Source organism: Panicum hallii, chromosome 3, assembly GCF_002211085.1.
Source record: "Panicum hallii strain FIL2 chromosome 3, PHallii_v3.1, whole genome shotgun sequence".
Lineage (NCBI taxonomy): Eukaryota > Viridiplantae > Streptophyta > Magnoliopsida > Poales > Poaceae > Panicum > Panicum hallii.
The window spans coordinates 18492698-18602646 of record NC_038044.1 but is presented as its reverse complement, the minus strand read 5'-3'; the positions used below and the strand labels follow the sequence as shown (position 1 = coordinate 18602646).

Genomic DNA, 109949 nt, shown 5'->3' with positions numbered 1-109949 from the left:
GCACAGGAGTGTACGTTCCGAAGAGGACCTTACGTGTGTGAAGTCTATTTCCCAGAACCATTTGTGTAGACCCTAAGGTTAGACTAGTAATGATCAAGGCATCATAGAATAAATAATTGGGCCGTCCACATGTCCATCCCTTCCATATTGAAGAAGAGACAAGTGTCCATATTATGCACATATAATTAAACTCGACACATTTTCCCTATAGACAAGCATTTGATCGTGATCCTAACTAGAAGAGCACGTCCCGGGTCGAGGCCCTCCAACCTACTTCTACACCTTCCTTTTGGGAGGGTCAAGGACAAGGCGCCAGTTGCGCTCTTTCCTCGGTGTTGGGTCAATTTTAGCACAGTGGTGGGGCGCTATGAGGAATTAATTGAGGATCTTGAAATCTTGCGCTGTGTGGTATTAATCGACCCCTAACTGCTGTTGACCAGGCACACATCAAAGACCAACATGAGTGTACGGTTCATGATATTATTTGTCTTTTTCATGTCTCTCTACCCATCAGCTCCCAAGCCCTAGCTTGTGAGCCCTTCAATTGATAAGTGTGAGTACAACTAGTCAACTAACTGGCTTTTTTAATATTTAAAGTTCCACATAGAGTGATGAGAATACAAAATGATGCTACTAGATCCATCTGAAAGTACTTACATAACTAATCATATTGTATATAAGAGGCAAGTGGACTCTTGCCTGGTTGGCTAGCTTATTGTAGAGTGGAGCTAGCAACCACGGTTTGAATCTTCGTGTGTACAGATTTAAGCCATCTCATATGGCTAGTGTTTAGAACCCTATTTTTAAAAAAAATATTATGTATAAGATCACATTGATGTCCTAGTAGACTTATATTATATCTATGATTGGAGGAAGTACTCGCTCCATCCTAAAATATAGGGATCTCAAGTTTGCACAGGGAAGAGCATTAACATTTAAAACATCACAGAAATAAACTATAAAAATATAGTATTTCCTAGTGGATTTAGAATAATCTAACATAGGACAAAAATCCTGTGTATTCCAATTCCAAGATGGATGTAAGTACAAGTAGTCATCACTACGTGTACGACAAACACTAGAAAGGTACATCCGATTTGTCAAAGGGATTGGATTGTATTCCAATTTCCAAGATGGATGTAAGTACAAGTAGTCATCACTACGTGCTACAAACCTTAGAAAGGTACGTACTTTGTAAAGATGAATTCTACAGTCACTCGTCCAACCATTAGCTGGTCGGAATCAAGGTTTGGTCTTCAGTAGGGATGGAAACATGAAGAACATAGGAAAATGAATATTTGAGATATCCGAATCCGTTTCCATGCGTATCCGATCCACTTCCATCCTAGGGGATGGAAACTGGAAGGAAACAGGAAGACGGATATCCGAAATATCCGAATCCGTTTCCATACGTATCCGATCCGGTTCCATCCTTAGTCTTTAGCATCAAGAGAAAAGATAAGCCACACTATTGGGCTACACCATTGTTGGTACACTGCTGGACCACTAGCTATAGGGTTCTTAGCACTAAACATAGATTCGAAATGTTTAGCTTTACACGATTCAGTCCTTGCCTCTCTAGTTGGATCCATAATCACATATTTTCCACGATGGAAGTAAATGCACTCATAGGACTGGTCAATCACCAACGGTCCCAATCGCCATCGCTGCAGAGCATACATCATCGAGCATACACCTCTAGCTTAGGGGATATGTCGGCTAAGAAGGCCCATCATGTGTCTCATACTGCTGGTGATCATCGGCGGTTAGGCCGTTACGTCAACCTAGATGTGTGGCCAACAAAGTAACCGCAATAAAGCCCTAGAATTTTTCTCTGTGTTCTCAGGTGGTTCGATGAGAGGACGATTATTTCTCAACCCTTGGAACATAATAACTGTATTTTTTTCATTTTTGATGCCATTTTCATAATTATTTGGAAATATGAACTACAATAATTCAACCATGCCCCAGAATGTAATGGTTGGTGCATGATTCCGTAGTCAATTTCTGAAACTGAACATGTCTGCAAAACACCTGTGAAATATAATTCATTGTTGTTCCAGTTCTGCATGCCCCCAAGAATTCTAGCCCAGGGCCCATGCGAGCTAGACAAGGCAAAGCTATAAATGGTCACCGGCTAGCCACTGCACGAAAACAGATCGCGAGAGTCAAAACTTCCACTCGTGCCATGCTGTTGGTGCCCACGATTGACAGTGCGTATCCCATCCCTGTTGCCTCTGGACATCATCAACCGTCGTCCCCCACGTCGATCGGGCAGCTAGCTAGGTTTCCTGCCCGTCGGACGAGGCTGCGCGCGCGCACACATCTCGCATGGCACCGATTCAGGGAAGAAGAAAGCTCGTGCAGTGTGGCTTTCCCCGCGGCCTGTGCGTGTCTCGCCCGGTGCCATCTCTAGTCACCACCGGATTCAATGCCGCAATGATGGGGGAGATGGACTTCGTGACGCGCGTAGCTGAGATCTAGTCGATCGTACGGCAAAAAGGGTAGCCTCCCGGCCTTGCTCGTACAAGTGTTTTGACGCGATATGCATGGTAAAGATTAGCAGAAAGATTTTACGGGTACGCGTATGCTTTCTGCTCCTGATCGTCAGAAAGAAAACCTTGAGATGATTGAGATCAGAGCCGGCTGGCCGGCGAGCGGTGGTCCGGTGGATCGGCAAGTTGGGAAGAAGAGGGGCTGCGACGCAGTGCGCACGAATTAAGGCCAAAGGCCTAACGCGCGCGCAGCTAGCTTTTGGTGGCGGCCACGATCCGCCGGCCGGGCGGTGGCGCGCGGCCCGGCCGCCCGGGAGGCGTGCGTGCTCCTGGCGAGTCTCTCGCGCGGCGCGGCAGCCGGCGAGGAGCAGCGCACGTACGGCGAGTCCACGGGGGATGTTTTTGGATGTTGCTAGGAGCGGCATGCACGGGCGGGCATGCCGAGTCGTGCCCACATGACATGACCACGTACGGCACGCCGGCACGGTAAGACGACGCCCCTCCGATCCATATGCATGCATGCGAGTATGCGACGGCGCCATGGGCGATGCATGTTGCAACTTGCAAGGATGCTCATGCATGGCATGGCACGGCAGCAGGGGCCGTGGGGAGACAAAACGAAGGAGGTGGGGGAGATTGACTGCGGTGCCTGCCCACATATATACTTTTTTCATGTGTTCTGGAGCTTGTCATGAACCATGACGATGCAAGCGCGCGGTTCTCTCTCATGCTCTTTGGGAGCAAAGCCGGCCGGCCGGAACGATGAATACCAAATGCATGCATGATCATCGAGTGCATCATTGCATGGCGGCAGCATGGTGCCGTCCCGTCACGGTCCCTCCGATCCTTTTCAGTCCTCTCGTGTCTTGGCCGGCCCCCCGAACTTTTTTGCTGGTGTTGCTTCTTATTGGACAAGTACCCGGTGTCCTCTTCCGACCACGGATCTCCCTGTCTCTGCTAGCTCCGCGCTCCAGTGCTGCTAGCAGCTCCTTTCCCAAAAGTGTTGCTGCTTAACATTCTAATTCTGCTCATGTGGGGAGCTTTTATATATATGGCCGGATACGGCCAGCTGTAGTCACGCACAGGCTATGACCTGACAACTGACATAAGCGTAGTATTGCTACGTGAATCCGCGGAACTCGCTAGCGAGGTACCCTATGCAAATAGTCCGGGTACCTAATTTCTTTCTAAAATTTTAGATTTTTTTTACTTAAAACATTAAATGCAAATAGTTCTGTTTAGTTGTTCCTTTATAATTGTGTTTTCTTATGGTCGTGGTCTAGACACGGGTGCAATCTTTATCTCTATCTTTGTTATATTTTGTAGTGTATTTTTGTATAATATTTTAGAAGAAAAATGAATGCTTTATACATATATTTTGGGTATTTATTGAAAGTAACTAAATATTATATATTTTATTTTAAAATTAATATTATTTTTAAGAAAAATACTTGCAACGTGCAATTTCTCTTGAGTGTTCATGATAAATAAATTATTTCTAGATTTGTAAGAGAAGATTTAGGTAGGTGGTTCAATATATATATATATATAACACCAAAATTATAATATATACTTTCTTTTCATTATCCTTCAATTACCCTTTGATATCACCCCATAATGCATGCTCTCACCAAAATAGTATTCGGGTAGGACTTCTAAGCTAGTATCGTCTAGAATTCTATGTAACCTTGTCCGCCCAGAGTATACAAGGGCGGTTAGAGACCCCCTGCAAAGACAAGTTATTAATCTACACCTAAGGCGATACAAACAATCATACACGATGTAGATTATTATGCACATCGCGGTCTGAACCTGTCTAAACCTTATGTTGCTTGCACCTTCAGGTTTCTGATCTCAGCGGCACCCTACCGCAACCTACCACATCAGACGTATCCCTAGGTGGGCTTGGCGGTAAAATGCCGACAGATATAGCTATTTTTATTATGATCCCAAGAATCTTTGCTCGCTATACTATGGTAATCGAAGATGCAATACTGATAGTGCATATCATTACTTTTGAACACTACCCATGGCTTGCTATGGACGAGCATGTATGTCAAACATTGATTTTCAAGTTGCACTGTCTAAATCTCACATCATCACTCCACAGTGGTTGTATCATGTATCGTTCCTTCTCTTCTAAATTTTTTTTTAGCTTTCGACCAACAAATGACAATTCTACACAAGCAAAATATCACCGTCTCCATTCTTCTTATTGTCACTAGTGGTGATCGTCATGGTTTGGTAATAGCGATAATGCAATTCATGTTAGAGTAATCATCAACTTAGTGATTGAGCTAAGATTGTGTTGTGGCTACGACAGGGTTGTACCACCGTGCAATCATTGCTATGCCCCTAGTTTTGTTACCACAGTTTCTATGCATTTTCTATGTTAGAGGCTCTCATCTGCTTATTATTTTTCAAATCAAAATCACTTCTTAGCAACTTTTCTATGTTCTGATTGTGCAGAGTATGCTACTATTCGGCTAAGTTTCTTCATGGCTAATTCATCGATTTTCTCTTTTTCCGATTAATGTGGTAATTTCTAGACCCTTTCAGAGAACGTGATGGCTTCTTTTAACACTTTATTCAAAATTCATATACAAACTAACTACTAATTTTATTAATTTTAATTCTAGAATTAGCTATTTATTAACTTTATTTTACATGAAATGTTTGTGAACTTGTAGTCCTATTTTTAACTTAAATTTGGGTTTTTATTATTTGCATTTGACATATACTCTATATCTATTTAGCTATTTTTCTTCCTAATTTACTTCTTAATTACTATACAAATCAACTGTTAATTTTTTGTATTTTAATTCTTGCATTTATCTAATTATTAATCATATTCGATATGGAAAATTTGGTCAACTGCTGATTTTCTCATATTAATTTCGAATATAGCTATTTTGCTAATAGTAATTTTTTTATCCAGTCCTAATGCTAATTTTTTATCTTTATAATCTTGAATTTAACTATTTCTTAATTGTACTCGACATGGACTCCTAATTTTCTTTTTTTATTTTGAATTTAGCTATTTACTAACTAATTTTATTTGGCATGGACTCTTTGATCATATCCTAATTTTTTTATTTTTATAATCCTGAATTTATCTATTTACTAATTGTATTCAACATGGACTTCTTAGTTAAGTCCTAACTTTTTTATTTCTCTAATTTCAAATTTAGTTATTTACTAATCGTATTCAGCATGGACTTTGGTCATATCCTAATTTTCCTTATTTTTTAAACCCAAAAGTAGCTATTTATTAATCGTATTTGATATGGACTATGAAGTTAATTTAGGTTGTTAGATCTTTATAAAATTCAACGGTGCAAATCCTTCTTTTCTTTAGATTAACGTGGGAATTTCCTTGTACCCAGAGCCGATGGAAGGCATGAAAAAGAGGGAATGATGGGAATTTATAGATCCTTTCGACGAACGTGGTGGCTTTTTTTAACAATCCCTTATTAATATAACAGATGGTTATGCAAACAGAGCGAGCTGCATACAATTCTCTATTTTTGGTTCCCTATTTCTACTGACTAGAGAATACCCTATCTTGATTCCATATCCTACTTCTTAGCGTGCTTCAACCGACCCCAAAAAAAATCGTACTTTATACCTTTTAGGACTATTGGTCCCAAACATCCAGGTTCGAAGGATCCATACATGGTAAGGAAAGGGAAAAGAGAAGTATTGGATTCTCGGATGTATCCAATGAGAAGAGGGATTGCTTGGAGTTTGTGAGACGTATAATCGTTAGTAACCAAGATTCCTGCAATTGTAATGGGTATTAACATAATAGACGTATGGGTATATTTATAGAATCTCCATTTCTTTGTTGAATATATAACATAAGTAGAGGTGTAAGCGGTACGAATATCAATTAGTATATATCCTCGGATCCGTTTAGGGATTAAGATCCATCTGTATCCAAGTCTAAAGATTCAGTGTTCGACCTGCATCCGAATTGTCAGATATATATGATGCTGGTATCCATTCACTATCCGTACCCAAATCGGAGAAAAAATAATTATCATATCAGTAGGTATCCGCCAACACCCAATTCATTTACTCCCCTAAAAGCAAGTGAGATGAGAATACCGTAACTATACTTAGTAAAATATTCATACTGAGAAAGTCCATATATATAAGATATCTTGTTGTAGGTTAATAATTAAAACGTATAGACTATATACTTCCTCTGTTCTTAAATATATGACACCATTAATTTGCTTTCTCTAACCGGCCAACAAAATTTACTTAGTTAATTAGTTATGTAAAGTTTTTATAGAAAAGATGAAAAGTATTTGAGAATGGAGGTAGTAGTTGTTACTTTATATGTAATAAATACACGTCCCACGGTGGTACTTCTTGATCAAACATGCTATTAGCAGCTAACACCGATGGAGAAAAAAAAACAGCTCGTGAGCGATCGATCAAACCACGCAACTCTGTCCCTGAATCAATAACCCTTTCCTCTTCCAAAGAGGAAAAAAAGCGACTTTCCAGCCAGCGTCGCGATGCAATGATAGCCTCGCGGAAAGCTTGTGCGGCCGGATCGATCGAGATGGTGCCGTGTGCCAGCGCACCTCGAACACTACCTGAGACAAGAACAAGTGTACTCCCGTGCCATCGCCATCTATCCCAGGGCCGGGCCGAGCCACACCCCCCGCACCGCACCGGACGCCTATTGCCCCGCCGGCAAGACGCAATCACGATGCTTTGTTTGCATCTCCAGGCCATGATGGATTTGATCGGACGGCCGTACGTGCACGCACGATGAAAAGCAGCACGAGTGCACGGTGACTACCGCTCCCTGCAGTGGAACCTGCCGACCATGGATGTGCCGTCGTCTTGGCTTGTCGAGCATGGATTGGGATTGTCCCGGCTCCGGCGCCGGCGCCACCGCCACGGCGGCCACAACGAGCGCAGTGGGAGGAGGAGGAGGTCGCGCGAAGCCCAATTAGGGCGAAGCTGGCCCGTGAGCGTGACCCGAGTGGCGGCCTCGTGGCAGGCAAATAAAAACCGATGATTTTAGCGCGTATATATCCCCCGATCACGCATATAAGTTCATTAGGACGTTGACACGGTCTCTAGTGTGCCATTTCGGTATCAGGTATCATCCCACGAATAACGGCGTAGCACTAATCACTGGAAGCATGTATATATCCTAAAAAGGCATGAGTAGATTAAAAGTGACTATAAGCGCGCCCAAATCACAACTGGCCTCCCACCTCAGGATAAAAAAGACCCGGATATTTTCAAAATTTGCACTCAAAACGCAAACTCAAGAATAAGGTCACACGTCATAGGGCTATGATAATTAGACATTGAACAGAAAACCAGGCAATTACAGAAACTGCTAGCCATGAACTACCCCCAAGCTAGTGACTCGACCAGTATCTAGCCGTACGTCTGCAACGTCACCTTGGCTGAAATACAAACAATAGGATAGTGGAACCAGTGACGAACATGATAGGAAAAGAATTACCTGCCGATTTCTCACTGCTTTGGTTAGCCAATTTCCCAGCTTCAGGATAACAAACTAACTCACCTTGCAACCTTCCACTTCTTTTTTTGGTTTACAGTGGGAAAACATATTTGAGCACAAAAAGGATACAATATGAATAACAGATGAGAAACACTATGACAGCGCTACTTGAGAGTTTATAAAATTTACAACAAGTGCCTACGGAAGGAGATGGGACATTTTTCCCCTAGTTCTGCCAAAATCATTACATATCAATGAATCCGCAAGAGAGCGGTAGCAAAAGCATATGCGTGAGGAAGGAATTCATGTGCTGTTTAAGCTAAAGTAATTCTCAGGATACTTTTGAACAGCAAGAGCATTCTTAGCACCTGTGGCATGAAATTGATCATTCCCGTTCTGAAAACTCTGTCCCAAGCTCTGCATATGCTTTACGTCTGATTTTGGCTGTTGCATTGCAAAACAGATACGACAATGTCACACTCAGATGTCACGATCACTCATCATCATCACCTGTTTTCTGCTTCTTCCATTTGTAAGCAGCTTCTAAGATCTTCAGGTTTGGTGCTTGAGCAACTTCATCAGGGAAAATGTAATCTATATACTCCTCATACCTGAAGGATTAAGAAAATGTTATGTCAGTACATATATTTCTAGAGCTCCAGAAAAAAGAGGAAAGAGATAAAGGCAACAAATTTGCGCTTGCTACTTTCCTGATTTAAAATTTAGTGAATACTGAGTAATGCATAACATAGCTACACTTGCAGATTGAGACTTTTGAAAAAGAAATACAGAAAGGAAAAACTGAGTAAAGAGCATACGCTATAGTGGAGCCATCTTCTGTAGGGATTGGTCTCTTCCGCTTGACTTTTCTTGGCGCCTTCTTCTGCACTAAGCTGACATCACCAAGATCACCAAAGCTCACCTCCTTATTAAGCCATTCTTCAAGAAGCATAGCTCTTTCCTCCTTCAATTCCGGGGCACTGGTTCTGAAGTAGTCAAATGCCCTTTCAAAGATAGCTGATCATCAAAACACAAAGGTGTTATTTTACTTTGTAGTGGGTTAATAATAAATGCAAAAAATATCCGGTCAGACAATGTAGAATTGTTCTCTAACTCATCATTACCTCTACATTTGCTGACCCGCTCCATCTGCTGCTCCTGATAACCAACTTCATGCTTTTTCTCCTCGCTTTCGCTGTCTTCACTTCCCAAACCAGCTGAGGCCTCAAACTCAGCATAACTGATCCATACCTTCAAATGCTTTGTTCTATCAAGCAGTCTTTCATATAGATCCCTTGCCCTACCAAATTCACTTTCATCAATTTCAAACTGCAGGTACTCCTGTGAGTTGAAAAGCAGGACATGAGTTGGTAAGCATCCACATGAAAGAAAAAGGCATTCTTAAAACAAACTTAGAAGTACTACCGGAATATAAAAAAAGCATTAAATGAGTTAGTGAATATTGTTAAAAAGAATTAACTGACACTTTCAGAATGTCTCAAATGTCAAAGTGATAAGGACACGTGTGCTGCATCAAGTAGTTCACTAGATTTGCAGAATTTTTGAACATCATCTAAAATCGTACACTTTGAAGATATATTATCAGGACAGATATTTCAAGTTAAATTCTACTATATTCTGTTTACATCCCAATAAACTGAGGCAGACAAGTCCAACAGAAGAGAACAACACAGATGTTTTCAGTTACGTGCACTACAGAGTATGAATGTCAAGTAGGAAGGCTACTGAAAAGTCCAAGAAAACTGTGTAAATTGCAACTAAACGTACATAAAGACAAATCAACTACAACATTCCTTGGCAAGCATGCGTAAGATTATTAAATGCAACTAAAACAAGCATATTTTGTAATCAACAAAACTAAGCAATGTCAAGATACAGCATGCTAAAAAAAATACAAGTGCACAGGAAAAAAATGTTTCTGCAGGGCCGAATGGTGACACAAACTTTCAGCAGAAAACAAATAATTGCAAACAAATTAGTAAAACTAGGATATGTACAACAACATATATTGTCCAAAGAATCTTAGAGGCACTTAAAGAGCAATGTATAGTTCATTACAAAACGAGGTCCAATTATTTTAGTAACTAGGGCAACCCTAATAGCTTATTATAACATCATTTGTACTCGGTCAGTTAGTGTAAGCATAATAACAAAACATATGTATATACCATTGTGCAAACCATAAAACGTGCATAAGCTAAGTGCAAAACAGCAAGAGAACATACCTTCCACAGAACCTCTGGCGTATCAAGGGCTGGCTGTGCAATAGCAAGTTCATATATTGATCGAGCACGATCAGTCTCACTAAGGTTCTTCTCCAATTCAGCATACTTCCTCCAGGCATAACAGTTTGCTGGGGACCATTCAATGTATTTCTCATAAAGAGTCCTACAACGGTCGAAATTACCCAAATATAGCTCGATTTCAATATATTTCTTAAATATCTTGCCCTTTGGGGCCATCCCAATTGCATTTCCAAGAAATTGACGAGCGGCCTTAAGATTTCTCTGCCTTATCTCAAACTGGGCTGCCATGAGCCATATCTTTGCGAATGTGAACTTCTTGTGTGGAATCAGCCTCAGGCATTCCTTGTAAACATCCCTAGTCCGCTCTATGTCTTGTGCATCAAGCTCCTCATAAAGTGCATAGTTAATCCAGAGGTATATGTACCTCTGCCAATATCGCTTCTCCTCTGCAGGGGGCACATTGGCAATGGCTCTCTCATAAACCTCTCTGATCCTGTTCTTATTCCCAACACTCTCCTCCAGCCTGATGTAATCAAACCATGAGTCATAGTTTAGTGGGTTCTTCCTCACCTCATCCTCGTACTGAAATCTCCTCTTGCCCACAATGGCATCCTCAATCCCCTCACGGTCACCAAATTGCTTCTCAAAAGCTAAAAACTTCCTGTACAATTCCTCAGCCCGACCCTTGGGCACCCTGTCCAGCGCATACTTGTATATTGCACGCGCACGCTCAACCTCACGGCACCTCTCCTCAAACTCTGCAAATGCCACAAACAGCACCTCTGCATCCTCATCATCCGCAAGCAGGTCTGCTGCACGCTCATACACCCGTCGTGCCCGCTCTACTTCGCCACGCTTCATCTCAAACTTGGCATAGCGAATGAAGGTGTCTGGTCGTGGATGCTCGGCCACAAACCGCTCATAGATAGCCCTGGCACGCTCGACCTCTCCATACCGCAGCTCAAACTTGATGTAAGAGTTCCAGCCGGCTGTGTCAGGTCGCCACGCCATCCAGCGCTCAAACACCTGCCGCGCATTGGCAACTGCGCCAAGCAGCTCCTCCATGTGGATGTACTTGTACCATAGCTGGTCCACTCGCGGGAGGAGCGACACCGCGCGGTCCCAGACGTTCCTGGCGTGGTTGACGAACCGGTTCCGCATCTCGAACTCGGCATACTTGAGCCAGAGCGTGTGGTCGCGGTGGGCGACGTCGAGCGCGCGCTCGTAGACGGACCGCGCGCGCGCGAAGTCGCGCTGCTGCTCCTCCCAGCGCGCGTACTTGACCCACGCCGAGACGCTCCACCGCACGCGGCGGATGACGTCCTCGAACTCCTTCCGCTTGCGGAGGCGGTACTCGGAGAGCTCGTGGGTGTCTGTGATCTTCTGCTTGGGCGGCCGTATCTCGGGCTCCTGCCGCTCCCGGGCCTCCCGGAGGATCTGCTCCGCCGTGATCTGGATCGGCGCGGGGGTCTTGTTCTTGACCCGCGTGGCGCGGGGCAGCTTGACCTCGGTGTCGCGCTTGGTAAGGAAGCCGAGGCTGGGATCGGAGGCGGACGGCGCCTTCGAGGGGTCCCCGCCACCAGCGCCGCCGCCGCCGCGGGTAGTGAGCGCCATGGCCGGCGTTAGGGTTAGGGTTTTGGGGCGGAGGACGAGGAGATGGGATGGGAAAGGTAACGGGATTGGGGACTGGAGGGAGAAGAGGGGCGACCTGCGGCGCTCGCGGCCGCTCGCCGGAAGAGACGGGCTTTTTGTGTCTCCTGGTTGTTTGGGCCTTGGGCCTCCGTCGGCTGCCGGGATGTTTTTTTTGTGTCTTTTTTTTTTTGTTCGAAGATGATGGATGGCTAAGCTCCAGCTGCTTCCTGCTGGAAAGTTTGGAACTTTGGATAGAGCGAGACCGAAAGAGTAATCACGCTGAGAAAATACCCCTGCTGAACTTTAAAACGAAGAAACTGGATAGGTCTGAATATCTAATGAAAAATTTCATTTAAAAACCAGACAGATTTTATAACAGTTGAATGTAAACCTGAAGCTGGCTAGAGTTTATGGGGCTTGCCGGCATTCGCCAGAGATGGAAGAGGAAGCTTCAAGCACAAAACTTGTCGCAAGGATAGAACTTCAGCACATTTGCCCCCAAACTAGCAATGGTACGAAAATTAAGTCTTGTGCGTTTTTGCAACCGGTCGCAATGTTAAACTCAACTGATAGAACACCGGGATTCAGAAAAACGAATTCACCATATTCGTATCATATTGAATTCAGAAAAACGAATGAATCATTTGGATACTTCACACATCCATGTGATTTTTATATCTATACTCCAATAGTCTAATGTGCAATCAATGTGACAGAATTTTCCAGACATTGCATTGTAAGCTGTCACACTAAGAGGCTGAGTAGTGGAGCTTTGCCGTAACAGTTAAAAGTTTCAACACTAGTCCTAATAGCGTACACTGGTGATTTGAGGCACTAGACTACTATTAGTCTATTACTAATACAAGGCCAAGCCTCCATGTTGTTCTCATGACATCAAAGGGACCTTTTCTTGACCCTTCCCATCTGCTTCACACAAGAACGGTGGCCTTGCTGCTTTGTAGTAGAAGAACGCCATCATCCTCGACCATGCCTCTGCCGACCGGACAACTAGCACGAGAGATTCAAGGTCAGGGAACTTCACGATACAGATGACCAAAAGCGAGTTAGTAAATCAGTGTATTATCCTACCTTTCTCACGGTGTATTATCCTCCCTGCGTTGGTGAAGAGAATCTCAGGGAAACCAGAAACCTTCAGTGCATCCACAAGGTCAGGCTCGGCACAGGCATCTACCGCCACACACTGCAGATTGTAAGTGCATAGTCAGAACTTGGAATGCTCCTTGAAGCACCATTTACCAAGGGAGTTACTGAAAGGATGTGGAAACGAACTCTGTACCCTTGGTGATGGCAGATTGTGTTCCCAAAACATCTCAATCGCCTTAGTAAGCTCAGCCCTCGCCATCTCATTCTCCTGTGGTCTATAAGAACAAATGGACGTGCCATGTCAAACTAAAGTTGGATGAACGGGTGCTCAATAAAATTCATGGCCTATTCATTGATATTTGACAATTGAAACAAGACAACACACTAGGTACCTTGGAATTTAGACAGAAACATAAAGGTTCAGCGTATATCAAATCTGTTCAACCGCAATGTGCAAGCACCTGAGCAAGAGAAAGGAATGAGTCATACCTCTTATATCTGTTATGCACAAGCACAACCATCGGTCCGAAATCGGTAAACACGGACGCATCCCAATCCTGTGTCTTGACATCCCTAATCGGCTTGATGTAATTGTCATCCTCCCAGACAATCTCCTTATCGCTCTGGTGCCCCGAGTCGTCATCCTCCTCGGCGTCATCCTTCTTCTCGGCCTTGATGGTGATCTTGTCGAAGAACTGGCCGAGGCTGAAGCCCATCCCGTCCTCGGCGTCCTCGGGCCAGTCCGGGTCCTCCTCCTCAACCACCAGCTCGTACTTGGTCAGCAGCTCCCGCATCTTGGCCCTCCGCTCCTCGGGGTCCGTGAGCTCCGCCGTCTCCGGGACGCGGTCCATCATCTCACGAATCTTCCGGCGCAGCGTCCTCCGCTCCTCGTCCGTCATGCGCACCTTGCCGTCCTCACCGCCCTCGTCGTCGCTGGACTCGGAGTCGGTGTCGTCGCCCGCGCGGCCGCCGAGCACCAGCTGCACGGCCTTGGAGTCGCTCTCCCCCGCCCGCGCGCAGCCGGCGAGCACGAGCCTCCCGCGGCCTGGGCTAGAACCGAAGCCTATGAGGCTCGCGGCGCGCGCAGGTAACCTGTGCAAGCTCCGACGGGGCGGGCCACGCTGCTCCGCTCCTTTCAGGCAAAACGTCGAACAGGTCGCAGGCAGCGCCATCGAGCTGGCCCACCGCTCACTCGCGCAGTGCGGCTCTCTACTCCTCTAGGGCTCGAGTCAAGCTGTGAGATTGGAGGCGATTCTTGCTCAGAATAGCATGCGTAATCCGCTTCTGCTTCTAGGTTCGGAGAGATATTTGTTCACGCAGCCAGCGCGAGGTAGACGGTGTGACGGTGAGTTGAATTGTTGAACTGCAACAGAGAAAAGGCAGAGAGATTGAATGAATATAAATCACCTAGAGGCCCATTACATGTTGGGCCAAACCCAGGTCTCCGGGAAGTTTCCTGGTGATGGGCCAAGACCGATCTTGCCAACAAGGCTCCCTTCCTCTCCTTTTTTTCCCCCTTTACTAACATGAAGCATTAGAAGGGAATAAAATTAACCTACGAATTTCACAGAAACATGTTTGCAAAGAAACACTGAACTACAACTCATTTTCTTTTTCTGTGCTGTGCTTCCTCATGATACACACGATACATGATCTGAACTCAACATTGGGGCCGCTACACCAACGCTCCTTGGCAAAAATGAATGCTTTGGAAAAGAATGGTTACGTTAATTTTACATATCAGGGTGAAAAGCTCCAGCGCTCATAATCTTATTCTCTGATGACCCTCCTTTTGTCAAAACTGAAGCGGCCCAGCAAGGAGCAACCGAAGCCATGGTGCAACTCCAGGAAAAGTGAGCTCCTCGGAACTGTGCTTCAGCAGGGAACTCCCCAATTAGGTCTACAAAAGATCCCCGCATTAGCTGGTGCATGATGCCTCAACCTCACCATTAGTCGCTTGCTCTTCGACAAGGTCGCTGGACATGGCCGACGGTATCCTATGCCGCTTGAGGACTCGGGATGTGGCGAGCCTTGCATTCTGGTACTTCAGGATGATGACTCTTTCATCATCCAAATCGAATCTCAAGTTTTCTTCAGTGCAGCCTTCCACAAGGCTGCACAAGTGCTTCAGGTTTTCAACCTCCACACCATTAACCTTCTTTACCTGATGATTATGTGATATTAGGCAGCTTGATTAGTAGGATATATGCTGAAGAATTTATGTCTCTTCTTGGGTACTGGTAAATGGGTACCAGGGTGGTTATATCAACATACCTGCAGTTCAGCAAGCCTTTCGTAACCGACATTGATATCATCCATGAGAACCTGAAACTCAATATTCAGTACAAAGATAATGGGAACCCTGTGATGCCATCGAATGGAACATTGAAATGTAGAACAGAAACACTGGGAGGTAGTGAATTAATGGAACAATACCTGAGATAAGATAACTAGCTGTTCACCAGCCTTCTTGGGAAGTTCTCTTAGTGCCCGTTCACATAATCGGCGTGGTGAGGCATTATACCAGTCTTCTCCAAATTCATGGAGATAAGGCTGGGTAAGAGGGATAAATACAAAACCAGCAAATATGTAGTAGCTTGGTAGTTTATCGAATTGATGGACTGGAACTAAAGGCTGCAACTGCATAATAAAAAACACACATATGTAAAAAAACAGTTACAACTTCAAATATCAACATATGGAAAGCTATAGGCACTAGCATAGCATAGAAATAGTGAAGAAAGAAATGATGCGTGCAAAGAGAAGGCCTGGGTCCTGGGAGAGCTGCACAGAATAACATTGGGTTCAATTTCATGGACTGTTAATGACCTACATAAAAGATGAGTTGGTCTCTGCCCAGATCATCCTTTCAAAATACTTAAATAGCTCTGCAAGGGTCAAACCAGGCCCTTGGCTAATACAATGAATTCAGTGGGATACAAACTTAAAGTAGTATGTGGTGGGTTCTGGAACAGGCAATAAGTGTTGGGCAGGGATATTGCCTACATGGGATAGTGTACCGATCTAGATTTTTCAAGGTTGAATCTATTACCATGTCTAGCACTGGCAAAATTAGTGTGAAGGTAAACACAAATAGCTACAGAATAATACTACTATATTTGGTAACCAGCCAGCAACCATAAAATTGCACCCATATAATCAAAGTTACAGATCGAAATCAAATGTAATAATATGTGCCAAGGACTCACAGGCCTAAGTATGACGCTCAATTCTTGCTCTTTGCCATCTCTTAATACTTTGAGAACAGCAGTTTCTCCAGGCTTCTTCATGGACACCAGATGATCAAAGGTTATCCTCTCTCTATTCCGGAATGGAACTGCAGACATAAAATAACGGACAATTAAAGTGGTTGACACTGTGATGCCACATACCTCAAAATAGTTCATGAATAGATTCACTGATTTGCATGAAAAGCTGCAAAAGCAGTATGCAAAAACATGCACCAAAGGGTGTGAAATATATGTTTGTCCAAGCTATTGTGCACAACAGTTGACTCACAGAAAACATATATAACAAATAAAAAGGTAAACAAAAAGAAAACAGATATGCAACATAAAGTGGTTGTTAATGCATATTGAAGTATGGCATCATGGAAACTTAGGTTCACCTGTCCCATCATTTGCTATAGGTACACCATCAAACTCAAGAAGGATATCATCTTTCTTCAAAATCTTGTAAGCATCAGAAAGAGGATTTATTCTACTAACTAAAACTCCAGTCATGTCAGGCTGCATCCCAAAGCACTCTCTTAATTGAATATTTTCGGTAGCCTGGCAAGATACTCCGAGAGTACAAAACCCAGAATATTTACCACTCTCTTCTACTCCAGAAATGAAACGTTTAATCACAGGCACTGGTATGATATAACTGCAAAAAAAAATGGAAACAGTTAAGAAAAAATATAGATAAAATAAAAGATTCAGTTGGTGCAAAGGGTAAATAGTTAATGACTCACCCAATGTTTTCTGCCCCTGACAAATTCTGGAAAGCAACTCCGGCTACTTTATCACCCATAATTGCAGGCCCTCCACTGTTTCCTGGATTGATTGCCGCATCTATTTGTATAGCCATAAGTTGTGTAGCACCATGGGCATATTGTGTTGGTTCAACTCTAGAGACAACCCCCTTGGTGACAGAAATATTATCTCCACCTGAGCCATAGAAAGTTCATTCCCTCATTTTTGACATGGTTCTATTTTCTTTAAAGTATAGAGAGAATATCTTGCAAAACGATTAACACTAGCAGTAACATTGAATCTTGCTGGCCTGCACAGTTAGTAGAAGTAGGCAATCTTTGACACGATAAATTTTAAGTCATATGGATCATCAGGTACAAGCATAAACACATAAATTGACATAGCAGGAAGTCGTAGAACATATATATACTGGAGTATGTGTCCTATAGTCTGCCATGTGGACGACTTTACAAGAAAGTTGAAAGGCACTTGCTACAGAAAAATACCTGGGCTGCTTATCGTAAATTTTTAACGATTGGGTACCAAGTTAATAGAGAAGCAACTTGTTTTATGAATTTTAAAAGGTGGGGCAATCATAAAGACTGATTGAGGTTCCCCTTTCCAACAACATCCTATATTCATGTGTTCCAATTATTTATTAGTTTGCACACCGATGCAATCAATTAAACTACCCACATTCACTCATCTACAACAGTATTAACATGTTTATATTCATCAATTGTGCCTTGCAAAATAGATGGTCACGTGTATGCTGCATGTGCAACTTGAATTCATGGATGGAATCATATAACTAACAAGTTTGACTTCTAGATACAAAAAACTGTATAAATATCAGACTGTCAACTACTCAATGTCAGACTCATACCTTGAGGGTAGCCAACCACCGCAACGGCTTCTTGCAAAAAGGGAATGTCTCCAAGCTCCAAACTGTTCACCCCATCCCAAAACTCCTCGCTCTCAACAGTCAACAGAGCCAAGTCACATTCATGACCAATAGCCAGGACCTCTGCCTTGTATTTAGTAGGCGAACCATGCTTCCTCACAAGAACAAAAGTATGATCAGCAACAACATGAGCATTCGTCACGATCCTTCTTCCAGGAATTACAAATCCTGCATGGGGACATGGAATTCAGAGATGAACTATAGAACAACTTCTGGTTTCAGTGCATTTCAATCTTAGTTGTGATATAAGGCCTACAAAGATTGATCTTTCAATCATCTGAAGTTCTGAACCACGAAGTAGAATCGGTATGCCTACATATCCAACAATTTACGTGCTCTACAACATATGCTAAGCGCCTAAGCCTATACAACAGGCATTGAGACACAGAACTCAGAGCTACAGCACAAATTTGTGCAAATTCTTCCTTTACAAAGTTGGGACCAGCAAATTACTCAACTATGAGCTCTAAACTTGTACTGTGAAAAAAGTGAAATTTAGGTCGATTTCAGGAGAACTTGAAGCTCAAACGCTCCACAAACTTACTATCGATGCCTATGACACATAGACACCTACATTCGTAGCAGAGATCCAAACCAAACGCGCAGCAATACAGTACTATGACGGGTGCTGAAATCGTGCCTTACCGGAGCCCATGCTTTCCCGCTGCGCCTTGTTCTGCCACGGCAAGAAGTAGTTGGGACTGCTGGACACCGTGAATACCTTCACCACCGAGTCCAGAGCCAGCTCCACCGCAGCGTACGCGTCCGTGTCATGCCGCACCAGCGCCCCCGCCTCATCCTCCACCTCCACCTCCTCGGGAATCTCCGGGGCTCCCCGCGCGCCGCCGCATTCGCCTAGGCGGGAAGGGGCGGAGGAAGAGAAGGATGCGGTGGAGAACCGGTGGGCGGCGGCGAGGTGCGGGAGGAGGGCGCGGGTAAGGGTCCGGAGCGGCGGGAGAGGAGGCGGAGCCGCGGGCGGGGGTGTTGAAGGGTGCTGGAGGACGCGACGGAGGGAACGGACGGAGGAGGAAGAGGAGAGGCGGCGGAGGGATGGAGAGGCGGCGAGCATGGTGGCTTCGCCGGAGGGAGAGCCGAGAGGAAGGGGCAGGACCGAAAGTGCGAGGGTTTGGGAGTTTTCGGCTCGTGGGTTTAGGGTGGTTGTTTTTTTTTTGTTTGGGTTATGGAAATCAGTATTGCCTCCGTTTTAAAATATAATAAATTTCTAATTTAGTTAAACTTAAATATTTTTATTTTTAACTAATAATATCTTCAAAATAATTACTTTTAAATGAAAAAATTATTTATTATGGTAGTTGATTTTATTATAAATAAACTGATATTATTTTTATGCTGTCAATCTTTATAAATTTTTTACCATCTATGATTAAAATTTAAAAATTTAAGTTAAGAAAAAACTAAAATTAACTTATATTCGAGGATAGAGGTAGTATCAAATACGGAGTACTGTAGTACATTTAAAATCCATGTACCCATAATCCATCCTATAGAAATAGAAATTTTAAGTAGAAAATTGTGGGTGAAGCAATTAAAGCCAAGTCATTTTTTATGAGCTAATTTGCGGAGTTACTAAATGAACTCTTTCCAATATCAAAAATTTGATATTTTGGTGATTGGAGGTGCTTCAACAAATTACCAATACAATCCCTAATACCCAAAAAAAAATTTAATCATTAAAATACATCTCCCTCCACCTTAAGAGCATCTTCAACAGATTACTCGTCTCTCTCCCCACTACTAAAAAGTTGATATTTTAGTGATTGGAGATACTCTAGCAGATTACCAATCCAATCTCCAATACCTAAAAGCTTTTAGCAATCACCAAAACACATCTACATTCACCCTAAATGAAGGGGATTTAGAGCATCCCAACATATTAGAGCATCTCCAACAGATTACTTATCCCTCCCTAATACCAACAAATTAATATTTTAGTTATGCTCTAGCAGATTACCAATCCGATCCCCATTATCTAAAAGTTTTTGGTAATCACCAAAACACACCTCCCTCTCACGGGATTTTCCCTCTACCCTATTCTTGGTGATTGGGTTTTGGTAGTTTGCTACATCAACCATTACCAAAATTACAAAAGCAGTTATTGGTAAGAAGAGTGTGTGTTTTAGGTACGAGGTATGAGTAATATGTCAGAGATGCTCCTACTCATCCCTCTCCCCAATACCAAAAAGGTTAATATTTTGGTGATTAAAGGTGCTCAAACAGATTATCAATCCAATTTCTGTTACCTAAAAGTTTTTGTGAGGAAAGAGGATTTATCTCTCTACCCTAAGAGCATCTCCAACAGATTACGCATACCTCACACCCAAAACATATTATCTTTCCATTACCGATAACTACTTTTGTATTTTTGGTAATGATTGCTGCAGCAGACTACTAAAATGCAATCACCAAGAATAGGTTAGAGGGATAAAATCCCCTTCATTTAGTGTGGAGGAAGTTGTATTTTGGTGATTGCAAAAAAAATTTGGTATTGGGGATTGGATTGGTAATTTGCTGGAGCATCTCCAATCACCAAAATATTAATTTTTTATATTGGGGAGAAGGATGAGTTATCTATTGAAGATGCTCTTCGGGTGGAGGGAGGTGTGTTTTGGTGATTGCCAAAAGCTTTTAGGTATTAGGGATTGGATTGGTAATTTGCCGGAGCACCTCCAATCACCAAAACATCAATTTTTGGTATTGGGAAAGAGTTACTCATACCTCACACCCAAAACATACACTCTCTCCGTACCAATCGGTAGTAATGGTTGCTGCAACACACTACCAAAATACAATCACCAAAAATAAGATAGAGGGATAGGTATGAATAACTAAAAGGAAGTATCTTTTCTGCCGGATAACACATCAAGTGAGTACTTTTTTCTGCGGATGAAATCGCGGTTCTAAATTAAACCATTCTTGGTGCAATAATGGAGCGGTAAAGCATGGAATTAACCATATCCAAAATCCTTTTAAGAAAACAATGTTCAAATTATGACGCTTGGTTTTCTTTTCAAAAAGGTTTTTAAAAGAAAAAGAAAAATGACCAGTAATAATACCGGTGGTAGGTGATATAATTGTCAATGACAAGGTACTTCTAATAACTTTTTCCAATTTTCAAGGTCTGTTAGCCAAATCTCTTATCAGGGCACATAGGCGTGAGTGTTCATGTAGATATGAGCATCTATGTACTCGGGTATGCATGTGTTGTAATCAGAAAAGAATCCTTTAGTTTTCTTTCCTGTTAGCCCAGTCCAACGGTGAAACGTTCTACATGATCTTATAGCCCAGCAGAAATGAATCTTGAGTTCTTGACCTCATAGCCTCCTTAGTCACCTGGGGTGTTTAGATTCAGAGATTAATTTTTAGTTCGAATCACATCTAACTATAAAACTAATTGTATAAGATAAAACTACTTGTATAAGCTGGTGGTGCTAATTCATGATACAAATTTAAGCACAATAGAGTCAAATCATGAACTAATTAGACTTAATAAATTTATCTCATGAATTATCCTCCATTTATGCAATTAATTTTTAATTAAATTATATTTAATACTTCTAATTGGTATCCAAATATTCAATGTGATGGGACTAAAGCCCAAACGAACCACCTAAACAAAGGGTGACCATAGAGAAGATGGTGCTGCAGCAGATTATAACAAATTCTTAAAGTCCGAACTGTCCAAACACAATGAATACTGGCATTTGGCTCACAGCATTATGGCAGCTTTGACAAACACGAAGCCAAATAAACATAAAGATAATTTCAGTACTGCGTTTGTTGAGACACCACTCCTACCAAACTAAAAGACAACCGTATCGAGCATGGTCCCTAGGGTCTGAACTATGTTCGAAGACATCAAATTGGAGACATGCTCTTCCAAATGCTTCTTCGCATCCTGCCGCCCCACGTTCGCAATCGCCAGTTTCTCTGGTGGCAGCTCATCCTCCTCTTGCACCGCCTTGTTGTACTTCACAGCTAGGTTCAGCATTTCCTGCACGTGAGGTGGCAGATAATGTGAATAACATATCATAAAGAAATCTCAAAAGTTTGCTGCATCGAGTAAAGATATATTATCAATGGGACTCGAAGCTCGAGTATTACAGACCTGCACTGTCTGCTCATTGGTTTTCGAATGAGTATCAAACCTCTTCAAAATCAGCCCATCAGTCCATTTCTTTTTGTGCAAGTTCAGCAACATTTTCTCCTCGAGCTCATTCTTTCGGTAGTTGATTGCAATGGAGTAGTAGTGCCTGTTCAACCCATGGATAAGAGCCTGAAAATACAGGGACAATCTAATTGTTAGAAATAAGTTGACAGCACAAGAGTTCAGAAGCTGGAGCACTCGCCTGAATAGATGGTTTATTTAGGTGCCCAACATTCGATGTCGTCTGTCGTGGCTCCTGGCCAAGCATCATAGTCTGGGGGTTAATGAGACGAAATGCATCAATGACCACCTTCCCTTTGACACTCTGGATGGGGTCTATCACAACAGCAACTGCCCTGGGGTTTAAAGCTTCAAAACTCTGCATGTTCAATTTTAGTGTTAGAGATATCACACAGCTAACTGTTAGTATGAATATTTAGTAGCATTTGGCACTTAATGAAAATTAAAGCTTTTTGCAAAACTCTTGCATGATGCTAACATATCTATCATCACCTATTATTCTTGAAGCTGTTTCCCTAACGTAATCCAGATCAGCCGTATACAGTGAAAAATGGGGGAAACAATGGCCTCAACCCGACAAATTATAGCGAAAAATAAGTCTGAACCTCCAGTTATCTAGATACGATTCAAATCATCAAGAGCGATGATTAGACTCCTCAGCAGGGTTAACCATCACACAGATATTGGCATGGTGCGTGGTGCTACTTTAATGACAAATTGATGACAGGAATACAGAACTAGACTAATCCTAGGTTGAGTGACAACTTTAAGGGAGAATGAAAATGGTAAATGCAGGGGACCAACACAAGACGATGGGAATTTAGGAAACATGTGTATCAGTGTATGCCAAACGTTTACTCCCTCCAATTTGAACAGCTCCAATATCATATTCATATTTCATTATAAAAAAACTACAAATGTTTAATAAATCTCCATGCAGTAGTGGAACGGCAGCTACATCTGTTTGCTGAGCAAAGTTAAAAAAACATTTTTACAAGTTAGGCGGCATACCTGTTGGGTATTGATGTCAACTCCAGAAAGCCAGCAACCAAAGCCAGGATGGGAGTGGTACCACCCTACAACCATTTCTGGTCTGTAAAAGAGACACAACTGTCAAGAGAGGAATATAACTGATTGGCTACAAAGTAGCAAAAATAATAGCATTAGACTTCAGACAAGAGTGCCAACAAAAAAAATGTCATGAAACAATGGCCAACATTATGATGTTTAAAGATGAGAAGTGATGCATCTTCTGTTACCCAAACAAAGGATATAGGAAGGAGCAAGCAATTCGTGCCTATGTCACGAAGATTTGTATCATGATCAAAATTTACTCTAATGGAAATATTAAGATTGTGTTTACCAGAATCTAAGAGAATATTTTACTTTTTTCCCCTCTAAAAAGGTTAGTTATTTTTAATGGAACAGATGAGAGCAGTAAATTATGAGTGTAGTGGTGTACCAAGTAGTAAAATTTAATTCTTCAGAAAATCATAGATATCAATAATAACTCTTCAAAAGAGTTGAATCAGAAAATAGTTTTCAGACTGGCAGACTAAGTAATGCTATTTAAGTCTAGTGGAATACACAATATAACAAAAAAGGAAAACAAGTATTCTCAACTGCCTAAGAAACTCTGGACTCCTACTTTCCAATTATGCATAGAAGACCTGTGCCAAACCACACTCCTATAGAGTTCCTAACATCCTAATATTGCTAATCAGCTTTTCTAATATGGCATAGCAAGTATGCGCAACCCGGTAACACCAAACTGACAGGAAAAACACAATTCTATGTATTGGGACTGTGGTGCAGTTCAAGTGACCTGATAATGCGTGTGCTACTCAGAATTATCAACTAATACAACGCACTCTGGCATTTCAATAAACCAAGCCCTAGATTGACATCAAATCTGAACAAGAATAACACCATGATAAACAGGTCCACCCTTAGGTTAGCACACATACCTCCCTGTCTGCTTGAGCATGTCAAGCATGTTGGTCTGGAAGACATGATCAACAGCCTCAACACTGACCCCAGTACCACTCTGTGGCATGGCGAACACATCCACCACCCTGACCGTGTAATCATCCACAAACTCACCCAGCATAAGGCCCATCACCTCCATTGGCACACCAGCCCTCCCTGTAGCACATCAGCATGAGCGATACAGGTCAAGCAGTACAGGACAGTAGGGACGGGGTAGGGTTACTGACCGTGTTTGAGCATCTTGAGGAGTGCAAGGGAGGAAATGTAGACCTGCTCAGAGGAGTCGAGCAGCGGCGAGTCCGAAGGTGGCTGCCCCATCCCAGAGGCACCGAATATCCTCTGCAGGCGCTCCATGCTGATGTGCTTTGGAGAGACCAGGAAGCTTCTCAGCTGCTTGTGCTTTTCTTGTGAGGCTCTTTTTGGGGATTGGCTGTTTCCTGTCCACAAACAAGAGGAAGAATCAACTCAATATCTCTGTAATAGAAAATATATATATGAGATTAGATGAAAGCGAAAATGGTGTAAACCACTAGATAGGCATCATAGCCCGTGCTTTCTTTTTAACCTAAAACGTATCAGCCTCTGTTATCAGTGAAATCAATTAACTATCAAGCTACGATAACCTACCACAAAGAACCAGACATCAAAATCCATACAGATCGAACTACCAGAACACGAATTTAAGATTTCAAAAAAAGAACAAGAATTTAAACCTTCTGCCACATGAATCCAGAGATGTTCAAATATTATGAATATGCTATCTTGCTTTCCAACTAGTACAATAAGTCACAGATACATATATGAGTACATTATGTAAAATGGACCAGTGCAACATTGCTTTACAATGAATTAAAGCAAGGAATATGTAAGCAGCTAGAACATGCAACTCCATTCCAGACGAGAGTAAGCTAAGACTTCAGTTTTTGATGAACAGAACAAGTATTACCCTTGACACTTCTACTATTTCTTAACCAGTATTCACAACAACTGGGCCTCATATTTGTTAGCGCCAGTAGGGTTAAGAAACTATGTGGCAATGGCATCAGCATGGTGAACAAGCCAAATCAATTCACATCAATCAATGGTGAGTACATCTGTAGTGATTAAATTGTCCCTGCTTGCTTAGACAACACATAATCATGTAAAAAATAAACAGATAGACCGAATTAAACAAGGAGAAAACCGGAGGCTGTACTGACACAAAACAATATCGATAGGCATGCATGGATGACATTACAGCACAGTAGCACACACTAAAGAACTAAACCACACGGATATAGGCTTGCTCCAGTAGCAACAGAAAACGGTGCCGCATTTGGACTACAGATTATACCACAATAACAGATGCATGGCTAGGTCGATCTCCTCTAGCAGTAGTGAAATTGAATCGAACCAAGCACAGAGCAATCAATATCTAGCGTATGTGCAGAGGAATTCGACTTCGATCAAGGGTTTTCGCGGAGGAGAGACCTGAGCGAAGCCGGAGTCGAGGCGGCCCGCGTCACGCGGCGATCTAGGGTTGCCGCTGCCGTGGTGCGGGGACAGAGGAGGAGAAGGAGAGAGGCGTGGGTACCTTCAGACCCCTGGAGGAGGCCACCGGTGGAGATGCGCTCGGCGGCGACGGGGAAGCGACCGGCGGTGGAGCTGTCGCCGCGTTGGGGGTCGCACGCGAGCGGACGCCGGACGGTGATGGGAACGGGAACGAGATGGACGGAGCTTCTTCTTTTTTTCGCGGTGGAGCTGTCGATCAAGGAGTGCCGCCTAACCCGCAAATGGGCCTCGCTAAGACTTTCCAGATGGACCCACCAAACAGGCCGACCTAGAAACAAACTCAGATTCAGCCCAGGTCATGTTATCCAAACAGACCCGGTTTTAAATGAGATGATTTTCAGAATAAGGAATCCTCATCGTTCTCTTTCTCGTCCGTGCGTAAACAAAGGCAGGCAAGAAGCGGGGGAAAAAAGGCAGGCAGCGGCTGCAGACCTGCAGTCTCCCGAGTCCCAATCGGCCTCGGCGTCCTCAGCGACAGCAACGAGCAGCAGGGCACGCACGCGACCGCCGGAATTGATAGTTTGGGCGCCTCGTCTCGCATCAATCGCCGGCGCGACCTCGGGAGCGAGCCGCTATGGAATCGGCTCGGCCCAGCAGGATGCCTATCAAATCCCACCGCCCCGACTGGAAATCGGAGGTTCGTCGAGCTCCCCTTATCTCACCTCGCCGGACGCGCATGTGGTTCCTGTCCGTATGCTGCGCTAGCCCGCGCGCGCAGAGAGGATTTGAGGCGCGATGCTTCTGTTGGATTGCTGGGCTAGGAGTTCTGGTTGCGGTTGCGGCGCCGGCGTGCTGGGCACACTAGGTGTTCGATCGATTGCCGGAGCGGGCATGCGCCATAGAACTGCCTGCGATACGTTGTGGAATCAGGATTTGCTTTCCTCTTGAATATGTTCGTATTGATCATCTGCATTGCATAGCCCTCTTGGATTGTTGCTTTCTTTGCTGTTGTCACCTGAAAATTGTGCTTATCCCCTGTTTATGCTTTCAACAGCTTAGGACAAATTGCCTGCAAAGAGTTAAAAAGGACAGGACCAACTTGCTCTGGAAGATCAGGGCCCAGGGGCGGTTGCCTGCCAATGACATGGTATGAAAAATGTTGTGCAGTTCTTCTTTTCTCCCAATTCAGCGCATTGCAGTTTATATACAACTTAAAAATTATACGAGCTTTGCTTTTTTACCTGCTACGTCGTTCCATATGCTATGAATGCACACTCCCGGTTCAAATGAAAAAGAAGTTCAGCATGAATTCAATTTCCATGGACAACACAGTTCCTGAATGGTTATGATATACATCTTCCTGCATCTGGATGGTTACTGTGTATAGCTATTAAATACACCAGCATTCAGTATGTTGTTATTAGAATTTAGAAATTATCATACCATTTATTCCAACCTAGTCGTTTTCCTGTCTGCCTAAGGTGGAACATCTACATCAGCTGGCTTAAAATTGGCATTCAATTGAGCTGTGTTATTCTTCATACAGATTTGGTCTGTTGCAGTTTTTGTGTGTTATGTTATTTACAGGCACAAGATATTCTTCTTTACATAGTATATCCTTCTTTATGTTATCAATGCATGTTCTTGGCTCAAGTGAAAAGATATTCATGATGCACTAATTTTCATTGATGGTGTTGTTCTTCTTCCTGCATCCAGCAGGTTACTGTTTATTACTGAATGTATTGCCCTGTAAATTTGGCATTTCAAATATGTCACACTTAGAATTAATATAACTTTTCTTTCCATCTAGTCTCCTTATCTGCCTGATGTGGCCATCTAGGTCGTCTGGTTTGAAACACTTTTCTTTTGCGTTAAAAGTTTCTGGCACATTGATAAAACATAAAGGGGTAGTTAGTAATGTTATTGCAGAATTGAACTATTATGAATGTTTGCCGCTTACACACTAGTAAATCATTGTCTAATTCTGGTTCCAGGCATTCCAATTACTTTAGTAACTATTCCTGTCTAAAAATACATCTCTTGAAGCTGAACATGAATAATATAATTGAAAAGTGTCCTTATCACCTACCCCGCTTGAGATGTACTTGTATAATTAATATACTTCACATCATATGTTTTACTTCAACATGTTCCTTTTTTGTATATCTGATTCATCTACATATGCCAACTGACAGAATAAGGTCGAATCTGCAGTTAGGAACATTATCTCTGATGAGATAGAGAAACTCAAACAGTCAAATGAAGGACAAAAGGACCAAGAAATGGATGTGATCTGGGAATATCAAGGACCGCAGGCTGCTAAACCTGCTGCAATGGAAAGTGAAGATATATTGCTTGAAATGGAACGACTTCTTTATGAAGATCTTAGAGAAGAACTAATCAGAAAAGGTACAATACTTATAACTTCTGCTAATTTTTCATCTATGTTTTCTTTATTACTGAACTCTATCTACTTTGTTTGCCTTATCTCAGAAATTTATATCTGAAAACTACCTGATCAACATTTGCTTTTGTAATTGCGTCGATCACTTTTGTAAAGGTTTTCACTCATTGGTCTGGATATTTCACTTATCAGCTGCTAACCACTGCAGAATTAGAGGCACTTGATGAGGAAGATGCATACTTAGCTCAAGCTGTTTTTGATCATATGCAACTAAATGACAATGGGGTAGGTTCACTGAGCATTGGTTTCAGAAATCTTCTTCATTAAAATAGACACTAGATACTTTCTGCATACTCGTGACATGCTTTTTGTGCTTGCAGCTGGCTGGGTGCATGCCTACCTGGTCTTTTTAAGGGGATGTTATAGTTAATTAATTTTCTCTATGGTTGTGTGCTTCTTGTGCAACTGTTGAACCTTTTTTTCCTTATGTTTATCTGTGTGGGTTTAGTTACTAGGTGACCCTCAAATTTGCACAATTACATTTATATGAACTTTTAGTTGTAGGAAGATTTCCTTGCTACTGTTCAGGTGCGCAGAGCCAATATTAGGGCTCAGACATGGACCAAATAGAATATCAAGCAGCTAAACTAATACAGGAAACTACTTAGGAGCAGGCATGTCAACATGACATCACCAAAATACACAGTTGCATCTATCTGCATCCATAGAGTTGGCCAGATGCACTATATTGTATAGTGTTAGGAATATACCTTGGCGATTCCAAAACAGTGAAAAACTGAGAATGCAAAATTACTGTTTTGTTTTAGTATAGTAGTGTATCTGCATTATATTATTATGTACAGGAGCAGTTTGTCAATGCAATCCTATTCAAGAGCGAAATAAATATGCACTTGCCTTTTGTGTGTAATTTGCATCTTTGAACCAAATTCGCAGGAGCTCTGCCCTTCATTAAGATAGGAAATAGAGTTTTAGAAAAGAGCCACAAATCACAAGCCAAATTTGCATCTTTATTACATCTCCGAGAAGCATTGTGGTATACTGAGACCAAGATATGAACCTTGGGGTGTGATGTTTTGTTCTGAACTAAATGTTCTGGATGGGTTATATTATTTGGATCACATAAGCAGCACATCTGGTTATATGACTATCTCAACCGGATTTTTTCAGTTGCCCATTTATGAATTAGTCATTTGTGTTCTATTTTCACATTTGTGTGTGCTCAGAGACTTAATGGATGCTATAATCGATGTCAGGTTGCTGAAAATGTTAAGGTCTGGTGCCCAGTATGCAAACAAGGAGAGCTACGGGATACACATAACCTCATATATTGTACTCTCTGTAAGCTACGGCTTGACCTTGGGGAAGATAAGGTACTTTATGTTTGCATCTTTGGAGGTCTTCTATATAATTTATTTCTGAATATGCAGAAGAACTGCATATCATTGCATTATATAGAAGAGGAAGAATACAAAAGGTGGGCTAAAGACCGGCACCTGCCAGCCATTATACAGAACTAGAATTAGTGCAGAAAATAACCAAAAACACACACACTGACAACTAGTGCGCCGTATTAGGTACAAATTAACCCCTATCATGGGATTTAACTGGGTACAGCTGTCCACAGCCTGTGGAAATTGATGTTTAGCTGTGGGTGTTTATAAATTATTGTAGGAAACTAATTACTGCAATTTGTTCGATCAGATAACGCTAGAGTTCTTACGAGAACGATTGGCTAATGCACATACGGAGCACTTTGACAGAGGATGCAAATCAGCACCCAAGTTCTGTTTACAGACTATGTTTGGCCTGACTGCACTCTACATGCAGTGTGAAGAATGCAGAACTTTTGATATTGTGGTATAAGTGATAGAAACCTGCCGTACATCTCAGAGGACAAGAAGGTTGAAAACACTTGCCTGAAGTTATTTCGTTGTTTCCTGTTAGATTAGCTGTTTAACTTATCCTACAAGATGGCTGTACATCAGAAAGGCGGCACAACAGTTTTTCTTCTCTCAGTGCCAGAACACATCCATCCGTGTCAGTTACTCAGTTTCAACTTCAAGTGAAAACAATAGAAGAGACACATATATGTATGTCGAGCTTGTTTTAACATTGCCACTGGTTTACAGTGCACTGTAAATATACAGTTGACCGTGGTCAACATTTTGTTGCCAGCGTATTTACTCGAAACTGTGGGTACATTGAACCAGTACTAACAGAAATGCACTCTTATTTTATGTTTGGAGCTTTGGATTTTCTTTTTTACAATGCCAAGAAGAAGAAATTTCATTTGCGGTTTGTGCAAATGCATGCTAATTTATTAGAGATATGTATAGCTGTAGGTGTTTATTGTGTTTACTCACCTGCCTTGTATACTTGATTCCTTTCCATATATACTTGAGCCCATTGGCTATATATATAATATGACCCCCCCCCCCCACCAATCAGGGTGTGTGGTGCTCCCCATTCTTTGCCTCTCTACATGGTATCAAGAGACCAGTTCGAAATTCCTAATCATCTTCCTTTTCCGCTGCCTTCAACCTCTCCCTTCTGATAGGCACCGTATGCTCCTGCACGGCGCAGCCACCCCACCCCACCCAGCCGTGCGGCACGCCCCTACTGCACGCCTGTTCCGCGCGTCCCAGCGCGGCGCAGCCACCACAACCGCGGTGCGCCATCGCAGCGCGCCCCTGCACCATCCAGCCGCGCCATGGCTGGAACGGAGGCCCTCGGCGCCAACGGCAGCATGCCTGCCACCGGAAACGGCATCATGCCTACCACCAACGACGCCGTGCTGCCCGCGCCGCCTCTGGTCGTCCACCCATACAGCCACCGTCTCCGTCTAGTCCCACATTTCGGTGACCCTGGAGATGAAGAACTCCAACTACACCAAGTGGGCATCCTTCTTCAAATCGATGCGCGGCAAGTTTGGTCTCCAATCGCACATCGACGGGTCTTCCCCTGCGCGCCCCGATGACCCGCAATGGTATTCGGCCGATTGCTGCGCCCGGACGTGGCTCTTCAGCTCGGTCGATGACTCTGTCCTCGACCTCGCCATGGAGGGCGATGACCAGACCGCCCGCACCCTCTGGACCACGATTGAGCGCCTCTTTCGCGCCAACAAGGAGCCGCGGACGATCTTCCTCGCGCACGAGTTCCACTCCATCAAGCAGGGCGACTCCTCCATCTCTGACTACGCCCAGCGGATGAAGAACGTCGCCGACTCCCTCCGCGACGTCAGCCATGGCGTCCCCGAGTCGCAGCTCGTGCTCAACCTCCTCGGTGGCGTCAACGAGCGCTTCACCAACACCGTGGACGACATCGCCAACGCCCCTGTCCTCCCCAACTTCGCGCGCGCCCGCGACATACTGATTCTCAAGGAGCTACGCCTCGCCAATGGGGATCGGGTCGCGGCAGGGACTGCTCACGTCGCCGGATCCGGTGCTTCTGGCTGCACCAACCCGGGCGGGTGCCGCTCCACGTCCTTCGGCCCCATTCAGGATGCAACGGGCGGGCGCGCCGGCCGATGGGAAGAAAGGCGGCGGCGGCGGCATCTCAGGCGGCAAGCGCGGAGGGAAGCGCGGGCGTCAGCAGACACCTGCGACCCAGCAGCCAGGCGGCGGCGCTCTTTCACAGGCCGTGGGCCAGATGCGCCCAGGCAGCCCATGGTTTTGCTTTAACCCATGGGCTGCCATGCAGGCCCAGTACGGCGCAGCAAGCTAGCGCCCAGGCTCACAGGGGCTTCTCGGTCCGGCCCACCAGGCGCACACGGTCTTTGCTCCGCTGCAGGTCTCACCAGCGGGCCAAAGCTAGGACCAGGCCGGGCTGGTTGCAGCCCTGAACCAGCTCGCCCTCCAGAACCCTAGCCCTTGGGTTATGGACTCCGGCGTGTCGACCCGCATGGCGTCTATGGATGGTATATTACTCAGCCGCCTTACCCCCTCCCATTCCTTCATCACTGTAGGAAACGGTCATAAGATTGCGGTCTCTTGTCGATGGCACTTCATCCCTTAACACTAGTGCGTCCAAATTCCACTTAAACAATATGCTTGTTGTCCCTTCATTAGTTCAGAACCTTCTCTCTATTTGTCAGTTCACAGGAGACAACAATTGTTCTATAGAATTTGACATTCTTGGTTTTTCTGTAAAGGATATCCTGACCATACACGTGATGCTTCGCTACAATAGTGCTGGTGACCTCTGCACCATCTCCCTAGCTGCCGCCACCACTACCGCCCACGCCAACCTCGCCACCTCCTCCACCATATGGCATCACCCTCCCGATCATCCCGGGAACTCCACCCTCGATGTCCTTCGAAATAATTATTCTATTACTTGTAATAGAGATAATCATAAACTGTGTCATTCATATCAGGTAGGGAAACATGTGTTGTTACCCTTTTCAAGTTCTACTTTTCACAGTACAACTCCTTCTGAGCTTGTTCATTGCGGTGTCTGGATGTCTCCTATTACTGTTACTAGTATCTCGGGTTATCGGTATTACTTGGTTATGCTAGATGACTTCACACACTTTTGTTGGACATTTCCTCTAGTTCATAAGTCCGAGGTACATACCCACATCACCCACTTCTGTAACTTCGTCCAAACCTAGTTCGGCCCTCCCGTTAGGAACATTCAGGCGGATAAGGGCACTAAGTTCCTTAACCGTGCCCTCACGACCCTCTTCTTCTCACGTGGCATTCACCTACGCCTCTCATGTCCCTACACCTCACCCCAGAACGGTAAGGCCGAACATGTCATTCGCACCTTGAACAACATATGCCGCACTCTCCTGATTTACACACACATGCCAGCCTCCTACTGAGCAGAAGCTCTCGCTATGGCCACATATCTTCTTAATAGGAGATCATGTTCTGCTATTCACAATAATGTTCCCAGTACCCTGCTCCATCACAGCCCTCCCGACTACACCCATCTTCATGTCTTCGGTTGCCTGTGCTACCCCAACTTAAGTGCCACGACACCGCACAAGCGTGCTCCACGGTCCACAGCTTGCGTCTCTCTCAGTTACCTTTCCTCACATAAAGGGTACCGATGCCTCGACCTCTCCACTCGCCGCATCATCATTTCTCATCATGTTGTATTTGACGAGTCTTGTTTTCCGTTCCGCTCTACTCAGCAGGGTTCCCTGTCCAGTATGGATTTTCTCCTAACTAGACACGCGCCGGTGTCTCCATGCACTGCTGCAGCGACACCTCCATATGCGGCTGCTCCATCCACCAGTAACATCGAGCAACCGCGCCTTCGCCCATCGGCTACTGCAGCCGATGACCTCGACCCCACCATCTTTCAGTACGGCCCGGTCATCCACTGACCCGGCTGTACACCAGCTGCTGCCTGCCCAAGGACCGGCGTTGTCCCTGGTGGCCATGCAGCAGCGCCTGCAGCTGGTCCAGGCGTCCCAGCTGCAGCGCCCACCACCAACCGCCTCCTGCACATATTTTTCAACAGCAGGCGGCCCCGTCCTCCAGTGCAGCCATCGCCTGTGCCTGCGCAGGTGCAGCCAGCCGTGCCGCCGCCGCCAGCACCTCGTCGCCCTGTCACCCAGTCCTAGAGTGGGACACTATGCAAGGTTCACCCGATGAACCTCGCAGCGGCACATTCATCAATCTCGCCGATCCTGGCGAACAACCGCAGTGGGCTCGCCGACCCGAACTGGCGGGCTGCCATGGCTGACGAGTACAAGGTGCTCATCCACAACGGCACCTGGCGCCTTTTTCCGCGTCCTTCGGGCGCCAATGTTGTGACGGGCAAATGGATTTGTAAGCATAAATTCCACTCCGATGGCACTCTCGCCCATCACAAGGCTCACTGGGTGGTTCGAGGCTTCTCCCAACAGCACGGTATCGACTACGATGAGACACTTAGCCCGTTGTCAAACTGGCAACGAACAAGGTCGTCCTCAGCATTGCCGCCTCCCGCTCCTGGCCGATTCACTAGCTCGACGTCAAGACGGCCACCTGGAGGAGACTGTCTACTGCCAGCAGCCTCCTGGCTTCGTCGACCCCACCACCCCTGACTATGTTTGCCTGTTGCAGCGCTCACTATATGGCTTGAAAATGGCCCCGCGAGCATGGTACCAGTGATTTGCCACATTCATCCTGCGCATCGTCTTTACCGCTTCAGCATCCGACACCTCTCTCTTTGTTTACAAAGTGGGTGATGGTGTTGCGTGCCTGCTCCTCTACGTCAATGATATCATCCTCACTGCTTCCTCGACGAACCTCCTCCAGCGTATCACCGAGTGACTCCACTCCGAGTTCGCCATGACGGACCTCGGCGATCTTCACCACTTTCTCGGCATCTCCGTCACGCACTCCGATGACGGCCTCTTCTTGTCTCAGCGACAATACGCCCTTGATCTCCTGCAGCGTGCTAGCATGGCCGAGTGTCACTCCACGACAACTCTAGTGGACACTCGTGCCAAGCTGCCAACCTCGGACGGCACTACAATCGAAACCCATCGGAGTATTAGAGTCTCACCGGCACCCTACAATACCTCACGCTGATTCGTCCGGACTTAGCGTATGTCGTTCAGCAGGTGTGCCTATTCATGCATGATCTCGCGAGCCCCATCTCACGCTGATCAAGCGCATTAATATTCTGCGCTACGTGAATGGCACGCTCTCCTCCGGGCTCCACATCGGCGTCGGCCCCACCTCCTCCCTGACGGCTTACTCCGACGCCGACTGGGCTGGGTGCCTCAACTCTCGGCGTTCCACATCCAGCTACTGCGTCTACCTCGATGACAACCTCATCTCCTTGTCTTTGAAGCGACAAACTACGGTCTCCCGCTCTAGTGCTGAGGCTGAGTACAGGTCCGTCGCTCATGTTGTTGCCGAGTGCTGCTGGGTGCGCCAGCTCCTTCAGGAACTCCACATCTCCATTGCTTCAGCGACAGTTGTCTACTGCGATAACGTCAGTGCAGTCTATATGTCTGCCAACCCTTCCATCACCGTTGCACGAAGCATATTGAGATTGACATCCACTTGTCCATGAAAAGGTGGTCTTGGGACAGGTCCGGGTCCTCCATGTTCCCTCTTCCCACCAGTTCGCAGACATCATGACAAAAGGCTTGCCTATTCAGCTGTTCACGGAGTTCAGATCCAGTCTTTGCGTCCGGGATCCTCCCACAACGACTGCAGGCGGGTATTAGAGATATGTACAGCTGTAGGTGTTTATTGTGTTTACTCACCTGCCTTATATTCTTGATTCCTTTATATGACACCTCCCCCCCCCCCCCCCCCAAACAATCAGGGTGTGTGGTGCTCCCCATTCTTTGCCTCTCTACATATTATCTGTTCATTGTAAATACTGTTACTAACACAAGTTCAGAATGTTCTTTATCCCCTTCTGTTTATTGCTACCTACATTAATTAAAATATCTTGAAATTACATATTTTCTCATCTGTTAATTTTTTGAGTTCTTTCTTCTGGTAACAACCCAATGCTTGAATGATTAGTGGTGCTGCATGCCGGCAGCCAATCCACGGAACTCAGCCACATGCATGTCACCAAATCATAGCCATTGGTTATAAAAGGAACACCAAATCTTTTTCCATATAAAAGGCATAAAGAATGGCTAGTGACTGGTCCAAAAGGCATTGGTTAGTTATAACCAGGTTCTTGGCGACTAAACCCAGTTCAAAGAACTTGACATGCTGGTTGAAGCACTTTAATTAAGTCTCCAAGGTGAGAACAAGCCGCAGAAGTGAATTTCCGATAATGGCATATACATCTGATTTCTTTTTTTTTTTGTGGGTATATACATCTGGTTTCTTTTGGTAACTAAAGAAGGAACGCGGTGATGTTTTCAGGAACATTTTTTTTGGATGATGTTGCTTGATGGCCACTTCTCAACTGCCACCACCTATTGACTGATCTTCTGTTTCCAGTATGGCTCATTTTTTCTTGGGTGTCAGTGTGGTTAGTTACCAGATTTTCAGTGGATGCTGAGCTGGGCCCGGTGACGTTTGAGTTTTTTTTCCCCGATCCACGAGGGCACCCGAAACGGAGCCATGTCAGCTCTCTACAAGGGTTCCATGTCAGCATTTTGAGGAGGGAGAAAAAAACTGAGCCGTTACATCTTTGTCGACCGCCCCTTTTCTCTAGGGACGGAGAGGATGTGCGGAGGCGCTCAGGGCAGATGCGAGAGGAGGGATCGTGGGTTAAAAAATCTGATAGGTGGGGCCCACTAAAACTTAAAAATAAATGTTATAGTAATATTGTTGGGAGACTGGTCTGCAATGCTCTCTATAGATGACGTGGACAATGTTATAGAGAGCATGCTCTCTGCACTGTTGCGGGTGCCCTAACATGTTAGTCAGTATCTCGTGCAAAAAGCACTCACAAGTTCTTGATCCATTCAAACTTTAATGTAAATTTTGGGGAACTACGGAACGGTCGCACAACGACCTAGGGTTTGGTTTGGCAGATCAGGATTTCTGAACCAGTCGGTACTCAATAAGGAAGAAGTTAGGTACAATATCACATTCGAAAAGACAATGCAGTCATCTCTCATTGCAAGTGCCACTAATCTTGGCGTTATACGTGTGAAGTACAAGAGGAACAGCCGGCAGGTGAGGTCTCAAGTCATGCACAGCAGCACCGGTTCGAAGTTGCTGCCGCCCCACATAAATCTGGGAACTTACCTAGCTGTTGACATCAGTATCGCGGTCCGCAATCACCAAGCAAAGTATCTTTGTTGCCAGTAATGGAAACACGCTTAGTTTTTATCTATTTCTAGAACAAGCAAGTCAAGTACCATAAGAGCCCGAAAATTTCTACTACTAGTGAGGTATCTATGAACGACTTCCGACTAAGAAATTAGCTGCAGCATCTCATGATGAAACGCGATACCTTAAGTCCCTGTTCTCCCGGGAAGCATTTCTTTCCCCCGTTTTCCTCTCTCCTCATAAAACGGGGAAAACGTTCGTTCATGCACCTTTGCACACACTACACAAGCAATTCGACACATGTGAAGTGTCGCCACCTTGTTTCTACGCACTTAATTCTTTCTCAAACCATTCTTTGCTTCCAAGAGGGTGAAACAAATCGACAAATCATGAGTCTCGAACACTGACAAGTATGTCTCGCCAAGTGGACACCAGTATTTCAGAATTTTCTTTTCTGAAGATCAGACCAATTAAATTGGTGCCGTCGGTAAGAGGCTAGCTTAGCCTGATGACACGAGATGAGATAGCGGTTCGAGTAGACTGCACGCCAAGCAATGGACATGTTCTACGAGTAACAAAAATATTTTATTTTTTTATATTTATTATGTTAAAATATTTTTGGAAAGAAAAGGTCGTCCAACTAATCGACATCCACAGACCAAATCTCACTGGCTGTACGCCTGTACGCAACCGAAAAGCCACTACTACCATAAAATCATACACTTATTACCGGCAAGAATCCAAATGGCAGCCATCAGCAAACAACCGAGTAGAATGTCGTCACTCATAGTCACACGGAAGCGGAGAAGCCAAGTCGTACATGTGAAGCGTGGAAAGCATAGCTATTCGTCGGAGCTAAAGTCCAGTGCTAAATTTTAGCATATATTAGCACTCATACATATAATAGTACAGTTTTGAATCTTAGTTAAAGTTTAGTCCACCTATACTTCCATTTAAATAAACTAGTACTAAAATTTAGCACTTTTATCTATTAGCACTCGGATATAAATAGAATTTAATTCAGATGCGCGAGCGCAGCTATAGATTAATGGAACACGGTGTGCTGCCCCGCGTAGCAAAGAGAACACGTTGTGGCATTAAAACAAAGACAAAAATTGCAGTGGTGCGCAGATCTTTTAGCCCATCCAACTAGTACAAGAAATAGGGGCAAAATATCACGCGCTTTTACTTAAAAAATCCTCAAAGAATTTAGTTTTTGATGTTCTTTGGTTGCTTGTTTTTTGAGAAAAGGGTCTCTCCCCGTTTTATTCCATATAGAAAAATCCAGATGTATTCTAAGCGCGCCCGCCAGGCTCAAGAACAAGTTGCCTGATTGCCGCCCCCCACCCCCCACACCACCAGCCGCGCTTGGTGCAGATTTCCTCCAGCCGCCTAACGTTTCCTTCCTTGCAAATGCTTTTCCATCTTCGCAGCATCCCCGCGATCTTTCTCAGCATCATCTTCTCGTCCGTCCAGCTCGCCCCCTGAAAGCAAAGTACATTTCTTAGATTCCAAACCGACCAAAGAACAGCATAAGTACACATGTTAAGCACAGCTTATTTTTTCCTACTGATCCAGCACCTGGCAATTGCTTCAAAGCCCCCCACTCAAGTGGGCTTTGTTTGCTTGTTTAGGTGTTCTTAGCAAATCTGTTTTTGTCAAAACTCATGATTTTGACTGCTTCGATGCTTTGCTATGTGCCATTGTGCCTATGTGCAATTAAGACACGGAAGAGAGTGGTGTCGCATAAAAGGGCCGACCCCGACCAAACCGAACTCCCCCGACCGAGACCAAAACGAGCACCAGACGCAACCATTTCCCACCAACCCCCTCCGCCTCGCACGCCGCGATTCGCAGATGGAGGGCCTCATCCCGCTGCTCTACAAGGCGATCAAGGACCGGCGGAGCAACGCCGCCGGCGGAGGCCGGGCCTACGACGCCGCCGGTGGCACGCCCGCGCCCGTGGACCTCGAGGACCCGGAGCAGAGGCGGCGGTGGCTGCAGCAGGAGCTGCGGTCCCCGGTCCACGCGGCCTCGTCTGCGGCGGCGGAGGGCCCGCTGCCACACCGGCGGAATCTGTCGCTGGAGGAGCTGGCGGGCGAGGTGGGGCTCTCGCACGACCGGCGGCTGCGCGTGCCGCTGCCCAAGGCCAGGAGTGTCCGCGCCTTCGCCTGCATCGGCGCCGCCTGACGCCGCCGCCCGCACACGAGTAGGCGTACGTCCGTTCGTGAGTGCAGCGAGTTCGTCAAGTTGTCCAAGGTATACAGATGTGGACATATGTGTTGAGAACTCCAGACTGTATACAAAGTTAATTGCTCTTTCTTTCGGTTTCTTTTCACGTTTATGAGAGCTCGTAGTGGTGATCTTATTTTTTGTGATTCTTTCAGATTGTTAAGTACTAGTATACCCCGTAATTGTTACGGATGGGGACTTCTATTGTCTCGGATTTCTTTGATTTTAAGAGATCCAAACAAGATTTTGCACTCAGTCTGGCAAAGATTGCACGACAAAACCACCTTGATCTTGCTGCCTGTTTCCACTGGGCATTTTTTTTCCCCGATGCGAGTCTATGCCCATTTCCAGCGACTTAAACGGAACTACATGAGTTCTTGACAAGAAACCGACACACGAAGAGAGATAACCTAGACTACCAATTGATTCAAGCTAGTAGCCTATGCTAAACAATTCCATCCTAGACAATTTCAACCACGGGTTACAATTAAACAACATAGGTAGGCCCCACCATTTCGGAAAGATCAGCACTTCCTCTCTGCTTCGTTCCTTATCCGTCCGCGTTACCGTCGAACAATGGTAAACTTAGGCTATTGTGAGTACGATTTCTTCTGGCAGTCGAACACTGCGAAAGATGGCCCAGACTAAACGTCAAAGCTAGCGTTAACAGTTGAACAAACTTTCTTTGGTACTTTCTGGAGGAAGCTCCAAAATCTCCTCTCGTCTTCGCTTACTTTTCATATTAGGCGTGAAGACGATGTCGGGCCGTGTGTGGCTAAGTATGTTCGAGAACGCGAGACTGGTCTCTTTATCACGTTCTAGGTATTAGCTGTTTGTTTTAACAATCAGGCAGGAGAGCTGTCAATTATATTAAAAAAACTAGGCAAACAATAAGAAACATAGACCCACCCGTTGAATTGGGACATCAACTCTCGCAGTACCACGCCAACTCAACTCAAGCACTCAGCAATAGCAGCTCTCAACGCGACCGGTTGGATTGCGACATCAACACGGCCGCACCACTCCATTCAACAACACCGTTTCACTCAGTAACGGCAGCAAGATCAAAGTCTAAACGTGGCGCCAGCAATCACTCTCTCATAAAGCTGCAGCCGAAAACTCCCGCTATGACCCCGCGTCAATGGAACCCTAGAGAAAAACAGACTGCACCGCACCAAGAAGGCCACCGCCATGCGGGACCCAACGCCGAAGTGCCGCTACAACATCACGCTCCACCTGATAGGGTGAAAAACACCGGATCCGGACCTCTCTTAAGCTACCTCGCAGTCACCACCATGAAAGCACAAACGCGTGGGGGCCTCGCCACTCCTGCCATTGGATCCACCTTGCTCTCGTTGCCTCAAGGAAACACTGCACGCGTGGGCCTCGCCACGTCCGCCACAACACTTCACGTCACGGATCTGTTTCAGAAGTTGCCATCAGGATGGAGGGTAGTGATGCCCCGCTTCCTAGAGCCTCCATCGAATAGCCAAGCCACTGCCAAAAGGTCGACATCGCCTTGTTGCTCCACCTGCGCATAAGGCTCCTGCCGCCGTGCCAGCAAGCCAAGGTAGTTGCTTGCACCGTCTTCCAATGATGTACATCACCGGTGTAGCCTAGCGGAACTGAGCCACCCGCCGCAGTTCGCTGTAAGCTAAGTCGTCACACGATGCCGATGCCTCAAGCGCCGTCTCCCGACGCTATCCCGCGCCCGCACCGACGGTTGCCAAGCAACACCAGCCACCGCGGTCCGCTGCCAGCAGCCACACCAACAACGTGCGACAATGCCTGGCTGCCACCAGAGTTGCGAACGCCAACACACGAGCTTAGCAACCCCATGAAGCTCGCCAACCTGCACCATGCCGCGTTGCACCGCCACCGAAAGAGGCCTCCCTTGAACCGTCTTCACCAGTAATGCCACAGCCGAGTTGGGTCTCAAGAGACGACGCCTCCAAGGAGGGGACGACTCCAGTGGTGCCGCTATCGCTCGTCTAGAGAACTGGATAGGGTTTTCACCGAGGGAACCCCGTGCCGCGGGGACGGAGCTCCAAGATGACGTCCCCAATGGGAAAAATGATGCTCTAGGGTGCCACCGCCATTGCCACCAGCAAGAATGCAGGCCAAAGCTTTCGCCCGAAGCATCCCATCCGCACCACATCACGTACCCAGCTAGGTGCTCCCAGGACCACGACGATGCCGGCGGTCGTGCCTCCTTGCACCTCGCGTAGACCTTCCAGCCGGTGCCGCTACCGCCGCATGCGCACCTCACCCCGTCCTGAGGGCCTCGGCCCGACCGCCAGGGCATCGGCCCCGGTCCCGGCATCTGGCCACGTCGCCAACGCACCACCCGCATCCGCCTCCTGCGGGCCCACGCGCTCCCGCGCAGTGCCCGCCTCACGGACGACCTGGAGCAGGCGGAGGCCGGCGCCGTGGCCCTACTCGCTAGGCAGCTCACCGTGGCCACGGGCATGGGTGCTGCTGCCGCGCTCCTCAACATCAGCTGGCGTCCTCGCCGGGCCTCCTTGACACCGCTTCGCATTGGAGCCACGCGCCATGCCGCCGCCACCGAGCACAGCCTCCTCCGCGCACCCCCAGCACCCGCTCCACCAGGGATGCGTGCGCCCACTCCTGCACCACCCGGCCACCGCGTCGATCCAGCCCTAGTGGCGTGGGATCCGGTCCCCAGGACGCCAGATCCGACACCCCCAAGTCCGGTGCCGGCGCGTCGTTGCCCCGGGCCGGGCGCACCTCGAAAAGACGGTAGAAGCCCCGCCGCCACCTTCCTAGCAGGCACACGGACTTCCGGTGCCTGCTCCGGTGGCAGCGATGTGGAGAGGAGGCCTGAAGAGGGGTGGCGGCGGTGGGGGTTGGGGGCGCCACCCGAGTCGCCCCCAGAGGAGACGACGCGGGGGTGTTCTTTACTGTTATCATTTGTGAGGTATTAGCAGTGATCTTCATGTGATTGTATCCAGTTAAAAACTGGTACTTTCTCCGTCCTAAATTATTAGTCGTTTTAGCTTTTCTAGATACATAAATTCACTATAAATCTAGACATAATATAACGTATATCTAGATGTATAATAAAAATTATGCACTAAAAAAATCAAAACGACTAGTAATGTGGGACGGGCTAGGGGGAGTAATTGTTAGTGATCCGAATTATTTTGTCATACTTCTCTTTGATATTCAAGCGATCCTGCCATGATTTTGCACTCAGCCCTGGCAAAGATTGCACAGCAGACAGCTTGATTTTGCAGCCTGTTTCCACTAGACACATCGGTCTCGCGTATTTAAGTACGATTCCAGCTGCCAACCCAACACTAGTAAAGATTTCTCGGACTATACGGCGACGCGTTACCAGTTCAACAACTTAATTTGGTCCATTCTGAAAGAAATTCCATTTTTTTCTCGTCTTTGTTTGCTTTTCTCAGGAGGCCCATGTTCGTGGCGAACAATTCTTTGGTAGAATGAACACAACGAGCCCAGCAAGAGGTACTGAACATCCATCCGGGTCTGAACTCTAAAGAACGAGCTATTGGCCCATGATGTGGCAAAGCTGAGCCCGATGATGACCTGGGATGAGCAAAACCAACCCGCATGTTAGCTGGCTCCCGGTCAGGGGATCGGTAACGTCCCAGCAAAAAGAGGGGTGGCAAACATATGGGATGCTAGCACATACTTCAGCTGTGCACAATCGCATGGAAGCCTCGTGAACATCTCAACTGAACTTGTTTCTTCTACGCAGAAAAAAAAAATCTCAGCCGCGCCGGACGCTCCCGGTTAATTACTTTTGGCAATGATGGGATCCAAGGGGAATTTGCGACTCACGCATTAATCTCCACCCCCTTTTTACCCCTCCCTCCTCCTCCCCTCCCCCCCCCCCCCCCCCCCCTATTAAACCAAAACCATTGGAGAGAGCTCGGCCAAAACACCCCCCAGTCACCATCCCCAATAATCTTCTCTCGGCATCAGTTCTTGGTGCGAGGCGAGAGAGCCTGTAGTGCTGTGGGCGTCGTGTCGTCCTGGTGAGCATGTCATCGGGGCTGAAAGGCCTCGGGAACGCCATGGCGGCGTCCCAGTCCCACCACCACGACCATGGCGGCAACTACGGGCCGGTGGTCGGGATGTTGTTCTTCATCGCGATCGTCACCGCCGGCTCGTTGGCCCTAGCCCGATACTGCGTTGGGTCTCAGGCCCTCCAACGGACTGGCTATGACCTGGACGCCTACGTGCAGCGCAAGTTCGCCGTGTGCGTCGGCACGGGCCTCCGCCCCGTGAAGAAGCAGGCGTGCCAGCCTGCGGCTGCGGAGGAGGTGGAGGCGGCGGCGGCATCGGAGCCCTCTGCGGAACAGGAGGGAGAGGAGGGCGCCGGAGATCCGCAGGATAGAAATCAGTGACCTGGGTCGATCGTCTTTGTTGGAGCTAGCCTCCGTGTCTCTGTGTTTGCTAGAATGTCATGGTATGCAGTAATATAGCCTGTAAGGCATTCTGAGGACAAATAAATGTTCGACCCTGCAGGATGAGAATGATGAAAATCAAAGTTACCATCGATTTCTTTTGCTTGTGTTGAATCGTTTGCATGCATGTATTTTGGTTTTCAACTATTTCATGTTTCTAGTGTCGGTGGAAGGTTCGCGCCATCTTGACTTCATTTGATGCCGTTCATTCCGGATCTGATAGCTAACATGAGCGCGGGAATCGGGTGTTTGAAAAATCCGCATACGCGGCTTTCACTTTTATCCTTCTAGAACAATAAATAATGATGATTCTTAGCAAAATGACAACTTTTAATTGTTGCTTTTGATATCATATGACTAACACACTAAGCACAGAATACGACATTAGTTCCGGTTGAGAAACCCCTGTAGTCCTGGTTTCCCAACCGGAGCAGCCAATTTAGGGCCTTTAGTCCCGGTTGTACAAACTAGGAGGTTGTACAAACTAGGACTACAAGGTCTGCAACACAAAAAATATAATTAGCAAGCACAAACAACCCTAACCGGAACTGAAAGGTGACTCTTTAGTTCTGATTGGTGTTAGCATCTAGAACTAAAGAGGGACCTTTAGTCCCGGTTGGTGGCCCCAACCAGGATTAAAGGTGTCCCACCCTCTAGCCGTTGGTTCTGGGGAATGCTTTCATTAGTTCCAGATCCAGCTCCGCCTTTACTAAGGAGGTGGATATATATGTTGTTCTGTACTAGTGATACGTGAGTGCGGGGTACGGGGATCGGAAACAACATGTGCACACGTGACTTTCTCTTTTATTCTTAGACCTACAAATAAATGATGATTCCAGACAACATGACAATTCCGCTCATCCTCATTCAGTTTCATCCTCCTAACACCGACTACCATGATACCTCGTGCTCCTTCGCATGGGGCAAAACCACACTCAGATGAGTTTTGGAAGCCACAATGGTGATTGGTTAACTAGAAATAAGGTGCGTACATCGCTCCTGCATATGGAACTGATGTTAGAGCAGGAAACAAACTAATCCATGAATCAACCTGCTGGGATGCTAGCTGAATGAATAATGATGAAATGGAACCCGAATATCCAGCTTCGCTTTGCCATTCAGGGCCGGATAACCGGAATACCCAAAGTCCCACCACACCGCCTCCGTTCATCATGCTTGTTTCCTTTGCGATGACCACCGAGCTCGACGATGACCGAGGTGAGCTCTGAGCTATGCGACATCCGGCCACTATAGAGCCTCTCGACTAAGAGGTGGAGCGGCGCCAGATGAGTAAATATATTCAATTTATGTTCAAAGGTGAGATCTGGCGGCACATCTGGTGAAGACGGTGGTGGATCGTTGTGTGGAGAAAAACAAAGATGTGCACAGGGCCACGAGCAGGTGGGACTTGGGCTGGATCGGGCGGGCTCTCTCGGGTCCAGCCCTCATGGCAATGTCACTACAACACGTTTATTTTGGTAATCATAATTTATCTACGGTACACTAACACTAGCTCATAGAAGGGAGGTGGAGAGATCGATTTGGTTAGTTCTATTGCCAAGCTAGCTTCTCAAGATCGTGTGCCATCACGTCATACCGTGCCATACCCCTTGCCAAGACAAAGGGGAGGTTCCAATCCGGATTCACCTAGGGGCAGGAAGAAAACTATTAAATAGGGAATCTCTTATGTGACCTGGGTTGCTGAACATGCTACCAATTGCATGAATGATACACGAGGGTCACTGCAGATGGAGATGTAATGTTCGCAGCTCGGGTTAAAGATAACGATTTACATCAGGGCTAGCTAACGTATGGATCGAGTCTGTGAGTCTTTAGTTTCTTCTGTACCATCAAGACGCTCTGGACAAGTTCCTCGTTAGTGTATTTCTTATGTAAATATTTCCTCTTATTTCTATATTATAGCTCAACTACTTATGTGCTTTCTCATCTTTTTTTTTATCATGTAGGATGAAGGTGAAAGAATATCGAAGAAAGAAGTATTATCACATCGGCTTCATGGATCCGGATGTTATAAACGAGAATAGTGTTTTTTTATCGTGTAGGATGAAGGTGAAAGAATACCGAAGAAAGGAGTATTATCACATCGGCTTCATGGATCCGGATGTTATAAACGAGAATAGTGTAAACAGATGGCCAAATCGGACCGAAAATAATGTATTCACGGACTTGGATAGGCAGCATACTTGTACAATCATTCTGTTGCCATACAACTTTAAATGAGCACTTCGACTCTATTTTCATCCCTTCAATTTGATAATTAGTGTATCCAACATTTAATCTATATATGTGTATCAACAGCTTTCACTGGATGTTGCTCAATATCGAGATTGATCGAGCTCGAGTTGTAGCGTTCGACGGAAAGAGGACGCTGATAACATAATATCAAAACTTTATAGACATCATCCAGAAGGTATGGGCTCGCTTCATCAAAAAGCATATAGAAGTTGTAGACACGCCGTATGATCTTTATATCAAGACAGACTTTCCAGTACGAATACGATTCGCACACCTAGTATCATTTCTTTAAACACCATGAATATTTCATAACCCATCTATACATAGTGTATGAGACAAGCGGAAGAAAACAACTTATGTGGCTATTAGGTATGTGAGTGGATCCACGATTTTACCGGCCCAAACAAAATGACGCAAAAAGATTTCGATATACGTATCAAATTAATAACAATTTTTTATATTTAATTACGTACATGTATGAATTTAAAATAATGATGTTTGTATGTGATAGCTTTGGAAAATGAAAGAAAGCCTCATCGAACCGGAAAGAGTCAGGGCAATTCAAGAATCACTCTGTGGATTTCTGATGGACGAGGTGATAAATTCCGCCGGTGAATTTTATGCTGATCATAGGATAAGCATGGGTCAACTGGATGAAAACAAGGAAGACGATGAACAAGAGTAATATTTAAAGTACTTGTAATGAAACAACTTATGTGACTACTTGTAATATTTGTAATATTTGATCCCAAGTGTAATACTTGATCCCAAGTGTAATACTTGAAGTGTATATAAACTGTGTATATATATAATTAATATATATGTAGTCTTTGCTATGCGAGATATGAATACGAATATGAATGCTAGCTCTACGCAGACGGATAAGGATAGAATACGAATTAAAACTAAAATGAAAAAGAAAAGAAAAATAAGCAAATATAAAATAAAAAATAAACTTAGTACCTGCTGGTAACACTAGCCGGTACTAAACTGCCACCCCAACCGCTATGCGTGCCAAACTGCCGCCCCAACCGCTATGCGTGCCGAGCAGTTTAGTACCGACTGGTGTTACCAGCCGGTACTAAATGTATCATTTAGTATCGGGCATTCGGCCTAGTACTAAATGCATACCACTTTAGTACCGCCTGGGCGGTACCGGGCGGGGAACCGGTACTGACCGGGGGTTCCCGTACTGATGCTCGGATCTGTAGCTGTGAAAAATATTCATGCATGACCCTCGTATGTGTGATATGTCAGGATGACTTAATGTTTATTGTGTCCTGCCATGCTTCAAGTGATCCATAAAAGTTATGGATCCAGCCTCAGCTCAAGCACCATGAAACATCCTGTAAGAAACACACATGTTGGCGCCGGCCACATTGGCGCTGACCTACCACTGGCATAGCACCAAAAATTACACATCACCCCATACTATCACCACGAGACACTCAACCTCAATGCCGATGAGGCTGGTATGGACCGAAAAGGTCAAAACTATAGAAAATTTTGTGAAAAGCTTATTTTAGAAATAGTCTTAAAGAGGTTAGAAAATATGAGATACTCTTAATTGATCCATTTGGTGCCGCTCGGGTCAAGATCTAGATGCCTAATGTGATTGCGGACTCGATACATTTGAAGAATTTATAGATGTGCCTTTCAATTTCACCCTTGTGGAACCATGAAAAAATGATGATTCCAGACCACACGACTTCTTAATTGATCCATTCGATGCCACTCGATCAGGATCTAACATGAGCGTTGGAACAACCTATTTGACGAATATTTATATTTATATTTATATATATATATATATATAGCTTTCAGTATCACCCTTAGAGAATTGTGAGTAAATAATCATTTCGAACCACATGAATGCTCATTTGATCCCACAGGGCGCCTCAAATAAGTTTCTAGGTTTGCAATTTTACAACTCATTTAAGTATGGTCGACAATCTCCGAGGATTGTTTAGAACACGGTTGGCACATTGTCTAGCACGAAAAGTATTAAAAACAAAGCAAAAAGATTCTTCGTGCTAGCCTTCTTGTGTTCCCTAGAAAGTAATATCTTGGATGGAATTCTAAACCAAGCTTGGGGATCAAGAATAATGAAAAAAACTAGAGGTGTTCCTCTATTGCATAATTCAATTTTTAGACATGTTTGCACCATTTCATTCATTTGCTGTCGTATGGACGTCTAGCGTGAGCCCGGGAATGTTGCATCTAAATTATATTCATGTGTGGCCTCCGCACTTTCACTTTCACCCTTCTCAAACCGTGAATAGTGATTGCGAGTCTGTCCTGAGTCCAAACCACGATACTAGTATATTACTAACGCCGTTAGTGGAGCGTGAAAACTGCGAACCCGCCTCAGGCCCTCGGCATGGCGAGATCATTCCGAGCACATCTCTAGTCTAAAAAAACCAATTGGAGGACAATTTTTTTGGTATGATCTTCTCGCACCCCACCCTCGTCATTCCGCTAGACTATTTTCCCCATCGCCCCCCTATAATCATCCGCTCGTTGCCCACACCGCATGCCGCAGCCCCTCCCCTCGTTGAAACCGCATCCTCTAACCTCCGCTCCCCTCCTCCCGATCCCAGATGCTCTCCTCTCCCGCTCGTCACGACTACCCACTCCACTGCGCCGCCGCCGCGCCACTCCGACTCCTGCGCCGCCAGCTCGGCACCCCCTCCTCCGCCGCGCCGACGGAGCGCGAGCCGCGGGCACGCGCGCTCGGCACCCCCTCCTCCTCCGCGACGCTGGGCCTCCGCCTCTCCCTCGTCTTCGCCTCCTGCGCAAATCCTCTCCATCCCGCTGGCCTCCTCCTCCTCTCCGACTCCTCCCCCACCGCCGCCGGGGCGCGAGCCGCTCAAGCGCTCGGCACCCCCTCCATCGTCGCCTCCATGCACACCGCATCCGAAGCGACGCGCGGACCTCTTCGCCGCAATGCCTCAGGTCGATGTCGCCATCCTCACAGAGCCGAGAAGGCTGCCCCGCCGCCGAGTCCATAGCGGCGCGTGGCGCTCGGTCCGCCAGCTCCATCCGCGCCGCTTCCGAAGCGACGCGCGGACCTCCTCGCTGCGAGACTTGGGTCGACGTCGCCGTGCCCCACCAAGAGGCCGCCTCCACTCAGCCGTCCTTGCCGCGTCCGGATCGCCCCTCGCGAACTCACACGCCCGCTCCTCCCCTGCCAGTTCGCCGACCATTCGGGGTCAGAGCGAAGCCTCTCCCTGATTCCTGAGCACGGGCATCTCTCGCCTCCCCCGGCCTCCTCGCTGCGCGTGGCCACCACTGGCCTCACTGGCACCGGCGCGCGTGGGCGCCTCCGGCCTCCCGGCAGGGTGCAGGCGCCTCCCCCGACTGCTCGCCTTCGATTCTGAACTGGTTCATAGTACAACATTGGCAGCTGACAGGGGCGGGCCCATCTTGAATCAAGGGTATTCAATTGAATACCCATTATTTTTATCAATTTTTTTTTGCATACGTAGTATTTCTCAAGTATATGAAGAAAAAATAAAAATAAATAAGAAATACGATAACGGGCTAGAAAATAGCCAAACTTTCTCTCCCCACCGAACAGTCCACGTTTCCCTCCCCTCCCCTCGCGGCCCATGAGCCCCCACCGGCCCACCCCATTTGCAAGCCACTACTGCCCCATGCGGCCATGCACATCCCATTCCCCCACCCCGGCCCATCGCCCACACACGGCACACATCTCCCCACGCGGCATGGGCGGCGCGGCGGCGGCGGGCACGGGCGGCAGCGGGCTGCGGGCAGTGCGGCAGTGGCGGGTAGCGGGTGCGGGTGGCGCGACGGCGGCAGCAGCAGCGGGCGGCGGGGCGGCAACCGGCAGTGGGTGGCGGGGCAGCAGCACTACGGGCGGCGACGGCGACGGCGGCCCTGCACGGCAGCCGGCAGGCCCTGGCTCAGCGGAGCCCGGTAGCCGGCAGGCCGGCAGTCATGCGCACCTGAGCCACGCCGCCGCAGGGGCGGGGCGCCGGGCCGCCAGCAACAAGGGACAATCGAGCCCTTAATCTTGAAAAGTTTGTGAAAATTCATCCATTTTTTTAAAATTATCATTGCAATTTACGAAATTAATGATAAATTTGCAACAATGTAGCATTGTAATGAGGAAAATATTTATGAAACTCGATTCTTGTAATATGTAGGTTTGAATCATGAAAAGGAGGAAGAGTAGCGGTGCCGCTACTGATTTGGGATCTTTTTTGGAAAGAAGTGCTGCAAAAAAAAAGACAATCTGAGCCAGAGGTTGTTTCTCCATCTTCCAATGAAAACTAGCTGGAAATGGTGGTATTTCAGGAACCGAGTAGCAGTCAGGCAAACACAGTGCCTCCTGAATGAGTTAAAGTTGAGCAGCGGCAGCCAGTTCAGCCCCCAATAATCGAAGATGATGAATCCATATCCGTCGATGAATCTGAATCCAATGGCAACGAGAATGATGATTATAACATAGAGCATGATCCTAGGTTGAGGGCTCATATTTCTAGCTATCCTATCAATGACCAAGATTCAGTTAGAAGAGGTACATCGCATTGGGGCCATGTCGACCATACATGAAAAGGGATAACTTTCCGCAACATGATTGTGGAGGTATGTGCCGATTCCAACCAAAGTGGTTTGATGAATTCAAGTGGCTAGAGTATACTATGCATAAAGATGCTGCATATTGCTTTATTTGCTATTTGTTCAAAGATAGTAGTAAATTTCCTGGTGGAGATGCTTTTGTTGAGGAAGGGTTTTGGAATTGGAACATGAAAGCTAGATTTCGTAAGTATGCGGGTGGTATTGATAGTGCTCATAGTGAAGCTGAAGAGAAGTATGATGAGGTTGGTTTTTTGTGGTCATGATGAGGGAAAAAATTCGCAGAATCAAAGAAATTTCAGGAAACTTTTGGCATGGCTTGCAGATAATTTTGAAGAAGTTAATAGGGTGGTTCTTGGAAATGATCCATTTAATTGTCAGATGATTGACCATAAGATTCAGAAACAATTTATTGTTTTTTGTGCTCATGAAACAACCAAATTTATTATAGAGGAACTAGGTGATGAATGCTTTGCTATTCTTGCTGATGAGTCTAGTGCTGCATACCATCAGCTGCATACCATCAGGAACAATTGGCTCTTTGCTTGCGATATGTTAATAAAAAAGGAGAATCTGATGAGCGGTTTCTTGATCTTATGCACGTTGAAGATACTACATCATTGACTCTTAAAGAAGCAACTCAGTCCTTGCTTATCAAATATCAATTGCCTTTGAATAATTGTTTGGTCACATTCATCGAAAGGGAATTCTTCTTGCCAAGTATTTTCAAGCCACGAAGGATTGTAAAGTTATCTTATAATTTGTAAGCATTCTTATCAATATCATTTGCTATTTTAGAATTTATTCTCCATTTATTTTAGATGTTCCCACTATGATATGTTGATCATTTAGTGTTCTATTATCTATATATTGAACAAATTCAAGTTATGAACAATATATGTTGTCGATACTCCATTACGTACTATTAATATATAGTATGAGTTAGGGGTTGAGCTGTCAAGAAAAAATTTACACCATTTGAAATTTCAAATACCCACCTCCCAAATGTTGGGCCCGCCCCCGGCAGCTAATGCAACCAGCTGTGATGATCTGATGCTATCTGTTCCCGTGCGAGGCCTAATTTTTCCCAGCAACAGAAGCACAGTAGCATGAAAGGTCCTGTGCGAGGCCGGATGCGCTAGGCAGCAGCAGTGTGCTCTTTTGTCGTGGATATGCTTGCAGAAAAGGAGAGAAAGGAGCAGATAGAGGGATTTGCCGAAGGAGTTCGCTAATGAAATCAGTGTAATAATCATACAGGTATTGACTCCTACTTGAGATTGTCAATTCATTACAATAGTATTGCTCTACATTTTTTAAATTACTTCTTTAATATCATGGTGCATATTACTTACTATTTAAAATTACTTCTTTGAAAAAAAATAATGTCAAGCCATGATAAAGACAAATATACACAGTTTTAGTGTTACTTCTTTAGATATGAAAGTACTATTTGGAAACTATGCACTATACTTCTCAGAATAACTATAATTACTTACCAACAATTAAAAATACTTTTGGCTAATAAGGATACGAACACTGCTGTCAAGTCATTGTTCTTTGTATATGGTTTGCTCTGATTAATTTTACATGATAACATCTTACATTGACTTGTAAATTTATATTTTTGCTACTGCGTGCAGACTGTAGATCCGTTTCAGTTCCTTTTACAAGGCTAAATTGCGCACATTGTTTAGCAGTGGTCGGCACAAAATAATTTGTGGGCGGTGGTGGCCGATTGGTCCAAGCAAGGCAAATATCTAATAAACACTTATAACACTTGGAGAAAGGTTGACTGATGCATCTGGTTTCTGCTTCAAAATATTTTATTTATAGCAGTCTGAGTTTTTGTTTCTAATGGCTCGTAGGTAACTCTGGTCAGTTCCTGTTGGCTAGAAGGTTGCAGGGATAGATGCGTGCTATAGTTGAAAACAGAAACAGTTATTGAATAAGGTCAGGACGTCACATTCAGTCAGCTGGAATTGTAGTATTTCTCTCATGTCATTACAAAAATACTAATAAAATTGTCGAAATACTTCTCTAAGGTTATTGTGAAATATTTCTTTATGTCTGAAAATTGCTTTTTGTTGCCCTGTGTTGAGCTTATCATTGTTAGCAACTTATCATGTGTTTCATTCATGAAGACAGCCTTTCCTACGGAAGGTGCAATCCACTTAAAATACAGTCTGGAGATTTTTTATTTTTTTTCCTGTAAACCCTTCTCCTGAGTTTACTTGTGTTAATGGTATTGCAGGTGCAAAAAAAGTTTTGAGTATGATATTTGGTGCACAGTTGCTGATGGAATTGCATGGGTGAGCTCCAGACCTCCGGTAAGAGAAACATCATGACTATATTTTTTTTCTAAAGGACACCATGACTATATTGCTAGGCTGCTTGATGCTGATGCCAGCAATTGTTTGGTTTGCTTTATTTCTGCAGATAAACTAAAATTTTAGCGAACCGTTGCAGTTGGTCTGTACATTGTTGTGGGTGTCTCTGTAGTTGAAGAGTCTCGTATATATTAGATTTCTAGAACCTCTTAGGGTGTCTTTGGTTGGACTTTTGCACCTGTTTTTGCTTTTGCAAAAGCCAAAAGCCAACCAAAAAGCTTAAACGGCTCAGGTGCTTTTACTCAAAAGCATCTTTCACCCTAGTACAAATGCAAAAGCATCTCCCCCTACTTTCAGTGGCTTTTAGGGTAAAAAATTACCCACCTGCCACTGATTATGGAAAAAACGGTTCGTTCTATCCACCTCCCGTCCCCATCCCGCCCCCACCCCCCGCCTCCCGCCCGCCGCCGCCCCGCCTAGATCCGGCGCCGCGCTGTCCCGACGCCGCACGTCCCGCGCGGTGCGACGCCGCCTGCCCCGCGCCGCCCCGACGCCGCTCGCCCAGCACCGCTCGATGCTGCTCGGCCCGGCTACCACCCCGACGCCGGCCGCGTCGACACCGCGCGCCCAGCGCCGCCCGATGCCGCTTGGCCCGGCTGCCGCCCCAACACCGCCATATGGATGAAAAACTTAGAAAATTTAATATTTTTCTTTTCAAAAGATACATTCACATGCGAAATAGCGAACATATTATGTTTGTAGGAGTATTTTGGTTTATATACAGTTCCACAAACCTTTAGGGGTATTACAGGTATTTCACCCACAGCACACAGTTTCCCACAGCTCACAGCTGCTCTAACCAAACGGTCTTCTGCTTTACCCACAGCAGCTTTTCCACAGCCCACAGCTCACAGCAGCTTTTCCAAAAGCCACAGCCCAACCAAACACACCCTTAGAAGAAAAGAATTATACATGGTAATTCTTTCATATAAATAACCTTATATGTATACACTGCCAGCTAATTATACAGGAAACTCTGTTGTTGAAGCATCGAGTCTTGATGCTAAGGGTACCGTGGTCGGCGCAGAACCTGGTAAGTGCATAGCTTCAGTACTGATTGAATTAAACTCATACTAAATATGTTTTTTATTTAGATCATGGATTATGTTATTCTTGGAGATTTAATTTTGCGACATCGTTTCATGCTTGTAGGGATAGTGTTTGAGCACATGTTGCGTGTATTTTAATTTTGGCATAAAGATGCTAAGCTAATTATTGTGGTTAGTTGGTTCACTGTGTGGGATTTATATATATTTTTATAATATTCTGAAATATGGTTATCTGAGTTATCATGTGCTCTTTACAGTATTCCTATTTGAATAGCATGTTAAATTGAATAACCTCATCAGTACATGTGCTTGCACTAATTGTGTTACATAGACAAGAAATAATTGTACATAGTTTAACTATTTCTATATCTTTTTTAACCACATGCTGTTTATTTTATCAAATCCATAATTTAATCACTATTCACTATATATAAATATCCATGTATGCAGAAATTGATCAAGTCGCCTCCCCGTCCATGGCTGTTGCTGATAAGACCGTGTTGATTCCCGCATCTAAGAGTGCTGCTGATGAGCCGTGAGGAAGTGCTGCTGCAGATCATCAAGAAGTTGATCAGGGGCTGGGTCTTGGTGGTGCACCAATCAATGATGAAAGCGAGGATGATAATGATGAAGATCTAGATGAAGGTGACACCAGAGAAGAGAAGGAAATTGCAACGGTTAAGCTGAACCAAGTGAAATCCGACCTTCGTTACCGTTGGGATAGTTCGATCTGGAGGTGCTACTACTACCAAGGCAAGAAGATGAACAAGTGGAACATCAGCCAGCTTCTAAGCCATGCAGAAGGGTATGCCGCTTCTCATAATCATCCTGCCAAGGTGAGGGGGAGCCACCATGCGCTTGTGGAGTACATCCGCACCGATCCCAAATTTAGCCATGATCGTGCGGCTCATGTCATTGTCTAGATCAATACTGGTTAAGGGTTTGTCTTTTGCGTGACGTGATGTTGAAATGTCATTGTGGCGCTTTTTAGCTGTGTGGAAGCTATGAACCAGTGTCACTTGTTACGTTATGTCACTTGTTACGTTATGGTGTGACCTTTAGTTGATCTTTTTAGATATGGAAGCTATGAACCAGTACTTACATTTCTCCTCTAATCTAGAACGGGAATGGATAAAAAACAGGGTGTATTTGTTAGAGATTGAGATGCTGAACAGTCCCGAAAATGTCACCGTGTCACCGTGAATCAGTAGCTATCCTGGACAACCCAGTTTGCTCCTATAGGACAACCCAGTTTGCTCCTATAGGCGGTCCCCATTTCATCTTTGATTATTGATCTATGAATATGTTTGAGCATTCCTATTTCATATTTGATCAATGATTTATTTATTACGTGTAAAATTATATTTGTGCATTTATAATTATCTCAACTGTTGACGTGCACATTCATGAAAAAATATAGTTTTTCCTATAGCAACGTACCAGCACGAACCTAGTACAAGACAAAAAGGAGGAAAGAAATCGCTACCATTAATTAACAAAAAATCAAAATGAACCAAATGCCTGCACGAGAGTACGAGCTGCCCGGCTACCCATCCCTCGCGCACGTGCCATGCGCGTTCAATTCTTCAGTACAGGCATGACGAGGCGACGGCGGCGCTCGCGCGCCGGCCGTCGGACGACGGCACGAGCGCCAGCGCGAGCAGGACGGCCATGAGCCCCACCGGCACCAGCAGCAGCGGCAGCGGCGGCGGCGGCAGCGGGGGCAGCACCAGTGGCAGGAGCACAAGCAGCGCGGTCAGGCAGAGGAACAGCGCCGCCAGCCCCGCCGTGAAGTACCCCTGCCCCGGCGCCTCCCGGCCTTGCGCCTGCAGCTTCCCGCCGCCCCTGGCGCCGCCGCGCATTCCGCCCCCGGCCGCACGGGAGGTCGGCCGCCGCCCCTCCGGCACCATGCCCGCCGACAACCGACACTAAGCAATCGGGTCGGTCACCTTCTTCACTCACTGCCGGCTGCAACTTTTCAAGAGCGGAGTGCAGCTAGGTGGGAGTGATCGATACATAGAAGAAGATACGAACTTTTATATTACCTCGCTTCTGATGGCTCCGGATCAAGCAAATCTGATCATGGCGCGACGGCCAAGAGGACGGATACTGATGCGGATGCGGAGCCTGATCGACCTGGATCGCTCTCGGCTCGTGACGTGCTGCTGGGACAGTGAGCACGGACGAGGAAGATTTGGGAAGGCCCGGTGCAGTGTATGCGGATCAACGCGATCGTACCAGCTAGATAGTGAAGGGCGAGGAGTACGTAGCTGCGGCAGCTGCGGCAGGGTCTAGGTGTGGTGCACCTGGGCGGATGCAGGACGACATGGACAGACTGGAGGCCAAGTTGGTCGTCCTGTGCTGTGCTCGATCGATACTTTTCCCTGCCATGAGGTAGGTCAGTCTGACGAGACACCCGCAATTAGGATGCGGATTCGGGGATTTGGGTCCGAATTCCGAGGACTTGGTTGCCTAGATTACCATAAGCTGATAAGCATTTCTAAAGTAACCCTCCTGAGGCCCTGATTGAAATTGTGCATGGCAGGAAACGTCTTGGACTCTGTAATTCTCGAGAAACCAAAATCTCGAGGACACGTTCAAGTCCAACACTGACTGGCCGGACGAGTTGGCATCATTTTTTTCGTTCGTGGCTAAATTTGAGCCGCTACCGCTGAACTAGAATTACATGATTTTTACATGGTCTGGTAACCAGAAAAAAAGGGGGCATGATGTAGATCATGTGGCAGCAATACGATACAATAATTGTACTCGTGGTGACTAAAAAATCAGAGATGAGGCATCATTGTGGATTGTATCCGGTGCAAAATATCTGGCACGATTTATTAATAGAGTGAATATCCACATGCGTGTTTTAAGTGTCCCGTTTTTTATGCTAATATAATTATTGTACAGTACTGAAGCCTCTTACTTTCCCTCTTTTTATAAATACAGCTGGCAGCTCTCCTGCCAGTTACGTTTAGAAAAATGATACAATAAAGGTTCTTACGGGATTGGCAGTCTATCGCTGCGAGCTGAAGCAAGACGACGGCTGACGAGAGAGCAGCACAGGCACTGTGAAACCCTCTTTGCACGCACCAAATATCTGGGTTAACCAAAGTAAACGAGCCGTGAGCGTACCCGCGGTGCTACCTGCTTGCGGGGTTACTACTCGTTGCTAGGCATCGCAGATATGTTTGCACTTTGCAGGCGTATATCGCTTTGAGAAAGCGAGCGCAGCAAGTTGGCCTGCTGGTCGACCGACTGCGCCGCTGGTCGACCCCCGATGCTCTCTCGCGAGGTGCATGCACCGGCAGCCCAGCACTGCGCTCCTGCTCGCTCACGCGCGACCGATACCAAGAGTCTGTGTCTTGCACGCACGCGTGGTTGCGACTTGTGAGTCGCGACGGCGACCGGACGCCCACCGTGCCGCCGTACGTCTCACAAGACGGCGACCCGAGAGCTAACCATGCTGAGGTGCTCGACCGTCGTCTCTCCTCTAACTCCGACAATGGCGGTGCCTGAAAAATCAGAAGAGCAGAAGCAGTAGGAGGAACGACGCCCCTGAACTTTGGGTGCGCTCGGGTTGCATGTTAATAGATGCACAACCAAGATTATAATATATAGCCTCTGTAGATGTATCCGGCCAGGATTCTAATACAGGTTGATTACCTTACAACAACTTTATCTACAAGGATACGGACTACAACTACCTGACCGGACTCATCAACAAGTCCTGCTTTCTTTGTTACACGAGATATTCTAACACTCCTCCTCAATCTGACCTTCTTAGGTTAAGATTGTACTCGAATAACTCCAGCTGCCGTACTGTGATAGGTTTGGTGAAGCCATCTGCCACTCGATCTTTCCATGACACATGTTCTATGTCAAGCAATTTTCTTGCCACCCTTTCTTTTACAAAATGCAACTTCTATATGTTTAGTATGTGCATGAAACATTGGATTAGCAGAGAGATACTTAGCTCCAATATTGTCACACCACAATTTAGCTAGTCTTGGCACTTGAATTCCCAATTCCTGTAATAACGTCTGAATCCACATTATTTATGCCGTTGCATTTGCTAAGGCTTTTGTATTCAGCCTCTGTGTTTGATCTAGACACTGTCGCTTGCTTCCATGCACTTCACGACACAAGATTGGGACCTAAGAAGACAACGAACCCTCCAGTAGAGCGACATCATCCAAACAACCTGCCCAATCTGCATCTGAAAAGGCACTCACAAATAATGATGAGGACCTACTGATCTTAAGCCCAAGCTTAGTAGATTGCTTTAGATATCTTAGTATCCTTTTTACCGCTGTTCAATGTACCATAGTAGGAGCATGGAGAAATTGGCATACTTTATTTACTGCAAAAGAAATATCAGATCTAGTCAAGGTCAAATATTGCAAGGCACCAACCACACTTCTATAGTGAGTAGCATCATTCTATCCAAGTAATGTTCCCTCATGAGCCGAAAGTTTTTCTAAAATTGACAACGGTGTACTAACAGGTTTACAATCCGTCGTACCAATACGTCGCAATACATCATTTGCATAATTGCTTGTGTCAACACAATACCACCTTGGATCTTGTTCACTTCTATACCAAGAAAGTAATGCAACTCACCAAGATCTTTCAGTGCAAAGTCTTTGTTCAGATCTCATAGTAAAGCCTTAGTCGCATCCTGAGTAGAACTCGCTACAGTAATATCATCAACATATACCAAAACAAAGATGATTACTTGCCTTTTATTGTAGAAAAATAAGGACGTGTCAGCCTAGAAGATTTGAATCCATTCTCATGTAGCTTAGCACTCAGTCTTGAATACTTGTTTAAGTCCATATAAAGTTTTATCTAGCTTACAAATATAGTTGGGCCGCACTTTATCTTCGTATCCAAGAGGCTGTCTCATACAAACATCTTGTTCTAGAAAACATGAAGAAAAGTATTTTGTACATCCAACTGATGAAGGCTCCATCCTCTAGAAACCGCAATAGACAGAACAACTCTGATAGTAGCTGCCTTAACGACTAGGCTAAAAGTATCCTCATAATCTTTGCCATATCTTTATTTAAACCCTTTTGCAACTAAACGGGCCTTGTATCTATCAAGACTTCCGTCAGATTTCCTTTTAATCTTATAAACCCATTTATAGTCTATCACATTAATCCCTTTTTATGGTGGAATCAGATGCCAGGTTTTATTTTTCATTAGAGCCATATATTCTATATCCATAACTGTCTTCCAATTTTTATCATGGAGGGCTTCATCTAAACATTGTGGTTCACCGGAAGCAGTAAGAAAACCATATTTAACAGTGCCATCAGTATATATCTTCTCCTTTCGAATTCCACTGTGCATTGGACGGTCAGCTGCTGGAACTTGCATAGGCGGAGCAATAGAATAGCTTGGTAAAGAAGCTTCAGCTGCTGGCGATGCTGCAGATGACGCAGGCGAATCACCTTCAGCTTCCGTATTTTGAACGGGCGCAGTCAGGCTCCCCTTGCCTGCAGCATCGGAGGACGACGTGGCGTGGTCGAGTTCGTGCTGAACGGAACCAGCATGCTGAACGGAGGGCGAATCAGAAGCCGATCCCGATACGGCTGCTGTTGGAGCTCTTGGAGCTGTCGCCACCATATCTTCCTCGATGCCTGCACCTGTACTTCTTCCGCTCAAGTCACCATTATTTGTTGCATCAGGTTCACTGTTTTCAACATAATTTTCACCAAAACTGTTAGATGGGAAATCAGTCATATGATCACCTATATGTTCCGACCCTTGGGATACTCGACAACTTAGGAGTTCTGGTGGGAGAAGAGAAATTTCAGAATGGAGGCGAGCTTCAGCATTAGAATGTAGCTTAGAAAAAGGAAATTCATTCTCATCGAAAACTACATCCCTGGAGACATAAACACGCCCTGAAGAGATATCTCTAGACACTATGTAGATTACTATATCCCAAGAAAACATACTGCTTTGAACAAAACTCAAGCTTGTATTTGTTGAAAGGATGAAGATTGGGCCAGCATGCACAACCAAATACTCGAAGAGAGGAGTAATCTGGTTTTTGTTTGAATAGGCGCTCTAGAGGTGTTTCATATTGAATAACTTTGCTAGAGATTTTATAAGATATATGGCGGATAGGAATGCCTTATCCCAGAATTTAGGGGTATGGATGCGTGTGCTTGTAAGGATAGGCCAACCTCAACGATGTGACGATTTTTGTTTCAGCAGAACCATTCTGCTAATGAGCATGAGGACAAGATACTCGATGGGACATGCCAATTTTATAAAAAAAGGTAAGAAGCCTCTGATATTCCCCTCTCCAGTCGATCTGCATAGAGATGATTTTTTGATGAAATAGCCTTTCAACAAGATTTTGGAACTCATGAAATTTTTGAAACAGTTCAGATTTAAATTTGAGAAGATAAATCCAAGTAAACTTGCTGTAATGATCAATAAAACTGACATAATAGTTTCTTCCTCCAACAGAATTGGGTGTAGGACCCCAAACATCAGAATAAATGGCTCCAGTGGAAAACTAGAGATACTAGATGATCTAGAATAAGGCAGCTGATAATAAGGCAGCTTATGACTCTTTGCCTTTTGACAAGCATCACACACCAACTCTTTACTTGACTCGAGCAAGCAAGGGAGATTATTACTACTAATGACTCTGGAAACAATGGGAGAGGACGGATGACCCAAACAACTATGCCACTGCTCAAGAGATGGCTTGACGACTCCGAAAGCCTGCTTTATTGGAGGTGCTGACGGAAGAGGGTAAAGTCCATTGCGGCATCTCCCTTTAAGAATCGTGTTCTTTGCGACCTGATCCTTAATCATGAAATAGGTAGGATGAAATTCAAGAAAAACTGAATTATCTTTAGCAAGGCGATGAACTGAAACTAAGTTCTTTTTAGCTTTTGGGACATGCAGGATTTTATTTAGATGTAAGTTGCAAGCAGAAGTTGGAATAATAGTACGACCAATATGATTAATTTCCATACCTACACCATTGGCAATACGGATCTGATCATTGCCTCTGTACTTGCCACGGATTGATAGCTTTTCTAAATCTCCCGTAACATGTTCGTTAGCACCAGCGTCGGTGCACCAATTTGTGTCCACTCCATAGGAATAAGCTGCAGCTGCAACGAGTCTCTCATCTGGGACGTAGTTCTAACAGTGCCGGTGGCCACAGTGATAGTGAGGAAGAAGGTGGTGATGGTATATCAAGCTTCAAGCCTGAAACTTTTTTTTTTGCATTTTGGCTAATCTTTCTACGATCATTCGGAGAGAGAAGTTGAGTTGATCGAAACAAAGGCCCAGCAGATTGACCTTTAAACTCAAATCTGGCCCAGTCAAAGGTATCTCCGCCAAATATGGGCTAAGCAACCTCAGATTCCGGCCTGGCCCATGCACAAGGAAGCGATGGCCCAGACCGCGCATGCGGCAGCCACGACGGCCGGCCGACGCCGCCGCGGGTTGCCCGCCGGCATCCATGATCCATGTGCTCGCTGCTCGCGCACCACTCGCGCACGCCGCGCCGGCGTGGCCGGAAGCGGAAAAGACGCCGCGAAACATCATCAGACTATCCGAGAGATCTCCGCACAGCCCCCATCTGGCAATTACCACACAACACCAGGGACCCGCACGCGAAACCGCCGCGCCGTGTTCCGGGCGATCGGCGACGCACGCACCCGGCTCCGCCCCCCTCGGCACCGGTCTCCCAGAGTCCCAAACCCCACCGGTCTTTATTACCCCTCCCACCTGCGGCGCCGTTGCGTCAGCTCGACTCCACCACCGCCCCCTCGTATCTCCGCATCGCCGCGCCGCCGCCTCCCTCCTCTCGCTTTCGCTTCGCTTCGCTAGCGCTACCGGAGACCGGACCAGACCCGCCGCGCCGCCATGGATGAGGAGTACGACGTGATCGTGCTGGGCACGGGGCTCAAGGAGTGCATCCTCAGCGGCCTCCTCTCCGTCGACGGCCTCAAGGTGAGCCCCGTACACCTCCCTCCCGGCATTCGGACCTCCCCGCTTACCTCCGAGTCCGATCTGCCGCTCTCCCCACTTCCCCGGACGCCGCTCGGGGCCTGCGCCGGTGGGGCCGGTTGCGCGCGTCGTGGTAGTAGATCAGGCGGTGCTGGCCAGTCCCCTGCTTGATCCGGGCCTGGCGCGCTTGGATGGGCGCTTGTCTAAGCTGTCTTTGGTCCTTGGAGTTAGCAATTGATCCACACGATCGTGAAATCATGCGAATGTGCCACGATCGGGGGCCGGTTAGATTCTTAAATGAGGAGGCAAACTAGTGAGATTCTAGTAACATCCCGTCCAAAAAAAAAGTTCCAGTAACATCTATCTAGATTCAAGGGTGGTTCACTGCATTGAATTTTGTGATCTAGCGTATGATATTCCTTTCTGGGACCTAGAAGTGCTTTCCCGTGTTCTGCAAGACAATAGTGACGTCTGTCCTCTGATGTCAGGCGACGAGGCATGGATCAACTATCATTTATTGAAACCGGATTGAACAATGCTGAAGTGTAACAATCAGCCTACTACTTTAAGTTGACCAATGGTGGATTTGCTTAATGGATTCTGATTTCTGAAGAATTTTTTATGATGCTTTTGCAGGTTCTACACATGGATAGAAATGACTACTACGGAGGAGATTCCACCTCCCTAAACCTGAACCAGGCAAGAAGCTATAAATCTATGATTTTTGTTCTATCTGAAACTGTAACTTGTTCTATCTGAAACTGTAACATGTGTTAAGTAGTTATATGTCTTTTTTGTGTGTGTGTGTGTGTATGTATGTGTGTTGGCAAGTCATTCAGTTGGTTTGGATAATTAGTGACTGACGAAGTATTGTTTTATCATTGTATTCCCTTTGATCCCCCTTTTTTTGTGAACAGCTCTGGAAGAGGTTTAGGGGGGAAGAGAAGCCACCGGCACATCTAGGTGCGAGCAGAGATTACAACGTAGACATGGTTCCAAAGGTATGATGATCCCCCATGGACTGAACCTTTCTATGTACTTATTGTTTCTTGCCACAGACTTATCATATTCGGCAAAGATTAACTGAACATATCATTCTGTATTCTTGCACACTTACTAGTTTCTCTATTGTTTATTCATTGCAATACCAGATACCTTGGCACTTGTTAGTTTAGTCCTGACTGGTACATGATTGCCTGGTATTGGAACATGCCAATTCTGCCTGGAGGCTATTACTACCTTGTACTCGAAGTCTCGAACCCTGTTCAGATAGTGTTTCTTGTAAATGTATTATTGCCGGCAATGAACAATAACTTGATTCATAATTCAGCCCATGAAATGCTTAAAGCCTACAAGGAATATGTTCTTATGTTAATGTATTGAGGACAGTGTATATATCAAACTCTCCTTTTCTCTGACCAGTTTATGATGGCAAACGGAACTTTGGTTCGTACTCTCATTCATACTGATGTGACGAAGTATTTGTCATTCAAAGCTGTTGATGGAAGCTATGTCTTCAGCAAAGGGAAGGTAATGTCTCAAGCTTAGACTCAACCATCCTACTCCTACCTTGTGGGTCCAGTCTATGCTGGATTTCTCACAAGTGGCTTCTGTATTCTAATTATATTGCTTTGTTGCATTTTCATCAGATTCATAAGGTTCCTGCCACTGACATGGAGGCTCTTAAATCTCCTTTGATGGGTCTATTTGAGAAACGTAGAGCAAGGAACTTTTTCGTTTATGTCCAAAATTACAATGAAGCTGATCCAGTAACGCATCAGGGGTTGGACCTCACAAGGATTACAACTAGAGAATTGATTACGTGAGTATCTTGTTCATTCTCGCATCATTCCTTTTATCAACACTGCACTTTACTGATAAATCAAGTTAGTACCTTTTTCCATTTTTGTTCCTTAATGTTTCCTTGTTTACCATGTTACGTATTTTAAGATTCTCATACCACTCCCCCATGTTGCTGCATGCATCCTATATGATTCTTCACCTACTTTGGCCTCTTTCTGCTTTCATATAATATGATGATATTTTGTGCACGGATAAGTATACAAGTTCCTCATTGTAGTGTCATTGATGAAGAACTAAACAAAACTGCTATAACTGTTCAGCTTGGCATTTCGTCCTGCATTATAAGTAGCCTTATTTGCCATTTCGTTTTCAGGAAACATGGACTGAGTGATGATACTGTGGATTTTATTGGCCACGCACTTGCTCTTCACAGGGATGATCGTTACCTAAACGAACCAGCCCTTGATACTGTAAAAAGGATGAAGGTATGTCTTGAGTGAAAATTTGGTAGATAACTTTTTCCCCTTCAAGAAAGAAGGTGGTTTCTGACTACTTATATTATTGTAAATTTGTAACAAATCTACTTCACTGGCATATATGTCCTTTTGTTATATTCCTACCGTTTTGAGTATTCTTGGGTGGAACGTAATGAAATTTCATTGGCTATCTTCTGTTAGCTTTATGCTGAGTCTCTTGCACGCTTCCAAGGAGGTTCGCCTTATATTTATCCATTATATGGGTTGGGTGAGTTGCCACAGGTCAGTTGTTTCTCAATTCCTTGCTCTATGTTAGCCGCTTATACTGCACTTTAATGCTTTTAAGAAGCTTCCATCTAAGATGCTGTCTTATGGTTCAGGCTTTTGCACGTCTAAGTGCTGTTTATGGTGGTACTTATATGTTAAATAAGCCAGAGTGCAAGGTAGTGTCTTGTTTTTTCTCTCCTAATATCATGTCTGAGAGCACAATTTATCCAATATGCTCTTTTCTGCTTCGACTATATGATACAATTACAGGTTGAATTTGATATGGAAGGGAAAGCGTGTGGTGTTACTTCAGAAGGTGAAACGGCTAAATGCACAAAGGTTGTCTGTGATCCTTCTTACTTGCCTAACAAGGTAAATGCCACTGTGCCCATATAAAATTGAACTATTTTTATTTACATATATCCGAAGCAATTTCACTGAAATGTTCATATATACCAATCAAATTTACTGAATTTTGAACCTTCCTGCTCTAATACCTCCATTGGCTGCTTTCACATATGGAGCTACATACTGCTCTCCTGCTTTGGGTTCACTTTTTGTTTCTGAATAGGTAAGGAAGATTGGAAAAGTTGCACGTGCAATCGCTATTATGAGCCACCCAATTCCAAACACAAATGACTCCCACTCAGTTCAGATTATTTTGCCGCAGAAGCAACTTGGGCGCAAGTCAGACATGTGGGTCTCTTACTTCTACTTCAAACAATTTTCATTGGCTAAGTGTCTTAATTCAGCTTGCACCACTTGGTTATGACATGCATTCTGGTAATGTTTCTTAGGTATGTTTTCTGTTGTTCATACACACACAATGTTGCGCCAAAAGGAAAGTTCATTGCATTTGTGTCTGCGGAAGCTGAGACTGATAATCCGCAGTCTGAGCTCAGGCCTGGAATTGATTTACTTGGTCAAGTAGATGAGCTGTTTTTTGATATATATGACAGATATGAACCTGTCAATGAACCATCTCTTGATAATTGCTTTGTTTCAACGGTAAGTTTAGCATCCTGCAATAATAAAGTGATTGCTAAGTTTCATATATTTTAGATGTTTATGGAGGTTTTCTTCTTTGCAGAGTTATGATGCTACTACGCACTTTGAAACAACTGTGACAGATGTTCTCAGTATGTACACAGCGATTACTGGAAAAGTAAGCTTCATCATCACATCTTTTTATATTTGGAATGCCTTTTTTTTCAGCAAGGTAGATGCATCAGGTATTAATTTCATCTGTGCTGCATAAGGCCTGAGAGTTCAAAACCTGCTTCCAAGTTTTGCTCGCTTTACGCTAAATTTGGTCAATTCTTTGCTAACCTCTTGTTGGTAGTAGAGGATTCGCCTCAAGAGAAAATTAATCCCCAGTAGACATCTAGCTCAGCAATTTGCCACTATTATTCCATGTTTGCTGGTCGAAAGATGGATTGCACATCTTAACTCTGCCTGCTCTTCTCGCAGACCATTGATCTCAGTGTTGACCTGAGCGCTGCCAGCGCTGCTGAAGAATACTAGAGATCTTTGCGTTTAACTCAAGACACCATACTTTTAAGAACAGCACTTGGCAGGCCTTGCGCCCTTGCCTGGTGATTTGCCAAGTTACTTCAGCTCCACCATATTGTGGTGTTCGGATCCATGCTTGCTTGCAGCAGCAACATTGTGCAAAGTTATTAGTCAGATGATGATTGTGGTTCTTTTGTTACTTACATGATGATCAAATGGGTGTAAACTTTAAACTGTGCTCACGTTTGCTAGAACCTCTTCGTACTCATCAGTGGTGTATCATAATCACTTTTCAGCTATGCATCTCGGTCTCTTGCCCCGCAGCTTCATGCCCCAACAGTGGTTCACGGGTGAGCCAAAGCAGGGCACCCTAGATCCACTTTATGCCCCGAATGTGACAAAGCATGATAACTTGTATTGTATGTTGTTCTATATCTTCATCAATTTAGACGAATTTAGGACTTCCGTTTATGTCACCTACTCTCTCCGTTATCCGTTCCAAAATGGAGGTTGTTTTGGTAAATTTAGATATATAATTTTTACTATGCATCTAGATATAATATTTATCTAGATGTATAATAAAAGATATGTATCTATATTTGCTAAAGGAACTATAATTTAAAATGGAGGGAGTACATCCTTGTGTCCATCTTTGGCCAAGCCAGGAGCTATTCGACGGCCATCCCCAATCATGATACAGGCATACGGCAAGCTTGGCAAGTGTTCATCTTCCACGAGGTTGCCACCAAGACCGCCGTTCTCCAGTTTCCCTTGCTGCCGAGCGCAGCGAGCTCGACCACTAAAGACCAAGCCACGGCCGTCCAACACTTGACTGGGCAGTACAAGCATCGAGCTGTACTGATTTGCACAGGTATGCAACCAAATTGATTCTGTGCAACCAAAAGTTGAAGGATCTGAAATTACATAGCAAGCCAAATGAATAATTGGGCACACCGTTGCCTTTTCCTTAAAAAAATGAATAAGTGTGTAACGTGGTTGGAGTTATGGTTCGTTCATATTGCATCATTCCAACCAAACTAACTGTTCAAATTACTGTTTACAGAAATTACATAGTAAGAGCCTGTTTGGCAGGGCTCCGGCTCCTCCAAGAACAGCTTCGGCTCCGGCTTGTCTGGTGGAGCGGTTTCTCTGGTGGAACTGAAGCCGTTTTGAAAAACGTTTGGCAAAACGGCTTCACCCTATTTTTTTGAATGGATTGAATATGTCAAATATCCAATATGCCCTTGGCTAGTTGACATGTCTATGTGCCTATATTTATATTTGCACTCAGTTAATATTTTTAATTAATATAAAAATAAATAAATAAACAGAAATATTGGTTACGTAATAATCATAATTATTGTCTTGTTATCCTAATAGAGTAATTCTGAAAAAAAATCAATTTTCACATAAACCATATAACCATTGATACATGCTCATGATGATCTAGAAAGAAAGATTGACCGTGTAAGGTCATCACGAAATCTATCCATGGTCCGATCGTTAGATTCTGGAGTTGACGTATCTCTTGCATAACTAAGATGTTATGTATATCTTACCGGTACAGTGGGCACATAATCAATATCCCGATCACATCTATAAAAAATCTTTATCTTGTGCATTGTTCTCACGAATGAAGTTATGAAGGCACATGATTGCGGCGACAATCATCTTTTGCTTATCCAATGGGAAACTTGGCATTTTAAGAAGTATTCTCCACTTCATTTTTAACACACCAAAGGCACGTTCTACCGCATTTCGAATACTTGAGTGCAAATGGTTAAAGTGTTCATGCTCACCACTTGGAGCAGGACCCCTCCTCCAATCTAGCACATGATATCTTGCACCCTTGTATGGTGCCAAGTATCCAGGTCTATTTGGATACACAACATCAACAGCGTAATATTTTTCTAAAATCACATGCAAACTTATATGAGCTACAATAAAAAAATTTCCATGTACAGACTTGTTCGCAAAAGCAAGGTATCCTGCAGGGGGTGGGGAAACTTGTTGAAGCATCCCCTCATCAGAGGTGACTAAATATGATACAAATATCAGTCCCAGGAGGCTGATAACACATTTATTACATCAGATGGTTCATTACCGTACAAACCGTCGAGGTAGCGGGCACTGAAGCACCACTATCAAGAGGGGCAACATAAGGACTACAAGCCAAACTAAAGTGCCAACGAAATTTAAGATAATATCAGAGTCTTGCGCCATGGTAAGCTTCCTGTGGAGATCCTGAGCCACATGCAAGGTTGGGTGCAGGACGGCGACCTACTCGACGTCTTCAGAAACGAAGTTCGGATCCTCCTCTGTGAAAACTAGGCAAGAGTGAGTACATACGTACTCAACAAGTCCAACCACACCCATGGAGGGGAATAATAAAGATCATGCACAGGATATATCAAGGATAAGGCTAGTGTTCGTTTGCGATAAAGCGAGATTTTACACATGCAAGGGTTCATTTAATAAAAGAGTTCTCTCAAAACATTTTTGTAGTGGTCGAATAATAAGTGGGTTTGATCCTACAGAAAGGATCCAAGTTTTAATGCTACCAGACTCCACATCCACAGTAGCTCACGGCACAACCACCGGACACTTTCAAAACAACTCACACCACAAAACCAAGCATCCCAAAATGTCTATTGAAGTGACCATGCCGTAACTCATCCAATACCGTGGACACGGCTATTCGAATAGATTTTACACTCTACAGAGGTTGTATACTTTACCCACAAGTAGGGTACCGCACTACGAACACTTTAGTGTCGCTGCGGATCCTAACAAAGCCATTACCCACCTTAGCTGAATCTAACTAGCCAACACGGAAGCAACCATGGGGTTAATGACCTATCAATAAAGTCATAACCGGGACATAACTCACACAAATCGTATTCCTTTCCCATGATCTCCCATTGCTCACCAACTCTCCTTTTGGCTAGCAGAACAACTAGTGGGGTTTATGCTAAGCCGTTGCCCACACAACGGTCGAGTGGTCGTACGATAAGTGGGTTAGGCAAGATGACACCTCAGTTCATCATTACATTGATAAGACGGACATCTCCCAACCATGCTCAACCACAAAGGTACACTCTTACCAGTGGCATTTCACACAGGAAACATCGTCCATCTCGTCAAGTTATATCTTTCTTTTATTTTCCCGAAATTCCGTTTTATCTTTTAAAACACTCACACCTTTATTTTCGATAAAGCGCATTGTGGTCATGGTTAAAATATAATAAAGGGAATAAAAGGTCCTAAGCATCTTTAGCTGTAGTTAACATCCAACAGAGCAAATACTATATAGACATTAACCCAAGTCATCATGGAATAGTCATAGCAATCAAGGGGTGGCTATCCAACCATGTCTTACAATAAAACAATGCATTTTATAAAACATGCCAATAGGTTGTGTTTATAAAACTGGGATAAATATGCATCAAAGGATGGGATTGGACTTGCCGTCCTCAAAGCCTTTCGGAAGCTCCTCCTCGAGGTACGGGTCTTCGGGCTCCGACTCGCGGTCCTGCTCCTCCTCGGTCACACTGTCAGCTATGACACACAAACAATCACACAATAAAAATAAAGTTCGCCGACGAGCTAAAAAAAAGAGAGGAAAATAGAGAGCTTCGATAAAAAAATAGAGAAGACTATTATATTTGTCAGATGTGGATCCTGAGACTTGGAGAAAATATTTATGCGTGGTGGAGTTTGGAATCGATTCGGAACAAAATGTCGCATGAACTGATGAGTTAAAGGTCATTTAGGGAGTAGTTTAAAAGGACGGGGACCTATTTGTAATGAAATAAAGAGATGGAAGGAGCTCTGGTTAAATATTTGGGAGAGGGAGGTGGAGGGTTGCGGACTGCATAAGAAGGAAAAGTGGAGGGGGTTATGCACAAGTCTGCCTTTCTTCTTCCTCGAGACAGAACAGGAGGGGGAGGGGAACGGTAGAATTGGGGGGGGGGGGGAGCGGCCAGGCCATGGGCGCCGGTCCCCTAGTGCATGGCAACGCCCTGGGAGGAGGGGAAAATGGAGAGGAGGCCGAGGGGGTCCGATTCCGGCCATCACCTCGTGCGGAGACGGTCTACGGAGGGCTGTCCACGGGGATGGGTGGTGGCTGGCAATGGTGAGCGGCGGTGGCGAGCTGCAGCGCGAGGTAGAGGAGGGGAGGTGCTGGGGCAGTGTGGGCGGAGTGAAGGGCGGCTTAGGGTCTAATTTATAGGCCGAGAGGAAGAGGGGAGATGGCTGGCATGGGAGGGTCACGGGCAGTACAGGAACCTCGCCATTAATGGTGGCCGGGATGCTCGGGGACAAGGCGCAAGCTGCGAGGGCGAGGGGACGGGACGGAGACGGGCCGGTGCAGCAGCGGGCCGCACGCCGGCTTGGCGTGCACGGGCAGCAAGCACGCAGCGGCACAACGAGTAGCAGCGGCCGCGGCGGCCGTGGCGTGTCGCGGGCGGCGTGATGCGAGCGCGCGTGCACAGCCAGCAACGGGGCAGCGGCGGGTCGTGCGCTGGCCCGCACGTGCGCGCAAGGAGCGGGCTACAGCTCGAGCAAGCAGCAGGCAGCACAGGGGAGAAAAAGAAAGAGGAAGCCAGCGTAAAAAAAAAAGTCTGGGAAAAAAGTTAGAAGAGAGAAATAAAATGGATTTGAACAAAATATGAGAAAAGAAAAGAGGGGACACGCGCGCGGCACCGACGATCGCGGCCGGGCAGGCGCACGCTGCCGACCGCGACACGATGGTGATGCAACGGGACGGCGGGGCCAGTGGAAAAGGAAAAGAGATGGGCAGCTCCGTGGAAAAAGAGGAAGAGACTGTGCGATGTTAGAACAGCGGAAAATTGGGAGGTGGGCTTCGGGAGCTCAAGCGGCGGAAAGGTTTAAAAGATTTTTAAGCGAGTGATTGGTAGTGCAATTTAAATAAGATAAAAACGCGGGCGTTATACTTGTCCTCATCATGCCTTAGTGCATGAAACAACACATTAGTGTCATGCATAGATCCAGGTTGCCCAATAGATGCATATGTGAATCGCAAATCAAAATCAACAACAGCAAGAACATTTTGTATCGCTTTGCTACTTCGGGCAATGTATCTGATAAGGTCATGTGGAGGTGGTGTAGCCACAATGTGAGTACCGTCTAGTGCTCCAGTGCAATCTTTAAAATATGGCATCATCCTACGATCATTAGCGATCCTTGGATGTGTAGTACGAAAATTAGGATCAATCGGCCTGATATAGTTCTCACACGTACCCACCACACTAATCAAGACTTCCTCAAATTTTCTACTAATGCTCTCACCAGAATGATTGAAAATACCATATATTGCACTGTTGGACATACCATGCCCACATATAAAAAGAAACATAGCAAGGGATTCTATAGAACTCATATGCAAAGATGACTGGAGACCATAGGTACTCACGAGCAGATCATGTAGCTGGTAAAATAGCTGTGAATCCATTCTGAACAACTTGTAGCTTCGCCGAGCAGATCATGTAGCTGGTAAAATAGCTGTGAATCCATCCTGAACAACTTGTAGCTTCGCCTAGTGTTAAGTCTTTCCAGTGTCCAACTATAGCCACTCTGTTGTGAAATTATAGGATCATTCTTGTCATGATATATCATGTAACATTTAGAGGCAACGAGAGCAGCAGTAAACATATTATTCTAAGCAGTCCTCATCAATGCTATAGTTTTCATAGTCCAATCCTCATCAGAACCACTATCATCAGTCTTAAGAGAAAAAGAATCAGATCTGTGCATGAGATAAACAGCACTCATTAAAATAATATCATTATTACAACCTTACAGTACATGTTCACGAAATACTTACAGAGTTCAAATTATTACTACATATTAAAAAAATATTCCAATTGCAAGGATACAGTGGTGATGCTACGAGCATCTTGCCAAGACAAATAGGATGCTTTCTACTTAGGCACATCATTTCTTGTCATCCACTCATGCTTCTTTGTCAACCATTCAAATCTCTCCTTGGGAGTGTCCAAAGTCATAAACATCTCTCTTTCAGCCCTTTTGGTAAAAACAAGAGATGCTATGAAAATGCTCATTGGTCGATGGAACTAACACCACATTCCTTCACCAAAAGCATGACATCCTTTATGGAGCAACTAGAGTTATCCTCCCTTCTTATAATGGACTCACAAGATACAGTTGTTCTCTCATTCATCTCCACAATCTTGCCCATCTGTTCATGAAACCAATGACCAGCACTTGTCTTCGGCTTCTTCCCTTTGGTGTTGTCAGCCCTTCTATCTCTCTTCCCCCTCCCACTTATGGGTGTTACCTCCTCCGACTCACTATCATTTTCTTCATTGAAGGGTTCATCTTCGCCATCAACAGGAATGGGAGATTGTGGCGGGCTGGGTTGGGAAGGTGCTACACCACTAGAAGCACACCAATGATCATCACTAGTGTTACGAAGGTCTTCAAACATAATTTCTAATTGTTCCTCATTTTGGATGTCTCTGTTCTTGAATCTGGTGCAGCCCTTTATTTTCTATAATGCAACAAATAATTTTGAGCCACTTAACAAAGCATGACAGTGGACAAACAACTAATTGTAAGTCTCATACCTGTGCTGTTTCCTTCCACTAAGTCTCTATCATGACAATATCCTTCCCTGATGCACTCCATCCTAAACCAGTCTGCTTAGTGAGTTGCTTCCAAATACCATAATCACTTGTCAACTTATCCCATTTATTCTTGAACTGTTTTGTAGTATACACAAGCCCAGTCCTATTTTGAAACCTTCTTATCATATTCAGGTACCCGGTCTTATTCAAATGAGTGGTTGAACGATTTCCTTTTTGCACTTCATCTGAAAAAGCTCACACGCTATTCTAGTGTTCTCATCACATCAATCAGCTTCTCTGCTACCAACAATATCAGTACCATAAGTACAAAACATCAAGTAGCTACACATCTTATTTCAACTCAGGTATACTGCCCATTCCATTTTAAATCAACTATGCTGGACATTCGATTTTAAATCAAGTATGCTAGACACTGCAATATTATCCAGGAATTTGGAAGCAAGAGAAGTATTCTTACATTGGATCAGTAAGGTCAACATCCACACTTGTAGGGGCAGCACAAGCCGGCGCCTGCAGCCTAGGAGCGCGGCCACCGTGTCCCCCTTGTCGGCGAGCAGCGGCTCCTTGAACTGCAACAGTTTCTTCGGCCGGTTCTTCTCCTACCGTAGTCTGGTTCCCGATGGATGTCGAAGCTGGCGCCGTTTGTGCTCCTAGCACGCTAGCGAGCCACTCTGTCACGCCCATCCCGGCCACCATGCCTTGCCAGGCTGTCGCGCCTTGCCAGGCCAGCGCGCCCAGCCCCTTCGCCGCGCCCTGCTAGGCCGCCGCGCCAAGCCCGGTGGCCACGCCCCCAACGCCTGCATCAGCCTCCTCTTGAATGGATTTGTCGATTTTGCCGCTTGAAGTGGCCTCCCTGCGCGGCGAAGCCGCTAGCCGCCGGAGGGGATTCATGCCGCCGCCGCCGCTAGGTTTTGGCGAGAGAGAGAGAGAGAGAGAGCTGCCGTGGCCACTGCCCCGCCCCGTCCCGATGCTCTGACCCTCCGCACCCGCCCTCTGCCCCACCCCGACCGCGTGCTCCGGCCTGCGCTGCCGGCCGCCTCCACCCCGCCCCGGCCGAGCGCTTCGGCCAACGCCACCGGCCGCCTCTGCCCCTCCCCGGCCATGCGCTCCGGCCCGCGCCGCCGGCCACCTTCGCCCGGCCCCGGCCGCGCGCCGCCAGCCACCTGCGCACTGCCCTGGCTGCCGCCCTCCTCTCGCTGCTGTGCCGTGGGCACCCGGGGGCACGGTTGGCAAAGGGTGAGGCGGAGCCGGACAGAGCCACGTTTTCTGGCTCCGCCTCCCCCAAAGTGCTCCAGAGAGCGTTTTTTTTCGGGCTCTGGAAGCACACCCTGTTTGGCAAGGCTCCGGCTGGAGCCGATTTTGGAGCCGCTCATGGAGCCCTGCTAAAGGGAGCCTAATCCTTACTAAACCAGTACGGCTACATGTACAACCATTTGAGTACAACTTAATGGTTCAAATCACCAAACTCGTCAAAATGGTAGTACCTGAAGCATTTCCCTAAATAAAAGTTAATTGAATGGTTCGCATTCGTAGTATGAATGCACTCAACACATTTCTCCTTTTATGGACAGATTCTGGACTTTACTTACTGAATTACTAAAAATTTCTTCAAATGTTGTCCCATAATATATCTTTAAGTGCATGGCCTCTCATCCTAGTTTTCTGGCTTCATCCCTAGATAATCAAGATTCAAGTCAATGCCACAGTGGCGGAGCTACAGGGTGGTCCAGGTGGGCTGCGGCATACCCTAAGGCCTAGCCCACCAAGGACCACCCCAGTCCCCACTCCCCAGCGGCCCAGCCGGCCAGCCCAGTAGCCCATCAAGGAGGCAAGGGCAGTAGGGCACAACAGTACAGCACTGAGGCACTCGTGAAGAACCAGTCCAGCACTCCAGCCGCCAGACGCCCAGCACTAGTACTGCCCACCCCAGCACTCCAGTCTCCAGGCTCCAGCAGTCCAGATCCAGCTCCACTGCTCCGGTGCTCCACTGCTCCAGCACGGCAGCACCGGCCGAGCAGGCGAGCAGCAGCCGGAGGAGGCGCAGGCCCCGGCGTCCACGTCGTCCCCACCTTCGCCGGTAAGCGCGCACCCCCCCCTCCCGGCCCCCGCGCATGCGAACAGGAAATGGAATGCCATTCTTTCTCTCTGTTTCGTCAATTTGGTCTGCTGGTAGTCAATTTGAGTTAGGCCGGTTTTTCACACCATGAAGGTCGCATGTTTGTTTAAATGCTTGCAAGGAGGCACATTTCGATCTGGCATCTAGTATGGGTTGAACTACTAGCAGCTACATTCTTGGACCAGTTTGGGTATGGATGCGATAATCAACAAGCGTATGAATATATCTCAATTTGTTACTATGCTGATATTTCTCCAAATGCTCACTTATGCCCTTTTTTCTCCAACAGTTTAAATTGGGCTAAAATTGATCTTCTGCATTTTAATACCAAATAAATGATTTTCACATGACATTGCATATGCCCAGTGCCATCAGTACATTCATGTTGTGCATGATACAGCTAGCCTATGGAAATCATATATTCATGAAAACAGCTACCAAAAGATAATATTTTAGTTGTGCAATACAAATGTGCTAAATCCTAACTTTGATTCCAATAGTTTGATTGCTTAATTTATAACATGATGTGGCCTTTTTTAATTAGTATAACGGCTTGATGGCTGATGCACTATAATTTTTACATTTGATTGTAGAGTGATTGAATTATGAAGAGGGATGGAGATATTGCATCTCTTTTTCGAAAGCATGCAGCAAAGAGGCAAAATGTGAATCCTATGCCACCTCCGGAAGCAACTCAAGAACAAGAGAGAGTAATTGAAGAAAATGTGAATCCTATGCCACCTCCACCTCCACCACATCCGGAGGCAACTCAAGAGCAAGAGGAAGAGAGAGTAATTGAAGAAATTGTGAATCCGACGCCACCTCCACCGCCACCACCGCTACCACCATCGGCTCCACCAACTTATGACGTGAGTCGTCTTCCAAATGATCCAGGTGAAAGACAACCCATTGCAAGTTTCCATGCTAATGATCATGATGCAATTCGAATAGCATATATTCTTAGAGGTCCATTTCAGCCATATGCACATGAGTTCCCAAAAAGGTGGATTGGAGATAGAGAACGTCATTTCAACTTTGTGTGGTTTCACAATTTTCCTTGGGTTGAATATAGTGTCAAGAAAGATGCTGTGTTTTGCTTTATATGCTACTTGTTCAAAAACAAAGAAAGTAAGGGAAAGGGAACTGATGCATTTACTGTGAAAGGTTGGAAAAACTGGAATATAGGAGAGAATGCACTTTTGAAACATGCACGTTCTAAGGCACATAAGGCAGCCCAAGAGAAATACTTTGGTTTTCTGAATCCTGATGCAGCAATTGATGATAAAATTGAGAAGTGGAGTGATGAGGATCGTTATCTGTATAAGAAAAGGCTGACTTATTCACTTCGATGTTTGAAGTTTCTTTTGCATCAAGGATTAGCATTCCGTGGACATGATGAAAGTGCAGAGTCTAGCAATAGAGGTAACTTCATTGAACTTTTGAAATTTGTTGCTGCACATAGTGAAGAGGTGAACAAGTATGTTCTAAACAATGCTCCAAGTAATTGCACTTTGACTAGCTCAATGATACAAAAGCAGATTATTCAGTGTTGTGCCATAGAAACTAGAAAGAAAATAATTGGAGAACTTGGTGAAGAGCCCTTTGTAATTTTAGCAGATGAGTGTAGTGACATATCACATAAAGAACAACTAGCTCTTTGCTTGCGTTATGTTGATGCTTCGGGAAGGCCATGTGAGCACTTTCTTGGAGTTGTTCATATAGATGATACTACCTCTTTGTCACTTAAAGATGCAATTGAAGCTTTACTTGTTAGTCATGTCTTGACTTTGACACGAATTCGTGGTCAAGGTTATGATGGGGCTAGCAACATGAGAGGAGATATTAAAGGGCTGAAAACATTGATTATGCAAGAGTCACCTTCTGCTTATTATATCCATTGCTTTGCACATCAACTCCAACTAGTTCTTGTTGTTGTTGCCAAGGGAAATAATGACTGTGTTTGGTTTTTTGATCAAGTGTCTCTCTTGCTGAATATTGTTGGAGTCTCTTGTAAGCGTCACGGCATGCTTCGAGATGCTAGGATTGAGAATCTCATGAGAGCACTTGATTGTGGTGAACTTGAAACTGGAAGTGGATTAAATTAAGAGATGGGGTTGGCTAGGCCCGGTGACACTCGGTGGAGCTCTCATTACAAAGTTGTATGCAACATCATTGCTATGTATCCTATAATCCGTGAAGTTCTTTTCACTCTTGGAGAGGATACTACTGTTAGAGCTGATTGGACAAAGATACATACCATGCTTGGTGCATTTGAGTCATTTGACTTTGTTTTTTGTTTACACTTAATGTTTACTATTCTTGGATACACAAATGATTTGTCAAAGTGTTTGCAAAGAAGGGAGCAAGATATTCTTAATGCAATCACACTTGTTAAAACGGCAAAGAAAAGAATGGAACACTTAAGGAATCATGGTTGGGATCAATTTCTTGATAGGGTCATTTTATTTTGCAACAAGCATGGTGTCCAAGTTCCTGCTATGGAGGATAATTATGTGCCTTTTGGAAGATCTGTTCGGTTTGTTCATGACCAAAATAATGATGACCACTTTAGAAGAGCAATATATATTGTGGTCATTGATCAAATTAGCATAGAGCTTGCTAGTCGGTTTGATGAAGTTAATATGGAGTTGCTTTCTTGTATGGCAGCCTTTGATCCTTCCAACTCATTTGCTTCATTTGATGCACAGAAGGTACGTAGACTAGCTGAGTTCTATCCCAATGACATATCAAGCACTGACTTGCTAAAACTGGACTTCCAACTTGACAATTTTATTGATGTCCTAAGAGAAGATGATGACTTCAAAGACCTACACAATCTTGTTGATCTTTCAGTTAAGCTTGTTGAAAAAAAGACATAAGGTGTATGATGTTGTGTACTTGCTTCTCAAATTGGTATTGCTTTTACCGATGGCAACAGCAAGTGTTGAAAGGGCATTCTCTGCATTGACTTTTGTGAAATCTAAATTGAGAAACAAGATGGGTGATAGTCTTTTGGATGATTGTCTTGTCACGTACGTTGAGAAGGACCTTTTTTCTTTCAAGTGGATGAAGAAGACATAATTCAAAACTTTCATGGACTTGAGGAAGCGTAGGCCAAATAAGAAGATATAGTCTTTTAGTATGTGTAAGCTTGTTTATGCATCTTTCGCACTTTTCTAGACCATATTTTATTCTAATGTATGCAACTTTCGCACGTATTGTTGAATGCAAGACTTTATATGCTATTTACCGAATTTTTACCGAATTATTTACAAAACTATATATGCATTCTACTGAATTGCATATGAAAATTTTGTTCCGGCATACCCTATACAAAAATCCTGGCTCCGCCACTGCAATGCCACCTCTATAATGATAATAACCTTAGACGATATGGATCCCTTATTCAAGCTGCTAATGGTTTGGTTCGATACCAGTTTTTTCAGTTTGGATTTTGAAGTGGCTGAGATTGGTTCAGGGGGATTCAGTTGGCGCAGATAAATATTTTGGTTGGATTTGGACATTTGGTTCATAGCTGAGATAGGTTTGGATCAGTTTGTATTGGTTTCACTAATCTCAGCCTTCAGCTTTCACACGATGAGGTAGGTTAGGGCCATTCATTCACGAATCATCTCTCCGCTTCAGTCTCCTCCCGTCCTCCACCGCAACGTCGTCAAGGGTGCACGCAGCTACCAGGGGGCTCGCCGTCATCGCACCTCTCGTTCGCGATTTGCCGCCGCTACACGCGTTCAGCAGCAACGAACCTCCTCAATATTGGACCGGAATGGCTCGAGGAAGGGGCGGAGCCGTGGCGCCGTCTTGTGGTCGCTCTTCTCGCCCAGGCCTCCCAGTGTCTCAACGCCAAGCAGACGAAGAACACGCTGTGCAAACCCATCACGAGGAACTGTTCAGTTTGGTTTTAGGTTGAAAACGCCCGCAGATTGGTTTGATTCAGTTTTTCGAGGTATGAAGTTTGGTGTGGTGACAGGTTTGATCGGTGAGGAAAACAATTTGGTGCGGCTGTGGTCCGCATCTCAGACCATTAGCAGCCTGAGTCCCTGCAGCCACCATCGTAGTCACGTCTTATGCCCAATCAGAGAGCGTTGGATTCTCGGAATAATTTTCATAGTGCCGTCACATCGGATATTTGGACACTAATTAAAAATATTAAATATAGTCTAACTATAAAACTAATTAAACTAATTGCGTAAATGAAGACTAATCCACGAGATACATTCATTAAGTCTAATTAGTCCATAATTTGGTAATATTGTGCTACAGTAAACATGTGCTAATGATGGATTAATTAGACTTAATAGATTTATCTCGTGAATTAGTCTCCATTTATACAATTAGTTTTATATTTTTTTCCAATTAATTTTATAGTTAGCTTATATTTAATCTTCTAATTAGTATCAAATATCCGATCTAAAAACTAAAAATTAGTCCTGAACCTTACTAATATATTTTGTAGGCGTTACAACGCCTGTCCCCAATGAAAATGTTGACCAAAACCTCCGACCTCTGCATAATATCACTAGAGGACGATAGCTAGCAAGTTGACACGTTTGATATAACTGATCAATGTTCAAGGGCAAACATAGAGATTAGATAGCAATGAAAGTCAATGTCCCACGTGGATCGTAGGATATTGCAATAAGAAAAATGGGGAGATATTTAACTTCAGATATGAATGGCATAGCAAAATGTGTTGAATGACAATCTCAAAAGACTAAGATACACTCTTAGCCTTTCTTATTAAGTGTGCACATACAATCTCGTTCTAGGAACAAAGATTTGTTTGGTAGAGCTCTCAAAGCACCTCTAGGTGATTCTAGGGGAATTCTATCAAATATTTTTCCTAAAAAAGTGATCGTAGACTAATTTTATTGAGTGATTCTTTAAAAATATACGGAGGGCTAGGAGCTTAAAGGTGTCCGCCCTTGTTCACTTCCACATAATTTTTTTTTTCAAAAATTAACCCAGAAAATATGCACGGAATCATATAACCCTTTCCACGTCGAATGAGAAGTAAAAAGAACTTTTACCAAACTAGCCGTAATTATCGCACGTGTCTTCTCGTCACCTTCGACCAGTCCACCCGTTCCACGTATACATAACAATCGTGATCATATATTTGATTATCGAGACGAAGACCCGATCACACTCGCAACGTGTATACCATCAAATGGCCCGAAAAATTGACTAATCAGCCACTATCCTTAACACAAATGGCAAATCACGAGCCCTAAACTAAAAAGAAGGGGAAAAACCGCAAATATTTCCCGAGCCGAGGACCTGCGCGCGAAAGCGACCGGCATCCCATCCGCATCCGGCTCCGGCTCGGCTGCTCTCCTCTCGGATTCCCAAACGCCAAATCCCATTCCCACCTCCCCACGCACCGCGCCGCTCGCTGCCTTTCGTCAACTCCACTCCTCTTCTCCCCCGCGTACGCCTCCTCTTCGCCGCCGCCGTCGCAGCAGCAGGTAGCAGCCATGGATGAGGAGTACGACGTGATCGTGCTGGGCACGGGGCTTAAGGAGTGCATCCTCAGCGGGCTCCTCTCCGTCGACGGCCTCAAGGTGAGCGCGCCGATAGCACGCTCGCTGCCCCCAGCCCCGGCGCGCACGATCCGCTGCTTCCGGGCTCGGATTCCGTGTCCGCGTACCTACTCAGTGCTTCAAGGTCGCTTTCATCATTATTAGGAGTGGACTAGGTCTCTGGAGCACGCGAGCTCGTAGATCGGGAGCCACCGCTCGATTGATCTGGCCGTTGCGCTGCAGTTAGATGAATGCTTTGCTTTGCTATTGCGTGCCGACCTATAGTGTTCGTCTACCTACGTATTGCACCCGGGTGTCCCTAGAAGCCCCCGACTAATAAGCCCTTGGTGGATCCATAGTGGGCAGCCATTGATCCGTGAAGCGAGTGAAGTCTGAGCTTATACAGGTGGAATTCTCTAGATCGGGGTTCCGAGGCGCTTGCTGAATTGAGAGGTGGCATCTAATTCTAGTGTTTGCTGGTTTTTTGGTGGAATAGTATGTATTAAAGCCAGATGAGAGGGAGAAGAGTCTTTACCTGAAGGAATCCTTTCATTTAATAGCACCTTATAATGGCTTGTGTTGGGTTGCTTGCCCATGCTTGCATCTTTCTTTAACCAACCTTTTCAATTTCTATGTTGACCTAATAAGTGGGGTTCACAATTTTGTCGCACATGCACAGCTGGCAACATGTTGCTTCCGCAAAAATGGAAGCGACGATAGAGGGTTAGGGTTAGGATTTCTGTGTTTCCAAAATCACCCTGACCTTAGGCCTCAGCTTCAGGGAGTAAGCTGGGAGTGCTGGACTGATGATGGATAGCGGCGCACCTGTGGTAGTGGGGCAGCAAGGGTATTGCTGACCACGGGTTTGCTGTTAAGCAACTGGTCTGAAGCGGGTAGACTGGGTCAAGCTTGGGAGCAGTCTGGCAGTTAAGGCATAAGGCAAGGAGGTGGCGGTGACAGTAGTGGAGTTGTAGAGCGCCCCAGATCGCAATCAACTGCAGATGGTATCAGCACAGCCTGTGGCAGAAGCTACCCACAGCAATGGCACACTGGAGATGGTTTGCGCGTTGCACTGTGAGATGTCAAGTCCCCCGTAATAAGTGAGCTACCATGACTCCAAACCGAGGAGGATGGAATCAAAAAGTTCCTTTTGTGAAAAGGATGCCTTTCATGAAAATGTGAACCCTTAGATCTTAAATTCCATATAAATGCTCTGATAACAGCTTTAAAGTAGATGTATAATGAGAATGCAGTATGAGGAGTCAATTTTAGGCAAATACAGCAATGATATCTGGCAGTTGCCACAACCCCTCACAAACACATCTCTCTTTTCTCTGTGCATTATATGTGAATGCATTAGTTGAATTATTATGTGCCCACCTGGCCTTTAATTACTCTTGAGCCGTATGCGTTTTCTAGAACCTTATAGTTGTTCTATTTTGAAATCTACATGTAAGTGTTGGAAATTACACTTTTGAGGACACCATTATGGACGTGGTTGCAATGATATTGTAGGTGTTGCACATGGATAGAAATGACTACTATGGAGGAGATTCCACTTCACTGAACCTTAACCAGGTAAGCAGCTCCTACTACTATTGTTTAAGTACTGACAGTTCTTGATTTGTGGATCCATTTCTTGTCATAACAAACTTTTAGGTTTTGCTGGAAGTTTTACACTGTCACACTTTTCACTCACCTTTTGGGACAGCTGTGGAAGAGGTTTAGAGGGGAGGACAAGCCTCCGGCACATCTTGGTGCAAGCAGAGACTACAATGTGGACATGGTCCCAAAGGTGCAACAGTCTTATCCTATGCAAATATCTCTATACCTTTATTAGCACAGCTAATGTATGCAGAAATGCAGTTGAGATTACATAAATATAACACCAATGACCAACCACATGATCGTGCATTGGTTCTATCTTGGCGGTAAAGATTTGTAGTCTTTTTTTGTGTGATTTATTTGTCAATTTTCGCTGATTTAGGCATTCAGAGAACTGCGAAAATCCCTTGCCGAACTGCTTGAAAAAAGAAGTCTGCAAAGTATTCCTGCTAGATTTATGATTTGTTTGTTAATATTTTATACCAGTGTGTACAATAATTAATTTTGTTGCTTCCTTGTTAAAAAAAACTGTTTCTGTTATCAGTTTATGATGGCAAATGGGACACTGGTTCGAACCCTCATCCACACCGACGTGACAAAGTACTTGTCATTCAAAGCAGTTGATGGGAGCTACGTTTTCAGCAAAGGGAAGGTAGTCTCTTCAGTCTATGTTCTCCTTTTATTTTTCATCAACATCACTTTTCCTTAATTTTCTGCAGATGTTTTAGGTTCTTAGATCTAGTGGGGTAACATGCCTTTCTCTGTTATCATGTTCAATCAGATTTACAAGGTCCCTGCAACTGATATGGAGGCTCTCAAGTCCCCCTTGATGGGCCTCTTTGAGAAGCGCAGAGCAAGGAACTTTTTCATTTATGTCCAAGATTACAATGAAGCTGATCCAAAAACCCATCAAGGATTGGACCTTACTAGGGTGACAACTAGGGAACTTATAGCGTCAGTACCTTTGCTCTTGTTGCATTATATTGATTCCATTTTCAGTTATATGCCAGCACTCCAATAGACCAACTGTAACACCCAACCCAATTTGTCTTAGATATTCCTAGTAGTGTTGGGGACTTGGGATTGGCACCACGTGGGCACGTGGCTAATTTTGCACCATCAGAATAGCATAATGCTCGAATAACCCTTTTAGGTAAATGAAGGTGTGAGTTATGACTTACCTAGAGTATTACAGTGTCTCACCAATATGATTTTCACTACAATTTTTCGATTTCATTGTAGACAATTGCTTAGTCTTGCATCTTACTTATGAACCAAATTCATTGTAGTTAGCAACAAGGTTTTTTCCCTAGTGGCACTCTTGCTACCTTCAGGGTTGTGCTGCTAAAAAATCTGATGTGAAAATTGCTGCCTTTCAGATTATACCATAGATAGCATTTAACCTTCCATATCAGTGTTTCAAAGGCGTTGCCTAGTCGTCCGGGCGGATCCAGCTCGCCTTGGGCAATAGTCACGCCTAGGCGTCCAGGCGTACCCAGCTCGCCTTGGTTCCTTATCGCCTTTAAAACACTGTTCCATATGTTGTGAAAAATATATTGCTTGTGCATGTTGCTCTTGAGTTCTTATGTAAATTTTGCATAATTTATGGGTCCATGGGCCACATGTCTGTGATGCATTTTGGGAATGCAAAATTTTGCAATTGCAAATAAGGGATTGATCTGTTGGGCTTACCTCTTTCTGGTCAATAAGTAACTCCATGTTTCCATGTGTATTTCTTCAGAAAATATGGTTTGAGCGAAGATACAGTGGATTTCATTGGGCATGCACTTGCTCTTCATAGAGATGATCGTTATCTTGATGAACCGGCACTTGATACAGTGAAAAGGATGAAAGTAAGTTTTGGCCAAAGCTGATTCCTAATTATTGCTACAGATAAACTTGTCATGGTGCTCTTGTTTGAATATGCTGGGTTTAAATAGTTCAGTTAAATTTACGTGGTCTGTGCTTGCAGCTATATGCAGAGTCTCTTGCACGGTTTCAAGGAGGCTCACCGTATATTTATCCACTATACGGGCTGGGTGAGCTACCACAGGTCAGTCATAATTCAATCTATTTATCCAATACATCTCAAGTGGGGATCATGTTCCGTGTTGATTATACAATGCTTGTTTTTGGCTACAGGGTTTTGCACGTCTGAGTGCTGTTTATGGTGGTACTTACATGTTAAATAAGCCAGAGTGCAAGGTCTGCTTTATTTCCTCTCCTGTCATGGCTTGCATAATGTGGATGGCAAGGAAAAGCTATCATTTTGACCTGTGTTTGCCTCATTTTTATAGGTTGAATTTGATATGGAGGGGAAAGTGTGTGGTGTTACATCTGAAGGTGAAACTGCAAAGTGCAAGAAGGTGGTCTGTGATCCTTCGTATTTACCCAACAAGGTGAATACTCCCTATTTCCATAGTGTAAAAGGGTTATTTGGTCATTATGGTGCCAAATACTTGTATTTTGATAGATGAAAAGCTAATTTACTGCAACTTTGTGGCTTTTTCTACCTCAACAGGTTAGGAAGATAGGTAGGGTTGTACGCGCAATTGCTATCATGAGCCACCCAATCCCTAATACAAATGAGTCTCATTCAGTTCAGATTATTTTGCCACAGAAACAACTTGGACGCAGATCAGACATGTGAGGCCTTCTCTGATGCTCAAATGTTTTTCTTTTCATTAGTGCACACTTGTATTGAATGGATCATTATGCTTGCCCCTTTTATGATATTTCTGTCCGTATTCTCTTTTTAGGTATGTTTTCTGTTGCTCATACACACACAATGTTGCGCCAAGAGGAAAGTTCATTGCATTTGTGTCTGCAGAAGCCGAGACTGATAATCCCCAGTCTGAGCTAAAGCCGGGACTTGATCTACTTGGCTCTGTAGATGAGATATTTTATGATATTTATGACAGATATGAACCAGTGAATGAACCATCTCTTGATAATTGCTTTGTCTCAACGGTAAGATTTGCAATAATAATAACAAAATGAACGTTAAATTTCGTTGCTTGGACATTCTACTGAATCTTTGTGGTGGTTTCTCCTTGCAGAGTTATGATGCCACCACACATTTTGAGACAACTGTGACAGATGTTCTTAACATGTATACAATGATCACTGGAAAGGTAACATGCATTTCATCTTTATTTTCTTGATTGGACTGTAGGTAACCAGGAATAGTCTTTGGTTAGTCTAATGTGCGAAAATGTTAGCCAAACACTTAAACCTCATAATTGCTCTTAAAAGATCTGAAATGCCTTTATGCTTTTATGCCAAAAACACATATATCTAGATTATATTTCCTCACGTGATCAGCTGTTACATTTGCTGAGCAAAAAGTCTACCTTTGCGTCATTCTTTTAAAGATTGAGTGAATCTAATCACTCAATGCACTACTTTATGCTGCAAATATGGATATATCCTTTTGCATCCTAACTCCGCTCTCATTGCAGACGGTTGATCTTAGTGTGGATTTGAGTGCTGCCAGTGCTGCTGAAGAATACTAGATTTCTCAATCATTACCTCATGTTCATCAAAGAAGCGCATCGCCGGGGACAGCACGGGGCAAGCTTTAATGAATCGCTAGTCTAAGTTTCTTCCAGACCAGATTACATCATGTGTTCTACTGTTCTACCCAATGCCTACTGGATACTCTTTGCTAGCAGTATTATGCAAAATTATTGTCTCAAGCTGATGCATGGTGGTGGTTTAATTTATTTACTAAAGTTGATCGAATGGTGTAAAGCCTTAAACAGTGAATGCAGTGACAGTGACTACCATCATGGCTTTATGTGATGTATAATATTTAGTAAATTTGGATGTCTAAATATTTATGCTGTCGTCTTCTGCTTGATGTTATCGAGTGCCTGTTCTATTGTACCGAATGAAGTTAGTTTCAGCGTCACACACTCATGTTCTTTATGCTGTCTTCTTCTGCTTGATGTTATCGAGTGCCTGTTCTATTGTACTGAATGAATGAAGTTTCAGCGTCACACACTCGTGTTCTTCAAAGATTTTTGGAGCATCCATTCCAAAAAAAAATAATTGGTCTGGTGTGGCAAACCACACCCTTTGGCTCTTGTGATGGAGAATTGGAGATATTGTTCGCTGCAGGTTGTGATTTTTTGGCAGAAGTATGGCGATTGAAATTTTGAGGCACATTATATGGTGTAGAAACATCTGGTCTCGTTGAACTCTGTTTCTAGTTTACACAAATTTGGTCAAAACTAAGCCTTTGTTGCTGCTGTTGGTGTTGATGTTGTTACTTATCAACCACAGATTTAGAGCATACGATTGCTCAATCAATCTGCGAAGCACACAACAGATACGCTAAATTGTTGTCTCAAGTTCATCCGATGGTGGTTGTTTTACTAAAGTTGATCAAATGGTGTAAAGCTGTAAACAGTGACTGCAGCGGCTACGATCGTTGTGGCTTGGTGTGATGTATCGTTCAGAAAATCTGCATGTCTGGCCTTTCATTGTTGTGCTTTTCTCCTTGATGTTACTGATGAGTACTGTCCGAGCTGCATGATGCAACAGCATCCACTGGTAAAAGTTGGAGGGAATTCTCTATTTTCCATCCGAAATCAAGCTGGTGTCCTATTTGCCACACAGAGAATTCTCTCCACAATTTATGTGAGTTTTAGCAAGATGTGCAGGTGGCAGAATTTTGTGGCACGAGGTATGATGGTGAAAGATTTTGGCTCTTGTTGATTTTCTGTGGCACTGGTGGTATGATGTTGGAAAGTTCAGCTCTTGTTGAATCAATGAATTTTGTTCCTACCTTACCCCAACTTGGTCCCATCAAAACCAAAGGCGCTGCTGCTGCTGCCATCAGTCTCGTGCGAGAATCTGAGCGCTGTCGTGCTGATCTAGAGTGATCCATTCTGATGTTACCACTGCGCAGCCATGGTCATATTTGCAACAAACTAAAAATATGGCATCATCATCAAAAGTGTCAGGTTCATCGTTCATGATCATCTGAGTAAGTTTCGATGCAGATGACTACTTGTGTGACTACAGATATATCAGCACTATTTATGGCTGCTGTGAGTGGCTATCAGCGAAAATTGTGTCCCGTCTATGCCTTGCAACACAGGAAAACTACACATGATGCGAGCCATTGCTGTGGAGCATACAGCAAAAGCTACTACCACTTCGTGTTTCCAACTGCCTCATTGTTCTTCCCCAGCTGCCCATTTCACCATTCCAATACTAAGCCGCATCGGCGCCGTCTCCATGCATGGATTCGACCGCGGAGTGGCACTCCCTCAGCCCTGATTTCTTCTTGGCCTTCTCCGCCCAGCCCAGGACGCCCTGCTGCACGTGCTCGTTGAAGATCTCCTTCTTGTAGTAGCTCCCCATCTTCGACCACAGAGGGAGACCGTTGATCAGTGTTTTGAGGATTACAATTGTATACGATATCGAAGAAGAACACCGATGACGCACCTGGGTTACAATTGCATACAGAGGCAGGGTGCTGTAGCTGCAGAGAAGCTGGATGACGACCCTGCAAGTACAAGGATGGGCGCAGGAGTCAGAAGAACACACTCATGTGTTGTTGCCATCTTTATTTCCTGCGAGATGCAAGAAACTGGAGGCCATGCGAATTACCCTAGAACGAGCCTCGGCACCAAGAAACCGACGTGGTCCATGAAGCAGGAGTGGAATCCATAGGTCATCTGGAAAAAAAAGGGAAAGATGATAGCCGTTACACGACGAACGAACGATGTTGTGTTCCGTCATGGCATCTGAGCTGAGCACACTTTGGACGGAGATGGTGTGTCACAATGGTTGCTTACCAGTATCCAGAAGAAGAATGAGAGCTCAAATGCGTTCTGGAAGAGGATGAAGTGGATCAGGTGCAGCACGATTCGTGGCTGCCCGAACCAGAAGTGCTCGTCTGATGGCTTCACAACCAAATCGCCCTCGACCGCCGTTTGCTTCGTGGCTACATCGTAGGCAAGCTGAGCGATGATGTGCTCCAGCTTGGTGCCAACAGCCAGCAGAAGCTGCAAGAAGTATGCAAGAGCAACTGACTGTAAGGACCTACTCCTGGATGCTAAGGCAGTGTGGTCAAGGAGAATCATTCAAATCATGATTTTGTTTGTTCGGACTATGTAAAAGGACTCTGAATCAACATGCTATCTATGTACTTACAACAAGGGGGAGAAAAGCCATCCAAAAATATGTGTGCCAACCTGCAGATTGACAAAATGGGATGAGTTGAAGTACTGAAATATTACTTCGAAAGTACTTTTTTTCAAAGGTTAAAAGGGCAAACTGGTTCTGCAAGAAGATTGTTCAGGACCAGTAGAAACCATAGAAGTTTTTTTTTTCCGTAAAGATTGAAATGTAGATTTACCATTGACATTCAACAACAGAAATATCACCACAAAGATCCACAAGCTCCAGCTGAAAGGAGATAGAAACAGTATGGTCATGTAAATAAATTGACTCGCAAAAAAGTATGGTTAAGTTTATTAAAAGAATATATAACACTATTTGGATTACCTTGTACTGACTATTTTCTTAAAATCAGACTCTAAAGCTCTCATCATGTATCTATGGAAATCAAATTTTGGATTTCCGCGGCAGTGAGTCTGCAACTCAAAAGAATGCATGTTTACATACAGGGAAATTAAAAGACACAACACCAGCTAGAAATCAAATGATGCTTACCATGATAAAACCAAGACGCATTGTGGTGTAGTCTGATTTAGCTACTGAACCATAAAACTGCTTAACAAATGATTGCTGTGAAAAAAAAAGGAGAAAAGAAAAGGCTGATTAGTTCACCAACAGACTATATTCTGCAAACATTAACTCACTAATACCAGCTGAATTACGATCCTACAAGTGCAAGGATGGATGGAGGAATCAGAAGAACACAATCATTTGTTGTTACAAGCAAAGGGCAGAGCACGTGATGTCGTCATGTCGAGATGAGAACGAGAAGAGTTCGGCGGGCCGGCAGCCAGTGACATGCTTTGGCTGCTAAGCATGTTCTATACCAGCTATAGCCTGTAGGGTTTAGGATGGGCGGGTGTTGATGCATGGATGGGCTTCAGCTTCACATGGGCACTGACATGGGACGTTACTGTCACACGTATCGGGCAGCGGAGCCAGAAACACCTGCGCTGTGATTGAAAATTCTTTGCTGCTTCCTTGTATTGTTCAGAGCTTGATTAACCTCTTCGTGCACATCCCAAATTCGGAAATTCCTATTCTAGAGTAGAGAATTAGGCCCACATTTTTTCAGTTAAGGACAGGACGATGATGCTGGTGAGCGTTACGCTGTGAGTTGGTGATTATATTGATCTCATCGCTGGGGATAAAGAACAGGGCATCATCTCGTGATTTAATTCAGCCGTCACAGGATCGCCCAAAAATTGGATCTCGTTGGCCGCATGCAAGGGAGAAAGACAAGGCTACCCTTTGAAGGTTATGTAATTATCTAAGATGTTTGCTTGCTTTAAGATTTGTGAATTTTTTTTTTTCAAAAGAGGGGCATTGGTGCAGATCTCATAAAGTAATTGGCTCAGCTGCACAGAAAAAATTGTGTACGCCAAACTGACAGCTCAGATAATACAGAACTACGAGAGGAGTACTCCTTTTGGATAGTGACGTCGTCTATAATTGTAGAACATAACAAAACTGTAATACTACTAAACTAGTTTTCAAGACAGACCTAATCGTACCATTTTCAAATGTCTTTTAGGGAAAAAAAAGTATGTACTACTATAGTTTGTTTTTTTAAAAATGAAATGTCACTTTTTTCTACTACAGAGATTATATATGCAACTTTGTATAGTATACAAAAAAAAGATATGACAGTTGAGAACGTGAGTGCATTACTTACCAGCCAACACAATGTCAGAGAATCTTTGCCAATCCCCTTGTAATGTTCTCTAATGAATGAAAGTTGATGCATAGGTAGCACCTTCTTAGGTCCTGCAGTTTCATAGGAATTTATAAGATCCACAACAAATAAGCAGATCTCTTTTCTTGTGACAAGACAAACATTTGTTTTCCTTGAGAAGAAAACAAACGTGTCACAAAAACAGCTTTTGTTTTAGGATCTGTCCGTTCCTGTGTTAACGGAACAAAAAGGCTGCTTCAATTCAAGCCACAAAATATGAGCAGCCAGCCAGATAGGTCCTGATAGATACCGTTTCCTGCATCATTGTTTTTCTGAATTTCCTCCTCCCACTGCTTCCATTTGTGTATCTGAGTAACAGATAAACACAGCACGTAATCAGCAGCCGGCAAGAGCAACAAGCGTTCTGCGCTTAACCGCGACCTTTTTACCTTTGCACCTCCCAGAAGCATGGTTGTAGCACTGAAGAAGACATGCGCCACAGCCAGAACAAATATGAAGATGTGCAGCTGATGCAAGGCTTCTTCCGACAGCAGTGGAACTTTTCCCTGTCAAAACAAATCACAACAGTTGTTTCTACACACAGTTACACAATAGATTTGTTGTTTACTTGATGTTTTCCAGTAAAACATAGACAACACATATATTTATTTGCAGAAAATCCATGTATGAATGATGAGTTTTTATCTGAATCGCATGGTTCAGTCCAGTCAGTTCACCTCCTTCTGGCAGAGCCCGGCCTCGGCTCCAGCCCCGCCCTCGCTGAGCACCCGTGCCCTGCTGATCCCGGCGAGGATCTCGGCGGCGCTAAAACGAGCGGCGACCCCTGTAGGCTGGTGATCCCCTGGCCTCTCGCACGGGAGCATGTAGACCGTCCAGCTGGGAGGGATGCACGTCCGCTGGATCGTCCCCTGGAACGCCGTCATCAGCAGGGAGATGAACCCCAGAAGCATCAGCTCTGCATCACACCAACAGAAGAAGAGCTAAAGTTGCAGTCATCTCTAGCTAGAAAGAAGATGGATTTCTGTTTCCTGTCTACCTTCTTTGACCTTGAGGAGGGCCTCGTAGAGCGACCTCTGATCGTTCTTCTTGAGCGTCTGCAGCATGCATGATGCCCATCGGCGTCAGCAGGAAAACAGCTGGCAAAGTACTCCGGCCAGCCCAGAGTTTACGTACCTTGCCGAGGTGATGGAGGCCGCGCTCGGCGGCGAGGGAGATGAGCACGATGATCGAGCAGACCGCCGCCACGATCCACGTCGGCGTGAACTGCAGCGCCGCCTCCTCGGCCTCCGCCATAATATCGTCCTCTCCTCTCCCTCGCCCCGTCGATTCCTCCCAGCAAAGGCTGTGACTGCGCGCGCTTCTCTGCTGTTACGTTCGTTTTAATTATACCGTCTGAAGCATGAAGCACGTGGAGCCGTCGCCAGACTACTTAGGTTGTTCGCGGTGGGGCCCGCGGTGCAAGGCGTGAACGGAATCGAAGAGCTTTCAGGTGGGCCCGGGAATATATGGGACTGGTGGACGGCAGCTCACGGGAGAGAGGAGCCTAGCCGGTATCTGTATCTCAGAGCTAGCTTTAAACCGGTGGTGGATGCGATGCGACGGTAAAGGATGAAGTTTTGTTGCACGGCCACATGCATCAGAAAACAAAATTATTTTCTTTTGCAAAATACAGCTGTACACAAATACGTCCACATACGCTTGTATGTTCTACTCCTATAAATTAGATCCACAAATTTTAAAATTGACGAAGTCACCGTATACTCATACGAATTCATTTCAAAGATCACATCCTATACCGCTAAAAGATAAAGCTGAAACTTGTCAATGTTTAAAAAAAATGCAAGATGAATTTATTGCCAACAAGATCTTAAATTTTTTACAAGCTACTTCAGATTGCTTTCTTACACATGTCGTTTTTTTTGGAAATGTCTACGTGTGACTTTTCCCAAATTCTGTTATATTTACCCTGAAAAACAACCTTGCCAAAACAATGTGTGGACATGAACAAACGAGTATAAATCTTAGCAAGATAGTGTTGGATCCTGAACGAAAGATATTTTCTAGTATATATGATGTTCATTTTTTCCACATTGTACGCAATGATCTTTTGTTTTTTTAAAAAAATCATTTTTTTAGTTAGAAGGATCGGAAGGAGATATGTGCACACCACTGTTACTAAGCGCACCTCGTATACTCCCATGGGTACATCGCATATAGGACCATCCTAGCTAATTCACATGAGCTAGACGGCAATGTTGTACAGCGGGTTATAAAGTTTAGCAGCAGCTTTTTCTAAAAACTATAGAAAGCTATAGCGGGATATAGCGAAAGCTAAATCATTTAACAGAATGATAAAATAATCAATAATTATATATAAAATTATAAGCATTATTGGTCTCTTAACTGCCCAACGATGCATATGCTACATTGTCTAGGGTCCACACTACGTTCATTTAGTTGTATCGGTTCTTTTGACTGCGTCTTTGAGCGAATCATACCACTAAAATCTACTAGCAATTTGATATTTAACGCTGCTAAATCTTGGACATAAAACCCCTTTAGCGGACGTAGCGGACAAATGTTGCATAGCGTAGCGGTAGATCTCCTAAAAAGTTAATAGCGGGCTATTTCTTAGGGGGATTGATATTTACTATTTAATTTAAATGGAATCATGTGACTGCATCATATCTAACGTCATGTATTTGTCATAAATGCAGTTGTAAGTGGAGTCTTGATCAAATATATTATCCTGTGATGAGATGCATGGAACCAATGAACTTGCATTGTTTGCTGGAATTCACGTCTTAGACTATTGTACCGTAACAGACTTTGATCTCTCTCATATTAAGTGTTGATCTCTCTCATATTAAATATCGACTATTATACTGTAACAATTAGAGTAAGAAAAGTCTAACACTAGCTAGGTCAATGCCAACAGATCACTTTGTTTTCTCTCTTTCATGTCATATGCAGGTTATCTTTTACTAGCTAAGAATGTTAGGACATGTACAACGGTTAGACATCGACCGTCTACAAGTATTTACCATATCACACGAGTTGTTTATTAATCAGTTTGCTTTTCAATATAACTCTATACTAATGAATGATTATATATACAATAACACATATAATGCTTATAGTGCTGTCTGTAAAACATTCTAAGTTTTACTGGCTTCTCATGGCTTTGCTCTCTAGTAACTAGAGAGATTGATTTGGTAATTACATGGAATTATGTGATGACACCATCCTAAGTATGTCATGCATGTCGTATTCTTTCTAGGTCCTCTTTTTATGTAGTCTTGATAAGTTAGCCTGATGACTGATGGGCCAGGATAAGCTATCCGGTACGGTCAGAATTAAATGGTAGTTCACAGCTATGCTCATCAACGAACTAGCATTGTTTGACGGAACTCAAATCTTCGCGATGGATGCCTTCCAATATATTAAAGGACTACTGACTTTTTTTAGTCCTTAAACTAAGAAAAGACTAAATCCTCAGTCACTACAAGCGGACTCTAGCCTGGTTGGCTAGCTTTTAAAGTGAAGCTAGCAACTACAGTTCGAATCTCCGTGTGCATAAATTTAAATCATCTCATATGGCTGGAGTTAGAACCCTCAGTCACTCCAAGAAGTCTTTGCTTAGTCCCTGTTAGGTAGGCCACGTTAATTGGTTTAAGAAAAGTGTTCTCATGTCATCATTTTAATCATGTTAATAGAGGTTAGCATGTCTATTATGTATCTTTCCATTAATTTTATGTACAAATGCATGTGCCATGTTCGGTTGCAATTAATTTGAGGGAACACAAATAGTCAACCGATTGGTGATCTATTCTATGTCATAAGAAATTTTAAGCCAATAGGTACTCGATAAGTATAAGAGTAGACAGAACAACTAATCCCATGTCCACAAATATATGAGTTTCTTATTTTATACTCCATGTCTGATGGGAGAACACTCTACATTTTGCTACTAGTATCTTGTGAAAAAAATTTAATTAGCGGGCCAGTCAGTGCATTAACCTGTCTCCTCTCATAAAAAAACAATCAATTGATGATCTGATGCCAAGCTCGAACTTCACATTATCCACAAAAACTCCAGTTCTCTAGACTTGATAGAAGTCCTTGCTAGAATTATTAGGCTATTTTGTTAAGCCATCTTCTTCGAAATCATATGAATACAAGGCATAGTTTTTGCAAGAAGCTAGGGCCATGATATGACTCTTAACACATATGGTGGCATCTCATAAACATGGCAATAATATTGTACACCAGTAGACACATATTGCTACAAAATATTTTTTTTTGAGGAAGTGAAAATCATACCAAAAGTCAACCAAAACTCAAAAAATCATCGACATTGAAGCAAACTCAATCTGCATGAGAAAAATTAAAACAACATATATATTCTTATCTACATTACTCTCTCAGCTCGTGAGCCAGTTGATAAGTTACTTGTCTATTAGGTATGTATCTATAACTTCATAAATTGTATATAGACGAGTAAGGCAAATATTTGGTTGTTATAGATCTCTGGCATGCCACGAATTTGTAGCTTATTACAACACTTTCTATATGTGTATTTATTTTTGCTGTATTTCATCAGAAGTAGTGCAGTTTCTGCTGCTACAGTAAGTATAATCTGCTAAAATTGCGGTACAAATGTAATAAACTGTAAAACTATATATCGATCATTTTTTTCCAACACCGGTGAACCCGAATTTCATTAGTATAATACAAGGAAATTACAAAACATTCTTCTTCAGTAAAGTGCAATTGTTATAGATCTTCTTGTTAATTTCTTCACCATACAACATTCTTGTTTTGTGCAAAAGAATATAACTCTGGATAAGAATTCATTGTACAAGCCCGCACTGAATATCATTTCAAAAGAACACAGTTTTCCAATTTTTAGGGGTTACCACTGGTAACTTACCAGTGTCGTACATACCTTTTTGCCTATCAAGAAGTTTTAAAATGTCTCTTCACTAGAATGAGTCTTCTTTGATGATGCCAGGTAATTTCCCATTACTTGCTGAGATCTGTGTTTACTGAGTGTGCGGAGAGAGCAGCATCCAAAATTTCCTTTAATTTGGGGGTAGGCTGATTGTAGCAATTGCTTCAATGCTTCTTGATGGTTAGCGATCCATACTAGACATTTTCGGTTTTTGTTTCAGTGTGGCAGCAATTTTTGTCGCATGCCGCAAGTATGCAAAAATTTTCTATCCAAATATTGACTGATTGTAGTAATTGCTTATTTTTCTATTTGCTACTCACTTCGTTTCAAATTATAGCATATATATACATGCGTAGTGAAATTTATGTAGCTAGGAAAAAAAACTAAAAGGGTATTTTTTAGAGGGGGTGTTTGGAATTCCATGGTTCATGTAGGGCTTAAAGTAAATTTGGTTGGTGTCGGTTCTGAAAATTGCCGGCAGCTAAACCAACTTGAAATGTGTATCGCACGTCGTGATCGGATGTAGCATAGCATACAATACAATGTCTCAAGATTTATACTGGTTCAACCAATCGTGCTCTACGTCCAATCGGGGGTTAGTCGGTTGTATCACTTGAGCCCAAGTGCTCGTGAGAGTTTGGGGAGTTGCAAGCTTGCAAGTGGATGATGCAGTATGATCGAGATCTGTTGAGATTATTTTTCCTAGACGGACGACCTTTTATAGTCCAAAGGAGGATCTCCGTTATAGGCGAACCAAAGGTAGAAAGATAGAATGTTCCTTGCTCCGTCGGTTGGAGTTGACAACTCTATCAGTCTAGACCGCCAACTCTATCAATCGGGGTCTTCCGATGACCACCGTCCAAGTCCTGCGTCGTGGGGTGGCCGTCTTATCTTGTCCTTGTGCGTCATGCTCCGTCGGTGGGGGGCGAGCGTGCGACGATAAGTACTATACATTAGTCATACTCCATCCCTAGCGCTACGCTCCATCACAAATCACTCCGTTGTGATGGAGGCGTTTCCGTCGTATCGTGATGACGTTGCATCCTGTCCCTTCGCGAGGACGGGCAGGTGGAATAGTGTCCCCCCACTGTGGGGGACAGAGGGGACTGTAACCCCCATAGAGGGAGTGGTTGCCCCATACAGCAAGTTGACTCTAGCGCGCCCGTCCTTTATCCTCAGCACCTGGCCCTAGGGATGGTCCGTGTGCGAGGCCCAGCCGACCCCTGACCTTGTGAATCGGGGAAAGTGACACGTGCATGGTGGAGTTCGGTTGGCGCCCTAGGTCGGGGCCATAGTACCAACCTAGGCATCGTCCCCTTGGTCGGAGACGCGGGCCAAGGCTCCAGCCAACCGGCCGGCCGGTCGGGACCGTGGGTCTGGACGGCCTGGAGAAAGTCATGACCCAGGAGGGCACCTATTTGATCCACGCGTGGTCTTAGACAATCCAGAGTGCTAGAAGGAAGTGGGTCCGCTGGGGACCCCGGGTCACTGGACCCGTCAGAGGCCCCCGAGCGGCTTTGCAATTTGTTTAATCGTGAAGGCACTATTCTCACCGCGCCGTGCTTTTGCTCAGAGTGAGAGGTCGCATCGCTCTGCCTCAGCCGCAGAGAGACACCGCGTAGGAGAGGCTCCCCCTTGTGACCGCGAGTCAATCGGGGTTGCCTTGATCTAACCGTGCAATAAGTGTGCCGTGGCGGTACCAGCTGCCTGCTTTTTGGAGCGGAACATCGAGACTTGCGCGATCCATCACATCGGCCTGCTGCAGATCCCTGTTTCCCTCATGAGGATTTCCATTCTTCTGAGGTGGAGCTGCGCTCCACGCGGCGAAGCTGGCTTTTGGGACAAGGGGGTGCCCGAGCGGCTATAAATGGAGGCTCCCGGGACATCGTTTTTGAACCCATCCAGATCCTGAGTCGTGGGTGAGCCTTGTCTTGTACAATGAGTTGCTCTCAGCCCGTGTGCGTCCACCCAACAGTGTTGGTGGTTCCTTCAGCATCTGGTGCTAGAAGAACGCTTGCGAGCGGCAGGGGATAGCGCGTGGGCAACGCGGTGTGCCCGGGCCTCTCCCAAGCTCGGTCCTCCGAGTGCTCCGCTCGGATGATCGAGGGGAGTAGGTGCGCAGGCAGGGCACCTTCTCCATCGGGCAGTCGGCGCAGCTTCCCCAGGCGCCTTGGGCAACCACGAGGGAGGTGCTGACTCCCGATGGAGGATGTGTCAGTGTTTCCACCGGCTGGGTTCGGATATGGGAGGAACTCCTCATCCCTTTCTGGTGTGGGGCGTGCCCGCGGGAAATGCCCGGGAAGAAGAGCTCCTCGTTGTCGCTTGAGACAGCGAGGGAGTTCAGTTGGCAGCGGCAGCAAGTGGACTGCTCGCCGGCATCCTCTGCCAAGTTGCCCTTGAGGAAGGGGATGTAAGAAGAAGGCTTGCGAGGAAGATGCTCCTCCCAGTCTTCCCACACTTGTAGTAGCCCTCCTCAAGGCTTCGAATGTTACCACCCTTGTGGTGGTAACAGGTTTTTGTACTTTGTAGCGGCCATGGGCTAGCTGTGCTCTGTAGCACTTACTCGCCAGGAATAAAGCACGTTTATTCTGGGGTGCTTTTTGTCTGCTGCGCCCGACCGCGAGTCTGGTCGTGGGCTAGAAGTTTGTCGCTCTTTCTGAGTAGGAACACGGTACCCCGACTTGCCGCGGCCTTTGTCATAAAGGAAGGCGGTCTGGTCGGGGGCACCGTACGCGTGCACGCGTAGAGGTAACCCTGTCCGTGGTCTCCGCGATCGGAGAGGCTAAACCGGTGTCACTTGCCTCGATGGCTCGAGTAACGGGCTTGGTGAGCTCCTAACGGGTGTGCTCGAGCAAAATTTCAGGCGTCCGAGTGGAATCCGATTCCGTCGTTCGTGACGGGGTCGGCATAGTCCGTAGGTGGCATTCCATTGCTCCGTGATCCGCCTCCTGGCAAATGCCTGAGTCGTCCGACCGACTCAGGTGGCCCGATGGCCTCTCCTTGATGGAGATTCTGTGGGCATGGCTCGAGGTCCGAATCGAACGAGAAGGTCGAGATGACCCGTGTTGCTGCCTGAGCAAGTCAAGCGAGGGCCGCTGGGGCTCATCTGCATTTTCTCCCCTAGCTCTGTTTGACGAGAAGCGGCCACCTCCTCTTCCAAACCTAAAACGCGGAGGGTTAAGGACGCTACAACCAACTCGGAAATAAAAGCAAATGGAAGCTCTCGGATCTCCTCCTCCGAAGTGCGAAGGGCGGCCTGGACGGTGGCGAGATCAGACTCCAGCCTGCTGATCTCTTGCGTCGCATCTGAGTACCGTCCCCTAGCCTCGGACGCCTCGCGGACAAGGTCCCGCATCTCCCTACGCCGACCCGAGTCGGACTCGGAGGAAGAGGATGACCCCGGCGACGCCGACGCCGCGGCCGTAGAGGGTTCTCCAACTGCTCCGCGCATGGCGATGAAGTCTCGAGGATCCGTGGAGATAGCTCTGCATAAACGCGACCCATCACGACCAAGAGCACAGTGACACAGTGAACAACGCTTACCCCTGACTGTGCAGGATCTCCCGGAGGCGCGGCAGCCCCCGAGGCGGGGCACTAGAGCCCTCGTCCGCGGGCGCTTCTCTCCCACCATCTCGCAAAAAGGGCACGGAGAACAGGAAAACCTCTCCCTCTCTTCCAAATGAAAAAGCTAACTTTCGCTGGTGAGAGCATCTGGCCGGGATGGTGGAGCCTTATAATGAGTCCCTGGCACCACGCAGCGCACCACCCCTCGACTTCCGCGGGGGAAGAAAAGGTACGGATTCTCCCCCCTCCGATTTGAATTAAATCAAAATAGGGAAAGGCAGCAGGCGCAATTACTCCCGCCGATCTCGTCAGTCGGGGAAAGTGACACGTGCGTGGTGGAGTTCGATTGGCGCCCTAGGTCGGGACCATAGCACGGACCTAGGCCTTGGTCGTCCCCTCAGTCGGGGATGCGGGCTGAGGCTCCAGCCGACCAACCGGCCGGGGCCGTGGGCCTAGATGGCCTGGAGAAAGTCACGGCCTAGAAGGGCGCCTGTTTGATCCACGCGTGGTCTTAGACCATCCAGAGTGCCAGTAGGAGTGGGCCCGCTGGGGACCCCAGGTCCCTGGACCCGTTAGTCAGGGTACGTTTCTATTTAGATCCGGATGACTAAACTTTAGTCCTGTCACATCGGATGTTTGGACATTAATTAAGAGTATTAAATATAGACTAATTACAAAATCAATTGCATAAATGAAGACTAATTCACGAGACGAATCTATTAAGCCTAATTAATCTATCATTAGCATATATTTAGAGTAAATTCCTTCAATACCATTAAAATTTGTATGGCTCCCTTCATTGCCATTAAAATTTTCAAGTGCCCTTCGTTGCCACCGTTAGAATTTTCCTCTTCCTTGATTGCCATTTCCGTTATGTTATGTCAAATGACTACTAACTGACAAACTGGGCCCACAATTAAAGAGTAGATTCCATCTGTTTACAATACCTGTAATGCCCATCTTCCAGTGACAACGTGGACCCACAACCAGATCTTATCTTCTTTCTACCCAAGCAAGCACTGGTTCTATACTTCTATTCCCCAACACCCCCAAACGGCCAAACGTTATCTCCCCAAATCAGTTTGTTGGATTGAATGGGCTTGGCATCGGGGAGCAGAAGCGCGCAGATCGGCCGAATGGAGAGGCGAGCGGGCCTGGAAGGGCGGGGCCAGCGTGGCCTGGGCGGGCGCAGCCAGGCCAGCGCGGCGCGGCCGGCGCGACCTCGGCACGGCCGGCGCGGCCAGCGTGCGCGCGGCCATTGGCGCTCGTGGCCATCACGGCCTGTGGAGGAACGGGGAGGTGCGGTGTGCTGCTACTGAGCGGCAAGAACGTGGCTTCTTCGGATCAAAGGCAACTTAAACAGTCAATTCTGTTAGGAGGGTATAATCGTCTTTTCCTATAAACAGCAACTTAACAGTCAACTAACGGAAATGACAATCAAGAAAGAGGAAAATTCTAACAGTGGCAGTGTAGGGAACTTGAAAATTTTAATGGTAACGCAGGGAAACATACAAATTTCAATGGAATTGAGGGAATTTACTTACATATTTACTATAGCACAATATTATCAAAGTATGGACTAATTAGGCTTAATGGATTCGTCTCGTGAATTAGCCTCCATCTATACAATTAGTTTTATAATTAGTCTATATTTAGTATTACTAATTAATGTCCAAATATCTGACGTGACAAGGACTAAAATTTAGTTGATTCAAACATACCCTTTTGGGTGGAAACTCCATTGTGTGGATGGGAGCAGACAAGGGTATGCTTTAGAACTAGGCAAACTTTGAAAAGACAATTTAATCATGCTTGCAAGACCCAAAAAGGAAAAAAGAAAATAGAGCCAAATTGGTGGTTCATTTGCGTGAACATTACCTCGCATGGTTGTAGCGAATTTCCTCAAACTATATATATTTCAGACATATTTTGCAGATTCTTTTGAAAACTTCGGCACGTGTTTATAACGAACCTGTAGATCTTTCAACTTTTTAGCGTTTAGGTAATTTTCAGCGGATGCCCTCCCATGAGTTGATACCCTGCAGTCCTTTCTCTCAAGTGGACCGCTCCTTTCCTCCATATAACTCCATCAAGCATCCAACTTTACCAGAGGCTTCTGTGACACTTTTCGGTGCAAGCAGCCTTGTCGCCATTGCCAATGGCATCACCAGTGAGGTGAGGCACCACTCGGACAACTGCACAGACCACAAGCCCATAAGCTGGCAGATATTTTCCCACCACGTTATTCTGCGTGCTTAATCTCACGTCTGAATCAGCTCTCACCCTCGCTCTCACCCCACCCCTCCAATGCACAGGCTATAGTGCCAGCTCTCACTCCTCTCTCCTCCACGTCAGCTTTTCTTTTCCAGATTTAATTATTTCACTCTCTTTTATTCGCGTACGCAAAATAATTTAATAAACTAATTTTATTCAACTAAAAAAATTACCGATGACATTATAATTAAAAAAAGAAATTACATTGCAATTAAAAATAGCAAAAATACATAATAATTAAAAGAAAATTTCAATCCTCCTCCGAATTCTCGTCTAGTCCAAGCTCTTTTTCCACCATCTTGACAGTTTTGAAATGAGTACGTTTTTCTGCTTCGTCTATATCCGCGGTTGATCGGGACTTCATTATGTTCCATTGCTTGTGACCCGTCGGACTGCAAGAGATCGATAAAGGTACGAAAATATGGAGACCAACTGGTCATGGTGGAAGAGATTTCGGATTGTAGAGGAGAGAAATAAGCTCAAATGGGGTGTGGAAGGAGTAAAAACTGGGTGGGGCATTTATAGGAGGGTTGGGGATGAAATTTAGAATTTTTTGCAATTTTTTTAAAATTTTTTAGAGTTCAAATGGTCAAATAACGGCTAGTTCAACGGATAGTCCGCGTAGACCAATCGAAACGCGCCACGTCACTCCCGCCCCACCCCACGCACGCCGACGCCAGCGCGCCGCCTCCCGCCCCTGCCAACGCGGGCGAGAGCAGGGCGATAGCGCCCGCTCCCGCCCGGCGGGATCCATCCCGCCCTCTCTCTCCCACTCGCCCGCCTCCCGCCTACGCCGCGCCGATAGGAGGACGGTACCGCCCCCCATTGGCACCAGCCTAATAAATTCAAGATATTACGGCAAACTAATGCACTACTTCAGGCTGCTGTGACGAACAGCTATCTGCAAAAATCGTGGCATATGAACCTGCTACATCATTACAACATGGATACCCTACTGTTCGATCATTCTGTGTTCCCAACGGCCTCAACGTCCTCCCCAGCTTTCGCCATTTCGATCTTAACAGAAGGCCCTGCTGAATCGGCGTTGCTAGTCGGTTCGGCCTTGCTCGCCGCCCCCTTCAACCCCTTCCTCATCTTGACCTTCTGCGCCCAGCCCAGGACACCCTGCTGCACATGCTCGTTGAAGATCTCCTTTTTGTAGCAGCTCCCCATCTTTGTGCACAAGGGAGCACAAGGGAGCAAAACGTTTATCAGGATAGGAATTTTGACGATAACAGTTGGATCGACAAGCCATATCAGAATGCTAACGTACCTGTGTTACAATAGCATACAGAGGTAGGGTGCTGTAGCTGCAGAGAAGCTGAATAATAACCCTGCAAGTACAAGGATGGATGCAGGAGTAAGAAGAACAGATTGAGGTGTGCCTTTTCCATATGGGGTAAATGGACAATAATCTGGACGCATTTGAAATATCTGAAATACCCGATAACAAGCCTCGGCACGATAAAACGAACTTGCCCCATGATGCATGAGTCGAATCCATACGTGCTCTAGAAAAGGAAAAGGGAGGGTACACAATGTTGCTTGTGATTAGTTATCACATCTCAGTGCACTTTAGGAATGATGCATCACAATACTTACCAGTATCCAGAAGAAGAATGCAATCTCAAATGCATTCTGAAAGAGGATGAAGTGGATTAGGTAAAGGATAATCCTTGGCTCGCTGAACCAGAAATGGTTATCTGATGGCTTTACAACCACATCACCCTCGATTGCTGTGTGCTTCTCAGCTACATCATGGGCTAACTGAGCTATGACGTGCTCCAGCTTAGTGCCAATAGCTAGCAGAAGCTGCAAGTAGTAAAGAGCTATCCAGTAAGCACCTAATCCTGAATAGGTGAACAATGGTCAAGGATCATCCACAGTTAATCGTTTCTATTCAGAGTATGTACAAGTCATGACTAAGAAAGTTGGTACCCGAAAAAAGGTACCAGGTTTAGTTCCCATTGTAAAGTGGAAGCTAAAAAGGCCGAAAGTAAACATCAATTAGCTATGTGATTTGTAACATCTCCAATGCAAGAGTTGATTGCACTTTTCAGTGGTCTTCAAAATTTAGAGAAAACTAGGTTGCCACTTTAAAATAACAGATCATAAGCACTTACAAAAAGGGGAATGAAGGCAATCCAAAAGTATGTATGCCAACCTGCAGATTAATGAAACAAGTTACAAGTTACTTTGAGAAGCTTACCAAGCTGCCTGTTGAACAAGGACAAAGTAACTCATCCCGTGGAAAGATAGTACTGGAAAATAGAAATAATACAAATGTTTTTTACAAAGGATAACTAAGCTTTACCATTAACATTCAGCAACAGAAAAATCACCACGAAGACCCACAAGTACCAGCTAAAACGGAGTAGAAACAGCACGGTTAAGTTTATCAACGAAAGCAGATTTACATGAAACTTAAAAAAGGATATATAAACATGTGTACCACTCTTTGGGTTACCTTATGCCTACTACTTTCTTAAAATCAGCCTCTAAAACCCTCACCATGTATCTGTGGAAATCAAATTTTGGGTTTCCAGGGCAATGAGTCTGCAATTGGGGGACAAAACTCATGTTTACAGACAAGGAAAGAACACAACATTAGCTTATTGTTTGGGCTGATGCTTACCATGATAAAACCAAGGCGCATTGTAGTGTAATCTGATCTAGATACTGATCTGTAAAACTGCTTACCAAAAGAATGCTGAAAAAGAAAGCAAACAGAATGCTAATAAGTTTCCCAATACCGTCTTATGTAAAAAGTTCATCAATGGTAACATAAAGCAATTGACACAAGAGTACAGAAGAGGTCATGTATGCAAACTTGACTAACAATCGAAGTTCTGCAATATACAAAAAGATATACAGTAAAGCAGCAAATGGAATGCATTACTTACCAGCCAACTCAATATTCTAGAATCTTTGCCAATACCCTTAAAACGTTTCTTGATGAATTCATGACGACGCACATCAGTTACCTCCTTAGGACCTGCAATTCATGACGAAATGTTTCTTTTTTTGCGAGCAAAAATAAACAGATCATGAACAAGACCCCTTTTTTACCATCCTTGTAGAAATACAGAGGAGTAAAGAAAGGGATATATGAAGTTCAAGGCCTTGCTGTCAGGTATCACTGATTAACTAGGGAAGCACCAAAATTTAGTAACTAGTACCAGAAATACCACATGTACCAAATTTTGGTACCTGACGAGTTCTGTACCTTTCCAAAGACCGTAAAAACCCTAAAAACAAAGCAGCTCTTTGTATCGATTTGCAGTTGCAAAGCAGGAAAAAAAAAGACTACTTCAAATGCAAGTGTGGAACTGCAATGAAATGTGAGCAACAGGCTAGGTCCTGATACCATTTCCAGGAGCATCTTTCTGGATTCCATTCTCCCACAGTTTCCATTGGTGTATCTGAGTAATTAACAAATACAGTAAGAAACAGCAAGCAAAAGTAGTAAGAGTTCTGCGCTAAACTGCAAAGCATGTCAAAAGTTGCATACCTGCGCACCTCCTAAAAGCATAGTTGTAACGCTGAAAATAACATGTGTGATCGCCAGAACAAATATGAAAATGTGCAGCTGATGTATGGCTTCAAGGGACAGAAGTGGAACTTTTCCCTATAAAAAGTAAACAGTACAGCTCGGATATACCATTAAAATGTTACTAAAAAGAAACATCTCGATTAACGAATCCTCCTAGCATTATTTACTGCTTAGAGAGAAACGAAAGGAATGAAGTACAATTGCCGCAACAATGTAGTTGCTGGAAGGTTGTTTTCAATCCAGGACTATGCTAAAAAGGAGTAACAGCTTAAGCAAGCACAAAGCGATAAAACACTTGAATGTTTTAACTAATCATGTGCCATCTGATTCTAAAAAAGTATGATTATCTCTAAAAATATAGTACTATAATAATCAGTTTGACTTGCCTAAATAAATTCCCCATCTAACAGAAATTGGCAGAATTTGTACTAAAGAAAGGCATCACGCCAACCTATCATTTTCTATCTATGGAGCCAACTGCTACTAAGTTGTATGTACAGTCTCTCCACATGAATTCAACTATTTCCTTTTTCTAAAAAAAATGAATTCAACTATTCCAACTTGGTAGTCAGCCCTAATGTAGAACCGGACAGCAGAACATGGCTTCATCACATTCTAAGATTGAAAAGACACTCATCATGTCATTTTGGTCTAACCACCATGTGGCATGCTAGCTATGGAAGTTAAACAAATTATTTGGTGACTGCAAGTCAAAATCATATCTAACTAAGTGATAATTTGGTGACTGCAAGTCAAAACCATATCTAACTGTCATTAAAACAGACCACCATGGATCAAGAAACAAAAGAATTGTTATGGACAATAAGCATTATCCCAAAAATTCCAATTGCACATTCTGGTCACCTTCTTCTGGCAGTGGTCAGCCCCAGCGCCACCTTCACTGAGCAGCCGCCTCCCGATCCTGCCAAGGATCCCGGCAGCAGCGAAATGCTCCTTGGTGGCGCCAGCCTTCACATCCAGCCTTTGGCATGGCAGCATGTGGTCCGTCCATCCGGCAGGGATGCATGTCCTCTGGATCATCCCCTGGAACACCGTCAGCAGCAGGGAGATGAACCCCAGAAGCATCAACTCTGCATCACACAAAGTCAAAGAGCTAAAGTTTCTGCGATGAACATCTTTATCTTATCCGTAATCCCAGAGAAAAGGAAAGGAAGACCAAGATTTTGCACCAAGGCCATTGGTTGGGTCGTCGCAGATTCGCAGAACTGGAGAAGGTTCCTCCTTTTTTTCCGTCAAATCAAACAAGTTTTATTTTTCAAGATGCATTTTTGCAATACAGGAGCCACCCATCACAATCAAACCGAACTAGCCAATCACCCCAGTTCAAGGGTATCCCGTATCCATGAAAGAGGAAAGAACACAACTTTTTGAATCTCCGATAAGGATCGAGGCGAAGAAAAGGAGGAGAAATGGGGCGCCGTACCTTCCTTGACCTTGAGCAGCGCCTCGTAGAGCGGCTTCTGGTTCTTCTTCTTGAGCTTCTGCAGCAGGAGAACGACAGGCCGCGGGCCTCCCGGGTGAGATCAGCGCCACAGGCAGACAGCGGGAGATCGAGTGGGAAGCCGCACCGAACGCGAACGGGACGGCTGCGCATGCGTAGCGTTACCTTGCCGAGGTAGTGGAGGCAGCGCTCGGCGACGAGCGAGAGCAGCACGATGATCGAGCAGACGGCCGCCACGATCCACGTCGGCGTGAACTCCAGCGCCGCCGCCTCCCCCTCGGCCGCCATCTCCCCCCTCCTCAGGTCACGGGTCGAATGAGAGGGCTCCCGTTCCCCACGTGAACCGCCCCTCGCCGCTCCCGGAAGCAAAACGCTCGGGCGCGGCAGCTGGGCTGTGGCGGCCGCGATGGATATGGGAGGCGCCGAGGCGGGGCCAGCACGGGTAGGAAATCCTGCTACTCGAAACTGCTCGAAGAGGAAACAGTGGGAGAGCCTCGCTTGGGAGAGGCTCGACGCGGTTTTTTTCCTCCCCACACTTCTGTTTTGTTTTCGCGCAGGCGAGCTCCGTTCAAATGCTCGCGAAATCCCAGGGGTGGCACGTAAAACAAAAACCAGGTAGAAAACGGAGACCGTGGCGGCGCGGTTCAAATGCCTTGGGAGCGAGGCGAGCAGACCGTGGCGGCGCGGTTCGAGTCGGCGGCCTGCGAGAACCGGGCCATGTGCCGCGGGCCAAGTGCCTCGCGGGGGTCACGGCACGGCGCTGTCTGCCTGCCCGTGACATGCGGATGCGGTCGGCGACTCGGCGGGCGTGAGAGCGCCGCCCCGTCTTGGGACGACGCGAGCGGCGAGACGGCACGCGAAGCGAGAGGCTGACGGTGGGCCCCGCCGACCGAGCGGGGACGCGCTGTCACTGTAGGGGAGGATTTGGTGGCATGCGCGCGTCGGCTCCTCCGGACGCGTGCTCTCCGTCACCTGCCCCCCGCCCTGCCCGCTCAAGTACTTCTGGATCCTGACGGTCCTCCACCGGCCTGTGGGGCCGGCCGGACAGGTGGGTTTGGGCAGGTGGTGGTGTGGCGGGATGGGAGTGGATGGAACCGGTGGACGGCGACGGCACTGCTCGCATCCATGATCCATCTCATCACCTCCCCGGCTTTGTGGCCACACGCGCAGTAGTATTTAAAAGCCCGCATGACTACAAGAGAGTGAGAGCAGGCGAAAACAAAAGGGTGGCCTACCAAGTCATCCTTCCCGAAGGCTATTGTACTGTGCGGCCACGAGCAAAAGCAGCTCGGCAATCGGCAATGCTAGTGTGCATTTGTTTTACAGGTCTAAAGTTTAGAGGTGTCATATTAAAGAGAATTTTATTATTTAAAAATATTAAATAAAGTCTAATTACAAAATTAATTGCAGAACCTCAGGACTAATTCGCGAGACGAATCTGATGAGGTATATTAGTCCATGATTAGCGGATGATTACTGTAGCATCACTGTGCCAAATTATGTATTAATTAGGCTCATTAAATTTGTCTCGCGAATTAGCACCTATCTGTGAAAAAGTTTTATAAACATATTTTATTTAATACTTCTAAATAGTAAGATTCTTTTTGATGTGACGGGTCTAACCTCTAGAGGGAAGGAAGCGAACGCACCCTTAATCCCAATCAATGGACATGAATTCTAATGAATAACGTTTGTTTGACGTCGTTCTCCGAACGAATAAATGCAAAAGAAAAGGAACAAAAGGCCCAACATTCAGCTTTTGCTCGTAAATCGACGCAAGCGACCTGACCTCCCAGATTACACGAAGATGTACATTTGGATGGGTTAGTAGTATGCTATACATATTTTCTATGAGAAGGACTGGGAAAGGCTATCAAATCAAGATCGCGAGACAACAACCATAGCTACTTACCATGCTTAGGCTGGTACCAATGGGGGCGGTACCGCCCCCCTGTCGGCCCAGCCCAGGCGAGAGCCAGGTGAGAGGCAGGCGAGAGGGAGAGAGAAGGCGGTAGCAGTCCTGCTGGGCGGGAGCGGACGCTATCGTCCCGCTCTCGCCCGCGTTGGCAGGCGCGCGGGGGCGGTAGGCGAGCGGTAGCGAGGCGGTGCGCTAGCGTCAGGCGAGAGGGGTGGGGCGAGAGTGACGTGGCGCGTTTCTATTGGTCCACGTGGAGGTTGAAATAATTAAATTTGGAAAAGAAAAGATGATGTGGAGAAGAGAGAAGTGAGAGCTGGCATTATAGCCTGTGCATCGGAGGGGTAGGGTGAGAGTGGGGTAAGAGTGAGGGTGAGAGCTGACGTGGTGGGGAGATATCTTCCCCTGCCACTGGACTCAGCCCTATATGCTAAGGAAAAGCACTAACAGAGGAGGATGACTAGTAACGTCCATGACTTGTAACGATATTGAATAATTCACATCATCACATGCATGGACGGCTTGTACTATGTATATATTGTCATTTGTCAAGGCAGACAAAACTGTATGCACGCCACGCCCGCGTTTGCGGAAAGAGATAGAAATTGTACGATCTACTCCTATTTAGAGATCCGTTTGGAACAAAGGAAACTCACAAGAACAATTATGTGGGAACTGTACCCGGTTCCGGCCTTCCGGGTGCTAATTTGCCGCACAAGTTTCAAAATGCTATGGGGCACCGACTACCAGGGGTGGCAACGGATCCTTATATATTTTTAGTTTAAAAGTGTATAATATTAGAGCCTAATTTTGATTAGAGTCCAGCTTTTAAATTATCTAGATTAAAATCCTTTACCACCCCTACTGAGAAACTCATGTAAATTTTCCTAAACACAACAAAAAAAAAGTAAAACTCCACCACCGCCATATTAGCGGCCAGCCCAAAGCAAACTCCTGCAGCAACCACCTGCAAACTAAGAATAGCGAAATGCCAAAGCACCAAGAGAGACGCCAGCGGCACCAGCAGCACGGATAGAACTTCAACGCCGTCTGCCTGACAATCAGATTAGGTTTTCACTCAAAGAATATAATCAGGGTCAAACAATGCCTCCAGTGAGGATAACAGCACCAGAAGGTGTCGCCATTGTTAGCACGAACCAAAACTGTGCAAGGCTTTCGCCAAGACCTAAAGACCCATCTTCATGCTGGACAATACCGTCTGCGAGCAACGAGCACCGATCGACAGATCTGACGAGCTGAAGCAAAGCAGGGTAGAAGCAGAGAAGCGCAGCACCGAGCAGCACCACTTTAGAGGCAAGCGTATCCCACGACTAGAAGCGGTGAGCAGCAACAACAATGACGACCATGGCAGTGGCAGTGGAGGCTACATGACGAGAAATTTCGATATTTGACATTGGATACGCACACCTTACATGATTTGACATTCAATTCGCAAGCCTTTCAAAATATAATCTCCTGCACGTGAATTCTTTTGATTCGAGAGATTTCATACCCTTTTCTCCTTTTCTCTCGTTTTCTTTTCATTTTCATTTCACAGACCAAATAAATGGACCAATTTGCCCCTGTCCAAATCCATTCGCGCAGATTGAATCCAATCGGTCTTTCTCCCCTCTCCTGTCCGCTTGTTCTCGCGTCCCTCTCTCTCGTATCAAGAACAGGAGCCCCCCGCCGCCAGGGCGTCCAGTCCAAGAGCCTCACGCACCTCGGCTCGGCGAGCAGAGGCGGAGCTACCGAATGGCGTCGCGGAGCTCGCGCGAGTCATGGCCTCGACAGGCGGGCAGCGGAGACGGCGATTTGAGCGGCCGGAAACCGACGGCAGCGCTCAGCTCCGGTGGCCATGGCGGCGGGCGGCCCTGCGAGATGGGCGGCGTGAGCAGCAGGGCGCGTGGGGGCGACAGAGAAGAGAGACGAGCGAGAGAGGCAGCAGGATAGCGCTCTTCGTGCCGCTTCTCGCCCTCACGGCCGCGCTCGCCGCGGCGCTACTCCTCGGCAACGCCCTCGCCGTGCAGCCGCTGGCGGCCGCCTTGCTGCTCGACGCCGACGCCATCAGCCGCGCCGACCCGGCCCCTGCCGCGTACCGGGACCTCGTCCGAGCTCTCCAGCACTACCTCCGGAGCCTTCTGCTCGCCGCCGGCGGGTGCCTCCTCGGCGCCTTCGTGGCCGTGGGCGCCGAGGTAGTGCTGGAGCCTCCTCGGCGCCTTCGTGGCTGTCTTCGCCGCCGTCGCCACCTTCCCCTCCACCTCCTCCTGCGGCGGCGCCACCGAGCCGCGGCCGTGGGCGCGAGCAAGGGCAACCTCTGGGGCCCGGTCCTGACCATCGCGTTCGGGTACGCCCTCGAGCTGTGGAGGAGGCGCCGGTAGGGTGGACGGAGGCAGAGGGGAGGGCGACCGGCGGCGGCGGCGGCGGCGCGGTGTTCTTGGCGAGCGAGAGACAGAGCGAACGAGGGAGAGACTAGCGCACGGGCCCATTGGATCCAATCGGTGGTTAAGGATACGATGAGGGGCAATGTCGTCTTTTCAGAGGACTGTAAAACGAAAAAGAAAAGAATAATCAAAGAAATAGAGTCCCTCGAATTAAAAGAACGTAAACTCACGTGCGGGAGGTTATATTTCGAAAGCCTTACGAATCAGATGTCAAAACGTGTAAGGCGTACGTATTCAGTG

General features: G+C 45.4%; 11 protein-coding genes, 1 long non-coding RNA gene and 1 pseudogene across 17 annotated transcripts; 5 read left to right on the top strand and 8 right to left on the bottom strand.

Moving 5' to 3' along the window:
* Positions 1-8035: 8035 nt before the first annotated feature.
* LOC112886282 (crooked neck-like protein 1) lies at positions 8036-11983 on the bottom strand. The gene is made up of 4 exons (XM_025952130.1): positions 10242-11983; positions 9120-9336; positions 8814-9012; positions 8036-8606 (listed from the first exon to the last, which is right to left on the bottom strand). Exons 1-4 carry the CDS (start codon positions 11874-11876, stop codon positions 8489-8491), a joined length of 2169 nt encoding a protein of 722 aa, XP_025807915.1. The 5' UTR covers positions 11877-11983; the 3' UTR covers positions 8036-8488.
* A 554-nt stretch (positions 11984-12537) lies between these two features.
* Positions 12538-14356, bottom strand: LOC112884008 (thioredoxin-like fold domain-containing protein MRL7L homolog, chloroplastic). Its single transcript, XM_025949290.1, has 4 exons — positions 13488-14356; positions 13192-13273; positions 12984-13095; positions 12538-12902 (listed from the first exon to the last, which is right to left on the bottom strand). The coding sequence occupies exons 1-4, from the start codon at positions 14168-14170 to the stop codon at positions 12781-12783; spliced, it is 999 nt and encodes a 332-aa protein (XP_025805075.1). The 5' UTR covers positions 14171-14356; the 3' UTR covers positions 12538-12780.
* Positions 14357-14575: 219 nt separating this feature from the next.
* On the bottom strand, positions 14576-19074 carry LOC112886266 (protease Do-like 10, mitochondrial). The gene is made up of 8 exons (XM_025952106.1): positions 18585-19074; positions 17862-18107; positions 16975-17170; positions 16627-16886; positions 16208-16335; positions 15435-15638; positions 15273-15323; positions 14576-15162 (listed from the first exon to the last, which is right to left on the bottom strand). The coding sequence occupies exons 1-8, from the start codon at positions 19006-19008 to the stop codon at positions 14917-14919; spliced, it is 1755 nt and encodes a 584-aa protein (XP_025807891.1). The 5' UTR covers positions 19009-19074; the 3' UTR covers positions 14576-14916.
* A 2511-nt stretch (positions 19075-21585) lies between these two features.
* Positions 21586-25846, bottom strand: LOC112885949 (26S proteasome non-ATPase regulatory subunit 14 homolog). 2 transcript variants are annotated; one of them, XM_025951668.1, is made up of 7 exons: positions 25688-25846; positions 24342-24551; positions 24093-24270; positions 23137-23218; positions 22307-22483; positions 22066-22233; positions 21586-21951 (listed from the first exon to the last, which is right to left on the bottom strand). In XM_025951668.1, the coding sequence occupies exons 2-7, from the start codon at positions 24466-24468 to the stop codon at positions 21760-21762; spliced, it is 924 nt and encodes a 307-aa protein (XP_025807453.1). In that variant the 5' UTR covers positions 24469-24551; positions 25688-25846; the 3' UTR covers positions 21586-21759. The 2 variants fall into 2 exon arrangements, with proteins under 2 accessions (XP_025807453.1, XP_025807454.1); XM_025951669.1 differs by having other exon boundaries at positions 25585-25740.
* A 166-nt stretch (positions 25847-26012) lies between these two features.
* LOC112885950 (RPA-interacting protein A) lies at positions 26013-30267 on the top strand. Of its 2 annotated transcripts, none has more exons than XM_025951672.1 (6): positions 26013-26302; positions 26660-26752; positions 27801-28014; positions 28218-28294; positions 29284-29400; positions 29858-30267. In XM_025951672.1, the coding sequence occupies exons 1-6, from the start codon at positions 26240-26242 to the stop codon at positions 29891-29893; spliced, it is 600 nt and encodes a 199-aa protein (XP_025807457.1). In that variant the 5' UTR covers positions 26013-26239; the 3' UTR covers positions 29894-30267. The 2 variants fall into 2 exon arrangements, with proteins under 2 accessions (XP_025807457.1, XP_025807455.1); XM_025951670.1 differs by having other exon boundaries at positions 26014-26302; positions 29732-30267.
* An 8205-nt stretch (positions 30268-38472) lies between these two features.
* LOC112886760 lies at positions 38473-39251 on the top strand. The gene is made up of 2 exons (XM_025952749.1): positions 38473-38985; positions 39114-39251. Exon 1 carries the CDS (start codon positions 38584-38586, stop codon positions 38914-38916), a length of 333 nt encoding a protein of 110 aa, XP_025808534.1. The 5' UTR covers positions 38473-38583; the 3' UTR covers positions 38917-38985; positions 39114-39251.
* A 3751-nt stretch (positions 39252-43002) lies between these two features.
* LOC112885309 lies at positions 43003-43355 on the top strand. The gene has a single exon (XM_025950956.1). The coding sequence runs from the start codon at positions 43023-43025 to the stop codon at positions 43353-43355; it is 333 nt and encodes a 110-aa protein (XP_025806741.1). The 5' UTR covers positions 43003-43022.
* A 14126-nt stretch (positions 43356-57481) lies between these two features.
* LOC112885308 lies at positions 57482-58687 on the bottom strand (annotated as a pseudogene).
* A 245-nt stretch (positions 58688-58932) lies between these two features.
* On the bottom strand, positions 58933-59793 carry LOC112887149. Its single transcript, XR_003227506.1, has 2 exons — positions 59682-59793; positions 58933-59413 (listed from the first exon to the last, which is right to left on the bottom strand). It is a non-coding gene; the product is annotated as an uncharacterized LOC112887149 (long non-coding RNA).
* Positions 59794-61247: 1454 nt separating this feature from the next.
* Positions 61248-66085, top strand: LOC112887157 (guanosine nucleotide diphosphate dissociation inhibitor 1-like). The gene is made up of 13 exons (XM_025953259.1): positions 61248-61707; positions 62341-62403; positions 62622-62705; positions 63127-63234; positions 63354-63526; positions 63881-63992; positions 64185-64265; positions 64364-64426; positions 64521-64622; positions 64822-64946; positions 65048-65258; positions 65341-65415; positions 65721-66085. Exons 1-13 carry the CDS (start codon positions 61621-61623, stop codon positions 65772-65774), a joined length of 1338 nt encoding a protein of 445 aa, XP_025809044.1. The 5' UTR covers positions 61248-61620; the 3' UTR covers positions 65775-66085.
* Positions 66086-79858: 13773 nt separating this feature from the next.
* LOC112884345 (guanosine nucleotide diphosphate dissociation inhibitor 2) lies at positions 79859-85519 on the top strand. The gene is made up of 13 exons (XM_025949725.1): positions 79859-80089; positions 81563-81625; positions 81759-81842; positions 82197-82304; positions 82434-82606; positions 83394-83505; positions 83625-83705; positions 83795-83857; positions 83950-84051; positions 84174-84298; positions 84412-84622; positions 84712-84786; positions 85114-85519. Exons 1-13 carry the CDS (start codon positions 80003-80005, stop codon positions 85165-85167), a joined length of 1338 nt encoding a protein of 445 aa, XP_025805510.1. The 5' UTR covers positions 79859-80002; the 3' UTR covers positions 85168-85519.
* A 1071-nt stretch (positions 85520-86590) lies between these two features.
* Positions 86591-90931, bottom strand: LOC112884343 (MLO-like protein 1). 2 transcript variants are annotated; one of them, XM_025949724.1, is made up of 14 exons: positions 90717-90931; positions 90580-90637; positions 90260-90498; positions 89972-90088; positions 89833-89890; positions 89523-89614; positions 88343-88417; positions 88175-88263; positions 88026-88075; positions 87821-87861; positions 87463-87672; positions 87275-87342; positions 87110-87170; positions 86591-87025 (listed from the first exon to the last, which is right to left on the bottom strand). In XM_025949724.1, the coding sequence occupies exons 1-14, from the start codon at positions 90834-90836 to the stop codon at positions 86876-86878; spliced, it is 1428 nt and encodes a 475-aa protein (XP_025805509.1). In that variant the 5' UTR covers positions 90837-90931; the 3' UTR covers positions 86591-86875. The 2 variants fall into 2 exon arrangements, with proteins under 2 accessions (XP_025805509.1, XP_025805508.1); XM_025949723.1 differs by having other exon boundaries at positions 89833-90088.
* A 9087-nt stretch (positions 90932-100018) lies between these two features.
* LOC112885825 (MLO-like protein 1) lies at positions 100019-105918 on the bottom strand. 3 transcript variants are annotated; one of them, XM_025951485.1, is made up of 15 exons: positions 105516-105918; positions 105333-105390; positions 104753-104979; positions 103847-103963; positions 103703-103757; positions 103239-103330; positions 102971-103045; positions 102803-102891; positions 102650-102699; positions 102459-102499; positions 101938-102147; positions 101779-101846; positions 101609-101669; positions 101261-101508; positions 100019-100256 (listed from the first exon to the last, which is right to left on the bottom strand). In XM_025951485.1, exons 1-14 carry the CDS (start codon positions 105636-105638, stop codon positions 101299-101301), a joined length of 1476 nt encoding a protein of 491 aa, XP_025807270.1. In that variant the 5' UTR covers positions 105639-105918; the 3' UTR covers positions 100019-100256; positions 101261-101298. The 3 variants fall into 3 exon arrangements, with proteins under 3 accessions (XP_025807270.1, XP_025807269.1, XP_025807271.1); XM_025951484.1 differs by lacking the exon at positions 100019-100256 and having other exon boundaries at positions 101189-101508; positions 105516-105917; XM_025951486.1 differs by lacking the exons at positions 100019-100256; positions 105333-105390; positions 105516-105918 and adding an exon at positions 105079-105240 and having other exon boundaries at positions 101189-101508.
* Positions 105919-109949: the final 4031 nt, after the last annotated feature.

Coding starts and splice junctions, on each gene's coding strand:
- LOC112886282 (XM_025952130.1), bottom strand. CDS start 11,876: ATGGCGCTCACTACCCGCGGCGGCGGCGGCGCTGGTGGCGGGGACCCC. Junction 9,337..10,241: donor CGCCAGAGGTTCTGTGGAAG/GTATGTTCTCTT, acceptor TTCAACTCACAG/GAGTACCTGCAGTTTGAAAT. Junction 9,013..9,119: donor GCGGGTCAGCAAATGTAGAG/GTAATGATGAGT, acceptor TTTGATGATCAG/CTATCTTTGAAAGGGCATTT.
- LOC112884008 (XM_025949290.1), bottom strand. CDS start 14,170: ATGGCGCTGCCTGCGACCTGTTCGACGTTTTGCCTGAAAGGAGCGGAG. Junction 13,274..13,487: donor GTGCATAACAGATATAAGAG/GTATGACTCATT, acceptor TTGTTCTTATAG/ACCACAGGAGAATGAGATGG. Junction 12,903..12,983: donor GATAATACACCGTGAGAAAG/GTAGGATAATAC, acceptor CTCTCGTGCTAG/TTGTCCGGTCGGCAGAGGCA.
- LOC112886266 (XM_025952106.1), bottom strand. CDS start 19,008: ATGCTCGCCGCCTCTCCATCCCTCCGCCGCCTCTCCTCTTCCTCCTCC. Junction 15,639..16,207: donor TGAGCGTCATACTTAGGCCT/GTGAGTCCTTGG, acceptor TTTATTATGCAG/TTGCAGCCTTTAGTTCCAGT. Junction 15,163..15,272: donor AAAGGCTTGCTGAACTGCAG/GTATGTTGATAT, acceptor CATAATCATCAG/GTAAAGAAGGTTAATGGTGT.
- LOC112885949 (XM_025951668.1), bottom strand. CDS start 24,468: ATGGAGCGCCTGCAGAGGATATTCGGTGCCTCTGGGATGGGGCAGCCA. Junction 22,234..22,306: donor TAAATAAACCATCTATTCAG/GCGAGTGCTCCA, acceptor CTGTATTTTCAG/GCTCTTATCCATGGGTTGAA. Junction 21,952..22,065: donor CCAATGAGCAGACAGTGCAG/GTCTGTAATACT, acceptor CCTCACGTGCAG/GAAATGCTGAACCTAGCTGT.
- LOC112885950 (XM_025951670.1), top strand. CDS start 26,240: ATGGAATCGGCTCGGCCCAGCAGGATGCCTATCAAATCCCACCGCCCC. Junction 26,303..26,659: donor GCCCCGACTGGAAATCGGAG/GTTCGTCGAGCT, acceptor TGCTTTCAACAG/CTTAGGACAAATTGCCTGCA. Junction 26,753..27,800: donor GGTTGCCTGCCAATGACATG/GTATGAAAAATG, acceptor GCCAACTGACAG/AATAAGGTCGAATCTGCAGT.
- LOC112886760 (XM_025952749.1), top strand. CDS start 38,584: ATGGAGGGCCTCATCCCGCTGCTCTACAAGGCGATCAAGGACCGGCGG.
- LOC112885309 (XM_025950956.1), top strand. CDS start 43,023: ATGGCGGCGTCCCAGTCCCACCACCACGACCATGGCGGCAACTACGGG.
- LOC112887157 (XM_025953259.1), top strand. CDS start 61,621: ATGGATGAGGAGTACGACGTGATCGTGCTGGGCACGGGGCTCAAGGAG. Junction 62,706..63,126: donor ACGTAGACATGGTTCCAAAG/GTATGATGATCC, acceptor TTCTCTGACCAG/TTTATGATGGCAAACGGAAC. Junction 64,266..64,363: donor GGTTGGGTGAGTTGCCACAG/GTCAGTTGTTTC, acceptor CTTATGGTTCAG/GCTTTTGCACGTCTAAGTGC.
- LOC112884345 (XM_025949725.1), top strand. CDS start 80,003: ATGGATGAGGAGTACGACGTGATCGTGCTGGGCACGGGGCTTAAGGAG. Junction 83,706..83,794: donor GGCTGGGTGAGCTACCACAG/GTCAGTCATAAT, acceptor TTTTGGCTACAG/GGTTTTGCACGTCTGAGTGC. Junction 84,623..84,711: donor ATAATTGCTTTGTCTCAACG/GTAAGATTTGCA, acceptor TTCTCCTTGCAG/AGTTATGATGCCACCACACA.
- LOC112884343 (XM_025949723.1), bottom strand. CDS start 90,836: ATGGCGGAGGCCGAGGAGGCGGCGCTGCAGTTCACGCCGACGTGGATC. Junction 90,089..90,259: donor CCGGGCTCTGCCAGAAGGAG/GTGAACTGACTG, acceptor TTGTTTTGACAG/GGAAAAGTTCCACTGCTGTC. Junction 89,615..89,832: donor AAACAATGATGCAGGAAACG/GTATCTATCAGG, acceptor ATGAAACTGCAG/GACCTAAGAAGGTGCTACCT.
- LOC112885825 (XM_025951485.1), bottom strand. CDS start 105,638: ATGGCGGCCGAGGGGGAGGCGGCGGCGCTGGAGTTCACGCCGACGTGG. Junction 103,758..103,846: donor TGCTTTTAGGAGGTGCGCAG/GTATGCAACTTT, acceptor TTAATTACTCAG/ATACACCAATGGAAACTGTG. Junction 103,046..103,238: donor CTAGAATATTGAGTTGGCTG/GTAAGTAATGCA, acceptor TTTCTTTTTCAG/CATTCTTTTGGTAAGCAGTT.